The sequence below is a fragment of the Pelodiscus sinensis genome, chromosome 4 (assembly GCF_052426305.1).
Source record: "Pelodiscus sinensis isolate ZL-2025 chromosome 4, ASM5242630v1, whole genome shotgun sequence".
Taxonomy (NCBI): Eukaryota; Metazoa; Chordata; order Testudines; family Trionychidae; genus Pelodiscus; species Pelodiscus sinensis.
The window spans coordinates 103,627,161-103,771,339 of NC_143055.1; the positions used below are offsets into that span (position 1 = coordinate 103,627,161).

At 41.4% G+C, this 144,179-nt stretch overlaps 1 protein-coding gene across 2 annotated transcripts; it reads right to left on the reverse strand.

The window, feature by feature from the left end:
- Positions 1–2,443: 2,443 nt before the first annotated feature.
- UGT8 (UDP glycosyltransferase 8) lies at positions 2,444–85,117 on the reverse strand. 2 transcript variants are annotated; one of them, XM_075929804.2, is made up of 6 exons: positions 84,560–85,117; positions 50,915–51,738; positions 17,704–17,846; positions 14,667–14,743; positions 8,084–8,303; positions 2,444–3,221 (listed from the first exon to the last, which is right to left on the reverse strand). In XM_075929804.2, the coding sequence occupies exons 2-6, from the start codon at positions 51,734–51,736 to the stop codon at positions 2,858–2,860; spliced, it is 1,626 nt and encodes a 541-aa protein (XP_075785919.2). In that variant the 5' UTR covers positions 51,737–51,738; positions 84,560–85,117; the 3' UTR covers positions 2,444–2,857. The 2 variants fall into 2 exon arrangements, with proteins under 2 accessions (XP_075785919.2, XP_075785920.2); XM_075929805.2 differs by lacking the exon at positions 84,560–85,117 and adding an exon at positions 84,186–84,208.
- Between the last annotated feature and the right edge of the window lie 59,062 nt (positions 85,118–144,179).

Genomic DNA, 144,179 nt, shown 5'->3' on the forward strand with positions numbered 1-144,179 from the left:
TGTGACGGGTCTGCTGGGACCCACACTGTGACCGGCGAGGAGGGGCGGGGGGTCATCAGGCAACGGCACGGTGAGGGGCGAACCCTCCGCTGTTTTGCATGGAGGCGGGGGAAGCCCCGGGCAGCCGCTGGTGACAGGCCAGCTGGGGCTGCAATCGGCAGCAGCAGACTTGCGGAAGTGACTGATCAGAGCAGCTGGGATGCTGTCGGGTTGGTCCCGCAGCGCCACTCAGGTGAGGGGTGGCGCTGCGGGACCAACCCGGCCGCACCCCAGCTACTCTGCCCCGCCGCTTCCCCAAGTCCACCGCTGCCGCTTGCAGCCCCTTGCAGCCCCAGCTGGCCTGTAGCAGGCGGCTGCGCGGGGCTTCCCCCGCCTCCCTGCAAAATGGTGGAGGGTTCGCCCCTCGCCGCGCCGTTCCCCACCCACCCCGCCCCCCAGCCAGATGCAGTGCAGTCCAGCAGACCCATCCCAGGGGTATAAACCCCTTCCCTTTCCCGGCCCAATAGCGTGCGTGGGGCTCACAGGAGCTCCAATTGTTTGGCTGGCTGGAGCACTTTCGGGTTCCAGTTGGTGCCAGACTATCAGCAGTGCCAGACCACTGGATGCCGGACATTTGGAGTTTTACTGTATTTACAAATAAAATTTGCTACACAATGAAAGCTGAGCCCCACTGAATTTCCAGGGAAATAAAAAAATGCAGTAGTTTAATAAAAAACACAAAGTTAAAATCTTTGTCAGTGATGGGCTTTTCACTGTGAGGAAACAGAAGAATGATCACAAAATGCATTTATGTTTGGTGTTTCACATAAATACCATCCCCTTGAGTGTACATAGTGACCAGTACATATGTATTTTAACATACATATATACATTTATATATAAATACATATTGTGTGAGATAGTGCATATACTCAAAACTTGATAAATAAGAATCACTTAAATAAAAATATACTTCCAACAACAGTATTTCTCTATTAAATCCATGTTTATTGCATAAGTTTTATCACAGTGGAGATTAAATTATGCTTAATCATCTGGTCAGTGCTTTTGTACCTTCACTATACCAAAAACAGTAAAAGCAACTCATTCATACACTCAAAATCCTGTTACTGTCCCACCAATCATCGCCTCAATGTGTTCCTTTTCTTGCAATGTACTGATAAGATTGTAAAAAGAGATATCTAATCGGCTTATTTATAACCCATTTTCTTCAAGTATTCAGAGAGCAGTACAAATATCTGTACCATATATTAGAAATAGGTTTGTAATGTTATTTATTGCTATAGAAGAGAGGCTCCTGATGGTATAATAATGAAATATGATGTCACTGTGTATGAAGACAATCTCAGCATTCGGTAATTTTCATAACTCCTCTAGTGTTAGTGAACCAGATAAATGGGCTTCTTTCCTTCCTCTGTCATTAATGGGATTTCAAACTATAAATAAATAAAACATACACTCACAACATGTGTAGTGCAAATTCCAAGTAAACAGAATGACAGGGAAATAAACGCATAGTTGCCAACTTTGGTTTGCAAGACAGCTCTGATTTTATGCCCAGTGTCCTGAATCCCCATTCTCCATTCAAAGGCAGAAAAGATGTATGTCAGCTACAATGATTGGCAAACTGTTGAGGAATAGGACCATAGTGGGAGCAGCAGAGACAATCTCTATGAACTGTTTGGTTTAGTAGGTTAAATGTCATGCTTGGCATCAAACCTCTAAACATACATTGGTTACCAACCCAGAGAATAGTTCCCATCCCATGCTCAGAGACTTTAGTGTTGGCAACTACGTTTAAACAGGGACTGTGTAGTACAGATCAATATAAGGTAATATTTTTTTCCAGATACAACTGTTAAAAGAGAACATCTACAACACTGTGATTTTAAAAAAAACTTAATATAATAATAATAATAATTAGTAGGAAAGACATTCAACTTTTTGGTTAAACAAACCCCAAAGAGTGGTTTTATTCTACATTGCTCAAGGGCCAAACCTTCTGCACTATGCTCAGTGCCATTTTTTTTCTGAGTTTCATTTATTTTTCTTAATTATGAATCCTACCCACACTGCCATTTTATTCGTTTAATTAAAACTCCCCCACATTTCTTCTAGTGGAATAACTTATTTATGTAGGGAAAGGCAAATAAACCCCCAGAAAACAAAATAAAATTAAAACATACATAAATATAAAATTTACAACTTAGCTTAGATTAATCAAAATCCTTTTCTTTAAAGTAATGGCAAAGAACAGAAAAGTTACGTAGTCTATTGGGGGAAAACTGTAAATACTTTTTCCATTTTTCTTCAATGTTCAGTTTTGAGAAAGTTCTCTTATGGCTGCGTTCTCAATCTGCAACTTAATTGCTGTGTGTCAAACACTGGGAAAGGTGACTTTATTGAAACATCATTCTTAGACAACATGTCAAACCTTTAACAAATATAACACAGAGCTAGCTCTAAAGTTATTTAAATAAAAATAAGAAAATAAAAAGTAAAAGGAAGCCTTTCCTTATTTGGGACACACATATTCATGTTTAAAAACTGGGAAATCATAAATAAGGACATTGAATTACTTGAGCGAATTAAGGCTTCTAAAAATTTCAGTGCCAAAATAACCTCTCTGCATCAGTATTAAGAATAAAATACACTTTACATTTTAGGTTGTGTTTTTTGTTTTGTTTTTAAAGATGTTTCTTAGTTCTATAGAATCTCATCATATAAGATTACATATTGTAGGGGAGTGTTAGAACTGTTTACTGACGTTTTACTTTAAGTAGTTGTTAGACTAAGTTACAGCGATAAAATTCAATTATTGATGTGATTTATTACTACTGCACATGGGGTAATTGGCTCATTTCACCTTTTTTTCATGTTTAATGTGACCATTTCTTCTGTATTTGCCATTTGGTATCCCGTTGTGGTAATGTCCATTAATGGTGCTATGTTCGTCACTTGACCAAAGATGTTTGCTTTGTTTACGGATAAACTTTGTTATCCTGGCAAAAATATAGTAGAATAAGGCAGGACCAAGTAGTACAACAAAGGCAATATCCAGTAAGAAATACTGATGAAAAGAGATAGAGTAAACAGCAGCACGTAGATGCTGTGCTCCGTTGTGTCGGAGGATGTAATTAATCCAATACACTGTCCGATTAACAGGATGGCCGGGTTGGTCTTTGTGAATTTCAGACAGCTTTTGGGCCCGTTGCCTGTAGCTGTGGGAATGAAACAAATAATGCAAAAAATTAAGATTATCTTACTCTCAAATGACAATTTTCCATGTGAAGAGAGAAATGTACTTGAAATTCTTAATACTAAGTGGAGTAGAGTAAAAAGAGAATGACAAAGAACAGTGGTTGGCAGGTGTTTGAGATGCACCATAAGACAAGTGAGTCCTCTTCAATGCAACAGTAAAAATAAATACGGAGAGTAGTGGTACCTACATCGATCTCTATACATAGGTTAAAATGGAGTAAAATTAACTTCATGCAGAGGGCCAGCAGAAGGGTTTAAATGGGATTTCACTGATGCATTACTCTTCTGTTGGCCTTCTACATGCAGTGAATTTCATTAACATTGAAAATTAAACCTAACTTATTAGAGACCTCTCGAGGTCCTCAGGAGGCAGTCTTATAACAAAATAATAGATTACTAGAACTGGAAGGGATCTCTGAAGATCATTAAGAACAGGCCCCTGAACTCACGGCAGGACCCAGTACCATCTAAACCATCCCTGATAGATGTCTATCTAACCTACTCTTAAATATCTCCAGTGATGAAGATTCCACAACCTCCCTAGGCAATTTATTCCAGTGTTTAACCACCCTGACCGTTAGGAAGTTTTTCCTAATGTCCAACCGAAACTTCCCTGACTGCAATTTAAGCCCCTTGCTTCTTGTCCTGCCATCAGAAGCCAAGGGAAACAATTTTTCTCCTCCTTCTTGTAACATCCTTTTAGATACTTGAAAACCATTATCATGTCCCTTCACCATCTTCTCTTTTCTAAACTAAACAGTCTCAGTTCTTTCAGTCTTCCCTCATAGCTCAGGTTTTTTAGACCTTTAATCATTTTTGTTGCTATTCTCTGAATCTTCACCAATTTCTCCACATTTTTTTTTGAAATATGGTGCTCAGAACTAGACCCAATACTCCAACTGAGGCCTAATTAATGCAGAGTAGAGCGGAAGAATTACTTCTCGTGTCTTGCTCACAATACTCCTGTTAATGCATTCCAGAATCATGTTTGCTTTTTTTGCAACAGTGTCACACTGTTGACTCATATTTAGCTTGTGGTCCTTATGAACCCTCAACCCTTTCTGCAGTATTTCTTCCTAGACTGCCGCTTCCCATTCTGCCACTGTGAAACTGACTGTTCCTTCCTAAGTGAAGTACTCTGCATTTGTCCTTATTAAACGTCATTGTATTTACCTCAGACCATTTCTCTAGTTTGTCCAGGTCATTTTGTATTATGACCCTATCCTCCAAAACACTTGCAATCCCTCCCAGTTTAGTAACATCTCTAAACTTAATAATCGTACTCTCTATACTATCATCTAAATCATTGATGGAGGTATTGAACAGAACTGGTCTGAAAACAGATCCCCGCAGAACCCCACTTGTTATGCCCTTCCAGCATGACTGTGATCCATTAATAACTACTCTCTGAAAATGGCTATCCAGACAGTAATGCACCCACCTTATAGTAGCCCCATGTTGGTTGTATTTGCCTACTTTATTGATAAGAAGGTCATGTGAGACCATATGAAATGCTTTATTAAAGTCTAGGTATACCAATTCTACTGCTTCTCCCTTATCCACAAGACTTGTTATCCTATCCAAGAAAGCTTTCAGATTGTTTTGGCATGGTTTGTTCTTTACAAATCCATGCTGGCTGTTTCCTAACATCTTATTATCTTTCAGATGTTTGAAGATGAATTCCTTAATTATTTGCTCCATTATCTTCCCTGGCACAGAAGTTAAACTGACTGGTCTGTAATTTCCTGGGTTGTTCTCATTTCCGTTTTTTACAGATGGGCACTATATTTGCCATTTTCCAGCCTTCTGGAATCTCTCCCAACTTCCATGACTTCTCAAAGATGATAGCTAAAGATGATAGCTCAGAAAGCTCCTGTATCCGCTCCTAAAATACTCTCCAGGCTCTGGTGACTTGAAGACATCCAACTTTTCTAAGTAATTTATAACTTGTTCTTTTTAAATGTTAACTTCTAAACCTACACCATTTCCACTAGCATTCGCTATGTTAGGCATATTGTCACCATCAATCTTTTTGGTGAAAACCAAAACAAAGAAATCATTAAGCACCTCTGCCATTTCCAAGTTTCTTATTATTGTTTGTCCCTCTTCACTGAGCAATGGGCCTACTCTGTCCTTGGTCTCCCCTCTTGCTTCTAATATATTTGTAGAATGTTTTCTTCTTACCTCTTCTAGCTAGATTGAGCCCAGTTTGGGCCTTTGTCTTTCTAAACTTGCCCCTGCATACTTGTGTTACTTGCTTATATTCCTCCTTTGTAATTTAACCTAGTTTCCACCTTTTATAGATTCCTTTTTGATTTTTAGATCATGTAAGATCTCCTGGTTAAGCCAAGGTGGTCTCTTGCCATACTCTCTATCTTTCCTACAGGGTGGAATAATTTGCTTTTGGTCCCTTAATAATGTCCCTTTCAAAAATAGCCAACTGTCTTCAGTTGTTTTTCCGGACACAGACTGTCCAACATGTTCATTTATACTCCTGTCCAATGAAATATGGAAAATAATGTTAGCAGTTATTAGAGAAAGTCAGAATAAAGTGATATGCCATGTCACTAATATAGTCTGCCTAGTTTTTACACTGTTTTAACCTAGATTTTTCAGGTGGAGGATGCATTTATTAATTGATTTTTATGACCAGAATACCCTGCTCATGGGGACTCTTTCTCAAGGGCAAACAGATTACTAAAGAGAAATTCCTCTCCTCACATCAGATAATTGTACAGTGGAAGGCTGGCGTAACAAGTGTTCTCGAGATTTTCTTTGCAACTTTCTACTTGGATATTTTTTCCTTCATTAAAATCCTAGGCCTTCTATTGCATTTACTCAGCATTATCCTGCCCAAAGACAATAAAAATATGACCTACAACTTCTAACCCTATCAACTTGATAGGCTGTGTCCCCATTGTACTCCAAAGCTCCTACAGTATAATGCATTAGAGAAATAGTTTGAACATTGACCTCTTTTAGATAAAGTCTGTGTGATAAAAATGATAATCTATATTTGGAATAAGGTTCTGACACATGAACATTCTTCCTCTTGTGGAACATGGGGTATTTAGCAGTATGCTAATCACTGGGTATAGCAGTTGGTTTTCTCACATTAGCTACAGTGTGAACTTGGGTACACTCCCTGAGAATGTGAGCTATCACCAGTGGCAATAGTCTTGATGACAGCATGAATCTGTCACTATAACAAGACTAAGTGTAATCTCTCATGAAATCATCTGCAATATGCCTATGTGTTTGTCTATTTGTTCAAGAACTCCTCCTAAATAATAAGAACTATGACCACCATGTTCGGTACACAGCTTCTTCTGAATATAACTTAAAGCAAGGTAAGGGTTTGGTTGTGTCAGGAAAATGGGATGTGCCTGGAATGGGATTGCTTCTCAGAAAACCTTAGAGAAAAGAGACAGAATCACCAAACAGGTGAAAGGGGCTGGCTGCCGCTCCAGGATTGTCCTAGTCCCTAGCCTTCCCCCCCCCCCAACCCCCACTCCGAGCCCTTTAGGAATGAAGCTCCCTCTTCAATTGGTGGTAGTTCCCCTTTGTCAGGAAGTGAGGGGAAAGGGCACAGTTTGCTGCATCCTCACTCTGGCTGGGGAGCACAGGGGGCAAATGAACTTGGACTTGCCCCAGCAAGGGGACATACATCCCTCCCTTGACTGTGCCCACTGGAGTTATAGTGGCAATGGAGACGAGCTTCTCACATGGCACTAAGATGCTGCAGTGGCAGAGGGCTGGGATCGTCCTCTCTTACCAGGGCAGCCTGCACACAGAACCCCTCGTGTGCAGCCCCACTCCAGAGCAACAATTTAAATATAACATGTAAATTTTGATTTTATTTAAAAAAAACCAAATTAATTAAGCTAAGGACTTGAGAAATGCCAGATGAGTCTTCTACTAAGCTATAAAGTTTGTTTTATTTTTAAATGAAGGTGTTGGAGTTTTTTTTTTTTAACATAATACTGTATTTGTACATTCATCTTGCATGATAAAGAGACTGCACTGCAGTACTTGCAATGGGGAATTGAAAACTATTTTTTCTTTTTGGATCTTTTTTATAGAGCAAATATTTGTAATAAAAATGAATATAAAATGAGCAAGGTACATTGCATAGTGTTGTACCACAAATCAATATATTTGAAAATCTAGAAAATATCCGCAAATATTGAAATAAATGGTATTCTATTATAATTTAACACCACAATTAATTGCATAATTAATCACAAATAATTTTTAATCATGTGATTAATCATGATTCATTTTTTTAAATCATTTTACATCCCTAATAATATATTATTTGATTTCTCCAATTTCCTTTCTGAAAGCCCAGAGACGGTGTAACTTTTTCTATCCTGCTGTAGGTTTGGTTGAACCCCAGATATAAATGTCTCTAAAATCTGGAAAAGAATAACTCTACTTTCCTCTTTGTTTGGGAAGCCATCAGAACCCTCTGACAGATTCTACAATAATGATAAATCATTGTAGGTGTGAACTGATGATAATCCCATTCCCCTGCCTGGCAGAGATTCTGAATCTGGTGTCTTAGCTCAAACAATATAAAAGGTCAATCAAGGTTAATTCCTTCTGTGCACAAGACACAGAGTAGTCTTTGGCTGCCCCAACAATGCTATTCATGCCACTCTGATTGTTTACAGTATACCACTATGATGGTATTGGACAATCAGGCAGCAGTTGTGTACAGGAATCTCCATTTGTATAAATATTTGTGTAGACAAATCTTAATTTACATGAAGATTTAACCCATAATGACAATTTGGGGGGGGAAACAACATTTCCTTACCTGGGATCATTAATGACTTTCACCAGTGCTTCATAAAGTTCATCTGCAGTAATTGTTTTCCAGTTTAATAATATTCCCATGCCTTTGGCCTGCACTCGGGTCATAGTATCATAATGGTCTCCAAAGAGAGGAATTCCCACCACAGGTACTCCATGGTACATGGTTTCAAAAATACTGTTCAAACCACCATGGCTAAGGAAGGCTTTAATGTTAGCATGACCTACAGAGATGAGTGAAGTAAAAGAAAATGCTTTACAAACATGGATTATATGTACGATAAAATTACTAAAATTAGGGATAAAAAGCTCAACTGCCCCATTCAGCAACTTCTGCTAAACAAGTATTATTTGAATATTTTACTGTTTTAAGCTCTTTCTTAGTTCATGGGTGAATATGTTAAACAAAACCCAGGTCTCCGTTGGATGCCTCTCTCTGTCAAGTTAATATATTACTATTATCAATATCCTTTGTTTTCAAGCCTCTGTTTTTGTCCAAACCAATTTTAAAGATTCCTTTTTCAAAGATTTTGTGATGCACAGTATAAAATAGTTCACTAAATCTGAGTATCAAGTTTCTAAGTCTTCAGGAAAGTACACACAATTGCCTGAAGTTATGTAAATACCTTCTTCAATTTAGGCCACAGAAATTTTGCAATCCATATTTTCTCATTCCTTACAGTTCAATATGCAAAATGGAGTATATTCAGCAAAATGAAAACCTTATTTTACACACACGGTTTAAAAAATTAATATAAATTGTAAGTTGATACTGAGAGATTCCGACTAGTTCTATTCTAGGGGTGTGTCTAGACTGCATCCCTCTGTTGCCAGAGGGATGTAAATTAGACATACCAAATTTTCTAATGAAGCAGGGATTTAAATATCCCGCGCTTCATTATAATAAAAATGGCCACCGCTTACCAGCAAAAAGCAGCTGTCTAGACGGGGATTGGTTGACAAGGAAAGGCTTTTCCGACCGATCCTGTATACCTCGTTGCACGAGGCATAAGGGATCAGTGGGAAAAGGCTTTCCTTATCGACCAATTCCTGTCTAGACTGCCGCTTTTTGCCGGCAAAGTGCCACGTCAGCAAAAAGCAGCAGCCATTTTTATTCTAGTGAAGAGCAGGATATTTAAATCCCCACTTCATTAGCAATTTTGGTATGTCTAATTTACATCCCTCTGGAGAAAGAGGGTATGTCTACACTACCCTCCTAGTTCGAACTAGGAGGGTACTGTAGGCATACCGCACTTGCAAATGAAGCCCGGAATTTGAATTTCCCGGGCTTCATTTGCATAAGCGGGGCGCCATCATTTTTAAATCCCCGCTGGTTCGAACCCCATGCAGTGCGGCTACACGGGGCACGAACTAAGTAGTTCGAAATAGGCTTCCTAGTTCGAACTACCGTTACTCCTCATTTCCTCAGATTTCTGTTTAGAATGGAGAGTAGTACAGAGGGGTTCCAGGTTACTGGAAAAGATGAAGGAATGACCGCACCACAATCAAAGTGGGGGTAGGGTTTGTCTGGGTTTGGTGAAGGACTATGACTCTGCTTTATGGCCGGAAGAAGGTTGGAAAGAGGTCAAAGACGTCTGCAAAGAGGTGGACAGTAGTCAGCTTTGTGGCACTGAATCACCCGCCCAGGAATGTGAGGTCCAAAAAGTGCAAGCCCTGGTTGAGGGGAAGCCTCTTTGTCCTATGCAACAAGTGTGACAATATGGCAGTGGTACAGGTTAGCAATCGCCTAAACTTCCAGATCACACAGGGTTATGAAGTTGGTTAGGGGCATTTGTTTTACAATATTTAACCTTCAACATCTGTTTTTCTTCTAAGTATGGAATGCATAATGGAATAGCAGTCACCTGGTCTCATTTCCATTTTGACAGATTTCATGAGCTCGCACTAGGGCCTAGCAGGAAATCCGAGGAGCTGCCGCTGACTCCCTGGAACCTTGGAATAGGATGTGGTTAGTGGAATGGAGAGGTTTGGCTCCAGGAACACAAATTAGTTATTTTGTTTTCTCTTAATGAGTTCTGTCTGCTCAAGAATACAGAGTGCAAGTCACCAATACAGCTCACTGTGAAGGTAGATGGTTGTGATCCCTGGTCAAAGACAATGAAGTGGCTGACGTCCCTTAATGATCTTGAAAGAGACAATGAGTTCTTTTCCCCGAAAGAACCCTTCAGCAAACTGGGTCACTAAGCAAGAGGCCATTGGGAGATGTTTGGGAAGAAGCCAACAAAATTGCTGGTGCCTCCTTGTGGCAGCATCCAGTGCAAGTACTCCATAGGAAGGCATCCAGGGATCAGATAAATGGCCTGGTAAAGGTGCTGGATAAAGGAACAAAATGAGTGAGGGGTATTAGGAACTCCCATGTTTGGTATAGAAGGGAGCCAACTCCCCACTCTCATAGCCCACCTAAGCCCTCCTATAAAGGTGGTGGATAGTAAGGTTCAAGCCATGAGTTGGCTGGGGAACTTAGATTGAAATGAAGTGAGGCTGATGGAAGCCCCAGATAACTATTTGAATAAACATGGATTTACATGTACTGTACACTTAATCTGCCATGTAGTCCGAGACATCTATATAATAACACTGAGGTCTGATTAAAATCCATATCAAGTGTCTCCTGTCCTTTTTTATATCCAGACAATGTTAAGATTGAACTGGAGCATCCTATTTAGCCTGGTGTTTATTTTTGACTAAATACAACATCAATTTAATAAGGGGCAGAAGCTGACGGCATATTTTAATGGTAGTAATCAACAACAGTCAGTTAAAAGTAAACTTAGCATTATAAATGAACCAAGCAAAGAACACTCATCCCCAAGAATTCATTAAAATAATAGGAGCCTTTAGTTACAGTATAATTATCTTTCTTTGGGGTAAAATGGTCTGATTGTAAAAGTAACAATACATCATAGCATGTGCGAGAGCGCGCGTGCACACACACACACACTTATTTACTTTTTAATAAATTACTTTGTACAATGACTCAGACTGCCATTGATTTGCAAACAACTTGTAAGTAACCTAGAAACAACCATGAGCTTTGATTGGGTTCTAAGCTCAACAGTGTTTTCATACACTTTGACCCAAAAGGGGAAAAGCTCCTGGGAATATATAAGTATTAAATATTCTTTAAAAAACCTTATTATGTCTGAAATATAGTTATTTGACTTCCTATTTCTCAGGTGCTAACTCAGCTCTGGCTTAATATGCTGATAAATAAGTGGATAAAAATTGTTAGCAATTTGTAATTCACATTCTAAACCTGATAATTTTTCTGTAGGAACAAGCAACACAAATACAAATATTTTGCTACTTATGCACATTTCTCGGGTTTGAGTGAATTGTGTGCATCTGTGAGTTTCTGGAATTTCACTGTAAACATGAACAAAAGCTACATATTTGAAGTGTTTGCTAATAAAGCAAATATCGTATAGTATTCAACTTACTAATAGTTACAGGAAAGCAGGGCTGCTGATGGGAGGAGGGACCAGAGATTTTAAAAGTGTCGCCGCCACTACCATTGTAGCAGCAACGGCTGGAGCCCTGGATTCTTTAAATAGATGCCCAAGTCCCACATGGCACGATCCGGGCAACACTGACGGCTGGCAGGGGGAGGCATAATATGGTCTGGATGACACATAGGTCTGGCTGCCCCTTACCTCGCCCCTTACACCTGAGCCTCTTTCCATAAATTGCCGAGGGCCTGGAAAAGTCTGTGTCCGCCCTGCAGGTCAACAGTGTTCCAAGGTAGCATGATTCTAGCAAATTTCTACATAAGCGACTTTCTCCTTGTACATTGTAAAAGCAATGCAAGCATGAGATAATATTTTTTAAAGTTTCTTTCTTACCAGAACCAACCACTAGGGAAGAAAATAGAGATGAGAAAGGAGAGGAAAGGATAGCGATCTCATAGACTCAGCAACTCTGACCAAGACTGAAGTAGACTCCCCTGGGGCTCTTCTTTCATCCCAGGAATTTGTGTCTTCATTATTTTACATGTATATGGAGCAGACAGATCACAAATTTCTCCTCACACAGATGTGGCCTGATCTACAATCCATTAAAGTCCGTAAAAAAAACCCTCCTATGCACTTCAAATGCTTTTGTCCAGGCTTATGTTCTGTTGGACTGATAAAGGGATTTCTACTGAACTGAAAGAAATAAAACATGTAACATGTTATAAGCTCTTTGGAGCCAAGAACATGTTTTTGGTTTTGTGCCTATAGAGCCCAATACAGGGGAGCCAGATCTCTAGTCACTACCATACTACAAATAATAAATGCATAAATAAATAAAATAATAATGTATTGTTTTACATTATATCTGACAGAGGGAAGAAAGTAAACAACCACTGCAGATACACCTGACTTAGGCTTTGCCTACACCGGTGAGTTACAGCATGGTAAATCAGCTCCCAGCTCCGTAACTCCTGAGGTAAGGCACTTAGTGCACACTAACTCCATTGCTGCTGCATTCTAGCTAAACCACCTCAATGAGAAGTGTAGAGCTTTCTGTGCAACGGCTACAGTACTGAAGTGCCAGTGTGGACACATCATTTGCTGCATTGTAACTGGCCTCCAGAAATGTCCCATAATCCCTCCAGTGACCATTCTGCTCATTATTTGAAGTTTACTGCCTCACTGCAGGAATGCGCATATCCCTTTTCAAAGCTTCATTTTGGACAGCTTGCATGCTATGCTGATCTGCTCTGGGATGCAGCAAACCATTCATGTGGAATGCTCATGCCGTTCATCAGAGAGGTAGGTGTTTGTGTTTGAGTGAGAAAAAGTGACAAGAGTTTGTTGTACAAAGAGCCAAGGAGGTGTGGGATGGCAGGCAATGTCAGGGTTCTCCTCTCTCCCTGCTTCAGGAGGGTTGTTTCCTGCCGCTGACCAAATTTACAAGACCGCATGCTGACGTCCCCCAAAACACAGTATGTCCCCCCCCCCCACACACATGGACATACACACACAACATTCCCTCTCCTCCCACATTTCAGCTGAAGAGCTGCCATCAGTGTAATAGGATGACCATGGAGCAATCATGATGCTTGCTGCCTGCACTATGTGGCATTGCAAACTGCCAAATCCTTCCCAAAGCACCCTGCAGCCAGGTGCACAGTGGGATAGTTACCACAATGCACTGTTGTCTGTGGTATAAGAAGACATGCTAATGTGGATGCACTCCACCGTGACAAGGAGCACAGTGTGGACACACAGCAGTGATTTTCCTGCAGCACTCTGTGAGCAACGCTGTAATTGCTGTTGTATACATCTGTCAGTGTACACATACCCTTAGTATATCCCTTGTACTTGTTCAATCAAAAACCAATGTGTTCAACTATTATGAAAACCAAATGATGATAATAATCACTGTACTTAGCCCTTTATATACTCAAAGAATTGTACACACATTAACTAATCAATTACCTCTGTACTGATGGGGAAACTAAGGAAAAATAGCAGAACACGCCTGTTGTAATAGTCTGAAAAAGTTTTCCTTCAGATTTTAACCACTGAAATCAATTAGGTATTAGTTTGTAGTAAATTATTAGCATAAGATGTCATCCAGAGAAACAGCATACAGTAATTCCTCATTTAACACGTGCCCGCTTAACATGTTTTCACGACAGCATGTTGGTTTTTTTTAGGGAACATTTTTTTAATTACACGATCGTCCCCAGAATAACACGATTTCCCCAGCCGGCCCGTTGCTGGTGGCTGTGTGGGGCTTCCCCTGCCTCCCTGTAAAACAGCGGAGGGTTCGCCGCTCACCACGCCATTCCCCGCTGACTCCCTCTCGCCGGACGCCTTGCCTCCTCTCCTCTGCCTCCACTTGCAGGCCCTCCCTCATCGGACGCAGTGCGGGTCCCGGCAGACCCGTGACAGAGCCATACTCCCAAGCCATACTCCCAAACCAATCCCCCTCCCCTCTCCTCCTCTTCCCCAGAGCCAAACACCTCCCCTCCCTGCTGTAACCCAGTCCCCTTTCTCCCCCAACCTTATGTCCCGGTCCCAACAGACACCACCGCTTGAAACGCAACCCCCACCTTTTCCACTATTTTCAATGGGAAAATTGACCCTGCATAACACGTTTTCACTTAACATGATCATTTTCTGAAACATATATATAGTGTTAAATGAGGAATTACTGTACTTAAATTTTCAAATTTTAACAATTAGGGATTTTTTTTAAATTCTTCCAGCCAAAAAACAAGCATGTAAAACAATGACAAAAATCCCGTAACATTGGGAATCACCATGGACAATTTACAGCTAGAATGGACATTTTTATAAACAACTGAAAATGGCAATCTGTTTGTTATTCCCCTTCAGTTATATTCTCAATACATGACATACTGCACTTTTACAGGGAGGCAGGATTATTAATTTACTTTGCATTCAGAACATAAAAAATGGTTGGTTTAATTATCTTAAATTCATTCTGAATGCTACATTCTTGCAGCACTATTTCTCATAGAGAAGTTTTGCTTTAAATTCACAAATGTTACGTCACTGTCAACTCCACAAACCTTGATAAAAAAACAGGCTTTCACAACATTGTACACTCACCAAGAAGGTCATTTTGTGGTAACCATTCTCTGAGTTTTGTGTTGTTACCTAAATTCTTTGGCTGGCTTCCTGAAAACCTAAAATGCACAGAATACAGTCATCTTTCAAAATAAATTCTCAAAAGCTCTGAAATTGAGATGTAAAACACACAATCAAACCAAATTATCTCTCGATGTTAAAAACAGTCACATGGGGAAAGGGTCTATTTATGTTCCAGTACATGAAACTGGAGTTGTATTAGCAGGTCCGACAGTTCAGATGCTACAAAATAATTGATAAACTACAAAGTAATTTCAGTTATTTAGTTTTCCTGCACTGTGGCTGCCAGATGAGCATATTGTCTGATTTGTACAATGGCACTATAGTTTTTATTTACTAGCCAAATAATCCCTATGTGTGAGATAATATATGTCTGAAACATTACCATTTATATCAATATTGGCTCAGTTAAACAACTACAACAAATCTTGCACAAAGTGTGTCATGTATGGTGTGAATGGGAAAGTTATAATTTGTTAAATATGATTATCCTGTTTAAATCCATGTATCATCTCTGTGTCTGAAGTTATGAATATTAGCTATAGCTCTATATCCAAAATGTGTTTGTTCATGGGAGAACACCCACCAAGAAAAATCTACATTGAATGCCAGTCCATAGAAAGCTTTCTGGTTTCAAAGGCAATTGACTCTCACAAGGGGCACAGAAGAAGCTCGCTCAACTCTCCTGAAAATCAGTTCCCTTACTCGAGTGCCTAAAACTCCTGTTTTCAAAAATACTAGTTATTCCACCTCAACAGGGAAGAATACAATCTTAGGATGTTAAATATCAGTTAATTGAATAGTCACTTAACCTCATGAATTCTTATCGGTTAGTCGACTATTCTATAGTCCCTGGGCAGCCCCTATCCGGGGGGAGGGGTCTGAGCTCCAGGATCCGGCATAAGCCAGAACTGAGCCAGGCTGCCTGCCCACCAGGCTCCTAATACACTTTGGCTGTGTCTAGACTGGCCAGTTTTTCCGGAAAATCAGCCGCTTTTCTGGAAAAACTTGCCAGCTGTCTATACTGGCCGCTTGAATTTCTGCAAAAGCACTGACTTCCTACTGTAAGAAATCAGTGCTTCTTGTGGAAATACCATTCCGCTCCCGTTCAGGAAAAAGACCCTTTTGTGCAAAGCTTTTGTGCAAAAGGGCCAGTGTAGACAGCTCAGATTTGTTTTCTGCAAAAAAGCCCCGATCGCGAAAATGGTGATCGGGTTTTTTTTTTGCGGAAAAGCGCGTCTAGATTGCCACGGATGCTTTTCCGCAAAAAAGTGCTTTTGCGGAAAAGCGTCCGTGCCAATCTAGACACACTGTTCCGAAAATGCTTTTAATGGAAAACTTTTCCGTTAAAAGCATTTCCGGAAAATCATGCAAATCTAGACGAAGCCTTTAAGTGCAGAGCCACAGCAGGGGTAGGTCCAGGACCCAGTGCAAGCTAGGACTGAACTGGGCTGCTGGCCAGCCTGCTAAAAAATTTACTGACAAGGGGTGGGCCGGAAATGCATGTAGTCTATAACATCAACCTAGAAGCTTTTGCTTATCAGTTAACCGATTAATCAACTATACTATTACATCCCTAATATAATCATCATGGTGACAACGCTAATATAATCTAGTAGTCAAGATGGGAAGTGAAGACCATGACAAACAAGAAAACAGTAAATAATCATTTCTTTGTCACCATCCCACAAAAGAAAAAAAATTACTGGACACATGCCCTTGTAATATTGCACCAAAAGTCATTTAGCAGAGAACAGCTTGTAAATAGAGCTGGTCAGAAAAATATTTTTCCCTGCAAAAATGTGGATGAAAAATAGTAGCAAAATCATGTGTAGATCTTTTCAACTGAAGATTTCATTTTTTAAAAAAAATTAAAACTAAAAGAATTTCATCTTCTAGTGAAAACTAAATATTTGCCATGGAAGGCAGGCTCCTTACACACACACACACACACACACACACACACACACACACACACACACACACACACACACACACACACACACACACACACACACACACGTGAGTTTTGTTGTAAAGCCAGTTTTCTGTTGAAAAACAGTTCTGACAGAAAGTTTTCTATCCTCTCTACTTGCAAAGCTTGTGGAAGGATAATGGTAATACCCAGTAAATAGATTTTAAAATTTTCCAGTTTGAGGTCCCAGTCCTTTCTCCAGCAGAGGAAACCTTGTCCTTTATGGAAAGACAACATTCCTATTTGCAAACACTTAAATCAACCATATTCACGCTAATCTATACAGCTGTAAAACCATAATTGAGTAATTATATCCAGACCACCAAAAATTACCCCCCGTTCATTTCCTGTCATAAATTATTGCACAGTGTTAAGCTGTCATAGTTTACTCCAGGACCCAGTACATTTCTTTGCCAGGATAGGATTCCAATTGGTAAAGCATTTAATCTATCTTATTTTTCTCTGAATGGTACTATATAAATGTTAGTCGTTTTTATTACAGACTCATCTGACTCTTGAAAATATCCAGCAAAAGCTTGTATTTGGTTTTAAATATTTTAATAGATAAAAACTGTATCCAGCATTAATGTATCTAAAATAAAATTCCCAGGAAAGAGCAACTAAACCAAAAGCAACAGTTTGTTATTATGATGTCATTCCCATTTTCTAATATGTCTTTAAATAGCAACAATGTTTAAAAGACCCACATGTAATTAATATCATCACAAAGTACCTCATATTTCTTTCTGGCTTACATTTCAGTGCTTGAATATAACCTGAATTGCACTCGGCTAGAAGACTATATGGACAATGTTGTAAATCCAGCATCTGTGAAAAAGTGCAGGGAAGGAGTCTAAAAAAGGGCAACAAATTACCTTTCATGAAATAATTAAGTCCCTCCTGCTATCCAGGTTATGTACATTGTGTGTCCCAAATTGAGTGTGCCTCCAACCGGGACAGCCCAAACATGAAGTGGGAAACTTTCAAATTTATGTCAAACATATGTTATTCTGTAGTTCTTACCTCCAGATAACCCTCTGAGGAAGCCTTGCCAGGGCATGTGATAATTTATTTGCTATATCTTCTGACAAATATTTCACTCCAGCTCCAAATGAGACAAGGACAAAGCCATTTTCATTAGCACCATCCACCCATGTTTGAAGGTCCTGTTGAAACAAAAAATAGCATTGCGCATTGTAAAATAAGCATTAAAATAAAATTATCACTGCATGCTGGAAATTTGTCAGTCAGTCACTACACAGCTTAGCAGTGCTTCATGAGGCATCTGAATTTTAGAAATCAAGTGGTATAATAACCTAGGGATTCAAACTATATAACTTATATTTTGAAAGTTATTCATATTACAGTTATCCTAGTTTGGGTTTAACTAAGCCTTCATATCAACAGCCAATATCACAGGTCAAGAGATTCTTTCTTAATTTATAACAGTAACAAATACTGTTTACATATGGAAGCATATTTGCATCTGATCTCAGATAGGTACACATAGCTGCATATTTTGAAAAATCAGTTCATGTGCCTGCAAATGCACAAGAACAAGACAAAGTACAAATAAAGCCCACAAAACTCCAGAATTCTAAGTTTGATTTTAATCAAAAAAAGAAGGGAAGGAACTTTAAAATAGAAGATTTGTGCAATGACACTTTACTAGGATGCTAAAAGTACCAAAGAGTAGCACTTTAGGGATTTGAAGAAACACAATGCCTTTTTATGAATTGGCAATAACAGTACCAAACAAAAAATATTCTCTTCACAAATTATTTTTTTGGTAATTACTAGGAATATCCAGATCTTATACTTAAGAGACTTCTTTAGCTTTGAACTCTACTAACTCCTCTTTAGTTTATTTAGATAGCTGTGCACAGTATTCCAAAGACATAAAATAACAATATTATGAAATAAAACTGCCCAAAGCAAACTAACAAAACCTTCTACACAAGTTAAAAACTAGGGCTGAAATCTTGACACCATAAAAAGCAAAGGCAAAACCCACACTCATTTCATTTAAATGAGAGTTACACTATGAGGGCTATATTACAATATACAAATATATCAAAGGCAAGTTTCTTCAGTTCTGTCACTAAAGTACCAATAGGATACAAAATATATGATATTCAAACAGTCAATTTTATTACACTAATGTTTTACTACTGTCTCTGTAATGCCTTTAAATGTTCTCAACAGCAAATTGCTTGCAATGGCATTTCTGCAGAACTCCTTCTACAAAACTATATACTCTAACACGCAATGTAACAGTGGAAGAGGTGAGAGTGCACATAACTTTTAGCACTTAGGAATTCAATTGGGTTTTAATTCATCCTAAATGCAGTGTAAAATAAAAATTGTGACTCAGCATGCATTATATGAGGGTATATGTTATCAGAGGTTAAGCCAGATTCTGCCCCACAGAATTTCAGGGCACAAGATTTCCAATAATGGAAAGTCTGTCCATGTTTCACCTTTCCATCAGGCCACACAAATAATCTTCCCACCACCAAAAGCAGGTGAGCCTGATAGGGAAGAGGGCATGATCCAGTTGCCTGAGGGAATGATTCTATACCTCCATTAATGAACCTCAGCCCCACAGGAATCACAAACCCATGTTACATTTGCCCTCCCCTAAACACAGCAATAGCTCATAAATAAACCAGTGAGGTAATCTATGTCCACTAGGCATTGGACATTTTACTGGGGGACAGTCACTTGCCTACAGGAAAAGACATTTTTATTTTGAAAACACAGCGCAATATTCTCAGTAATTGGAGAATCCAGCCTCCACTAGTTGTATCAAAAATTCAATTTGCTGATAAATAGAGAGAATTAAAAAGTGAGTGAAAGTGAATGGTCAATACAAGACATGCTAATTTGTATTTTCTTATGACAAGTTAATTTTCACTTTCCAGAAGCACTGCAAGTAGAATCCCATTTGTAATCTACTATGTGAGGAGGCAAAAGTGACAATCCCGCACAATCAGCAGAATTTTATGGTACTGATGGGAACTTTCAACAGTTTTATTTGCAAAGCAAAGAGGCATCAAATCTTTTATGAAACACAATATTTCAATGGCTAGTAATTGTATCGGATGTTACATGACATGTTAACTGCTATTTTTCAAATATAATGTATAAGCATGGGACAGAAAATACTACTGATATTAAAGAAGAGCTCTCAATAGAATGTTTTCCAAACAACTTACAATGGGTATCAGAATTACTCCATAACACATCAGTCACTTGTTGGAAATGATTTAGAAATAAGGAACACAGCAACTGAATTAATGTACTGAGAAATCATGGCTCTACTGAATTCAGTGTGAGGTTTGCAATGGGCTTCAATAGGATCAGGATTACACTCTTCATTTTTAACACAATAAGCAATGCTTGTTACCAGCTTCAGTTAATTAAACAGAAAAAGTAATTTTAAAATACAGCCGGTGCGTGAAGCCACAGAAACGGTCAGATTTTTTGATGAAATTTTGTGCAAAAAGTCTTCCAGAGTTCAGTACAGGACACAGTCCCCCTGAGAGGAACACAAAATTGACATTAAGTCAATTGTCCTAGTCTTGTTATAATCAGCAGGAAACCGATAACAAGATCAAGTTGGTGTTTATATAAACAAAAGGAAGGAAGCACAGAAAGATTCCTTATTGATCATGATTTTGATCCAGGGCATGAAATAAGTAATTGAACTGTGCAGTATTAGTTTTCACTGGAATTCCACAGTAAGAGTCTTTTTCTTCCATTATAAGTCATTTTCCTCTTTACTATAACAAATAAATTACAAAAAAAAGATACAGCAAAATTCGAACCCCTCAGCAGATAAATCTTCCCAGGAATACTGTGATAGCAAAGTCCTGCAGAGTCATCTCCGTATGTCAGAAAAAGATTTGCCTGCTAAACAGAAATCCAAAACAAACACGACAACAATGCCACCAGGGATGGTAGGAAAAGGGAGGTAAGACCAGGAGAACCAGTGTGCTAAAAAGACTTGCCTTTTGCTTTTTGAAACACAACTCAAATCGTACTAAAACTCTACTAGCGTCAGTCAATGTTATAAACAGACGTGACTGCCTTACTGATATTGTAGTCTTCAGAATGCTATTTCATTTTTAAGAACCATGATTCATTTCTATTTTCATAGACACAGATACAACAGCCACACAGCAGTAAGAAATGGGCATGAGAACTGAGACTACAGAAAATCAAGTGGGAGCTGTTTACACCATGCACCCTGTTCTGACAACAGCAACCCAAACAGTAGAGAGACATTTTAGGACAAAAGGACATACAACTAGCATCCAATACAATGCAACATATGCAGGGTGACCAGCGCATTCCCTCCTCCTTCACAATGCAAAGCCAATTTCCATTTTGTGAAGAACGCCTCTGAGTCACATCTTTTTTTCCCCTTATCTTCCTAATTCTTTCTTGTTTTGGAGTTGGCATTCCATCTGTGACGGTTACTGTACCCTTTAGCGTCCTTGTGAGTCTAAAACTTTCAATTTCTATACTTTCATCTTTTTTAGTACTTTCCTCATTTTTTTTTGAAATCCACCCTTTCATTGCCAAGCTAAATTTTGGTACAATTCTTCTCTTGAAAATATTAAAGTTAATTAAATGTTGATGGCTCAAGCTTAACCTTTTCCAGCTGTGTTTTATTTATGGCTACATTGAGACTAGCTTCTCCTTGTGTGCTCTAGAACAAATTGTTCCCGAAACACTAATGTGATGCGTTACATAAGATGCATCTTTAAATCTTTCCGATTGTGACACAGGATCAGGTCATATACTGCTAGCTGAAACCATCCCATTGCTATTGTTTTATTAGAACTAGCGTGTGTCTACACTGCACCATTTTTCCAGAGTAATGGCCGTTATTCCTGAAAAACAATACTAGCGTCCACACAGCAATTGTGTTATTTCAAAAGAAAATTGAAAGAACGGAGGGATTTTTCCAACGTTAGTAAACCTCATTCCATGAGGAACAACACCTCTTCCAAAAAAGATCTTTCAGAAAAGGGTGTGTGTGGACACTCCACTGCTGCTATGTCAAAATAGCTCTATACCTGGGCCATTTTAAAGTTATTTCTCCCCAGTGCCTCCTCGGGCTCTAAATTGAGATAGCACATCCACATAAGGGGAGCCTGCCTCATACTAATTTTGAGGCTTCCCTGTAGTGTGGACGCTCTATTTTGAAATAAGCTATTCCAGAAGATATCTTCCAGAATAACTTTTTCCAAAATAAGCTTGCAGAGTAGATGTACCCCTTGATGCCTCTTTGACTTCCCCTGAAATTTTGCACTCAGACAGTCTTTTTTCAATCAGGAGGCCAGTAATATAACTATTCATATATTTCTAGTCTTACCAATGGGATTTTTCTAAATATCCAAAGCACAAGACAGCAAATCAGAGGATCTATTATATTTTCACCTTTGTTGCTAATTTAAACTGTTTGCCTATTTCACAATAGAGAACAAAGACATAAGAATACCAACCAAAGATGTTTTGAGGCTTTGAATTAACGAACATCTGAAAAGCAGCTTGAGATCTTATGAAAGGTAGTAGAGAAATGCAAAGTACCATGCTCAGAACTAGAGAGAATGAGAGAGTACACAGAAACTTTGCTTTCCTTATATAGCAGTACACAGCGTCAACCATATTTCCATAGTCCTTGATTTAGGTTTACAACTAGGCACTCCCATGCTTCCCCGCTTTAGTCCAATACCATTACACAAGCAGAAAAGTATCACACAAGCAGTGTGACATGGACACTGATACTGGCACAGAGTGTGTATTTCACTGATTAAAAGCAACAAAATTTCAATCATGGCAAGCTTTCCTTATAACAAACAACAAACAGTACTGTTCACATGGGTTTTTTTTTCTTCTAGAAACAAGAAGCCATATCCTTGAGAGAAATTCAGAGTATATACTCTGTAATTAAGCAGCTTCAAGGTAAACAAAAGCAATCTTAACAGCCATACCTTGTTGCATGACTTTCAATATATGAATAGCTATGGTGTTTATTACAAGGTAAACCAAAAGCAACTCCAATTAGACAAAACAAATAATACAAGTTGTGTTAGCTAAAAACAAAACTTATCATTTGTCTTGTCTACTTAGTCTATAAGCAATTCAGCACAAGGAATGTTTCTTCAAAATTTCATGCAGAACCTACCTCATTGTATGGCTGCTTTGGCTTGGGTACGTCTACACTACAGAAGAAGATTGAAGCTGCCACTCTTGATCTTACACAGTTTGAATTAGCAGTCTAGTTAAGACAGCTATTTGAAGTGAGAGGGGAACTCTGGTCTATGCCGGTAACCTTGCTTTCACAAGGAGTAAGGAAAGTTGAAGAGGAGTGTTTTTTCTTTGACTTCCTGCAGTTAGATAGTGCCAAAAGCCGAGTTAAGCTACTTTGACTTCAGCTATGCAATTTACATAGCTGAAGTTGCTTATCTTAATTTGACTTTGTCCTGTAGTGTACACTTACCCTTTAAGGCCTGATCCAATTACTACTCTATACAATGAAAAAGCTCTCACTGATTTTCAGCGGAAACTTGACTGAGCCCCAAAAAGGGCAAATTATAAAGAACTGTTCTTTTTTACATAGCTGTGCTAGACTAGGACAAACCCAGGTGACTCTTAAACTGGTGAGCCTGAATCCTCGTCTCGGAATACAGATGTATCTTAATACCATTTGTTAGAGGCATATGTATGCCTCTAGCTAAGGAACAAAGTCAGGGATATTGGTATCCTACTTCCTTGGACTGCAGACTCTCTTTCAGCACATATTCCCAAGCTGATGCTAAAAATTAGAAGTACTGCACATAGGTTTCAGATAATAAAGAATCAATAAATTCTGTTCTTAGATAGTATCAGAGGGGTAGCCGTGTTAGTCTGGATCTACAAAAGCAACGAGGAGTCCTGTAGCACCTGATAGACTAACAGATGTATTGGAGCATAAGCTTTCGTGGGCAAAGACGTACTTCATCAGATGCCCATGAAAGCTTATGCTCCAATACATTTATTAGTCTGTAAAGTACTACAGTACTCACTGTCGCTTGTTCTTAGATAGTAAACTGTAGAGTCCAGGGACTATGTCCTTGAATCTATTTGTACAGTGCATAGTACAACAGGGCCTTACCCTTCACATGGGCCTCTGGACACTAGAGTAAATATTATGTAAAAATAATCATCAGAAAATATATTGGATAAAGAACTGCAGAACAGTAATTTACACTCTCTGCTTGCAAAATTTATAAATTGCAAGAGCTATCCTCTACATTTTCTCTATTTTTTTATTAAGAAGTAGGAAATTAAATCCAAACAACTAGTGGTAACTTACCTTTAGGTTGCAAAATGAAGCATGCAAACCAGTTATGGCTGTTTTGGAGATATTAACAGAGCCAGACTGCCCAAATGCAATATTTTCTATTACTCTCTCATTAATGAATGCTATAAAATATGTAAGAGCTGAAACTTAACACTCAGAATATGAAAATCAGATTATGAACTCAGCCCTTAGAACAGGGCTACTCAATTTTGGAAGCCCCGGGGGCCACAATGATACTCAAAGCACATGTCAAGGGCCACAACTTAAGTGTGGTTGCAAATATACGCAAGGATATATACAAATATATACAAATAGCTTCTTTCACACTGACAGGCATGAATACAAAGCACTTCCCACAATGCCCCAGTGCTCCCAACACCTCCTCCCTGGGGGCTAGAAACACCGACACCCTGTATCTGTGGGTATGTCTACACTGCCACCCTAGTTCGAACTAGGGTGGTTATTGTAGTCATTCGAAGTTGCAAATGAAGCCCGGGATTTAAATATCCCGGGCTTCATTTGCATCTTGCCGGACGCCGCCATTTTTAAATCCCTGTTAGTGCGGACTCCGTGCCTGCGGCTACACATGGCACGGAGTAGGTAGTTCGAATTAGACTTTCTAATTCAAACTACCGGTACACCTCGTACCACTAGGGTGGTAGTGTAGACATACCCTGTCTGTCCAGCTAGTTCATCCATTTGCATCTTTCAACACTAACACCGCCCGGAGACACCTCGCTGTTGTGGAACGTGTCCCAGTGGAGGCCATGTCCAAAGAATCCCACCCGCTGGCTGCATGTTGAGCCCCACTGTTACGCCGTAAGCTCCTTTTTACACCGTAAGCTCCCCCTCAGATTTACGCCCGCATCATCATCAGGGATTTCTGTCCTCCTGTGTACGCTCACCGACCCCGGTGCTCTCTGTCCTCCCCCCTCCAAATGTCTAACCCAGTCTTGGTGCCTTGCAGTTTAGGCTTTGATTTTGCTGTGCACAATCACAGTCCTATAGATCCTCCAAAACGACCAACCACACCGGTGGAGGGCAGGGAGACTTGGGCCCTTCCTCACTTCAGGTCCCTAAGGGCAGAGAGGAGGCCTCCCTGCCTGATTGGTGGGGTGTGCCCATAATTCACCAACCCATGGGTTAGCTGCTGGCTCCTCTATCCTGTCCTGGGTTTGTTCCTTCCCTCCGTCACAGCTCCTTCATCGCCTTGGCATTCTTGCTGGGCTTCTCCCTTGGCTGACTCTGCCCCTACTTGGCTCGGAGCACCCGTCTTGCCTTCTATCAGTGCGGCGCGGCCCCATTTGTATTCCCCGTGCCAGGCCACACCGCTTTGGGCATCCCCAGGCTCTGCCCCCACCACCTTCCACCTTCCAGCATCAGCCTGCGTCTTCCCTCTGACTCAGGGGGCAGCGCCAGAGCACGCGGCACACAGCCGCCGGAAGGGCATGCTTTCACCAACAAACGCATCCTCCGGCTGCCAGCAAGCGTGGGGCTCAAGAGGCGCTGCGGCCACAGCATCCAGCGCCCCGTCACACCTGCGTAAACCTGAACCACACCATGGGCAACAAACAAATAAGCTGCGGACCGCATGCTGAGTAGCCCTCCCCTAGTACATGAAAAACAGTGGTTTACAAACATAATTTCTGTGACAATACAGTCACAGCCTTATCTTTAGAAATTTTGTGTTTTGAGTTCTTGGTCTTGCACCCCAATACAAGTTTCAGATCAGAACACTAGAGTAAAATAAAAATAATGAGGTCAATCTTGCCACTTCTGTCATTATTGTAAATGTGTAGTCCCATCCCTAGCCATCTGTGCACTCACAAATATCTTTTGCTGGGATGGTTGTAGACTTGGACACAGACCTCTATTCTGTGTCTTTTCTTCCATGATCTGATATGTTTGTTTAATAAAAACAGATATTTGTGAACATTAAACAGCAATGGTCTGTTACCAAACAGGAAAACTCACCGTCACAAAACCAGTATTTCTTCTCCTAAGATTTAAACATTATTTTTCAAAGACTTCTCTTGCTTTTCACCCTGCAACCAAAAAAATGCTTTGGTTGAAAACCTAACCCCTTTAAAGTTCAAGGGCAAACCTCTCATTGTCTTCAGTGCAGCCATGGTTTCTCAAGTTCAGTGAACTCTGCCTGATCTCTAACCTGACCTGGCCTATGCCATTAATGTCCAGCCATTTTTTTCCTTATTTTCATGCTGAGCTCTTTAATGTTTCTTTATTTGAGTGCAGGTCTATCAACAGGTGGTGGCAGCAAGGAAGGAACAGGGGGGATAACAAAGGGAACCGCTCCCCCAGACCCAGTGATTGAAAAGGCAGCGTACTCCCAGTTCTTCTGTCACAAGCTCTGTGCCTTCCAGGGGCACAGAGAAGCCCCTCCCCCCCCCCCCCCCATTTTGCCCAGCAAGACTGTTGGCTGCCCTGTTCAAGTGCTTTACAAAAAAGAGATAAATATGTTAAGTGGGTCTTACACAATTGTATAGAAACCACTAGTAAACCAATTTCCCTGCTCTAGCCCTCAGTCTTTTCTCTCTCTCCAAAGGCAGTATCTCCACATTGTCTGGTGGCCATGATAGAACTCTGTCAGATTGCTTTTAGAGCCAATTTAGATAACTATCTCAAGAGCCATAAATGGCCATATATGCCTTTTTACCTAATAAACCCTAAGCCACGGGCTTTTGGCAAAACTTTTCCACTGGGAGAAAAAGTTCTGCAAACTATTAGACTTGGAGTACACTCCTGAGTTAGGTCAGTGGAAGGAGGCTTATGTTGACCCAGCTCTGTAAGGTCACACTACCCTAGGTCTTTCTACACTAAAATTTCACTCTTGCCAATGTAACTCGCCCACTACACTGATTTAATAGCTCCATCTCCACAAGAGGCATCAAGGCAGCATGGTTATATGTATTTAGGTTGGTTCAGTATCAGTGTAGATACTGTGTTGCTTACATCAACTGTTGCTGGCCTTGAGAAGCCAGCCCACAATTCCACACAACAACAGCACAATCAGTGCAAGCATTCTTGATAAGGATGCACTCTGCCAACATAAGGAGCAAAGAGTAGACACAAGTGATGTAATTACTGTATTACAACAGCTTGTAGCCAGACAGGAACCTCCCCTCCCCCCCTCCCCGTAACATCCATCTTTGCTTGCCTGGAAGCATACAGGGCACACAGAGCAGTAAAATCAGAATAGTCTTTGAAAGCCTGGAGAGGAGGCCCAGATATGCCAGCTCACCCAGTGTCCCTGGACAACTGTAATCAGAAATAAGAGGGTGGTCGAACTAATCGCTGACCAAAAGGCTGCATAGGAGTGCCTTTGACTAAAACCCATATTGATACGAATACACACTCGTCCGGGGGGGGGGGGGGGGGGGAGGAATCTCCTGCCCAGTAAAGAATGTCCAGTACTCACAATTTAGTTCTCTCTCTTGCAAGTGTAAATTAAGTTGAAACTCCCTTGTAAAAACTGGCGTCACAAAGATGGACCAACACAATTTGGCATCTTAGATAAAAAAGAGGATACGGGCCCCTTTGGGTATAAAGATGGGTCCAGCAGCACACTTACTCTGAGAGTCAATCTACCATCTATCTGCTGGTCGGGATAGGTGATTGGCCTCCCGAGGTTCCACAGGGACGCCCACCTCATATTCGTCTTTCCTAGGAATCGAGGGACCGGCCCTGGCCTGATACACTGAAGTCAAGAGGCATAAAAGGAGGTAAAAATTGTACCTGAATGTGTCCTTTGTTTTAAGTGTACACATAGATTTAGAGCTCTTCAAAAATTAAGCTGTCACTTGGTACCATTATTTCTATTTTCTATCTTTATTTTCTTTGTAACCATTTTTAAGATCTATATTTGCTAGCAGTTAAAAAATAGAGCAATAGCCATTGTAACCATATGATTTATAAGCTTTTTAAAGAATGTAGCTGTTTAAGCTTTAACCTAACTCCTTCAGTTGCTGTAACAAAACCAAGCACAATTTAAAAGAACTCCATTCGGTCATAAGGAACAGCTACAGGCAGAGCTGGGTGTTTGGATCATGTCGCTTTCAGAGGACAGATCTGTGGGGCATCTCTCAGCCTTCCTTAGGCTGCCCGCTGTGAAGGGATCCTGTATCCTAGCAGTCAAAGTCTGAGATGTAATAAGCTCTCTCTGTAAACTCTGGGGTGTCTGTCAGCCTGTTGGCTGCCCACCGCGAAGGGACCTGGTCCTAGCGGTCAAAGACACAGGCGTTAAACTTCTCGGGGCGCACGTCAGCCTTCCCTAGGCTGCCCGCTGTGACGGAACCTTGTGTCCCAGAAGTTAAAGACTCGGGTGTAACACACACACACACACACACACACACACACACACACTGCCCCGACCATCGGCCGACACACACACACACACACACACACACACACACACACACACACACACACTGCCCCGACCATCGGCCGACACAGCTGCATGCCGATGTAAGTTAGGTTGACTTAATTTTGTAATGTAGACATGTCTTTAGTTCCTGGATTTCAAAATCCATTCAGCATTCTTCCTCCTCTCCTCTTATCCAATTTAAATGGTAGTCATGTTGTTCTGAGCTACTGTAAATTCAGTGATCTGAATGCTCAATCTGGACAGTGCAGAAACTATTTTAGTGCAGGAAAATGTGATTTTGCTTCTTCTATGCACTCTTAAGAGGTCCCCGTCCATAACAATTCAGACATCCTGCAAAAACACTGCATTCCTCTGTCTGCTTTAATGCAGTAAAATAATGTTCTTGAAAGGTCCAGTCTATAGGAACACTCTTTACTGCAGTGATAGTTATATGGGCATGAGGTCATGATGATATCCAGTCAGCACAAATTATTTACATACAAACCTGCTTCTGGAAATCCTTATTCCATTTAGTTAGTAATGTACTAGCCTCTGCAATACAATCCAGCTCAGTATCTTTCTACAGAATTTTAAGCTTATATATATTCCAGATGGTCAAATAATGAAATAAAGTTTCTTAACGTTCAATAAAAAAGCCAAAACATGAACACAAACCAAATCCCATTGAATAATTCAACCAACTCTAATAAACAAAGCATCAACTTTTTTTCATTTTACTATTTATGTTCACTGATTTGTCAATCCCTACAAATTATGGGTGCAATTTATCATAAAGTAGTAACTGAAATGTTCATTACTTTTGTGATTTGATACAGAAGACAGATATTTTATTGTCCTTCCCCTGCCCTCCTCTCCTTGTTTGACAGAACGTAAATAACAGTGGTGACCTCTTTTTGATATCGGCAGTGTACTAAGAGCTGTCCGTGTATTTTATTTTAACTTGAGATTTCCTAACATTAAAAATGTCAACATCTTTAAAAAAGATTAACATGGCTATCCATCTGAGACTTTTAAAGATACTTTTACAAATAAGCTCAGTGGATCATGCCCTTTGTGTAGACTCAATGCTTTTTAAAGAAGAAAACAAGGAAAAAATCCCACTGAAGTATTCTAAAAGTTGTTTTATTATCTGTTGCAAATTATTTCTCATTCTTAGGAAAACAGAATGCAAAGCTATTTGTGAGGTCAATACTTTCTCACCATCTTTATGGGAGAATCATGATTTGTTTATTCCATGTTTATGATATTTGATATGGCATATAACAATTTTTACAAGCACATAAAACCACACAGATACCAAAGTAACAGGTATCTTGTAGAATAGACACAGATAGAGCTATATAGAGAACTGATATGCTGGGATCCTAATTCTAGTTATTCTCTCACTCTCTTCCTTTTCACATATTTCTCCTGACATGACCAATGATTGTTCCAGGAAGCTGAAGAAGAGGAAAAGAGAAGTACACTACAAACCAGCATCAGTTATTGGGACTACATTCCTAGCATTCCCTATTAATCACATACATACTACAACTTTTTATACCACTGGCTTATTCCCACACAGAGTCTTAGATCACACTGCAAATCACATGATTATTTTTTACCTAAAGATAGACATCTACAGTAGGCCTGGAAGGTTGGCTTAAGGTATGCAACTCCAGCTATGTTGGATACATAGCTGGAGCCATCTTACCTTAAGCCAAACTTGGTGCATCTACACAGTGGGAGACTGATAGAAGCAAATGCTCCCGTTGGCTTCCCTTCCTCCTCATGACTGCAAGGCACCAGATGGTGCTGCCCTGAGCATTCCATGTACAGGTCTAAACAAACCCCGCTAAATCGAATGCCAGAACATTGATCTCCAGCATGGTGTGTGTAGATGTGCCCTAAATGAGGTATTTGATCATTTAAGGTTATTGATGAGGCATAGTTCAGTATTTTTAATCTGGAAAAAATCAGAAACCAGATATGTCTTTTTTAAATTAAATTCCTCAAGTATCATGTATTTTCTGTTCAAGAGACTATCAAGGCAGTCTTCTCCTTCCCTTATAGTAAGAGTATGTATTTTAGCAAGCACCTCATAAAAGAGCAGATGTTATTAACTTGCTTTACTTGTTTTATATTTAACAATGAGGAATATTTATATTTAACAAGACTATAGTATAGAAGAGTGAAGTTTAAGTTGTAATAATCTTTTACTAAACTTCTGCCTGTGTTTGTATACTTGGAATAAGCAGTTATGGCTCCAACCATTATTATTATATAGAAAAACATCTTTTTATCATTCATAGACAAAAATGGTATTGTGTTGACACTACTGTGTAAGCTTTGTTCACTTTGATTTTCTAATTAGCTATTCTTAGCTGGTTTAAATGTTAAATGCACAGCTGTGACTATGGGGTGAGGTCCCAGCTGGCAGTAACCAGTGGTGCCTTATACTGAGCTTTGTTTCAAATAAACAAAGTTCACATATACAAACGCAACTGAATTTAATCATCAGATGCTTTCTCTGTTCAGCTCATAAATTCAAATGTGTAATAGTATTAATGTCTGCTCTCCAAATATGGTTGTGGACATCCATTCTTGAATGGAAACACACACAACGATATTTTACATCATTTCTAAATGCTAAAATATTATTTAGAGCAGAGGAAAACAGATTTAATTTAGAAAGTAGAATTAAAATAATGTTCAGTAGATAGATTAATTGATAACTTTATTTTATTTTGACCAATTCCTAAGCAAAGAACAACAAGACTGTACTGAGAGAGATTTTTCTTAGTATCCCACCTCTCTTGGTGGATTCTAAATTACAGAAGGTTGTTTCTGTTTAAATGCTACACTGTGAAATGCAAACTTTTAATTGGCTATATGGATGTAGTGGAACAAAACTGGGCCCTATAGTATAAACTCAATAAAGAAAACATTCCTGATGCAAAATAAGCAACAGTACAAATAGAATAGTGGCTAAGGGGTATATGTGTTCAGAGGTGGCTTGGGCACGTCATTTGACTATAGGTTTATTCCATTATTTTTCCTCCAGAGGGAGGTTTATTCCATTATTTTTACTATTGTGAGGTAGGATATGGAAAGGAGAAGAGGTGATGAAAGGCTGATGTGTGTATGTGGTAAATATGGTCAAGGAATGAATTTCTCTCCAACTCCATATCATCTTTCTATCTATTTTGATGATATCTCCAGTCTTCACAGACTAGAATTTTTGGCACTTCATTCCACTACAGATGCACACATTGTACAGCAGTAGAGGAGTAAAACAAAGATGGAGTGTATTTCTGCTGTTCTAGAACTTGTCCCCATGTGCTTCTTAGTTTTTAAGTATATAGACAGTCCCCAACTTAGGAACGGGTTATGTTCCGAACACCTGGTCGTAATTTGATTTGGTCATAAGTCAGAAATACCCTTAAAGGCACTGACTGCGCTGTTCGAAAAACTTGGTGTACATGGTTCTCAACTTGAAAATATTATAATAGGGTTAACAGGAGATTGGTCGTAAGTATGGATAGTCATAAGACACGTGTGTTCGTTAGTCAGGGAGTGGCTGTAAATGAAATTATAAAAAAAAAAAAAAGGCAGACTTTATTAAAGATTTTGTCATTCAAGTTCTTCGCATGCAACCTATTCCCCAGAAGGATATATTCTTGTGCCAATTAATGTAATAAAAAATGTGAAACTCTGGAACCTTTCCACAGTTCTTTAATCAGTTTTAAACAAAAACTGAAACCATTTTTCTGAGTCTATTTTCTCCGAATCCATGTGCAAAAGCCAACCAGACCCTGCCTTGGATGCTACTCTTCCTTGATCACAGCCTTCACCTAGCCTGCTATTTAATTCTGGAATGTGCAGCTGATAAAATAAAACCGAGAACCAAAAAGAATTGATGTTTTCACAGTATCACTGAATTTGTTTCTCACAACAAGAATTTCACATGAGCTACTTCTTTGGTGCCACTCTTGAACTAAAAAGTAGATACTGTTAAGATATCATTCCTTCCTCTCCTATCAGTGCAAATTATAATTAAAGGCAAAGAAAAATGTTAAAATAATATTAAACTTCCAAATTGACACAGAAAAAGAACTCAGCTAAAACTTCTATGGTGCCCTTAACTCATGCCCTGTTATACCAGGAAGTGTGTGTGTGGTATAAAAAGTCACTATTCTGAAAGCCATTCATTAGATAAATATTCATAGAGCACCAGATTGGAGATTTCTTGGAACAGGGGCAATATGTGTACTTGGGGAGAGAGGGGATATAAACAGCCACAAAGAAGAAGGGCCTGATCAATTACATTTGAGAAAGCACTGCACTATATTCATCTTAGATGTATCATTATTTAATATGCATTTTCATTTGTATATTTGTTTTATTAAATTATGAAAAAAATATTTTTAAAAAAATCTATTTTTTTTAAAACTCTAGAGCAATGGTTCTCAACGTGTGGCCCGCAGGAGGCTTGCAACCCAGTCAGCTATAGCTTCACCCCATGTGGACATCCTCGGGGCCATAGACAGAGATCTGCATATGTTGCTTACTATTGTAAATAGGTTCAGAACCACTCCTTTAGAATGTATCAATGTAATGAATCTGGCCTTTATCATCTTCTGTATTCAAAATGTTTGATACAACAAAGTGGATTTTTTTATAAGAACATCTAGGCTGCAGTGGGGATGGCCATGCCAATATGCCAAATGCCATCCACATTTTCTACCAGGAGGTAGATTACAGATAGAGGTACTATGAGGTATCTTCATATGCTCTGCATCTCAATCCAGCATTTGACATATATACTCTAAATCATCCAAGAATCCTACTTTAATCCAGAGAACTTTACAAATGCTGTGAATGTACATTGCAAAATGTTCAATGAGTTATGGATTTCTGACAAACACACCAAAAGAGGAAACTTGCCTTTCAAGCGAATGGATAGCAACTGAAAATCAAAGCTCTGTCCTTCAAAGGAGCTTATTAAAATTGGTATACATTGTGCCCAGTAAGAGGCCAAAGACATCTATATCAGCATCTTCACACAATCACAGGAGCTTTTTGGAAAGAAACAGTTAATGGAAAGTAGAATTGTCTGCAAAGATATGGGTACTGTGGGCAGGAAACCTCATTGAACAGTTAATTTGTAGATCTATACTGAGAAAAACATCTATGTTTACACATATAAAACAAAGTTCTTCATCTCTAACAACTACAGTAGTTTAAAACACAAAAGCTTTGTGTCTGACAAACCAATCAAAATGAGTACACCTTTGTTTTGTTGATTATTGCAATGTATTTGATAGACTTATAATGCTTTTAATTAGAAAATCTCTTTATAAAATCTGCACAATTAAACAAACAATTTTAAACAAATTTAAAATGGAAAAGCAAATTCTCTCATGTGTAAGCATAAGGAATTTGATCCATATTGAACATCAGCAGGTTTGAACAATGAATTTTCAGGTTCCAACACAGATCTCTCCATCTCTTTTTTGCTACTACATATGGACCAGCTGCCAGAGGGGTGGTACTTCATGTACAAATTTGCTAGTGGCTCACATGACTATTTGCTGGACAAGAATAGAGCATTAAAATGTACAACATTCCAGACTTTCAGAGAGGAATGTGGTCTAGAACATTAGCTGCAGCCATCATAGCTAAACCCGTATCTCACTCATTCGCTTGAAGATGTAATGTGGCTTAGTCAGGAGTGGCCCTAGACTAGCTGCCAGCAACTGGCACCCTAGGTGAACCATGAAATCGGCGCCCCCACCTCCAAACCCCTCAATAATATTGGGCCACAATTTGGCGCCCCATTTAACTTGGTGCCCTAGGCGACTGCCTAGTTCGTCTATATGGACAGGCCGCCCCTGGGTTTAGTGGACAAGACATCACTCTGATATATTAGAGATTTAGAAGCTATTGCTAGCTTTCCTTTCAATAACCATGTGCAACATCTGTCAAATTATTTGTAAAAGAGAGGAATGATATTTGACCTTTTTTTCAGGAACAGTTTGAGAGCTTGTAAATAGTAAGATAATTGTAATGCACTTAAATATAAGCAAGTTCTAGTTTGGGTGCATTTTCATTAGACCACAGATTATTTGGACAGATGCTGGACTGATCATTGAACATTGCCTGACTCAGCAGATTTCCCACAAAATCCAATACACTTGAGAAATCTATGATGAAGTGACAAGTAGGAAAGGAGCATCTGGGGATACAGAAATTATGACAGGAAGGAATGATCATATTAAAAATCTGGGTTCTAAGACGATTAAACCAACAGAACCAGTGAATGAAGTAGGTAAGAATGGGGCAATTGGTGGGTAGATATTTTATATGGACATTTACTTTAAGGGGAAATAATGAGGGGTCACTAGATACAGCGAAGCACCGACAGTATGGGTATATCTACACTAGCTCGGTAGTTTGAGCTAGGTAGGCAAATGAGGGCAACCGGAGTTGCAAATGAAGCCCGGGATTTAAATATCCTGGGCTTCATGTGCATCTTCCCGGGCGCCATCATTTTAAAATCCCCCTTAGTCTGAACTCCGTGCCCGTGGCTACACGTGGCACGGAGTAGGTAGTTCGAATTAGAGCTACCTAGTATGTAGAGATCCTAATTCGAACTACCGGTACACCTTGTTCCATGAGGAGTAACGGTAGTTCGAATTAGAGATCCTAATTCGAGCTACCTACTCCGTGCCACGTGTAGCCGCGGGCACAGAGTTCGGACTAAGGGAGATTTAAAAATGGCGGCGCCTAGGAAGATGCAAATGAAGCCCGGGATATTTAAATCCCGGGCTTCATTTGAAACTCCGGTTGCCCTCATTTACCTGCCTAGCTAGAACTACCGAGCTAGTGTAGACATACCCTATCTCTCTTAGATCCCATCAGCATTCTTATAAAATCCATGGCGGATAGGTTCATCAATGGCTATTAGCCAGGATGAACAGGGTTGGTGTCCCTACCCTCAGATAGCAAAGAGCGACAGGGAATGGATCACTTGATGATTGCCCGTTACATTCATTCCTCTGGGGCATCTGGCATCAGCCATTGTCAGAAGTCAGGGATGGGGCCTTTGGTCTGACTCAGCATGCCTGTTCATATTCTCCCTTCTCCTTAATGAATACAAATCCCACACAGTGTGCCAAACCTCTATGGAATTCTTTTAGAGCATTCTGGAACAAAATCCTATTAATTTAATATCAAAACTAGCAACTCGAAGAGAGCAGAACACGTCTGGAAAAGAGTCAAGATGGCAGAGCTACCTAGTATGTAAAATCTAGTGATCTGCCTTTCAAGATTATACAGGAAGTAAACTTAAATCTAACAATAATAATGACTCAAGAAATGAAAACATCTCTGCTGGCCTTAGAACATCCAGCTGGATGAGTAGATCTTAGGAAAAGCTTTCTAACTCTATAGTTAAATACTGGAACAGGCTTCAAAAGAAGACTATGGAATCCAAGGTTTTTAAAAACTGGTCCTGCTGTGGCATGGAAACAGACTAGATGACCTCTCAAGGTCCATTCCATCTCCACATTTTTATCATTCTATAATTTCAAAATCAGCTAAGAGTAGTAGAACAAAAATAGCAACAATAGGCATCAGCTCAAACAACAATAGCTACCCCTCTGCAGGTCTTCAAAAACAAAATCAGCCACTTAAAAGACACTAATGTTAAATATATACCTTTGAGTTTTCCTGAAGTAGTGAAAACCCTGATTCAACAAAATGTTTTTCTGAATGGATTCCAAACCGACTGGATCTACAGGTAAAAAGAATGTTAAAATAACAGAGCATATTAGGCACAAGACAGCCTTCATCCTTAATATGTTGTGCTTCAGAAATGTAAAGATCGGGTAGTCAGTTTTATGAGTTGCAATAGAAATCAATTATCAAACAGATAAACCTGTCATTTTGCTAGCATTTTTGCTCTCTTTCACAGAAGCACATAACTTCATTCACTCCAACAAAGAAGCTACTTCAAGATCACCTAGTTTTAGATATATTCTTCAGATTCAGGAATCTTGAGGATCGTTGAAGAACCACAAAGTTTTATGTTTAAAAACCTCTATGAAAGCTCTAAAATTAGTAAACTCAGATAAAAGAAGACTATTTCAAAAGTCATAAAACATTATTTGTATTAAATGAATACAGTATTTCCAAATATCATTGAATGGCAAATGTATTTGTTAAATTAAAGATAATTAAATAATTAATTTTTCTGATGTATGTATATTGATATTACTAGTTCCAATTATTATAAATGGAGAGCACCTCAAAATATTTATACTATGAAAACCTAAATATGGGTACTGCTTAAGAGCAGCTGACATTTTCCACATAATTTACAGTCTCTTGTACATATGAGTGAGAATTTATGAAGTCCATTATGATCCTTTTCCTATAGATAGGCTCCCTGATCATCCCCGATAGCCCCATATTTTCAATATGGATCTAATATTTCTAATAATTGGTCCTTAGACTGACTAAGCATACCTGACTAAGCATACTAGCGAGGGATAAGCGCAAGCTCCTACACTCATTCAAGGACACATGTTACCCTATTGATTAATGACTAACTTGATCTTGTTTAAAAATGTCATAATTCAAAGTTTTCCACTGTTTTATTTTATTGAAAATTAACCAGTATTATTGAACTTAAGAAGTTTCCCCTGAAAGAAGTATAATGAGGATAAGGAAAAAGGGAAGGGAGAGAGAATTATCTGTTAGTTTGCCACAATGCATTATCATTGTCAGAGGAGAACACCTATATGAGTATTACTATACACTTCCTGTTGATTCATAATGACTGGACTATTTTCTTTCTTTAGCTGAGATGGTCTAAAAATGAATCTACACATATTGTCCTCAATAGGATACTGTATTGTACAAGTGATAGTATGGCTTTGTGAACAAGTCATCCTACTAAAATACCTGTGTATTATAAACTAGATAGCATATGAAGCAACTTTATATGGTACAGAATGAGAGTTGAGAATTAGCCTATTGAGACTCCAAAGATAGAAAACAAAAAGGCGTATTTAACCTCCTCACTGGAAATTCTACAAATGGGCAGCTGTAATTCAAAATGTTTAGAACTGATTATATTTTACAGAAACACAAATCAACACTCCACATTGCAAAGCAGCAAAGAAATATATTACTTTCCTATTAACCTTTCTAACTTAGCACCTAACAAAGACATTTTATCCGAGCAGCTGATCTCACAAAATCCCATCATAAGGACCATTTCTGCATATTAAGAGGATTTTAAAGTTCTTTGCCACAATACATGAATTATCATTGTCTTCAGGGCTATATGGGCTTCCCGGCTTTCCTCCATAGAAGGTATATAAGATTGGATGCCAAAGGACTGTGGGTTACTGGAAATTTTTCCGGGGCAAAAGACTACTACTTTCTTTGAACGACTCTTGGTAAATTTAGTCTACCTTCCCAGGAATTCTATATGTAGCTACAAAATAGATATTTCCTACAATGTCGTCTTTAATGACTGAACTATTTTTCCTCTTTATCTGTGATGATTTAAGAATGAATCTACTTGCATTGCCCTCAATAGGATGCTGTATTATACATGTGATGGTATGAATATATGAACAAACAGACGTACAGATTGAACCTCTGTACTCCAGCACTCTCTAGTCTAGTAACATCCATGGTCCGGCAGATATCCTATTTAGCCACATAACCACTAATAATGGATGTGGTCAAGTTTCCTGTGGCCTCATTAAGGTTGTTTACAGCCACCAGTACTGGCTTTCAGTGTTGTGCTGCTATTTATCTCTAATTTACCCCTAAATGTCTTCTAAGGCTATGCCTACACTACAAGGTTTTTGCGCAAAAGCCGGTGGAGCGTCCACACCTCAAGCACGTTTTTGCGCAAGAAAATTGACAGAACAGAGAGCTTTAGCTTTCTTGTGCAAGAGTGTCTATGCAGTGTGGATGCTCTCTTGTGTAAAAGCACATCGCTTTTGTGATATGCTTTGAGGTCTGGACCCGCTTTTGCGCAAGACATTTTTGTGGAAGATCTCTTCCTCAAAAGGCTTCTTGCGCAAAAACCCTGCAGTGTAGACAAAGACGAAGAGCCCAATATGTAGTGGAAGAGTTGGCAATGCTGTTTGACTCTATTGACCTCCCGTGGTTTGGCAAATTCTCTGCTTCAGCACTGGTCATGTTCCAAAGGTGCCAGACTAGAGAGGTTCAACCTGTATTTAAAGCGAGACTCATAGTAAGTAGAAAAGAACCAGTTAGAATGTAAAACCCAAATAATGCCCTGTCTCTATTGCACATCTTCTTTAGTCTATATTCTGAGTTTCTGATGTTAAAATTCCTTGTATCACTGACAAAAAGCATTTGGGTATCCTTTTAACTGTCTCTTTGTAATACACACAGAGCAATAATTTCTGTGACGTAGATTTTTCTGTTTTCATTCCATTTTCAAACAAACAAACCCAGATCCATATTTGCAATGTTCTAAATGTAGCTATTATTTAAACTCACTCAGCATTATTTATGGGGCTGTCAGTACGTACCTTGGTCACTGTAAAATTACGTTTGTTTTGCTAAGGGCACCTTATCATATGTTCTCAATTGGTAATTCACACAGGTAGATCATATAACTTTCACTCACAAAGGTCAGTGGTTTTCAACCTTTGTTCGTCTGCAGATTCATAAAAAAAATTGAATGCAGATATAGACTCCTTTGGAAATTGTAGACAGTCTGTGAACCCCCAGGTGTCTAAGCACTGCAGTGTGAAAACCACTGATCGAGGTGAACACTCACAGAAGCTGCCTCATTGAATTCAAAAGGATTGCTACATCAGTGAGTGCTCACCAACATGAGTAAGGATTGCATGATCTAGCCCTCTTCTGTGTTTAATTCTTTATTATACATGCTGGGCCACATCCTTAACTGGTGAAAATCAGCACAGCTTCATTGCAGACAACTGATTGCTAGAAACCAAAGAACTGTCCCTCTGAAAACTGATCATTGGTACCAGTTCTTTGGCACTCACTCAAAAGTGCAGAACACAGTATTTACTGTGTTCATGCATCTGACGAAGTGGGTCTTTGCCCACGAAAGCTTATGCTCCAACACTTCAGTTAGTCTATAAGGTGCCACAGGACTCTTCGCCGCTTTTGCAGATTCAGACTAATACGGCTACCCCTCAGATACTTGACAGTGTTTACTGTGAGCAAAAAGCATCTTCTAAATCTATATTCCTTAATCTACTGAAAACAACACACTGAAGAAAATTTCTACTAATTATGGGGTACATATATTTAGGGCTGTCCATAGGATTAGCGGTGCCCAACAAGTACTATAAACTGGTGCCCCCATGCCTGACTTGCTCTTAGTAAAACAAACATAATTTTACAGTCCACATGCATTTTAGTAAAACCAAATTGGCTGTGTCCAGACTCAAGGGTTTTTTAGAAAAAAGTAGCCTTTTTTTTTTAAAACTTCACCTGCGTCTAGACTACAGCCGCATTCTTTCGAAATTAAATCGAAAGAACGCGGCTTTTCTTTCAACGGCGGAAAACCTCATTTCACGAGGAAGAATGCCTTTTTTCGAAAGTGCTCTTTTGAAAAAAGGCGTTCTTAAATGCAAACAGGGCTTTTTCGAAAGAATGCATCCAGACTGCCTGGGTGCTTTCTTTCGAAAAAGCGGCTTGCTTTTTCGAAAGAACTGGTTGCAGTCTAGACGCTCTTTTTCGAAAGAGGCTTTTTCAAAAGTAGCCATTAAGTACAATATAATGGTGACGGACTAAGCACTCTCTTTAGCAGCAATAGGGTTATAAGAGCGCCTGTCAACATTTTTTGTATCTCTAATGAAAACTGGCCCACTCCCTCCTCCCTTGTCACAAATACCTGTCAACTTTATTTTTGGTTAAAGTACAGATTTTTTTTTAAACAAAAATGTTGAAATTGAATTTGGGATTGTTAGCAAACATTTTTTTTTGGCAAACAAAACTGTTAAATGACAATCTCACATGGTTTTGATAACAACATTTAAAATGTCACCAAGACCCCAACAAAAAGGGGAGAATTGATTGATTTTGAACCCTGCGCAAAACATATGGTTGAAAAAAAAATTTAAAGAAGAGAAAATAATCTACAAGAAAAATAGCTCTGATCTAGGGTTACCAGATGATTTAAAAAAAATACCGGTCACACTTGATTTCAGATGGGGACCAGCCTGGAGGGGAGCGGGGCTGGCCGGGAGGAGGTCAGGGGGAGCAGGGCTGGCCGGGGGGGGGGGGAGAAATGGGAGGAACTGGCCAGCAGGGAGTGGGGCTGGCCGGGAGGGGGTCGGGGGGAGCGCGACTGGCAGGGGAGGGGGGAACCAGCCAGTGGGAAGCAGGGCTGGCCCAGGCTCACGCAGACCTGGAGTGCTGCCTGTCCCACGCACGATCCTGATGGGGCGCACGGGGAAGTCCGGCCCCAGGGATTCCATATCACCCCGCTCCCACTCCCCTCTTCTCTACTGCGTACTTGCGTACTGCATGGCTGGTAGACATGCTCATGCAGTGTGAGCGTGTCTACCAGCCAGGCAGTACGCAACTACATACTCATACTCATGATAATAATAAAACTTAATTAGAAAATACCAGACATTTATATGTCGGGTATTTTCTCACTTTGTTTCCCAGACAGAAAGCTCAAAAATCGGACTGTCTGGTTCAAAACTGGACATCTGGCAACCCTACTCTGATCTGATAATAATGTTTGATTGCAAAGCTGACCTAATGGGAGCACTGTAAACAGCTTTCATGTGGCTCAACCCTGTCCAGCTAGTCCAATAGCTGCAGTAGAGGAAATAGGTGGAAAGCTATAGAACTCCAAAAAGCTACCTAGTGCCAAAAGCAACAACAAAACCTCAGGTCAAGTCACAACACTACACATCACCACCTGGTATCTTAGGAGTGGGGGGGGGGGGGACATACAGGGCTGTGTCTGCTCCTCCTGCCCCAATTAGTGAATGGGGAACCAGGGGACAGTGGGGAGACTGATATGGGCCAAGGGAACAAGAGGACAGTGATGGGGAGGGGTCAGGGGAAAAGGAGGACAGTGGGGAGGGAAGGGAACAGGAGAAGAACAGTGATGGGAGAGGAATAGTGAGAGGGGCCTTGGAACAGTGAGGAGGCAGTGAGGGAGCCAGGGGAACACGGATAATTATGGAAGCAGGAAAGGCAGTGAATGGAGGATGGATGGGGGGCACAGAAGGGGCAATGGAGCAGGGGGGAGGGGCAGGAGAACAGGGTGACAATGGTGGGGAACAGGGAGGAAGCACTGAAAAGAGGCAGTATAACAGTGAGCATGGATCTAGTTGGGTGGGGCAGAGATGGACTCCCTACCCATGTTGCGCTCTGCAGCAGCCCCAGACTGGCATGCACTCACTCACTTGGACGGAAGGGTTGCAAGGGCTAGCTGGATGCAGAAGAATACTTGGAACACTGTCCCTCGACTTGGGAATCTGTGTGGTGACCAAAAGCCCTTGGGCCCAACACACCTGTGTAGTTTGCATACTGGTAGGAATGGTCCTGTATATATGGTAGTGCGTACTAAATGATCAATTAACTGACTACCGTATCAGATCCTAGAATTGCCCAAGCTATACACAAGTCAATCAATTTGTCATCCAAACTATGAGTAGTCTTTAGTATTTAGATTTATAATGAAGGCTAGCTAAAAATGTTTACTATTAACAGAATTGTTATATTATTTTATTGATAATTTGTAAAATAAAAGCACAGCAAGAGCCAAACCAACTTTTCCTGGTCAGGGACATAATGGGGTATAAGGCATAACAGTAGTGCAGAGTGAGGGAAAGCAGCCTCCACAAAGCCTCCTTCTATTTCTTTTTTCCATAGAAAGTGTACCAAAGCTGGACTCCACCACCCCAACATGCTGGGCTTTTCAGCATTGGGGGACATAGCCCGTATCTAGTACAGTGTAACTCAAGATATTGAGGAAAGAATTAAAGAAACTGGGTTTGTTTAATCTGGGAAAGAAAGTACTGAATGGGGACATAACAGTTTTCAAATACATAAAAGGTTGTTATAAAGAGGAGGGAGGAAAATATGTCTAGTTAACCTCTGAGTATAGGACAAGCAGCAATGGGATTAAACTGCCGCAAGGGAGGTTTATGTTGGACATTGGGGAAAACTTCCTAACTGTCCAGCTACGTCTAGACTGGCATGAATTTCCAAAAATGCTTTTAATGGAAAAGTTTTCCGTTAAAAGCATTTTTGGAAAAGCGCGTCTAGATTGGCAGGATGCTTTTCTGCAAAAGCACTTTTTGCGGAAAAGCGTCCGTGGCCAATCTAGACGCGCTTTTCTGAAAAAAAGCCCCGATCGCCATTTTCGCGATCAGAGCTTTTTGGCGGAAAACAGTACTATGCTGTCTACACTGGCCCTTTTGGGCAAAAGTATTTTGGAAAAAGACTTTTGCCCGAATGGGAGCAGCATAGTTTTTCCAGAAAAGCACTGATGATTTTACATGAGATCGTCAGTGCTTTTCCGGAAATTCAAGTGGCCAGTGTAGACAGCTGGCAAGTTTTTCCGGAAAAGCTGCTGATTTTCCGGAAAAACTTGCCAGTCTAGACACAGCCTCTGGGTATAGTTACACACTGGAACAAATTGCCAACGGTAGTTCTGGAATTTCTGTCATTGGAAGTTTTTTAAGAACAGATTAGACAAACACTTTTCAGGAATGGTCTAGTTATTACTTAGCACCAACTTGAGTACAGGGGACTGTACTAAATGGTCTTATTAAGGTCTTTGCCAGTCCTAAACTTCTATAATTCTATAAAGAAGGGAAAAATGAGGCAATAGATTGTGATTCAGAGTTACACTCTATTTACAGGGTTTCTTATGGAATAGTGCAGTACCATGATACTCCATACATGGAGCTTGTAGCAAAGTAACAATGTAATACATGGTTTTCCTTTACTCCTGCTATCTCATAAAACATTTGGTATTTTTAATTTGCCTCCACTCTTGTGTTGTTTGTTATCTTGAAAGCCATTCTTTTGATATATGATAATTTAATGCCAATGCTGTAATTACAAAGTCCAAAGTAATGAAGGTTTATATTAATTCCTAGCCAAATGCAAAATGTATTGCTATATCAAGGGAAGTTAACAATAATGGTTCTGTGATTACTTTAATGATTAGACCTTTTGTTCTCACTTCAGCCATGTCTACTTAAAAACCAGTCTATTCCCTTTCCATGCTACAGGATATTGTAAATTGTTTTTGTGAATGTAAGATCACTGTCACATTTACAGTTGGGGTTTTTTTCTAACTGTTCAATGACAGCAGATTGAGCATTCAATAATTTACTTGTAGTCCATATTCTACAAAGTGACATTACATGGACAAGAATCTATTTAAATGGAAGAATCTTAAACACATTAAGGAAAATGCAACCTTCAACCTTGTTTTTTACATTTTTAAAAATACTGTACACAAAATATTAATTGTTCAACAAAACTCGAGAAAGAGAATATGGTTGCCTTAGTATAAGATATAGCAAATACTTCTTGAACTATTCATGTAGTGTTGCCAACTCTGACTATTTTATCATGAGTCTTGTCACATTTGATGTTTATCTTAATGCTCTTGTTCTTGCACTACACCTTAAAACAAAACCCAGGAATTTTTAAGTCCTCCTGGTTGCAGAATACAGCTTGAAAATGTGACCCAGTTGTACCCTTAAGACATAAAAACCAGGTGTCAAGGAAAAAGAGCCTCAAATTTACCATTAAAATGACCTCCTCTCTGCCATACCAGGGGCAATAGCCAAATGTTAAGGACTATCAGAACATGAATAGGTCTTACCTGGGGAAAATAAAACAGTAACTTCATCTTAACAGAAACCACTTATCTCAGCAAGGGACTGGAAATTGAGAATGGAACATTTCCAAATAACCACAAACAGATAGAGGTGATAAAGCGGGGGTTCAAAAAGCATTTGCATTAAGAAGACTAGGAGATCTACACAGGAAATTTTATGTGCCAAAGGAAAAGGGGACTAACTAAGCAAAGGACAGAGAAAGCAAATTGGGGTGGGTGGGAGAGAGATTCTGTTTCACAGGCATCCTGTGCACCGCAAGAAGGACCTACATTCTACATTCCTATATTACTTTGATGCCAGCCCAGAAATGTTTTGGAGTGGTGAGGAAACTGAGGCAGTGTAGAATGTATTTTTCTATAGCTTTCTATATTTCTCATACAATTAAGTTAAAGAATACTATGCAAAGCACCTGTGAACTTTAAATGTTACACTGACCTGATGCTCCTGAAAGAGGTTACCTGCAAGCCTAGAATACCCCACAAATCTGGAGTTGTGAAAGACGGAATGTTTTACCTGGGGAGGAATGTCTGAGAACTCAGCACTAGTTCCATTAGCTAGGCAGGGAGCCATGTGGTCGCAGATTTCAGGAGGAGTGCTTAACGGGGGTTTGCAGTACCCTGATATCCCAAGTTTTGGCAGTGCCTGGAATCTGTTTAGATTCTGGAGGCTAAAAACACTCAGGGATTCAGTTGCTAGGTTCCCCGCCCCTCAGCAGTTTGGTGAATAGCCAAAAGGGGATGCTCCTCCAGAACTCTGATAACATCGATCATACCACCTGCATAAATAATTTCCTCATAGACCCAATGAAGGATTTTTATTTTGAAATTAAAGCAAGCAGTATACTTTTTCAAAAAACATGTGAAATCCCTCACCAGTCATACCTGCAATTGAAACTGATTTTTATAAAGGGATAGCAGGTATATTTCTTAATTTTTACAAAAAACATTATGGATCCTCAGGAACTCTTATTACAACACAAATGCATAGTTTTAGAAGAACCTAAAAATCCCACATATTACTCAGGGCAAAAGTACAAAGTAAAGCAAATATGTCAGCAGACAAGGTGCTATATAACTATAAGGGACTTTTCAAACCCCCAGTCTCCATGACACTATGCTTTAGGAGCCAGTTTTCTACTTCTCAGAAGTTTCTAGTGCCTCTCCTATGTTAAATGTTCTGTCTTGACCTGAACATAAAACTTACAAAAACTCATGTTTGGGAAGCAATATAAACTTATTACTTTAAAAAGAAAAAAAAATCAGAAGGCTGTAAAACATACCAGCCAATATTATCACTTCATTAAGACAAAATACTGGCAAGAGTCTTTACCAATATATCTGTCTCTATCCTATTGCTATAAATTCACATGGACCAACCTGGATGTATTCTAAAGAAAACCAGAAAACAGAATTTCAGTGATCAATAATCATTCATTACAGTAATCGAATAAATAAAGGCAATCTCCATCTAGCCTTAGATACAGAAGAAGCATTCAATTGAGTTATTTGAAACTATACAGACAAATAGACAAATCATACAAATATGAATGTATTGATTTGAATCTTTCCAATCAGAAATCGTCTCTTTAAAAGAACAGCACGAGGAAATATTATTCTTTGTCATCTCTTCTGTTTGCTCACCAAATACAATCCACAATATAGAACATACAATTTTTCTTTTCACAGATGGCATCGTGCTTTATCTTACTGAAATATAACTCTCCATTGAACTCTTAAAGAAGTCTTAAGACGCCTAACTCACTGTAGCTGGTTTGCATGTAAATATTATCAAGTAAGAGGCATGCCATTAGGCAGCCATCCAGCAAAACTTTCTTTAATTACTATTCTGTAATAAAGGTTCCTTGAGGAATGCAAACACTGGAGAGTACAAAAGTCGTCCAATTAACATAATCAGGTCAAGTCTGCCACCTCTTTTATGTATTTTACGTCAAGACCTTCAAGGATGGCATAATTTACTATTAGCTATGTTTGTTCAAATTAACTAGATAAAAGTAAATACCCTTTTCCAAATCCTCTCAGTACTTCTACTTACTTGGTATGAACAAAACTAGATAGAATGTACAGCTTTACATAGCATGGAAAGAAAGTAAATTAATATGAGTCCCTGGCTGCACCTAGTAACAGGCTGTCTATATCAACAAAATGTCATGTCCTGCCCCAACCCACAGGTATGCCAACTAGAGCTTTACTACTGAGCCCATATTTGCCACATTTACAAGCAACTGAAGTATTATACAGTATGTAGAATTAGTATTTTTTTTCATTTGAGAACCAAATGGATCCAGACATACACTTATATGCATATGTGATTCTATAAGTGATTATCATTAGCAGTCACCCTCACTCAGACACTGTTTATGGAGTTGTTTTATATACCCAGTTTTGAGGACGGATTCAATTTTTCGCATATTGCAACGCCAATCTGGTCATTCATTTATTTTTAAACCATTACTACATATAGTGGGAATCAACTAATGGGACCAATTCGGTTGTACTGATTCAGATGCAATGTCTGTAGAGGCAAAAGGATTATCCTAGATCTAATAAATATATCAATAAAGCCCACATTAATTATGTGGCAACGTTTAGCCCAATAACCTGACTTAAGTTACCCAAATCTCAAAATTCTGGCTGAAGTAAGCTTCACAATGCACCCTTTTCCTCCCTTGTAATATTATATGCAAACATGCCCATTCTAGCTGTCATCTAGTTCTAAATTAGGGTATGTCTACACTAGCCCCCTAGTTCGAACTGGGGGGCTAATGTAGGCATTTGAACTGGGGGGCTACCCTTAGAAAGTTAGATTCTGTTGCATTCATATGAATGGTCTGTTCATTTTGGTCTTCTGTACCTCTGAACAGCATGGGGACTGTGAAATGACACAATGAGGAATGTAATGCACATGTATTATAATTTTCTGCATGAAGTTCAGAGTTCACAATTTAGTGATCCCCCTGTAACAGATCACAGATGAGTTGCTTTCACTATCAAATCTTTCTGCCAGCTAAAGAAACAAGCCTTATCTGAATTTTCAAGCAACTAATGTTCAAAATGTACATGTCTAAATTGGGATCTACATTTGAGCATTAAAAGATGGAATATATAAGAGCATATTTAAGAACACACATTTGGACACTGGATCCTAACACAAAGGCTCAAAGATCTAGAACACACACCTGTGGTGCCACCAAGCAGCTGGCACCTCCAGGCTACCACTGTGCAACAGCTATTACTAGCTTGTATGCCAGTTCCCATGACTCACTGTGGACACAACCCATGGGCAGGTCTCCAAAACAATTTGGCAGACAGTAGTCCCGTGGCTCCTGACTGACTCAGTGTAGTGAGATGGGCTGACTCCTATCTGATCTGGAAAGTGGAAGACCACATCACTTTACTTTGTACCACTCCTGGCCTACCCCCCAGAAGCAGAGGGGCATGGCTGGAAATATAAAGGGTAGAGCTGTGGGCTCAGTTGAAGCCCAACCACTAGCAGAAGCAGATGCTCCCCTGGCCTCCTGTGCTGGGAGACAGTGACCAAACTGGGGCCATCAATCAACACTCATGGCTGGCAGTCTCCCCCTCCCAGAGATCCTGAGCTAAACTGCTTGCTGCTCTGTCTGCAATCAAGCTGAGCTCACTGACTATGGAATTGTCCTGCTCTGACTACATTAAAAGATATTAAGACATTCAAAATGGCTCTTTAAATCAGTCTTCTGATATGTTAAAATAGTTTACATATATGAGCTCTGAAGCAATATTAAAAAATGTTAAGCTGTGTTTCATTAGCTTTTTACAATATCCAGAAATCATAGTTTGTTTGATGCAGGGCTATTATACAACATCTTATCAACATAACCCATTATATAAGGCTCTGTTTTCAATCCAGATATCCCTGACCATGTTTCCTATGCTGCAGTTCCAACTTTATATATACTAGTTCCACGGCAGTAGCAAGTAGGAATGACAACAGGAATACTAAATTCCGCCTCAGAAATTCAGTATTCTTCCAATTACCAGTATTCTCTCCTGGCCACACAGCAGAATCCATTCATTGAAGAGATTAGTCCTGAACCACAGGTGACAAAGCATATGTAAATCATTATATACAGGACAGTTCCTTGAATATCTTCCAGTCATCATGGTGTTACTGAGACATACCTAGATATCATGTGTGAAGAGCACATGAAGCACTCTAATAATTAAACTTAAGTGTGAACTCTCAGGTTTCTGTGATCCTTTTGCTAAAAACAATCCTGGCTCTAGCACTGGCATTATTTCTGTATGATATTCAGCTTTATTATGATTTGTGGTGGTAATTTATTTTATGCAGACATTAAACTTTTACACTGACACCGAATAGCACTTATTTGGTGAGCTGTTTGTCTTGCTACAAACTTTTCTGATTCATTCAAAAAAAAAAAAAAAAAAAAAAAAAAAAAAAACAGACATCCTCTATTACCCTAGCTATCAGCAGGGCTGGCTCTACGCACCTGCAAATCAGGCAGGTGCTTGGGGCAGCACTTTGCCAGGGGCGGCATTTCAGGTAAGCAGCCAGTGCTGCCCCGCAATGCCTTGCCCCACCCTGCCGATTTAAAGGGCTGCAGCTGGGAAACACCGTGGGCAGCCAGCTGGCAGCACCAATGCGCCCCGGAGCCTGCTGGCCGCCCGTCTCCTCTCCTGCTCCTCCCCTCCCCCATCAAAGCCTAGCCCCGCCCTACCAATTTAAATGGCTGCTGCCCAATGCACCTGGAGCCTGCTGGCCGCCCCGGTCTCCTCTCCGTCCTGCTCCTCCCCATCCCCGGCAATGCCTAGCCCCACCCCACCGATTTATAGGGCCACGGGAGATGCCGCGGCTGCGCAGACAGCACTGGCACCATGTGCACCTGGGCCCGGAGCCTGCTGGCCACCCGTTTCCTAGTCTTGCTCCTCCCCGGCGGCCACTACCTCCTCTGAGAGCCTCTCCACTCGAAGCCATCAGCCACCCCTCCGCCTATATCATATGGAAATCCCAGGTAAGATGCCCCCTTTCTGCCTAAGGTTGCCATGTGTCCAGTATTTTCGCTTCCTGTCTGGTAAAAAAATAAAAAATACTGGACACTTGGCAAACCTACAAACACTCAGCCCACTGGCCCAGCCCCCGGCCTTTCCCCGCAGGCCCCAGCCCCTGACAGCCTCAACCCCACGGACCCTTTGAAGTCTGTTCCTAGTATATTTCTGTTGTTCATGTTTGTAGTAGAAGTAGAACCAAACAAGGATCCAACACACACACACACACACACACACACACACACACAATTAACTGTTCTACACTCTTCAAAGAACCACACATGCTGTTTCATAGATATTTATTTAAAGAATTAAACTTTGTTGATCTGGGTAAACTTTTGTGTTTGATGTCTCTAAGGCAAGCTTCATTCCATATATAGTTGAATTGGGCACATGCAACTCTCCACTCCCTCTAACACCTCATAAACTTGAATATATAATGGCAACTAAAAAGATGGACACACAAAAATAATGTGCACATTCACGCCCACTGTAGTCAGTTTATCTGATAACATAGATGTGTTAAAGCCACATAAGTAGCCACTGCATTCTAAAACAAATCTAGTTTAACAATACAACTATTTATTCATGTAGTTTAGATGTCTTATGTGCTATAGTTATCATAATTGGTTGACAAGTATGTTTAAACATAGTGGTATTGTTAGCGGATTGTAATTGGTTTGAAGATTGGTTAAGTATAGCCATAAATTACTTGAGTTTTAGATGTGGCACAAGTTCTCCCTTCTATTTTTGGTAGTCAGTTAAGGAAATATAAACTACTTGTGTTGTTAGTTTTTCATGCATTCAAACCACAATTAAAAAGTAGCCTATTTCTATAAGAACAATAAAATAGAGATTTAAGGTACATTTCCCACTCTTGAAAAAGAGCTTTGTGTAAGCTGGAAATCTTGTCTCTGTCACCAAAACAAAGAAAAAAAATTGCGAAGTGCAAACATGTAAAAGCCAACAAAAAGGAGGGGGCGGGGCAGCCAAAAAATTTTTTGCTTGGGGCAGCAAAAACCTAGAGCCGGCCCTGGCTATCAGAAGACAATAATTTATAATAGACTACACACCAACATAATAAAATTGGAAATCAGAGATCAGTGAAATCTCTGTATATAAAATGATCCATTGATCACATTTATCTCTCTGCTACTTTCATTTGCTCTTAGTTAGGACTTCCATTTAACAGCCATATGTCAGGACTTCCATAACAGTCTAGCTATCTTACACTGTGGTCCTCTGCTGTATCATGAAACATCTAATTCAAAGCAGGAAAAAGCATAGAGAAGACCATCTACATCCAAAAAAAACCCACCTTTATGTTCCAAAGTTCTGTGTGTTTCCAATTAATTTGATTGTGTATGAAACAACAACAAAAGCAGTTTTAAATTCTTAAGATTTTAGGTTACAATTTAACTTAAATAGATCTCAAATTTATTAAGAAGTAACAGTCATCTTAGGGATCCACTCAGATACTACAAAAATTACCAAAAAGCTCAGCAAACCTTACTTCTGGTAGAGGACTGGCCGGTTTGGTGAGGATTCCTCCCACATAAACAACATTTGGTAGAGTGGGTCTTGGAAACTCTAGGGCTATATCAGTACACAGCATCCACAGGCTGGAGTCATGTACCAAATCATTCATCGATCGCTCTGGTAGCACCTTGTGTTTCTGCATTATCCTTTCATATTTCGGCAGTACCAAAAAATTGACTCCAAATCTTGAAGCCACATAAACAACTGTGTTTTTAATCCTCTCTAGAAGGTTCATATGATCTGTGAGAAGCGAGTTGAATTCTGGAACATAAGATAAAGGAGCTGGAGCACCTACTTCTGCTGGATACCAAAGGCCGGTGGAAAAAACAGCATATTTAACACCTAAAAGGTGAGCTATAACAAACCCACACATCTCATTAGGATCCACTAGCAACAGGTCAAATTTTTCCTGTTTCAAGACATGCATTAAATTCTGGTTGCCCACAATCATGTCACAGTTCTTAGAATAATGTTCCAGGATGTCAAACAATTCCAGTGCTGTAAGTCTTCCAGAGAAAATACTCCTCATTTTGGACTGAAGAAAATCATCCGAAGAGCTGCTATTAAAGATCCCTGGGTAACGCTGGAGTCTATAATGATTAGATGGAGGGATGTTTCTGCCTTCAGAGAGGAGAAACACCGTCTGGTGACCTTGCTCATGCAAGGCTGAGGCCACGGCCTTAAAAATATACAGATGGCTTTCAAACATAATTGGCGGCACAACAACAATTTTGGCAGCCCTTGCTATCCCGACAGCACCCCACAGGAGAATGAAAACTGGAGTGTAAGTCTTCATAGCTGAAATGACAAAAGAAAACAATTACTTCAACAGATTTCAATCCCACGTAGTTCAGAACAGGGGTTCCCAAACTTAATTGCACCACAACCACCCTTCTGACAATAGAGTTAATATATGACCCCTAAGGAGACTGGCCCAAGCCCCATTACTTGGATGGGGGAGAGGGGCCCACAATTCAAAGCCTTCTGCCCTGGGTGAGGATGGAACTCAGGCTTCAGGTTAAACCCAGGGTCCCAGCAAGTCTAATGTTGGCCCTGGTGATCCCATTAAAATGGGGTTGCAACCCTCTTTGGGCTCCCAACCCACAATCTGAGAACCATAGGTTTACAGCTTGAAAAATAAATGTTACTTAATAACATTGTCAAGTGTTTGGGATAAAACGATGCCAAAGATTACCATGGCAAAGTCTTTCTAGTGGCATTTACTGAGAAGAAGACAGCCATTTAGTTAGAAAGAAGAAGGTGTTGTGTTTAGTTTCTTGTTAGGCTTTAATTTTTTCTCTCTCTCTTTTCCCTTCTCTCCTTCCATCTGGTTATACAGGTAGGCGAGTAATTTCTTCTGATACGTTTATAGCCCTTATGTTACAGGAAACCCCCGAGTTGCAACTTCCCACGCATACAACTATTTTTTAAAGTGTGGAAGGGGCCGAAAACCCGACTTACGTCCTCAGCCCACATTTATGACAGCGCCTATTGTCAATGAGGGTTTGAGTTACAATGCCCCCGACTTGTGACACTTCCCCGGGAACCAGTCACGTCACACGTCAGGGGTCACCTGTTTATGTCAGGTAAGGACAATACAGCTGGTACCCTCCTGCAAGATACTGATGCATGACTACTGAATTATACATGCACTTCAACAGCAAAGGGAAACCAGAACTTAGTGTCCTCTGAAACACGGGTCGTTCCAGGCTTTGGAACTTTAACACGCTTGCAGCCATTTCGTTTCATTTTTTATTTTTTGTGAATTTAATAGTCATAAAGGACTCAGAGTTCTATATGTCAACCTCCTCTGCTTATCTACACAACAGCACAACTTGTGTAGCAGCACTACAACCTTTCCCACCAACATGCCTCAAACCTTTGTCCAGAACCACCATCTCTGCCAGAGAGTCCTGACTCTCTCAGTTGAGGATTCCAACAATTGTGATGGTGAATTTTGGGATGTGCACTCATTACCATGAGAGCAACAGTGCCTTTTGTTTGTTTATATTGTATGCTCACAGTGTCACAGTTGCCCATGGCTTTCAGAAACTTTCACCTACATTTTCTAGCCCTAGTGACTTTCTATTATTTAACTTGGAGACAAAAATAATAAAGTTTTTTCTCACTAGCTGGAGAATATGAAAAAAAACACACTCCATACACACACTGTTATCTTTTAATGCTGTTATAATACAGATAATAGCTCTCCCTGAAGCAGAAGTATTCTGTAAGTGTTGCAGCAAAACTGGGTTTGATATGACTGAATTCTCAGCCTTTGAAAGTTATACATTGCACAATTGTTATACTTGTTGATTCAGCACATTTCAACTCTGCATGTTATTGAAAATGACACACAAGTGCAAAGTAAGGATGTTAAAATGTGGTTAATTGACTAGTCGACAGGCACTTCTGCATTCCTCCTTTGAATTGTAAAAGAGCCCCTTATGTACATTGCAAAGGAGGAATGTAGAATTCTACATATAGCCCGGGGCCAGCGAGAAGTCCCGGTGACTCCAGGCTGCACCTGACGTGTCTGCTTTGAAATGTACAAGAGTCCCCAGTACGGACTTTTGTGCATTTCAAAGCCATGGAGCCCAGAGTCAGTGGGGGACTCAGAGTCCCCCGTTGATCCTGGGCTCTATGCTATGCTGCATGCCGCTAGGAGCCCAGGGTTAGCTGGGGAATCCCCACCTGACCCTGGGTTCCATGTGGCACTTCCCCATTCCCTTTTAAAGCTGCAAATGGAATCTTTGGCTCCTGGCTGCTGAATGTTTAATAGTGAGTAAGTAATATTATAATTCCTTTAACTTAGGCTGATTTGTTTTTTAATTAGATACATGTCCATGAATGAGACAACAATGCTTTTGAGTCATTAAAATAAGATGCTGTACATCAAGAAAGGTTTCCCAATTCTCCCTTCTCAGATCCAAATAAGTGCCCTGATTTTCAAAGGTGGTAAGCACCAAGAATCTTCCAAAAAAGTCAGAGGACTAGCACAAAGCCTATGCACTATTTAAATCTGATTTGAACACTGTTTTGAAGATGTGGATGGAATATAAGGGTTGTACTTTGAATCCAGTATTACCTCATGCATGCATCTGTTATAGATTCAGGTTTTCCTTGAGAGGAAAAGAGCCTAACACAATATTTATCACAAACAAAGAACGAGATACATAAGGGGTTTTTTCTACTATTCAATTATTGAAACAAATATAAAACCAGTGAATACATTGCAGTAACTGCTTTTATAATGGAAATTTAAGGCAGTTATCTTTTCTTCTTGTTTTCTTTTAGCTTAAAAAACAAATACACTCACCAGACTGTCTAGAAATACAATCCATAACAAGCAGCTTGGTAGCATTTTCCTTTTTATGGGTCTTTGACTCCACAGATTAAATAAATATTGAGATCTGCTCTCTGCTTTACAGGAAGAGACTGATTACATAGGTGATAGTCATTTTATTCCTTAAGTTTGAGCTCTATTTAAAATGGTCCCACTTGATTTCAACTGTCAACCAGTCTGTCATCTAGAAATGTTTATTTATTAAGATCTAGAACATTTTGCACATTGCTGCTATATTACCTTCCAGTTAGAACAACAAAAATAAATTTACTAGAAAAAAATTATTTCCAACACTGTTTAAATAGAACTGATTCCGGGATAGAAGCAAAATAGTGAATAAATGACTGACTTATGCAAAAAAAATTAGATGCAGTTTTATGCTTCATGGAAAAAACTGAATGTGGCATCTGTGGTGCCTTTTAAACGCAGTGGAACTACTTTACAAAAAAGATTTGTCAACAGTTTGTGCCCACTTTGCCTTTCTGATCAGCTGGTGTGCACTGGTGTATCTTCACTGACTTTATAAAACTTTACAAGAAGTTACATCAGCTGGTTAGCTAGACCCATTTGTATAGTCTAGAACAGTGTTTCTCAACCTTGTTTTTATAAAGTACCCCTTTTTAAAAAAAATTATAAGTACCCCCAGTTCCTACAGTTTTTAGACACTTTTTTTCTACCATTGCAACACATCTGTTTAAACAACTTAATCATAGTTGGGCAGGCGATACACTTTTTTGGTATAAAAAGTTCAAAAATAATAAAGCACTGTAAAACTTAACGCAAAAATTCAGTTTTCTCCAAATTTCAGTTGTGTTGATGTAGCCCCCAGACTTCTCTCGAGAACCTCTAAGGGTACTTGTACCACTGGTTGAGAAACACTGGTTTAAAACATGATTTGAAACTAGATTTGCCAAGTTCATAATGTCCAGGCAATCTTTTATTAAACCATTTAAGATGGATCCATTTTTAATGAAGGTTCTGAAAAAGCTCCATTAACTTCCTTTGGTCTCAGAGTGTACCTTTAAATGCCACATGTGAAAACCAAAAAAAAAACTACACTCCTATTTGCAAACTTCTACATTATGTAAATATTTAAAAAAAATTAAAGTACTTCATAGTATCACTTTAAATCAGATATACCAGCAGCTACTTATATACAAATATTATGACAGTTGGTGCTAAAAGAGGAATCATTCAGATATTTCAAAATCTTTTTGGCTTTTGATTGTCTTATTTTGTCTTATATTTCAGTTTTTTCTTCCAATTGTAAGCAAATACAATAGAACTAACTGAATATACTAAAAGGTGAGTCAAAGTCAACCCAATTCAGATATGGAGCTCACATTGCCTATTTATTCCAGCAGATTAACATATAAACTTTTCCAACCATATAAAATGCATAACTAAAAGAAACAATTTGTTTGTATTAAAAGCTGACCTACAGCACCTTTACGCAGGTTGGCAAACATGAGTGTGCTTTAACAAACTTAGTTGTTAAACATGTCATTGGCAAATCTTCTTCTATAAACAACCACACGCAAATTCTGCTTATGCATAAATCAGCAATATATTGGGCTGTTGGAATTATTTCATTTTGTCTGGTATCCAAACCATAACCAAAAATATTACTAAGGTCTGCAGAAGCTACTGGATATCCCAAGGGAATCTCAAAGAATCACTCCCATGAGAAAGTTACTTTGCCCTCTGTTAACAGCAAGATCAACATTTAACTGTATAAGAGAAGATGTATTCGTCATTGTGGACAATAAACCTATATGACTGCAACACGAACACTCATATTTTAAAACTTTCATGGCTACTCCAGTGCAATCCTAGACAAAGATGTAGATTGCCTGACCTCGGGTCTTGCAGTTATACAGTGGGACCTAGGTCAACTCAAAGAAAGTGCTTATAGCAGTAGAGTTCTGAATTCTAGATAAGTTCAGAAATTTTCTATGACATGGTGTCCTGATTATGAGGGTTAGCCAGCAGCCTGGGGATTAAGAGGTTAACTACACCTAGCCAGGAATGTAGGTAGGACTTTCAAACTGGGACAAAGGAATTTGGGGTTTTTTCCTTTCTCCCTTTTGTCTCTCTGGGTGTGTTCTCTGCAGCTACAGAGAGGGACAAGCATGTCTCTCTCTCTCTCTCCAAGACACAATTCTTCATTTTCTGTAAGTAGGGTAAAGTTTAGGTAGTTTCCTTAGGCTTTATTGTTTTAAGGGTTGGGTATGGGATCCGAGATCTGGCACTGTTTAAAAGATGTTTTGGCATTTCTCTGTAACTAAGTTCTAGGCCCATGGAGTTTCTCCACGAGTATATTTTGTTACCTTCCCATCTAGTCATTATGCTTGCAACAGGAATAATGTTGTAATAATAAAAGTTCTTTCTTTTCTTTTTATCAACCTGGAAGTAGTTGATTATGTGCCCTGATTTTTATTTTAGGAGTGAGATTTCCCAAATGATCTTTCCCCTGATTTCTTTATCAACATTTGAGTGGTGGCAGCAGAAGTTTTATTCCCAAGATCTAGGTTTTTAAGATTTTGGGGGAAGTTTTATACCAAAGCCTGGTAGATAAGGCTTTGGGGTACACTTGCTGGCCCCCACTTCTGCATTTATCATGCCAGAGTGGGGAAGGAGCCATGACACATGGGTCAACAAGTAGCTCCTAGTATAAACACTGTAATATCATTAGATGTCGATATTCAAAGCTTGGGACAGTTGATTCTAGTTTTTCTATTCTATTTATTCCAATATCTTCAGTGAAGAATTTCCAATTTCTTTTTTTGTGGACCAAAAATAAGGTATAATTAATACTATTATAAAACTTCTCTCGTTTTGAGGAGGAATCATCTGAGTGGCCTACTTATAGGAAGAGACTAAATGGCAGACTTAAACTTCAGGTGTTTCTTGCAGTTCTTCACTGAACAAAGCAGAATAAAAACTGATACACACTCAAGCAGTCCCCCACTGGCCCCGTGCTCCCCCGCAGCACTTCCACCTTTGAAATGTAGCAAGTGCCAGCGGGGCTCTTGCAACATTTTGAAGGCGGAGGCACCCTTATCAACTAATCAAATAGTCGATGCAAATTAGAGTTGTTAAATTTAGTTTAATCAACTAATTGACTATTCGATAGATTTTCCATTGACTAGTTGATTAATCGATAAGCAGGGAGCCATAGCAGGGTTAGCTCCCAACCCGGGAGCTAACCCCATTGCGGCTGTGCCTTTTAAATGTATTAAGAGCCTGTGGACTCTTAATACATTTGAAAGGCTAAAGCGCAGCAGGAGGGACCCAGCACAAGCCGGGACAGCTGATTCGCAGCTCGCACAGGACCCCCCCCCCCTGCTGTGCACCAGCCTTTTAAATACATTTATTGTGTCCAGTTCTGGGCCCCCCACTATAGAAAGGATGTGGACGCATTGGAGAGGGTCCAGCGGAGGGTGACCAAAATGATTAGCGGACTGGAGCACATGACCTATGAGGAGAGACTGAGGGATTTGGTTTGTTTAGTCTGCAGAAGAGAAGAGTGAGGGGGGGATTTGATAGGGAGGTTCCAAAGAGGATCGAGAAAGGCTGTTCTCAGTAGTGATGGATGGCAGAACAAGGAGCAATGGTCTCAAGTTACAGTGGGGGAGGTCTAGTTTGGCTATTAGGAAAAGCTATTTCACTAGGAGGGTGGTGAAGTACTGGAATGGGTTACCAAGGGAGGTGATGGAATCTCCATCCCTAGAGGTTTTTAAGTCTCAGCTTGACAAAGCCCTGGCTGGTTTGATTTAGTTGGGATTGGTCCTGCCTTGGACGGGGGGCTGGACTTGATGACCTCCTGAGGTCTCTTCCAGCTCTATGAGTCTACGATTTAAATGTCTGGTGTGCGCGGGGGGGGGGCGGGGGCGGGACTCTGCACAAATCAGTAATCAGCTGTCCCAGCTCCCGCTGGGTCCCTCCAGCTACGCTTTAGTCTTTTAAATATATCAGGAGCCTATAGGCTCCTGATACATTTAAAAAGCAGAGGTGTATCTGGGACTAGGCACACCTGGTCCCTACTACCTCTGTGCCTCCCCAGCCCCCTGCAGGTATGGTGCTGGGGGGGAGGGGGAGAGGCAGAACCGGCTTTTAAGCTGGCTCCCCCCAGCACCGGGTCCTGTTCCCAACCTGTCTCTGATAGAGGCAGCAAGGTGGGGGGGAGGGGAAGCGACTAGTTGAGGGACTAATTGACTAATCATTTACAATCCTAATGCAAATTCCATCAACTATTTGATTAGTTAATTAATCTAAATGTAACATCCCGACACTGAAGCTCACTGTTCTTCTTCATCAGGTTTCAGCAATTCTGTGAACATGATATTTTGAGCCAAAGTATCTTTTTGCAGATATAAAAGGTTGTAATTGCTTCTGACACTATTGACGCATTAATTCTGGATATTTGGATAGGACTAGTATTTTTCTTCCTGAAGTTATAAAATGACATATTTAGTATCTGAAGGCATTGCACTCCAGTGTCTGCTCTTATTCAGATAGCTAGCTACTTCTAGATTAGGGATGTAAGGGAATAGTTGAGTAATCAACTACTCACATTCCTCGCTCCCTCTCCCCCAGCTTTGCTGCTTCTTTATCAGAGACAGTGGGGGGAAGGCATAGGGAGCAGGAGCCGGTGTTGGAGGGAGCCAGCTTAAAAAAAACAGTTTCCCATAGCACCATCTCCATTGTGCTGCCTATCCCCACCTTCCCACTGCTGCCTCAATCAGAGACAGCTGGGAAAGGGACCGGGGAGGGGGGGAGAAAGGGGTTCCTTCACAGTCGCAGCTCTTGTGCGCAGGAGGTCCCAAATCCCCACTGTGACCCCCTTGCACAAGCGCTGCTGCTGGCTGGGCAGACAGCCCGGCTCAGTCCCAGCGCATACCAGGTGTGAAGCCAAACCCTGCTGCGGCTCTGCAATTTAAAAGGCAGCAGGAGAAGGGCAGCCTGCCCTCGAGTCCGGCTCCTACTGTCTTTTAAATTGCAGAGCCGCAGCAGGGTTTGGGTCTGCATCCCAGGCTGCCTATTTATGTTGACTACTCGATTAGTTAAATACCTGCCTTTTAACATCCCTATTCTAGATAACTTGACTTCTTGTAGTACTACATTCTTTCTTAGGGTACGTCTACACTAGCCCCCTAGTTCGAACTAGGGAGGCTAATGAGGGCGACCAAAATTGCAAATGAAGGGCGGGATTTAAATATCCCGCGCTTCATTAGCATGTTCCAGGCAGGTCACGATTTTGGAAACTGACTAGCCCGGAAAAACTGCCTGCGTCTACATGCGGCAGAGAAGGGCGATTCCAAAATAAACCCCTTACTTTGAATTACCAGTTAAACCTCATGAGGTTACACGGTAAGCACCACCCTTAACAGGTAATGGTTACCAGGTAATGGGTAACCAGCACCCAAGGAGCAGCCCACATGCCTGCAATGGGGGCCACTCTAGCCTGACCCCAGCAGATGGGGGGTCTACTACTACCCTGCTGGAGGACCCCTAACACCCCAATTAAATAGGTTAAATGGGATTTTACATCACTAGTTCTTACCAATTGAGGGAATAGCCATTACTGGCCCAATATATTGGTCCTATCTGACCTAAATATTTCTAACTACAAAAGCTATTTGGTTTGAACAGATGCAGAACAATGGTTTGTATCATGAGACGATAGGGGAGTCCAGTCCCGTGGTCATTTGCTTGGTTTCTTTATATTTTTTTCCTTAAACTGCAATTATATTGTCTTTGACAGCAGAAGGATCTGAAGTATCTGAGCATTCCAGGTGTTTTCTTCTTGTATGTTTCCACGGGAAGCTGGAAAATCTGATCAAAAGCAATTTTCCAGGAGCTAATGAAGGGAAGATGGGTGGAAATATGATCTGACCAACCACCTATGAGTTTCTGGTTTGCTTAACTTTTTTTTTCTAGCAAATTATGCAGCTATCCTGAAATCTAATGAAAGATAATGGATTCAGGCCAAGATTGCCAGCTGATGCAAACTGGCAAAATTCCATTAACTTCAAGTGAATTATGCAAATTTATACCAACTGAAGATCTGGCCTTCTACACAAAAGGCAGATAGTGTCTTTTGGTTAGAGTAGGCAAGAGGGTGCTAAACTAGTAGCAAAATAAGACGGTAAAAGAGTAAAGATATGAGTGCTTACTTAGAACAAAATCAAGATGTTAGAGACAAAATTAATCAAGGAACCAAATTATTAGGGCCCTACAAATTCACGGATATGAAAAATACGTCTCTGATCTTTTCTGTGCTTTTATTCTATACAATACAGATTTTAATGGGAAGAAATCAAATTGGGGGTCCTGACCCAAAAAGGAGTTGCAGGAGGACCACAAGGTTATTTTAGGAGTGGGGATTACTGTATTGTTGCCAGCCATTACCTTCAGAGCTGGGCAGCCAGGCTCCTGGCTGTGACGGCAGTGCCCTGTCAGCAGCAGTGCAGAAATAAGAGTGGTGTGACGGGGCGAGGCAACCCCGCACTGAGCCTGCAGGGCCCTGCCAGGGTTACCTGGCTGCTAAGGCCCCTCCCCCACAGCCCTACCGAGCATGCCCGGGCTGTAGCTCCACCATAAAAGCCTGGGGAAGGACTCAGTCTGGGATGGCAGCTGAAGGAGAAGGACCCGTGAAGGTGGCTCCTGCACAGGGGTCACCAGAGACTCCAGAAGAGGTCGGTGGGGACGCAGAGGCGAGCTGGTGCACCCCAGAGACTGCCCACCAAGGAGACACCGGCCCAGAGGCTGCAGCAAGCTGGACGAGTACAAGGGAAGAAACCCCAGTGAACAAGGTAGGAAGTGGCCAAGGGCAGGAGCCCCAAGAACCTCGGTGTGTTTTGGCTGGATTGCCCCACCAAGGGAGTGACCCGCTATCTGGTCACTCACAGGGCCCTGGGCCAGGACCTGGTGGAGTAGGGTGGGCCTGGATTCCCCTACCTGGGGTGTGTCCCTGCTACAACCCTAAACTGCATTTTGGACTCAGGATGGAGGGCTGTGGCCTTGCCTTAAAGGGCCAGACTTGAACTGTGCTTCGGACTCAGGATGGAGGGCCTTGGACTTAAGAGGTCCTGTGGGAGGGTCAGGCGGGAGGGGCCCGCCACAGGTGGCAATACCATACCATGCTATTCTTACCTCTGTACTTCTGCTGGTGGCAGCTATGCCTTCAGAGCTGGGCTCCTGGCCAGCAGTCACTACTCTCCAGCCCCCCAAATCAGAAGGTAGAAGAACTGAAACTGCACTCATAAATGAGCAAACTTCATCAAAACTGGTATTAATTAAACCTGGTGGGATGATTCCCAAGACTGAAATTTTAGAATGAATGGTTATGAACTATTTAAAAAAGATCAACTGGGCAAAAGGGGAAGAGGAGTGGTATTATCCCTATGAGTGCTCTCATGAGGGTCACCTGACAATGCTGAACCAGGGGTTATGCCAGACCAGGGAACTCCGGATTACAGTGTTTCAACCTGTATTAGGCCTATATTTTAAGAGGATAAATGGGGTAATTCGGGTACTTATAGCTCTGTCAGTCTGACTTGGATCCTTGGCAAAATAATGGAGTAGCTGATATGGACTTGATTAAAGAAGAATTAAAAGAGGGAATGTAATTAATGTCAGTCAACACTGGTACATGGAATAGAGAAAAAACAGACATTCTTTTTATGAGTTTGCAAGTTTGGTTGACAAAGACATTATTGCTAATGTAATATACTTTGACTTCTATAAGACCTTTGACTGGGTACCACACAATGTTTTTATTAAAAATCGAGAATGATGCAGTATATCAAGACGACACACATTAAATGGATTAAAAGCTGGCTTAACTGACAGATCTTAAAATGTAATTGTAAATTCAGAATGACCATTGGTTGTTTGTGTTTCTAGTGTGTTCCTGCATGGAACTGTTCTTAAATATTTTTATCAATGAACTGAAAGAAAACATAAGATCATCGCTGATAAAGTAAGCAGATGACACAAACTGGGGGAGGGGAATTGCCAGAATACTGTGTCCTAATCTGCTGCCCACAATTCAAGAAGGATGTTGATAAACTGGAGAGGATGCAGACATAGGCCACAAGAATGAATAATGGATTAGAACTCCTGCCTTACAGAGATAGATTCACGGAACTCAATCTATTTAGTTTAATAAACAGAAGATTATGGGGTGACCTGATTACAGTCTGTAAGTACCAATATGTAGTACAAATATTTAATAATAACATCTTCAGTCTAGCAGAGAAAGGTTTAACATGATGCCAGGGCTAGAAGTTGTACGCAGACCAATACAGATTGGAAATAGGCTTAAAATGTTTAACAGTGAAGATAATTAACCTTAGGAACAACAAACAAGGCTAATGGTCTATTTTCCACCACTGGTGATTTTAAAATAAAGATTGAATATTTTTTTCTAAAATGATTTGCTAAAGTAATTTTTTTTGGGGGGGGGGAGGGGAGAAGTTCTGTGGTCTGTATCAAGAGATCATACTATTGATCACAACAGTCCCTTCTGATCTTGGAATCTACAATTCTATTAACCAGTTCTTCTATAAAATAACCAATAATATCAATGATCAACTGAACTGCAGGTAATAAAATTATTATGAACATTTAGCAACTACTACTTCTCAGTCTAGAAACATTCTTATAGTATTAAATTACTATTTCAGATAACAAATATGATATTATTCATAATGAATGACAGCATTATATTTCTGAGAAATAAACAGCACTGAGAAATAGCTGTTTACATTTTTAAAATTAGTATTAAAAAATGTAAGAAACTGAAGGGCTGGTATCAGCTGGGAATGCTCTAGAGATCCCCTCTAATCTCAGTGAAGAGGAAAGCACACTACATGGCCCAAGGGAGTATTTTTCCATGTATTATGTTACAGACATACCCTCAAAAGCTACATAAATTAAGTCTGTAATTCCATCTGAGGGTTATGGTAACACAATGTCGCCAGAACACCTCAATGAAAGTGCAGTATTAATATGTGCAATTTAGAGTACCTTACTCCTTACAATGCTTTGTTTACAACAAATAGTGTTACATTTCTTTTGCAACTTAAAAAGAATCAGGGAAAAAATAAAAAAAAAATTAATAAATGTTCACAAGCAGTTCATTCATATTTCTGAGCAATGCACATTAATATTGCAGCAATGACCCAATATTCCTCCTTTGAAACCATTATCCATTCAATATAAATGCAGAAGAAACAGGATACTCTCACTATTAGTGTAATGCCTTTTCAGTATCAATACTAAGTTTCAAAATGAATTACAAAAACTCCCATTGCAACTGATAAGCTTTATATGGTATCAACAAATAAATAACCCCGAACAAAAACATTAATATTAAACATAAAGAGCTATACTGCTGGTCCTGGAGAGATGCCCTATTGAGGTTGGTGATGATTTCCCCCAACAGGGAGGAATCCTCCTCAGGTATCACAAAGCACATGTCAGAACAATGTCAGAGCATAAAGGCCTCTCTGCCTGATTTTCTGATACCACAGATGTTCCTAGAAGCCCATTACAACAAACACTATTACAGGTTGGACCTCCCTGGTCCAGCACCCTCGGGACCTCAGTGGTCCCGAACGATAGAGAAGACCATCTACATCCAAAAAAAAACCCCACCTTTATGTTCCAAAGTTCTGTGTGTTTCCAATTAATTTGATTGTGTATGAAACACAACAACAAAAGCAGTTTTAAATTTTTAAGATTTTAGGTTACAATTTAACTTAAATAGATCTCAAATTTATTAAGTAGTAACAGTCATCTTAGAGATCCACTCAGATACTACAAAAATTACCAAAAAGCTCAGCAAACCTTACTTCTGGTAGAGGACTGGCCGGTTTGGTGAGGATTCCTCCCACATAAACAACATTTGGTAGAGTGGGTCTTGGAAACTCTAGGGCTATATCAGTACACAGCATCCACAGGCTGGAGTCATGTACCAAATCATTCATCGATCGCTCTGGTAGCACCTTGTGTTTCTGCATTATCCTTTCATATTTCGGCAGTACCAAAAAATTGACTCCAAATCTTGAAGCCACATAAACAACTGTGTTTTTAATCCTCTCTAGAAGGTTATATGATCTGTGAGAAGCGAGTTAAATTCTGGAACATAAGATAAAGGAGCTGGAGCACCTACTTCTGCTGGATACCAAAGGCCGGTGGAAAAAACAGCATATTTAACACCTAAAAGGTGAGCGATAACAAACCCAGACATCTCATTAGGATCCACTAGCAATAGGTCAAATTTTTCCTGTTTCAAATCATGCATTAAATTCTGGTTGCCCACAATCATGTCACAGTTCTTAGAATAATGTTCCAGGATGTCAAACAATTCCAGTGCTGTAAGTCTTCCAGAGAAAATACTCTTCATTTTGGACTGAAGAAAATCATCCGAAGTGCTGCTGTTAAAGATCCCTGGGTAACGCTGGAGTCTATAATGATTAGATGGAGGGATGTTTCTGCCTTCAGAGAGGAGAAACACCGTCTAGTGACCTTGCTCATCCCAGCCCTGCTCCTGCCAGGAATCCCATCTTGCTGCCGCTGGCCCCGCTTCCACCAAGGTTCCCAGCTGGGGATTCTCTGCATCCGCTGCTGGCTCAGGTGACAACTGGGATTCCCAGGTAGGGCTGGAGATTCCTCTTAGCCACAGCAAAGGCTCCCCAGCCTGGGGCTCCCCAGGGCTGGACTCTCACTTACCACAGGACCAGCCCCTGACAGCCCCACTGGGACTCCCCAGCACCCCTGGGACCTGGCTCATTCTTCTTGCCTCCAGGGCTCTCTTGTCCAGCAAGGTCCAGGGTCCTTCCTTATGGAGGACCAAAGAGGTTGTTGGACCAAAGAATCTCAGATTTGGAAGTTCAACCTGTAATGTGAGCTCTTGGACTTCCCTAAATGACAACAAAGGCCATTTCAGCCCATACCTAGCTCAGATTTAGGGGGCTAAGGAGCTACCAAAGACATGAAATAACATTAGCATATTGCAAACTAATAATTCCTCACATCATCAGTGTTAAATAATCTTATTCCCATGTTACAGATAGGAGAAATTGAGACAGAGGGGTTAAATTATTTAAGTCAACAGAACATGCCATTGATAAGATTGAGCTAAACCCAGGTCTTAGTCCCATGCTGAATCCATTAGAATATGCTGCTTCTCTTCAAGTTATTTACTCATAGACTTCAGATGATAATGGTCCCTTCTGACCTTAGTCTGATCCCCTGCACAGTGCAGGCCACAATCTCACCCACCCCTCCTAGAATAATCCTCTCACCAACAAGGGGGGATGCTATTTTAGATTTGGTTTTGGTGAGTAGCGAGGACCTCATAGATGAAATGGTTGTAGGAGACAACCTTGGCTCGAGTGATCATGAGCTAATTCAGTTTAAATTAAATGGAAGGATAAACAAAAGTAAATCTGAGACTAGGGTTTTTGATTTCAAAAGGGCTAACTTTAGTAAATTAAGGAAATTAGTTAGGGAAGTTGATTGGACTAAAGAAATTATGGATCTTAAAGTGGAAGAGGCCTGGAATTATTTTAAGTTAAAGTTGCAGAAGCTGTCAGAAGCCTGTATCCCTAGAAAAGGGAAAAAAATTATAGGCAGGTGTGTTTATCATCATTTAGGGAAGTCCAAGAGCTCACATTACAGGTTGAAGCAGCCCACCTCAGTCCCAACTTGCACTGGGTCCTGGACCTACCCCCGCTGCGGCTCTGCACTTAAAGCGTATTAGGAGCCAAGTGGGCAGGCAGCCTGGCTCAGTTCCGGCTCATGCCGGGTCCGGGAGCTCAGATCCCTCCCTCCCCCATACAGGTGCTGCCCCGAGACTATAGAATAGTCAACTAACCAATAAGAATTAATGAGGTTAATCGACTATTCAATTAACCAATATTTAACATCCCTAGCTCAGGGTAGCATCTGTACTGTAAGCTGACTACCTCTGCATCTAGGAGCCAGAGGACAACACAGTCACCTCCGAGACTATGCAGCATTGGCCAATCAGACTGTTGGTGGTCCAGTCAGTTGAGCTGACCAAAGTCACCAGGTGTTCAGATCGAAAGCAGATGCCTGACAACCATATACATCTTTCATCCTCAGGTCATTAGCCTATGCCGCTTGCTCAAAACTTAACTTATCTGACCAACAAAGCAGATTAGATCAGAATTGCGACAGGCTGAATACCGTGGAAAATACACAACAAAAGCTCAATGAAAGCGCACACATTTTTCTTCAAACTATTTTTTATCCTTATTTAAAACAAAAGATCCTCTTTCCAAGATTTTTCCTTGAACGTGTCTTCTTATAAATAAGGAAAATGTGTGGGCCTAAACAGATTGACAATATCGCTGTAAACCAAATGACTGATAGTTTTTCTTTTTTTAATTAAAGCTATTCAAAAACCTAGCACTGAATTTAAATCCTTACTGCCCTCAGCCAAAAGAAAGCAAGAAACTAATAAGTTTTTTTAAAAACTTGTAGTATTTGTAACTTAGCAGTCTGCATAAGGAGGTATGAGAAGAGAAAGTTAAATAATGCAAAAACAAAAAGGTTAAACATTAAACCAGTTCTAACAGCTACACAAAGTAAGTTTGATTACCTGTGGCCTTTCAAATGGAAGAGAATGTAAAGGTTTTAATGGTCTGTTAAAGCAAAGCATAAGCAAACAGTAGCTGAACACATTTTTTCTGTAGACCAGAAGTATTCACTGATTTCTGAATGCATTTTCTTTATAACAAAATGCTACTGCTGACTTTTTGAAATGATAAAAAACAATAACAAAATAAATGCTACTCCACACCACCACCTCCAAACTGATAAAGCAGGAGCTAGAATTACAGTAACAATTTCACTGCTCTTCAATCCACTTGAAATCAAACTCAGACCTGGTCTACCCTACCAGGGTAAGCCAATCTGAAATCAACGTTTACGGCAGCATCTAAACCATGCTGCATCAACAAGAGACGCTCTCCCGTTTATCTTAATCATCTCATTACAGTGGAGTACTAGAGTTCACCAGAGACCCACTAAATTGACCCTTAATGCATCAATCGCAGCAGTGTCAGTCCCCAATATGAGTATGCATGGCCTTAGCCTACAGATTACACCTTGATCCACACAGGCCCCTCTCACCTGTGTAGATCGTCACTGAGGCTTATCACAGAGGTCCAGCTCCACAGAGCAATTTATGTAATCTGGCCTTAGACCCCGTTCTTGTACTTCTAAAACAAGGTGAAACCCAAAGAGAAGGTAGTAGGAGTTTTGGGGGGGAAAAGAATTGTCTTTCATGAACTAAAAGTGGCCTGGTTGTAAATATTGTGAGCAAGCAAACTAGGAAAAGCATTACGGATACTAATGCCACTACCTTCTATCCACTCATACGCTTCAAACACAGTAAACAGTTTTTTATTTTATTTTTAAAATCTAGCATTCAAGAAGTGAAACCATGAATAAAAAGGTGCCCTTCATATTATGCAGAAGGAATAAAATGCCAGCAAAGGAGCAATCTTTCTAGTCACAGATCTCTCATCTCCTTACAAAGAGATTTTCAGTTACTTGCTACAACTTGAGATACCAGACCACATAAAGGAGCTCAGCAAAATAGCAGATTAAAAAACTAGATTTTCACCTCTAGAAATCTGAATTCAAATCCTCATTAACAATGATTTTCTTGGGCACCAGCTATAAGAAAAGCCTATGTATTACAAGATATTTGATTACAAAACAGAAAAAAACCTGAGATTTAGGTAGGCTGCATATTATAGTAATTGCTCTGGGAAAACTCTGAATCTTGCTACAAACCTACAACACTGTTCTCTCTCATTTCCCTATAATCTTCTAAATAAATCAAACTTCAGCTCTCAGAATATAAACTGTTTGTGAAGCTGTTGAAATATTTTGGGGCTTTATACTCAAAATTTTAAACTAGAATGTAATCAAATTATATTCCTTTATTTGAAACAGATTGGAAAGGAAAAATAGCATTCATTGGGCAACTGAGGAAATCATTAATATATCTATTAGCCTTCTATTTTAGTCACCCGCATATATATATGTGGCTTTACAAGTTTGTCAATCTGTAATTTTCAAACACGGGTAGTGGATCTTCATATTATTTGATGTGTGTTATAATTTTGGTATAAGATTGGCCGATGGCTGGAGTACTGCAGGTCAAACTGTTTTGCATTACCCAAAAGGCACACAATCAGAATCTGTATCAGTGATTGTATATGCTAGTGCTGCCTTTAGAGGGAACCCTGCATCCTACAAAAAAAACCAAAACTGTAAGCAGTGCAAGGTCATCACTACTGTCAGGCCCACTTTCTATGACCAATGACAGCAAAATGCTGCTTAGGGGAGTACTACATACTAGAGCAATTACATTGTACTATAAAACAGATTATGTTCAACTAGCCACTGAAAATTGCTAATAATGTTGATAAGCTACTGACCTTTTTTGTAAAGCACTGAGATCTACAGAGGAAAAGTCCTATACAAAAGCTATGTCTTACTCTTATTGTTATGGCAACTACTAATATTTAAAAATACTGCAAAAGTTTACATTTAAAAAGACTCTGGAAAAAGAAATGAAATCAAAACAGAACTAAAACCTGTCAATAAACTCCAAAATGAGAGACAGAAATGAACACAAATCAGTTTCAAACAGAGCAGTAGAACAAGAATTTTTTTTAAAAGCTGAGTGGATTTCAATGTCACAAGTATTGTCAAAGACCCAATTCTGCACTCTGTTCTTGTCAAACTTGAATAAATCAAATTAGGCTAAACTCTTAAGCACCACTTTATTAAGGAAACATAGGTCAGACCAAAATGGGCCTCTGTTTTTAAAATGTGTTTTCTTTTAATAAAAAAATAAGAAACTTGAAAGTCAAAACCGAAGGTCATTACTATAATTAAAACTGCTGAACTGGTAAGAGCAAGATGCCAGTCATTTTATCGTACCTCAAATACCTTAGAATTGTAGGTGAGGGGACAAATTTAGACTTGGCCCAATTCCATTGGCTTCAACAGAGTTGCAACCATTTGTGTCCATTTTGAAGTTGGTCTGAAGAGTTTTGTGGTGTATATTTTATTGGACAATGATTCTGACACTCCCTGAATTCTATGTTATTGATTTAGTGGCTTTTTTATAAATGCACTTAGGAAATCATTCCAAGCCAAAGGTTAGGCATAGCAGGAAACATAAAGCAAGTGATATTTCAAAAGATTACAAGTCATACACGTTATGAAGAGGACATCAAAATGAGAGGTATGAATAGAAAAGAAGAAAAGGACTTACTATCAATTTTTATTCTAAAATACCTTTTGAAAAAATCAATGTATTATAAAGTATGTTGGGGAGGACGGTTAGTTTTAATGTCAGTCATGCAGCATTTATGTTGAAAGTTACAAGGCAATGCCACAAAGCCACCAAATCAGCAATAATTAGACTATATATATCAGCAGTCTTAGAAGAAAAATGACAATGAATAGAGTGACTGAACTACTGTCCCGCCATTACAGGTGGTCCCAGGTCATATTAGGGATGCAAGCAAATAGTCAACTACTTGATTACCCAATAAAAATAAGCTTATCAGGTAGTCGAGTGGAATCCTCCACTATTCGCCTTCCCTCCCCCCCCCCTTCTCCATGGCTGCCTCTGTAGGAGAAGGAGCAAAAGGAATGGGGGAGACAGGAGCCAGTGCTGGGAGGAGCTGGCTTAAAAGCTGATTCCCCCCAGCACCATCTCTTCAGTGCTGCCTGCCTCCATCAGAGGCATTGGGGGCGGGGGGGGTGGAAGGTTGCTCGGGCAGCAACCACTGTCCATGGATGTCCCAGCGGGGAGCTTCTCCCTCCCTCCCCCTCCACCGCAGACAGGGGCTCCTGCCACCAAGTGGGCCAGGTTGGCAGCAAACAAAGGCTGCTCCAGCAACAGCTGTTTGTGGCCCACCACAAACAGGGGCTGCTGGACCCGGCACAATCCAGAACCAAGCAGTCCTGGCTCCCACTAGTCCAGGACCGCTGCACCTCTGCATTTTAAATGTAGTAAAAGCCTTGTGGAGACATCGACCAGAGAAAGGAGGGTTGGCAAACATAGCGAGCACAGGGCACAACCCCCATAGTAATCAAATATCATTTTAAGAAAATGTCTTACAATAGAATAAACATTTTCTAAAGCATGAAATAGAACTATTATACAAATATGTAATAATTGAGATACATAATTTCTGCTAGCTTTATACTAATGGCTCTTTGAAAAAGATGCTTAAAATGAGATTTCATGGTTCTAGAGTTACAGGGACTGAAGACAATGTTGGAGCAGCCTAACTGGGCCTCTACAAAAAAAGATTAAAAGGTACGTTCTAGTAAATCTGAAATGGCTCTATTCTCTCAGGGTAAAACTAACCATCAGCTCTGTGGAAAATTTACCAAACTGAGAATTACAGACTTAGGGATAATAAGTTTATTATAACATCAGGTGTCCACTATTTAATAGTGTCAAAACATATTCACTTTCATGCAACAAACTTCGCTGCTATCAAACAAATACAACTTATTTCCAGTTTAACTTTCACTCTTTACCACTAAACTTAAATATTGCACAGCCATTAATTAATTAATAAGATACTAAGAGGGATTCAAGCAAAGGTGCACAATCTAAATGAAACATGGAAGTGGCATTCTCAGAGTCAGCCAGCAAAAGTTATTGAGAATCATTCAAAATAACTGAAGAACTTAACTGTAATCACTCCAACAGCATGCAGGTGTGGTGTCACAGAGAAGAGAGAGACTTCTGTTAAGTTCTACTATATCATTGGGTAACAGAGATGGGAAATTTTGATGTAAGGTGTTGTAACATACATATTTCTTGGATCTTTACTGTATAAAATGTGAGACTGTTTGCAGCCAAATTAAACAATTCATACTTCAATGTTCTGTGTGTTCACTTAAAAAAAAAAACCATGTAGGGAATGGAGGAACAATGCCCATTCTCCTTCTGGGGAAGCTTTTTGACATGTACATAAAGTGTTAGACAACATTTCTCACATTGCTCGGCCATCTTGCACAAAAGTAACATGAGCTATAGTCTTGCCCTATCAAACACTGGGAGAAAAAAATACAGTCTACAGCAATATCAGTGTTTAATAACAAACACTTGAGAAGAGTGGCCCTGCTCCCATTGCTATTCTGTACTTCTACCGAAAATATAATCAATATGATTGAATAACCAAACAGAACACATAAGTCAGTCACTGTTAACCACCATGTGTTTATCAGACACCAAAGCAAAGTGAAGGGGAAGAAAGAAAAGTCCTTTACCTGCAGAGAGAGAGACTGTTATACTGCAATAGTGCAGTACCATAACAGGAAACAGTGAGAGGTGGAAGAGACTTCTAACCAAAGATCTGAGTCACTCCTGAATGAGGAGAGTACAGCAATACCAGCCCACACAGGCAGATACAGAGGAAAATACAGAACCAGTAAGACACAAGTGGAGCCTAGAGACACCCCAAGGGTAGATGGCAAAACCGAGAGCCTTAGCAGGTACGAGGCCTACCTAAATTCCCAAGAATTATAGGCATTAAAGAGACCTTCACCTGGCGGAGGCTGACAAGCAAAGTGTCACATGTAACAAAGCTGATACCATGTCAGAGCCTGAGTGTTTTGTCTCCCTCTGGTGGGAGGGAGGAAACATGTCTCAAACCTGTAGATTAATACAAGAAGACAGTATAAAACGAGTCACTTTTTCTTAAGTATCAAAAGGTGCAGATTATTTAAAACATTTCCATCAATGGTAGGTCTTTACATGCCAGCATTACTCTGTGGGGAGTGGCAGAGGAGAGACATGAAAGTACAATATGTTGAACAGCAGAAGTATTTTAAAAGGTTTGTTTATGTCACAGAGAGCTGAGAAGAATGCAGGTTATGTGCTTCAGGATACTTCAGTAGAACTCTACAGGTCATAATGCAAAATTTGATCCAAAGAATCAATGTCATAGTTTGAAACATCAGTGTTTGGGTAAAAACCAATAATAATCTCGTTTTACTCAGAATGGGGTTTAATTTTAAAATAAACCATTGGGTTAGGAGGGGGGTTGATGCTCTAGTATTTTCTAGCAAAGCTAGCTCCAGCACGGTACAAGCTATCCCCATTTCATGCCACTGTATGACAACCAAGCAACTAGAAGCATTAAAGGGGCAGTAAAGATTTTTTTGTTGTTGTTGTTCTGCTTCATCCCACAAAAGACCAAACTTTACTTGTTAAATGAACTCTGCAAATTCATGGTAATTATAATCAACCTTAACATGTTGTAAACTGGGTAATATAGAAATATAAAGCTTGAGTAGGTCTTCATGATTAGAGAATAGGCTTTAGAGAACTTTATACTGATGCAGTGCTTACTTGGGCGCTGTGATTTTTGGAATATTTCTTTTTTGAAAACATGATTGGGTTCTGAAAAAAATCTGAGAGTAGAGACATTTTTTAAACAATGTGGAAGATCGTTGTTAAATCTCATTTTGTACTTGGGTCTTTTTCTTGCAAACTTCAGTATGGAGCTCTTATTCATAGATGATTAGTGGTGCCACAGTAATATTACTAAATATTGGTCAACCACTCTATATTAAGCAACTGTTAACCCCATAGGGCATTTGATTTGGGGATTCCACTTCCACCTCAGAATAACATAGAAAGTAGGAGCCCCAACTGTACCCCTCTGAAATATAGCTTGTACATCAAAAGGGAAAGACTCCAATAGTTAATAGAGATGTAGCAACATGTTTTCACATCCCCAGCAAGTTTCTTGCTGATCTTTGTCAGCAGTGAATGAAGTTCCAAGTGGAATACTGGGGTCAGGAGGTGGATGTAAGGATGCTGTAGCTGAGGCTAGATTACTAGGAGGACAGGAGGGGGCTAATTTTTAACGGAAGATATAGGGGAGGCAAATGTAGTGAGCTTAATTCAAAAGCAAAGTTTTTGAATCAAGGATAAAGGGCCAATATAAAAAGGAGAATGAATCTGCAGCTTCTAGGGTAGGAGGGATTATTTGGGTATAAAACCTAAACAAATTGTCACCATCTCTTTGCATCTGTGATGCACTCAACCTTATGCTTGTCTTTTTCAACTGTACTCTCTGGAATGAGGTCTGTGTATCCTTGTGTTTTGGAAAACACCCAGACTACTTGCTCCATTGTAAATAGTACTGTGCCACCTGGCCAAGAAAGGGTTAAGCATCCAGCAGGATAAATGACCCAAATTTAACCTTTAGGGGCATCCTGGTAGATGTTTATGTTTTTGTGTGTTTGCATATATATTGTTAGAGGTTAACAACCATGTAATCCAATGGTTCCTGTCTATAAATCTCTTTGAAATGTATACCAAATCATTTGTGAATGACAAGCAATTGTTGTGTTAATCAGTATAGCTAATTACTGGTGATGCCTGGGAAATAGGTTTATTTAAAAGTTTCCATGATTGCCTATTGTTGACTTAAAGACTCTGAACTGTGAAGAGAAGCCTGGGGGCCTGCTCCTGTATCTCGGATCTACTTAAAGTTTCATGCAGGGGAAGCATAAATTATTAGGATTGAGATCCCAGGGCTAAACTGGAACACCCTGAATGTGATGTTGGAATTCTGACTATGTCCTCTGGACTAAATTCTAAAATAAGTCTTTGCAACTACAACATTCATGCCCTGTACTATGAATCTGATCTCAGAACTATTATCAAGTTCTATGTACAGTATACTGATCTTTTAACCAATACTTTTCTCTTTTCTTTTTAAATACATTTTATTTTACTTAAGAATTGACTATAAATGTGTATGAGGTAAAACTCGAAATATTCATTAAGCTGAGAGGTAATGTGTCCAATCCTTTGGGACTGCTAGAACTTTCTTATTTGATGAATAAGATAGTGATCCTCATCATATTTGACTCAGGTGTCTGGCTGGAGACCTAAAGCTGAGTTGCTTTAAGGGCACTGTATCATTGGATTCTGGGTAACCAGTAAGGTATGATAGAAGTTGTTTTAGTAAATCTAAGTATTGGAATAACCACCATTTTTGGGGAATGACTCCCACATTATTTGCAATTCGCCCTAATTAAGTAACCTCAGTTGATTCTCTTGGGACCTGGTTACAAATACACATGACCAACAATAGTTTAAAGTGAAGATATTTACTCTTAAAAACCTGCTCAGCTTCTCCCTAACCTTGTAAGCATCTAGATGCCTTAGATAATTAAGTGTCTGAAACTTCACGTTCTCAAAACCATGATTCATGATTCTGCCAAACTGCTTGGAAGCCTGGCCCACACATAAAACACAGAAGGATTATCTAGCACATATTCTCTCTGTCTTCTAGCATACTAAACCATTTACATCATAACTATTAAAATAAACAAACAAAATACACATTGCCCTTTTTAGAAAGACAAATCATGTACCCCATGTTTGGTTTTTATACCCTTAGCCCATGTGTGTGGAGAATACAAGTTAAGGCATGTCTGGGGGTTTTGCTAAGGCTCCAGGAAAAACTGAGCAATTATCCTAGTGTGACCTCAGACTGTAGTGTAACTCACTTGCTGGGCTTACGATGTCTCTTCTACGGAGACAGCAACAAAGGGAGGTAACCAAGGGAGGTTCCTATGAGACCAAGGTGAGTGTGGTGGGTTCTGTTGAACTAGTATCTGGGCATCTTCCAAATTCACAGCATACTTTGGTGACAACTATACAACATATTCTCATATCTTCATATGCATTAATGATATGCATATTTAGGTAGATAAATTACTTTCAGCAGACAATGACCTTTCCCGATTCCTGACAAGGCATGATCACAATCATACAGAAATGAAGAATATAGGAATTATACAACACTTCCCTAAAGTACAGAATATTACATACATAACCTACACCATGCTTCTACATGAAGGCTAACAAATTGATCTGGAAGAATCCAACTGCATTACTACTGCTCAAGCTGCTATACCTGACAGAAGGAGCATCCCACTATAACCAATCACAAACAGGAAATAAAAGGAAGCTGTTGGGGGTCAAACTCAAGTGAGTGAAACTATCCTATGCAAGAAGAGTCTCCCCTCCACCCCCACCTTTCTTTTGGGGTGGGGGGATCCTGTGCTGCTCCAGAGCTGCTTCTCTCTCCCCCCGCATTAAATGCTGATTTAAATGAGGTCTGAACGGACAGGAGGACCTGAAGTGGAAGTAGCTGTGCTTGGTGTGTGGGGTGCCATGCCTTCCCAGAAAAGCAGAGATCAAGCATAGGCTGAGCGAAGAGCTATCTCATCAGAAACTTTCCTGATCATTTCACCCTTGAGCTGGCTTTCCGTTTTCCTTTTAACAACGACAAGGGAATAAGTGTGTGTGTGAATTCATGAGAGGTTAGAAGGGAAAAGGGGGCTCACATTGTAACCAAATGGCCTCGTCAAAGTCCTCTATTCTCCCAGGGTTCCAAGTCCACAAAGAGGACTATGTGTGGATTGCTTGTGTGGATGGCAAGTGAATTCCAGGAAAACAAGTTGGGAATGAGATGAAGAGCCCAGAAGAAGAACATGATGTGGTGTTAACCCTACTATGGTGGTGAAAAGGCCCCTGAGGCCAATTAATATACCTGAATGCACCTAAAAGATGGGAAAGGTCAAATTAAAGAGAAGTTCCTGGTGGAAAGAGCTGAATGGTTCCTATAGAAAAAGGAAGGTCAACATAGAAGGGGGCTGCAGACTGCCAAATCAAGGAAGAACTAACTACAGCCGCTCCCCGAGTTGCGAACGGTTGAGTTACGACCATTCACACTTACGACGAAAGCTCCCATGGAGCGGTCGTAAAGGCGGTCCCCAAGTTACGAACGCGACCTGCGCTTATGAACAGCACGGTCGTGTGTAACTCAATGGGGTCCGAGTTACAAACAGCTCGAGTTACAGCCAAGTGTTTGGTCTGTAACTCATTCGTAACTCGGAGAGAGGCTGTCATTGTACTCAGAGCTGTAGCAATGGGAAGCCAGAGAGATACAAAGAAGTTGCTGGGGTGTAACATGCTCCAGGGATGAGCCCTGACAAAAGGGCAAGACCTGGGTCTTGTAGGAAGAAGCCCTGGCATGCTTTCAACTGAAGCGGAGTTTTGGAAGGGAGTTTAGATCTTGGGATGGGCCCTGATAGGAGAGATTAGCAGGAGTGAAGGAGACTCCTGGAGCAGACCCGAGGGAAAAAAAGCCAGCCAACAGCCTTAGGATAGACTGGATGAGGGCATCCAGAGTCAAGGCAAGACTCCAGCAAGTTAACCCTAGAAGAATAGAGAAATGGGGGATCCTGGGTAAACTTAAAGGTTTAAGCCCAAGGAAGGAGACAGAAGTTGTTTTTTGTAGTAATTCCAATTTCACATTTTAGATGGTTTAAAAAAAACTTCCAAAGGAAACCCTTGGGGTACTACTCTGCCATAAAATGAGTCCTGCAGGGTCAGAAGCATCAGACTAGTGACTAGACTCATGCATGTTACTGCCTGTTTGGGACACTGAAAGCTTAGTAAGGGAGAAACTTTCAAGTGATCTGGCTGAGTCACGAGAAGAGAGACTGCTGGAAGAGTTGTCAGCATAGCCTAGTAGATGAAGAAAAAGAAATATCTGCTACACCTTGCCCAATCATGTGTCATTCTCTAACAGAGCCGTATTTGGGGAATGAAGACTGAAAGCAGAGAGCTACCTATGTTGCTGAGAGGCATGGGGACTTGGGGCACACCAACTGGCTTAAACAGATCCCTTTCTATCATTCTGGGGGTCCAATTCTCAGGCACCTCTCTCTTTACCCATTCACTGTATGGGGATCCTTGTCCCTTAATCCAGGTTTTTTGTGTTCCAGTGGATTTTTTCCCTTATATCACCTAAAAGTTAAATGTTGCAATGTCCAAGTCCCTTTATGGACCGTAGCTTATATCTGAGAATGAGTCTAAGAGAAAATACTTTACTACTAGCATTATCAGTGTTTCAAAGAAGTGTATGATAGATGACAAGCATTTTTCCAACACCTAACTGCTTACAGAAACAGAGTTAATAATACAGTCTGTTAGTGCTATCTAATGCTTCCCAATAATGTTACAGATGTATTTAACAGGCATTCTACTTCATTTATTCAATAAGATTTTGCTGAATCAGCTTCCTATGAAAATTCATCAACTTCTAATCATTTTAAGATTTCTGTTTGTAGAACATTTCAGCATTAAACTTATTTTCAACAGGTATCCCAGAGTAAAACAATGAATATTATTACACTACAATGTACACTGAATTGCAGTAATAAATTTCTTCATTGTAACTGAAAGCTGAATAAAATGTCTTTATCTATAGAACTGAGATTTTATTTCTTAGACTATTATATCTTTATGTATTATGAAGCTTAAAAAAATTACATTTACATTCTTGTCTCCTATCCATACTTCCATGCTTCTTCATAGCCAAACTCATTTAATTACAACTTATTTTTATGTCAATACAACAAAATGGATTTTTTTTAAAAAGTCTCATATTTGTAGCCTGTTCAGTGTAAAAAAAGAAAAAAGTGTTCAGTGAGGAATGGGAGCAGAAGCATGGAAAGACTCTATCTGTATTCAGTAGGACACGCTCGCTCCCTCTGCAGTGCTCAAACGAGTGATAGGCAGTTTGCCCCGATAGCACTCCCAACATCTGCACCATGTCATAGGTAGAATGGGAAGTGCCAGTCACGCCAGCATCTGAGAACTACTAATTCATCACTCCCTCTGTCTCTGCTCAACAAGCCAGAATACATATTGATATGAGTAGCAAGTTTTAAATAGTTATGCAGGTACAGATTCACAAAGATAGTTAGGCTCCTAACTTCCATTACAATTAAAGGATGGATTGAATACCTTTTTTAGGATATGGGTCATACTCTAGTCCTGCTGTGAACATAAGCAAAGTGTACCATCCCAAAGTTCCTAGTCCTATTAGTGGCTTTCAGATCCCTGTACTGGGCAATATATCAAGCTGTATTTCGACTCCCTGTCATCAAGCCAGCCAAGAATGATTTTTTCCCTAAATTTGAAAATATCTTACTCAAATCATGAAGGGCACTGATGTTTGAAAGGATGATTAAGAGCAAAGAACTATTTGTAAACATAGCTTTTATTTTTAAACATTCTCCAACTTTTCTGAAAGTTGGCATCAAGCAAGTTTAGGAAGCTAAAGGAATCTGCTTTCTCTTCGCCTATCTTCCATCCTGAAGCCAAATCCCCACTGAAGGGATTCCATGTGGCATGCAAATAGAAAAGCATGGGGTTGACATTCCTCTGGTGTTTCTCTTTTTTATTATTCAGGGAAGGAGAGGATAGCATATTCTACTTCTTAGTTTGACTGTATAACAGTATCTATGTATCACAGTAAATGCTAAAATGGCACTTCTGGCAAATCAGCATAAGTAATCTTACACTATTTTTTCCAGTTACACTTAAAATATATTACACAACTATACTGTATTGAGTTTAAAACTTTCAAAAAAATCTCTGCATTTCCTGTTATACTGAGAGGGAAGGTGGATAAGGTAATAACTTTTATTGGACCAACTTCTTTCTATTGAAAGCACTGAAATACAACATTTTTGAGATTTACTATCAATTTTCTTCCTTCACTAACAAAACATGAGCCTTGTAACTATTTGACATCCAATACAAGGATACTAATGAAATAACTATCAGCTGTTTACAAAATCAGGTCGAATCAAGTGGCTAATCATTTTTCTTTAGCTGTCTAATATTAGCTAGATAGCAAAGGGTTTGCTAACCTTTATTTACCAGGAATGTTTTATGCTTCTAGTCAAGAATACTGGCTCTGAACACAACATTTATTTTTGTCCCTGACGACTAGTTCATAATATTAACCAGCAATGAAAATGTTGGGTTTAAGGGAAAAGATTCTTAATTTAGAAAACAATTATGAAACATACTCATTTGTTGTTGCAACAAAAATGTCTTAACGCCTTTTAGTACGTAAATTTGATGTCCTAGTGAATTGGTGAAACACAGCTTAATTCAGAATGATCAACTCAACTAGATGGGCTGAGTTTTCTCTTGGTAAAATTCTCTGTGAGGTATCCTGGACAAAAACCTAATAAGCTCAGAGTCTTTGAGGAGTAGAGAAAAAGCATAGGGACACTACAAGTAACTTGACTTTGCTGGCAGACTAATCTATTCAAGTAATTGCTTAGTTTGCTTTCACAATTGTGTATTTTCTGGAATATGTTGGAAAGAAAGTGTACAAAATGGAGAAGAGAAAGGATCGTATGTGTAACAATCAGTGGCCTGGGAAATACCAGGAGGACCGGTAAAGTAAACTAAATTAGGGAACAAAAAATATGTTTCTCTGAAAACAGAAGAATGATTATCATGTTTAATGATTAAAGTAATAAGGATTGTTTAAGTGAGAAGCATTTTCTGGAGAAGATTCAACAGGTGAAGGAGGGGGAAGGACATCCAGCATTTCCTGCTGATCCTTGCACAGGAGCATTTTCTACATTATCTATTATAAACACATAGATCAGCGTTTCCCAAAGTGTGGTCCGCGGCCCAAGTGCTGGTCCTTAGAAAAAAAAAAAATACTGATCCTTAGAAAAATTATTGCGCACAATCCTATTAATTTGTGTGACAGAGTAGCAGCACCCCGCACTGCCGAGCGCGTCAGCGCAGCCTTCTTGGGAGAGAGCTCACTGCCACGGCGTCTCTGCTAGGCATGCTCCCAGGTGGCGGGGCTAGATTCGGCAGACGTTAGGACCCAGGGAGAAGGCTGGGCGCCGTACGCAGCGAGGCTGAACACCCAGCACCAGACGTAGCCGGGGGAACCAAGCGGGCAGATAAAGTGGCTGGGATTGGAGCCGGGGGAGCCAGAACAACCGGCTGGACAGGTAGGGCCAGTGACACAATTTATTTGCATATTCATCATTTGCTTAATGAATATGCAAAGGTGCAAATAAATGTTACCGGTCCTCCAAAAGCTTGTGAATGGGTTTACTGGTCTCCAGTATCAAAAAGATTGGGAACCACTGATATAGATGATTAAACTTTACTTAAACAACTGCATCTTTAGTAAGACCAGCAATGATAGGAAGAAATGACAAAACCACTATGATTTTTCACAGTGACTTGATGGTTGTGTATATTGCTAGAATTAAATGAGATGAGATTATAGTGTGGCTAGTACAGAAGTATTCAAGAATTCAGGTGAAATTATAGTGTGGCTAGTATAGTAGTTTTCATTTTAGAGGTACTTCACTAACTAATCTAGTGAATTATGCGTGGCAGTTCACTTCTTAATCCACTGGGATTCTCCTAGATAAATCACCCATCATACAATACTTATTCGAGTGGGTTGATAGCCCACCTCTAAGGTATTCTTTATGCCTCATCTCTTTGTATCTGTAGCTTTGTATCTGTCAATTTTAATGTCTTCACTATCCCACACTCTCCAAAGAAGGAGGGAAGGAGACAGAAGATACAGAGTTTGCTTGAGAAGTTAATCTGGAGTTGTGAAAGAATCCTGCTTCTATCTCACACCTGGTGCAGATCACCAACAGACAGTTTCCTGTTGCTTTTACAGCCTATAAGTTGTAATAGTGGCTAATAACCCCTCACTGCACAGAATCTGTGGTCAGTCGATCCATGCATAAGTATGGAACAAATGACCAAATATATGTCCCATTATCCCCCGTTCCCTCTTGCACTTCTGCAGAGTGAGCTTCCACAGAAGAAGGCTTCATGACCATCAGTTCATAGTGGAACCATGGCAGTTCTGCTTAACCCCTCATTGTCCAGGAAGGCTTCTCATTGAAAATCTGATTTTTAGAATGATACAAATACATGGATAATTTTAGTAACCTCAAGTTTAAGGAAGGTTTAAAAAGTACTCAATATGATCTGAAACTAGGTTCACTATTTAAATTAAGCATAGTGTTTGACAAAGAGTTGTTACAGTCAGGACTGCCAACAGAATTGCTGGGTCTCTGGGCAAGGTTGGGGGGATGGCTCTGTGCCCTGAAAGGGGCATGGCCTTAGGCGGAAGTGGTGAGGCAGAGTCAAAACTCATGCTGGGGAGGCCAGCCAGCCTTTCAGGGCCAAACAGGATGTAAAGGGCTTGGAATCCAGACGCTGCTATCTGCGATTGGAATTGTATATTTGAGCTATTTTAGGCTCATAAAAGAGCTTGTGTGGTATTTATTTTAGGAAAACTTGCTATAAGTGCACAGCTTAAAGATGAAGTGCCTCAGTTTTGGCTTTTAATTCCTATCTTTGAGAATTGCATCCACGTTGTTTGAAAAACATTCACTTTACAATGCAATCTGATCACGTTTAAGAGGATTTGCTTTTTGAACTTTTGTAGATGTAAAAATGTCATAGTGTTTTACTTTGGAAAGCCCCTAGAAAGGGAAGAACAATATGAAGTCATCTTTCCTCTTCGATAAAGTTAACTGAACTTTGGTAGATATAAGGACAGACAGAATCCTACTTTGGCATCCATCATTAGACAGACATAGAAATCAGATCTCTTACAAGATGAGAAATATGAGTTCTTCAACCAAGGGAAGAAGAGAGCTTGAAGTCTCTAGAACAGAAAATGTGTGTGAAGCCTGTTTACATGAAGGCTTAGAAAATAGGGATGTAACCAGTTAATCATTTAATCAGTAAGCATCACTCTTATTGGGTGATGCTTACCAGTAACCAGGTAACTGGTGGTCAGCCTGGGCTGAAGCAGCCCCCCGTCTGATGCAGGTCATGGACGGGGGGCAGGTAAGCAGTTAACCATATATTTTAACTGGTTAACTGGGATGTTACATCCCTATTAGAAAATAAAAAGAGCATTTATATTTGTATTTTTGTGAAAGGTCCAGACTGACAAAGTCAGCTATGGCTAGAAAAATCAACTATGGGTGATGAGAAACTATCTTGAACAAAGCCCATGTCTTGCTAGATGTAACTTACAATCTTATAAAGACTATTTGATTTTTTACTTGTGATTATTTCTATCTTCATTCCTTATTCTTGAACTCACTTTAATCCTACATATATTCTGTAAATAATCTTTTCATTTTACTATAAACCAACACTGTGATTTGTATAAAAGGGGCGTGTATATTCACTTCCAGGTAAGTTGATAACTTGTGGTGATGGTTTTTCTCTTTATAGGAGCTATAGAGCTTATATTTCTCTGGACACTTAGGGCATATGGCTTTGGGGAAATTCAGAATTTGGAATGTACTGGAATAATCTTGCTGATTGTAACCAAGGTTGGAAGAAGCCAAAGAGGGGCAGTAGACAGGCTTCTGGGAATAGAGCTGCTGAACCATGGTTATTTAAGCACACAAACACTCAAGAGTGTGACCCTGCATGCTTCTCGCTGACTGGGGGCATACCAGATTTGGAGCTCCGGTAGCAAGGCACTGTGAAGAGTTGCAGGTAAGGTAACATCTATCCACTGATCTAGATTTGCACATCTCAAATACATGGACAAATGCATGTGGATTAAATTATATTTAATTAAATTTCAACATTTAAATTTTGATGTGACTTTACATAAAATACATTTAGGCTATCAGAAGTACGAAACTAGCTACTACAAATGAAGACACCAAAACTCATTAAAACATTTCTTTAACTACCTTCTAAGCTGCAGAAGATGTATGAAACCAATAATTGTTTGGAACCTTATTAGAGAGTGTCTCTTATGTATGCTGAAACAAAATACAGGACTATGTAGCACTTTAAAGACTAACAAGATGGTTTATTAGATGATGAGCTTTCGTGGGCCAGACCCACTTCCTCAGCTAAAATAGTGGAAGAAAATAGTCACAGCCATATATACCAAAGGATACAATTTTAAAAAAATGAACACATATGAAAAGGACAAATCACATTTCAGAACTGAAGGGAGATGCAGGGGGAGGGGAAGGAAGGTAAATGCCTGTGAGTTAATGATATTAGAGGTGGGGAAGGGTAGATGTCTGTGAGTTAATAGTATTAGAGCTGATAATTGGGGAAGCTATCTTTGTAATGGGTAAGATAGCTGGGGTCTTTGTTCAGCCCCCCGCGGAGAGTATGTATGCTGCACTTTCACTGAATGAAAAATGCAGCTTAATCAGAACTTGATTCTATTTCAGGGCCAAATGTTCCAGGGTAGATCTATTTAGGCAGCTAAATATTAGTAGTAGGATCCCTAATCATTTAATACACATTGTTCCTTTGTGGATAAGATTAGGATGAAGACAAGGCCCCTACTGAAGCCAGAGAACAGTGATAGTCGGTAACAGACCCAGAAACTTCTTTCCCCTCAGCTACTGCTAACCCGGGGTTTATTCCCAAAGCTTTCGAAACCTAGCCACCTTTGGCTGAAAAATGAAGCAACGTGGCAGCTGCTTTTCCATTAACACTGCTGTGGGTTCCTGCAGACCCACACAGATTCATCCCCCAGCATTTACCCAGAAGAGGCTAAACTGTCCTCCAGTGGGGATCCACTTGAAACTAACTTTCATTGGCACAATTTCCTTCCTGCCTCCAACCTGCCTATTCTGGTGAGACAAGTTACCCAGCACCAGGAAAATCCCTGTTTCGGAGCCACTGTGCCTCGATCCTCTGCCAACCGCACCAATGGGCTACTTGGGCCCTTGCCCCACTCAATCACCCTCCTCACCTGTCCATAGCTCTATGGGTGGGGCGATGTGAGGAGCTTTGTGGGCCCCCACCACGTCCCACAAAGAAGCAGACGGGGGGGGGGGGAGAGAAGCTGCACTTGAGCCAGGAGGGGTAGGAGCTGCTCCCCCCCCCCATTAGTACTCCCGCCCCCCAGCGCCGCACCTTGCTGAGCAGCCTCTGCTGCGGGGCCCGGAGCCTCTGCTGCGCGGACGAAGGCAAACGGGACACGCCCCCCCCTTCCATGGCTGGGCTCAGGAGCGAAGTTGTGCGGGCTGCAGAGACCTATCCGGAGAGGCGCCCCCCCCCCCCCCCACACACAGCTAGTCCCGTGAGCCCTCCCCAGCCCCCGCCTCTCTCCTCAGCGCACCCCCGTCCCCCTCCTCCTACCTTTCCCACAGCCCCACCACACCCGGTGCGTCCGAGCCGTCCAGTGCCAGCCCCCCACCCCCCTCAGCCCGTGCCCCTGCTAGCCCGCTCCATGCCCCCCCCCCCCCCCCGGGCACCCAGCACTCGCCAGGTCTGTCGGCAGCGCTCACCTTGCGTCAGGACTGCTCCTCCGGGTGCCTGGGTGCTGGGCGGGAGGCAGACAGCGGGGATTTGATCCGGGCTGCCCAGCTTTCACTGGCCGCGCGTGTCACAACGGGCTCGGAGGGAGGGAGGGCGGGGCTGCTGACTCTTCCCAGCCCAATGGGGCAATGGTCCCGAGGAGAGGCAGAGCCCGGCTGTCGCCCTCCCGTGGGCTCTGAAGTCTGGGGGCCGGGAAGGGGACCCGCCCTCAGCGCCCTCAAGTGCGCATCACGTCCTGCGGCTGCCTCCACGCCTCTCTTCAGCGCGGTGCCCCGGGCGCCCTCGCACACGCGCCGCACATGGACTGATATTGACTTGCGTCCTCTAGCGCCCGGGTCCGCACGCCCCTGGTGGACACACTGCAGCTGCCGGAGGGGGGAAGGAGCCGATGCAGCTTCCAGGACGTTGTGTCAGCCAAAGAGAAGGGTGTTTTACCCTCTCCCCGCACCACTCTGAGATCTGCTCTCCAGATCCCCAAGCGCCGTCCACATCCATCCACTGCCCAGCCTCCCCACCCAGAGGGGATCTCTGCACAAGGCAGCCCCTTATCCCCGCCTTCGGTAGGCGGGACCAACTCGCCTTTTGTCCAATCAATCAGCCAGCCGGTTCCCCCCAGCAGCCCTCTGGAGCACATGGAGGAAACTCCTGCGTTAGGAAAACAAGAGTTGAAGCTGAGAGTCTAGAGTTGCTGCTGGGCTTTCAGTCGCTACTGTGGGCTAAAGCTAAATTCTGACAACTTTGGGGCCTAGTGCCCAAAATGCCACTTTTTATATGACCAAGTCTAAACAATTAGTTTATCAAAAAACTTAGATCCCTAGCAGGCGCCTCTTTGTACCAGTGCCGAAAAAACAGGGCTCCTTCACGTGATCCTGATGGAGCTGGCCAATTTTTGAATCCGCCATTCTCCAGCCTCAGCACTCCAAAATTCCAAATGCTACTGTACCAAAATTATCTGAAGCCCGCTTTACAGAACCAATTTGCTGCCAGGTCATGGGTTTCCTTTGATTGTTAAGCTGGTTGCATTGTGCTCCATACTACTTGAGTGCAATATAATTGTTTATGCGTGTTCTCTATCAAGCTATTGAAATGTAAGGTGTGGGTACAAAAATTACTTAAAGCAGGTGCCAAATCCAAAACTTGGCTGTGCAGTTGGGCCAACATGCATCAGATTACAGGTTTTCTGCAATGACTGAATGACCAGACTATATGTCTGTATAAACAGTACAACTTGAGCAGGAACCCATTTCTGTCTTACCTCCAATTCTGCTCATTTATTATAGAATCATAGAATAATAGGACTGGAAGGGACCTCGAGAGGTCATCGAGTCCAGCCCCCCGCCCTCAAGGCAGGACCAAGCTCCATCTACACCATCCCTGACAGATGTCTATCTAACCTGTTCTTAAATATCTCCAGAGAGGGAGATTCCACCACCTCCCTTGGCAATTTAGTCCAATATTTGACCACCCTGACAGTTAGGAATTTTTTCCTAATGTCCAATCTAAACCGCCCTTGCTGCACTTTAAGCCCATTACTCCTTGTCCTCTCCTCAGAAACCAAGAGGAACAAATTTTATCCTTCCTCCTTGTGACACCCTTTTAGATATTTGAAAACCGCTATCATGTCCCCCCTTAATCTTCTTTTTTCCAAACTAAACAAGCCCAGTTCATGAAGCCTGGCTTCATAGGTCATGTTCTCTAGACCTTTAATCATTCTTGTTGCTCTTCTCTGTACCCTTTCCAATTTCTCCACATCTTTCTTGAAATGTCGCACCCAGAACTGGACACAGTATTCCAGCTGAGGCCTAACTAGTGCAGAGTAGAGCGGCAGAATGACTTAACGAGTTTTGCTTACAACACACCTGTTCATACAGCCTAGAATCATATTTGCTTTTTTTTGCAGCAGCATCACACTGTTGACTCATATTCAACTTGTGGTCCACTATGACCCCTAGATCCCTTTCCGCCATGCTCCTTCCTAGACAGTCGCTTCCCATCTTGTATGTATGGAACTGATTGTTCCTTCCTAAGTGGAGCACTTTGCATTTCTCTTTATTAAACTTCATCCTGTTTACCTCTGACCATTTCTTTAACTTGCTAAGGTCATTTTGAATTATGTCCCTGTCCTCCAAAGAAGTTGCAACCCCACCCAGTTTGGTATCATCTGCAAACTTAATAAGCGTACTCTCTATCCCAATATCTACATCATTGATGAAGATATTGAACAGTACGGGTCCCAAAACAGACCCTTGCGGAACTCCACTTGTTATCCCTTTCCAGCAGGATTTAGCACCGTTAACAACAACTCTCTGACTACGGTTATCCAGCCAATTATGCACCCATCTTATCGTGGCCCTATCTAAGTTATATTTGCCTAGTTTATCAATAAGAATATCATGCGAGACCCTATCAAATGCCTTACTAAAGTCTAGGTATATGACATCCACGAGGCATACAGCTAGTTCGGATTAGAAACCTAATCCGAACTAGCTAGTCCGTGCCGCGTGTAGCCGCGCGGCATGGGGTCCGAACTAGCCGGCATTTAAAAATGGCGCCGGCCGGCTTCATGCAAATGAAGCCTGGGAAATTCAAATCCTGGGCTTCATTTGCAACTGCGGATGACTACATTACCCCTGCTAGTTTGAACTAGCGGGGTAGTGTAGACATACTCTTTGAGATGATGACTGAGTGAACTATGCAAATGCCAGAGCATCTTTTTGTGGCATATCAGTGGCACACAGCTAGAGGAATTAAAACTGTAAGCATTTCAAAAACGTTTGAACCAGATTCTCTTGCAGGTAGCTGTCAAATTGGAAAAATCAAGCAAACAAAAAAAGACTAATGCTTATTTTGATTAAATCCAGAGAAAGAATGCTTAGAAAAATTAATGATTAAGTTGCGCTCCTTTTATATGGAGTATATAGTTTTATAGACCACCATGTAATCAGTGAATGGGGCCACATTATATTATGAATAAATGCAATTATTTTGTAGACAGAATCCGGGGGGGGGGTAAATAAATTGTTAATAGAATTAAATCTGTACCAGAAAGGAAATGTTTTTCCTCAGGCAAAGTAACACAAAGATATTGACCAGAAAAGAGGAAGTAAAGAATCAAAGAGAGCCAGCCAAGTAGCAGTAAAAAAGGGGGGGGGGGGAGCACATGTGTTAACAACATTGATACTGCATTATTGCCTTAACACTGCACTTAAAACTTGCCTATTGAGGCTCCAAATGCAAAAGTAACAGTGATATGGTACAAAAATGAATAAAATCAGATCAAGATCAGAAAGATCTACTCTTTTCAATTGAAATTTTGTTTCAATGGGATTATCAACCAGCACAAGGACAATTTATAAATAAGACTTGGGTTAAAATATTGTTACTCTATGTGGAAAACAAAATAATAGTATGACTGTAATAATACATAAGGCACAAAGTCATATATCAGGTCTGTATAGAATGAGATTACATTTAATATTAAATAATAAATGAAAAGTTGTATTGTGGAAAGATTTTCCACTGAAGGTCCAGAAACTTGAAGAAAAGTATGAGAATTATATTCCAAAGATTTTTAGTTACTCAAATAGCTTTCAACTACTCAAAACAAGAGGGAAAAACAAGCCAAAGGAAAGAATGGGTTAAAGAATATTTAGGTAAGTTGAATGCATTCAAGCCAGAAAAGCCTGATGAAATTCACCTTAGATTACTCAAGGTTCTACCTGAAGCAATATTGAAACCATTAGTAATAATCTCTGAGAACTCATGGAGTATGGATGAGGTCCCAAGGACCTGGAGAAGAGCCAACATAATACCTATCTTTAAAAAGGGGAGAAGGACTCAGAAAATTATGAACAGTAATAGAGATGTAGCCGTGTTAGTCTGGTCTTGCTGAAACAAAACACAGGAGTATGCAGCACTTAAAAGACTAACAAGATGGTTTATTAGGTGATGAGCTTTTGTGGGCCAGACCCACTTCCTCAGATCAAATTGTGGAAGAAAATTGGCATGACCTATATACCAAAGGGATACAATCAAAAAAAGTGAACACATATAAAATAGACAAATCAGATTTTAGAACAGAGCGGGGTTAGGGCGGGGGGAGGTTAGTGTCTATGAGATGATATTAGAGATGATAATTGGGGAAGCTATCTTTGTAGTGGGTAAGATAATTAGCATCTTTGTTAAGGCCCATTCATAAAGTGTCAAATTTAAGCATTAATGACAGTTCAGAGGCTTCTCTTTGAAGTCTTGTGTTAAAGTCTCTTTGAAGCAGGATGCACTAGTCAGGTTGTTGAGACAATGCCCGGTCTGGTTGAACTGTTTTTTTTTTTTTTGTGAAACTGTCTGATGTCTGTTTTGTATGCATTGATTCTTTGGGGAAGTGTCTGAGAAGCTTGTTCAATATACATAGCAGACGGACGCTGCTGGCACGTGATAGCATAAATTATATTTCTGAATGAGCAGGAATATGTTCTTGATCTTATAACTGAAATGGTTAGGTCCAATGATGGTGTCAACAGAATACATATGTGGACAAAGCTGGCAATGGGGTTTGTTGCAAGGGAAAGTTCCAGGGTTGGTATTCGTGTGGTATGTCCTGTGTTTGTTGGTAAGAATCATCCTGTGGCTAGGTGGTTGTCTATAGGAGACTATCGGTTTGTCTTGAAGTAGATGGTTTCTGGATATTCGTCTGGCTCTTTCAATTTGTTTTTTTATTTCTCCGGGTAGGTAATTGAGGTTTATAAATGCATGGTAGAGATCCTGAAGTTTCTGGTCTCTGTCAGTGGGATTAGAGCAGATGTGGTTGTATCGAAGGGCTTGGCATCTACTCTAATCCCACTGACAGAAAAAACAAATTGAAAGATCCAGACAAATACCCAGAAACCATCTACTTCAAGACAGACCCAAGAAAACCAACAATAGAACACCACTTGTCATCACCTATAGCCCCCAACTTATACCCATCCAACACATTATCAATAAAATACAACCTATACTGGAACAGGATACACTCCAAGTGGCTCTGGGAGACAGACCCATAGTCTCCTGTAGAAGACCACCTAACCTCAGAATGATCCAATGAGGAGATGAGTTATGTGAAGAGCTGGATAGAGAAAGCATTGGAACTTTGATGAAGAACCCAGTGAGTGGTAAACTGAAGCTTGATAAACTTGCTAATGGGTTATTTGATAAAACTTAAAAAACAACAAATAAACTAGTAGCACTTTAAAGACTAACAAGATATGTAAATAGTATCATGAGCTTTCATGGGCACAGCCCACTTCTTCAGATGACAGGAATATTAGAAGTCCAGATCCAAAAATAAATAAGAGAAGGGGAGGGAGAGAGAGAAAAAGAGAAGAAAAAGGAGGGGGAAAGGGAAAAACATAAAAAGAGAGAGACAATGTGTAGATGGTTCAAATAGTTACAACAGGCTGATAAGAAACAATTAGCACCTCCATTGTTTGGTTGGTAGTTTAAGTCATAGGATGTGAAAGGTAGTGTGTGAGCCAGCTAATGTCCTTGTTCATACCATTTACGTAAGAATTACACTTGTAAATGAAGTTAAGTTCCAATCCTCCTTCTCTGTGTATTTGGCTAGTGGAATTAGCCTGAAACAAATTGGTGACTTGGAGATCCATTAGTGAGTGTCCAGGTAGATTAAAGTGTTCTCCAACAAGCTTTTGTGTATTGCCTTTTTGGATATCTGATTTGTGTCCATTAAATATTTCCCAACGAGACTATCCAGTTTGGCCAATGTACATGGCAGTGAGGCATTGTTGGCATTTGATGGCATAGATCACATTAGTGGATGTGCAATTAAATGAGCCTCTGATTTGGTGGCTGATGTTGTTGGGTTCAGTGATGAAATCACTTTTGTAGATGTGTGTGCAGAGTTGGCATGTGTGGTTATTTGATAATGGGTACCAGTGTGTGTTTTATTTTGTTGTATTCTAATGATTGTCAGGGTGGAGCTTTGGGTGGAGCTAAACAATTATAGAGCAGTAAAGTCTCAATAAATACTTAATTCCTTTTGTAAAGAGTTCCTCTTATCTTCTGAGTCATCTGCACTGATTACTTTTTATTTTGGGGTGTTGCTTGCTTGCTTGTTTGTTTTGGATCTGCAGGTTCAGAGGCAGCAACAGCATTTGCAAATGTGAATGTTATTTCAAAACCATTTTTGTGGCAAACTTCATACAAATAACTCAAGATGTTCTAAAATTACAAGATTTAAAAATGAACTTTTAACATTCACAAAATCTCTTCTTTATATTTTTAAAGAAAAGTGCTATAATGATCCAGAAGAAAACAAACATTTCCAAAAATTATCTTGTAATGCAAGACTCTAGACCTGTAAGATTTTAGTTTAGCCCTTCTAGGATGTAGAAGATTAAGAATGCTTGTCATGAGTGGATGACCTAGGAATAAGTCTGTGCCCCTGGGTTCACAAGATTACTATAAAGATGTGCCATAGATGACTGCAGTAGACTACAATGTATTGTCCAAGACCATGAGACATCTTTGAATGTCTGTCTTCAATGCAGAGTATCTGTAATGCATAGATGCTATGAGAATAATAGGTCCTACAAAAATCTGTAAAAATGGCGCACCTCAATATTCATGGCATATGAAAGTATGGATAAGAGACAGAAGACTGACACCATCATGCATATGCGTGTTGTATTAGGCATAGTTAGAATTACAAGAGATAAAGGAAAAACAAGGAGGAGTCCAGTGGCACCTTAAAAACTAACAGATTTATTTGAGCATAAGATTTGGGGTCAAAACCACTTTGTTGTTCCCTTCCATGCATCTGATGATTTTGACCCATAATAGCTTATGCCCAAGTAAATCTGTTTGTCATTAATGTGCCACAGGACTCCTCATTGTTTTTACATATACAGACTAACATGGCTACCCCCACTGAAAGATTTCCACATCAAAACCATGTAGGGGATACATCCAGCCCATTTAATTAGCCTTATTCACACACACACACACACACACACACACACCAGCAGGAACTATCACCCTGCTGCTGATGACTTCGTAAGAGGTCCTTCAGACCCTAGAATAACTTTGAGGATGTGAATATGACAACAGTTATAATTATTGCATAGGGTTTTGTAGGATTTCTATATGTGTGGGTAGTTGTAACTGTATTTTATGGCTTTAATAATATTTGTTGTGCAGATTAGACTTTGCACTCATTACTGTCTCTCTGGTTAGTATCCTTAGACTTCATGTGCTTTGGAGAGCCTCGAAATCTGAGAAGAGCACCAGATACAATTGTGAGACCGTACCCCCATATTTTATGAAAATGTGCTTTTGAATATGAATATGCATAACTCACCTATGCTTTATGCAAATTGGGCATGCGACCAATCATTCAAGAACTTGTAATCCTCTGAATGTGTATATTCTATTTCTGTGAATGTATCATTCTTATATGTGATACAGACATATGAAGTATAAACCTGTTTATTAATCTGACTTCTTATTGAAACCATTAGTGGTACTTAAAGAATTTAATGTCCTGGTGCTTAAGACAATAATCTGAAAATAGTTTAGTTTTTCCTGTAACCCTGTACTATGGTTGGTCCTATAAAGACATATGGCCAGGTCACCTGATGCTGGAATCCATTTTGAATGTAGTACTTTTTCACGAGTGTGAAAGGGTTAATGCTAAAGACAAAAATATCCCGCCTTGAGCAAAATCTATTTATAGGCAGGGAACCAAACAAAGGGAGAATTGGAAGTTGGAAGACATGCCCTGCTAACCACTGAGATGAAAACTGGAAACATCTGAGACTGAACAGGGGGAAGGAGAAACCACAAGGTAGGAAGCTGCTTAGCTTCTGCGAAAAAGTAATTAAAACTTCTATTAGGGTAAGGATTTGCATGTAACAAGTTCCGGACAGTATTAAGCTAAGTTATATGTTATTTTAGCTTAGTAACTTATTTTGATCTGTCTGTCATCCCTTGCAACTACATAAATTCTACTTTTTATATTTAATAAAGTGTATTTTATTTATTAACAAACCCTGTGTAAGTAATTGTTACCTGGGAGGGAACAACTGTGCATATCTCTCTTTTATTGATACAGGGAGCAAACTTTATGAGCTTTCTCTGTGTCACATTTTTATATAGAGTAAGACTTTAAGGTCAGAAGGGACCATTATGATAATCCAGTCTGACCCCCTGCACAATGCAGGCCACAGAATCTCACCCACCCACTACTCACCTATATCTTAGATAATGAAGTCCTCAAACTATGGTTTAAAGACCCCAAGATACAGAGAATCCTCCCGCAAGTGACCTGTGCCCCATGCTACAGAGGAAGGTGAAAAACCTCCAGGGCCTCTGCCAATCTACCCTGGAGGAAAATTCCTTCCCGACCCCAAATATGGCGATCAGCTGAACCCTGAGCACGTGGGCAAGACTCACCAACCAGACACCCAGAAAAAAGTTCTCTATAGTAACTCTTATCTTCCCACCATTGGCCTATTTACCACTGATAGTGAAAGGTCAATTAATTGCCAAGATCATGTTATCTCATCAAACCATCCCCTTCATAAACCCATCTAGCTTAATCTTGAAGCCAGATATGTCTTTTGCCCCCACTACTTCCCTTGGAAGGCTGTTCCAGAACTTCATTCTTCTGATGGTTCGAAACCTTCACCTAATTTTGAGTCTAAACTTCCTAATAGTCAGCTTATATTCATTTGTTCTTGTGTCCACATCGGTATTGAACTTAAATAATTCCTCTCCCTCCCTGGCATTTATCCCTCTAATATATTTAAAGAGAGCAATCATATCTCCCCTCAGCCTTCTTTTGGTTAAGGTAAACAAGCCAAGTTCCTTGAGTCTCCTTTCATAAGACAGGTTTTCCATTTCTCGAATCATCCTAGTGGCCCTTCTTTGTACCTGTTCCAGTTTGAATTCATCCATCTTAAACATGGGAGACCAGAACTGCACACAGTATTCCAAATGAGGTCTCACCAATGCCTTATATAACAGCACTAACACCTCCTTATGTCTACTGTAAATACCTCATCGAATGCATCCCAAAACCGTATTAGCCTTTTTTCACGGCCATGTCACATTGGTGGCTCATAGTTATCTTGTGATCAACCAGGATTCTGAGGTCCTTCTCCTCTTCCATTACTTCCAACTGATGTGTCCCCAGCTTATAACTAAAATTCTTGTTAATAATCCCTAAATGCATAACCTTACACTTCTCACTATTAAGTTTCATCCTATTACTATTACTCCAATTTACAAGATCATCCAGATCTTCCTGTATGCTATCCTGATCCTTTTCTGAATTGGCAATACCTCCCAAGTTTGTGTCATCCTCAAACTTTATTAGCACACTCCCACTTTTAGTGCAGAGGTCAGTAATAAAAAGATTACATAACTGATCCCTGAGGAACTCTACCCCTTCTTGTGGAAATGAATTGATAAAAATCATTTCATGTGGGAAGGAGAATCATGCTCACAGAAACTAGCAGAGGTAACTTCCTGTTTTGCTTGTTCCAGTTTTACTATTGCATAATTATGTGGTTTCGTGTACCTGACCGTGTGGTATTGTAAAACCTGATGGTTTTTTATTGTAAAACCTGATGGAAAATGTAAAGAGGAATTATGCTCTCATTGATACTGCAGTTATTGTTTAAGATGACTGACTGACTAGTAATGCTTAATGGGGAGATTGTCCTATTCTGGTGCCACACAGATAAATAGCTGTTGTGTGTGTGAGAGACTCAGCACTTGCATATGAGTGTGAGGCCCTATCAGGCACAGCAGAGTGAGTTAGACAGTCAGCTCTCACTGATAATCTCCCCAAACTCTTGGGCCCTCTGGACTGTGCCACTAATGCAGAATCAAAGAAAACGTTGTGGGGTTATCTTCATTAGCATACTCCCTCTCCGTATGTTCTGTAATGAGGCTAACAGTTGAAGGAAAAATCCCACAAGCACTTCTCCACCAGAATAATACCCAGAAAATATTTAGTGACTTAGTGAAAAGAGGGAGCAAGTGAGAAAGGGACACCTTCTTAAAGGAGAACTCCTAAGAGAGTCATTGAACAAGGTTAGTTGACAATTCAGGCAGTTGCCCTGACCTCACAGATACCCTTTAAGACCTCTGAGTAGGACTACATTGAAACTTATCATGGAGGGCTGCAAAAATGCTGAATAATCAAACCCTCACAGATCACCCAGACCCATGATTACTAAGTTGTTTCATTTTAAAGAAAGAAACATTAAAGAGAAAACCTCAGGAAGTGAAGAGAATGTCAACGAGTTGTGAATATATTGCATGTAACATTTCAGGAAGAAAATTAAGAAGGAGCAAAATAAACCAGTTGGATCAATCACAGCAAGCCTCATCACAGAAGGAAGGGATTACTGAGACATAGACAGAGCAGAAGTGAATTCCTGCTTATTTATTGGAAAGACGATCTCCTAAAAGAACTAATTTACTGCAGGCAGCAATTACAAAGAGCTGGTTACGAGATTAAAAATTGGAGAAATTGAACAATAGTGGGCCAGGAATGTTTGGGCAAGAAGTGAAAATTGCAGAACTAGTTCTGAGAACTGACGAGTTAGAAGAAACCTGTGCTATTCCAGAGGGCATGTATTTTCAGGTAGTAAATATAGATGGTAAGACTAGACAGAAAGCCCAAAGATGTCCCAGGGATGGAGAATGTGAAAATACATGTACTGTACTGGTCGAATCTCTCTAAACTGGGACTCTCCGGTCCAGCAACAGCTGTGGTGTGGCAGGATGTGCCAATTGGACTTACTCTAGAGGTTCCCAAAGTTCAGATGCTTAAGCCCCCAGGCTCATTCATTAATCAGGAGGGAGACAGATGTTCTTCTGCCAATTTCACTTATGGGCCCCAATCCAATTGGCATTCTTAGAGTTTATTGATTTGGGTCCCATTCCAAATCTGGCAGATTCAGTCCTAGTAAAACAAAATCAATGGCATGTGTCTCAAAGGTTCTGATAATCTGCATATCAGATAACCTAGATAGCTCCCCTTTTTTATCATTACAGAACATTACCCATATGTCCCTTCTCTTTGATCTTCTCTCTGGACAGGCATCATATCAAGAAGTATAGCCTCTGTTCTCAAGTGTCTCATGTAATCCTTCCTTCTTTACTCTCTTCCTCCTTGGATCCGGGACTAACCCTTTCAGATTAAAAAACAACAAATGGTCTGGTAGCATTTTATAGACTAACAAAACATGTCGATGGAAAGCTCATGATATCATCTACATGTTTTGTTAGTCTATAAAGTGCTTCCAGACCATTTGTTATTTTTTTTCTGTAACACACTAACTCGGGTACCCCCTGAAGCTTTCCTTTAAGGTTACTTTGTCTGCATTCCCCTACTCCATGTAATCATAAATGTATTTATCCAGATGTATTCTCCAAAGCAGGAAATTAGTATTTAGTCTTTGTTTGCTTGTGTCCCAAATCCATGCATGATTATATTAATTACTTTAGAAAAATAATTTTGGTTGTTGTTTCTCCTTCATTGCCATTCCAATTTAGAGTTCTTTTGACCTATAATTGTTTTCTTCTCGTCTTCTACCTCATGCCTTAAACTGAATAACTAGGAGTCCTATTTTTTTATCAGATCAAAAAGAGTTTAGGGGTGATTATAAGTATCTAGATGGATAACAGGAATTAGATGATAGATAGCTCTTCAATCAAGCGGACAAAGGCAGAACCAGATCAATGACTAGAAGATGAAACTAGCAAATTCAGACTAGGAATCTGACATATTTTTAACACTGATAACAATAACCATTGGAACAGCTTCCCAAAAGCTGTGATCAATTCTCTGTCACTGGAAGGCTGTGTCTACACTGGCACCTTTTTCCGGAAATGCTTAAAACGGAACAGTTTTCCGTTTTAAGTTATTCCGGAAAAGGAGCGTCTACATTGGCCCCGGAGTTATCGTCATAATGATGCGCTTTTCCGGAAAAGCGCGTCTACATTGGCGGTGCGCTTTTCCGGAAAAGCAGAAGCCCGGAGCCATTTTGAAGAGGGCAAAGGCCACCAGACCTTTCCAGGGGCGGGGCCAGAGCGCCGTTCAGACACGTGCTTAAAGGGGTCTCACCGGACAGCCGTTGGTCTCCTGCTCCCATGCCTTGGGGCCTCTGCCAGGGACTGGCACCCTTCGCAGGGTCGGTGGTTGCCCTCTGAGTTTTGGGGACACCACCCTTTGGCCCCCAACTGCTTTTCCCTGAGTTTTGTTTTGTCTGTCCTGCTCTGTCTGCTATGGAACCGTGGGTGGCCATGTGCCTGGTCGGGCCCCTGTTGGGGCTGTACAGGTGCCTGCGGCTCGTGCTGCAGGCCGGTGCCATGGTGTACATGGACCAGGAGGCAGAGATCGCCTTGGACTCCCTCACAAGGGGCCGCTTCGTGGACATTTACGGGGGCTGATCTGGCCGGGCACACAACGCCTGCATCCTCCGGAACTCTGGACTGTTTCGCATGTTGGAGGCGGGCACCTACTTCCCCCGGCGGGACTTGACTGTCAGGGATGTGCCTATGCCCATCTGCGTCATTGGGGACGCGGCCTACCCCCTGATGCCCTGGCTAATGCGGCCCTACACGGGGCAGCCAGACCAGAACCGGGCCCGGTTCAACGACCGCCTCAACCAGGCCCGAAACCCAGTGGAGCTGGCCTTTGGACATTTAAAAGCCCGCTTCCGTTGCTTGCTCACCCGTCTCGAGATGGGTGAGCAGAATGCAACGGAGGTACTGGCCGCGTGCTGCATGCTCCACAACATTGTGGAGTGCAGTGGGGAGGCCTTCCTCCCTGCATGGATGTCAGCCGAGGCACAGACCTTGGAACAGCCCGACACAGCTGCCGTCCGCCAGGCGTGCCAGGATGCGGTGCACATCAGAGAGGCCCTGGTGGACATGTTTGCCCAAGCCTCGTAGTAGGGTCGCCTGGGTCTCCCCAGACTACTCCTGCCCGTCCCCTAGCCTTCCCCACCTCCTCCCTTTACCTCCCCCCTAATTGTAAAGCGTCGGGTCAAAGCACATTGGCCGTCATCGTGACTGTTCGTCGGGTGCGTCGGGCTTACTTAGGGTTTTTCTTTTTAGCTTAGGCTAGGGTTTAGGCCACCATCACCCGTCCCGAAGAACAGCCACGAGGATTCGGGGTTCATGCGGAAGGCTGAAGTCAGCGTACCTGATTCCAGTCATCTTCCGTCGAGGGATCTCCTGGCTGTTCCTCTTCTGAGGCCCGGAAGGAGCAAAGGATTGAGGTGGCCAGCAACACTACCCAATTGTCCTCCCTGCCCCTAGACTATGTTTAATTATCTGTAGTGTGCATTTTGTAACCGTTCTTGCTAGTTTGTTAGCTATGTAAATATAGTTTGTGGTTTACATTTTACTGAAAAGTCTCAGTATTTATTTATGCACAACAAACCACTGACCACTTAAGAAGGACCCCCCCCGCCAGTGATAGAGTACACAAACTGCACAAACTCACCAGTGGGTTCCTCCCCGGCCTTGGCCTCGGAGGAGCAGCTGGAGGGGGCCTGCTGGGCGGTGGCTATGCTGGCCTCCTCACCGCCGGACGCACTGGTGCTCTCCTCTCCCTCCCCTGGCTCAGTGGGATGGTTGATGGGGGGGCGCTGGCAGGTGTCCACAGGGACAGCTGGGCCTTGCGGGGCTGGCTGGCCCAGAAACGAATGCAGCCGGTCATAATAGGGGCAAGCATCGGGTCCTGCCCCCCTACCCTCAGTGGCCCGCACGTACCCCAGCCGCAGTTCTTTGACCTTCGAGCGCACCTACTCGCAGTTGCGGCTGGGGTGTCCCTGCTGCGCCAGGTTCTGTGCCAGCCGCCTGTAAAGGTCCGCATTCCGGCGGCGGGACTGCAGGTCGTGGAGACCCTCCTCCTCCTGCCACAGGTCCAGGAGGGTCTCCAGCTCCCTGGGGGTCCAGGATGGGGCCCGGCATTTATGGCCCCTGGGGGCTTCCTCCCCTGCGGGTGCAGGTGGCTCACCACCCGGAGCTGCCATGCTGGGCTGAGAGGTGGCTGTTGGGCAGCACAGTGCCACGTGGCAGAGCTGAAGCAGCACGCTCTCCGGCAGGCTCCTGCACCCAGCAGCCTCCGAGCTCTTAAAGAGCTCGGGTTACCAGGAAGTCCGGGGCTCCTACAGGGTCTCCCGGCGTCCAAACCGCTTTTTTCCGTTTCTTCTGGTTTTCCGGAAAAGCTGTCTACACTGGCCCTTTTCCGGAAAAGCTTTTCTGGAATATGGACTTATGCCCGAGTGGGAGCAGCGTAGCTTTTCCAGAATAGCAGCTGATTTTGTACAGTAGAGCATTGTTGCTTTTCCAGAAATTCAAGTGGCCAGTGTAGACAGGTCACGGCTGATTTTCCAGAATAAGTGGCCCAGTGTAGACACAGCCGAAATGTTTAAATTCAGACAAGATGTTTTTCCTCAAAGACATGCAATAATTCAAAAAAGCTAATGGACTTGAAGCAACTCTTAGAAAATTACTATAGTCTAAAGGAGGTCAGACTAGATGTTCACAATGATCCTGTCTGGCCCTAAAATCTATAGAAGTATGAGTCTTATTTCCAAACAACCACTCACTGCTCCACAGTCCATCTGTTCTTTAGGTCTAGCCTAATTACCACGTGGTTTGGACATGTGGTTTTCCTCTGTAACTTATACTAGTGTTTAACTATTGTTGTAGCTAGGAAGTTTTTCCTAATATCTAATCAATTCTCTCTTGCTGCAGATGAAGCTGATTATTTTGCATTCTACACTCAGTGAACATGGAAAACAATTAATCACTGTCCTCTTTGTAACAACCTTTCACATATTTGAAGGCTATTAGTATGTCTCTGACAACTCTTCTCTTCCCTAAGTTAAACCTAACCAGTTTTTAATCTTTCCTTGTATGTTATGTTCTTATGTTCTAAGAAGAGAGGAAAGTAGAAATGCTTAATCTACATTTCTCTGAAGTTGCATTTTATTGATGAAAGAAGGAGGAGTCATTCACTGCTGAGCCACAGTAATGAATAATGAAAAGCCTAAACAATTAGGCTTTGTTGTAATAAAATGGACATTTGTCCAAACTCTGACTCCTGATCCATCAATATCTCTTTGTGAGAGGTACATCCCTAAAATATGCCTTTGTCTTGAGTGGAATGCAACCAGAGGCGTGTAGTGCAAGGAGTCTTAGTAGGGAAGGCTGAAATAAACAATGGAACTATACAAAAGCAAATATTAAAATGCATATATTTTTTTCTGCGCCATGTTCTATTCATTACCTGACTAAAGCCAAAAGAGTACTGCTTAAACTTCTCTCCAGACTGGTATCAATATGTCTTTACAATAACATTAAGAGATTTTATAATAAAGTGCAATGCATTTTAATAAACACCATTCAAAACTGCCAATCTTTACCACCTTCTCTCTCCCCGTCCCACATCTTTTTAAAATCCTTGTTGTTATAGCCTGGGAACTGAAAAATAAAAATAGTTTCCTTGTTTCTAATGCCTATTTACACAGGTAAATGTAATCAGTCCCTACTCTTATCCTTTCATCCTATACTCTCAACTATTATTTACTCAGTACCTATGCTTGGGGCACACATGAGAGTAAAGGTAGTTTCAAATCACTTTTACAGTCTCCGTGTTTTGGAACCACTCATATGCCTACCCTAATTTATACTCTGTGTTAATTTACACTCTGCCTCCTATCGCCCCATATGGACTCTCAGAAGCAAAAATAGGTGGAAATACAGAGAATGTCTGTAGCACTTTGGTCATGCCCTCACCCTGTGTCTAAACTACAGGGTTGTTGGTTTTTAAAGTGGCCTTTTTTTGAAAAAACTTCCCCTGCATCTAGATTGCTGCCACGTTCTTTTGAAATTAAATTGAAAGAACGCAGTGGTTTTTTCGACCACAGTAAACCTCATTTTATGAGGAAGAACGCCTTTTTTCAAAAGTGCTCTTTCAAAAAAAGGCATTCTTGAATGCAAACAGGGCTTTTTTGAAAGAGAGCATCCAGACTGCCTGGGTGCTCTCTTTCAAAAAACCAGCTTGCTTTTTCGAAAGTACTGTTTGTAGTCTAGACGCTCTAAAAGTATCTTTCGAAAAAGCCTCTTTCGAAAGAGGCTTGCCGCCTAGACGTAGCCTCAGTGTGCTGCCAATTTGTCCTCTATGATATACATCAGCTTTGGACATCTTCTGACAAAGGATATTCACAGGATGCTATTTCTGGCCACTTTAAGATCATATTGACTGCTACAGAATTGTAAAGACTCCTTGGTGTAATTGATAATTAGGCTTTATCTGTTTAATGGGACATAAGACAGGATTTTATGTTTGTTTTTCTTTTTACTTTTCCTTTGTGCAGCAGCTTAATTTGGACATCATAGGAACAGTGCACAAGTGAATTAGTGTTTGTTATTTCTCAACTATTGCTGTTGCAAGCTGATTTTGGTTTGTGTTCAGAAAGGGCTGTTATCTTCTAATTTGTTTATTTAAAAAATCATATTCAGCAAGTAGGGGAATGTGCAGGGAAATAGCAGAGTAGTGTTCTCTTCCCAACTTTGCTGCTTTCTGCATGAACTTGAACAAGTCACTTACATGCCTGAATACCTTTGTGGTTCTAGTGGTAGAAATGTAGCCATGTTAGTCTGGTGCAGCTGAAACAAAAAACAGGACTGTGTAGCACTTTAAAGACTAACAAGATGGTTTAATAGGTAATGAGCTTTCGTGGGCCTGATCCTCTTCCTCAGATCAAATAGTGGAAGAAAATTGTCACAACCATATATACCAAAGGATACAAATAAAAAAATGAACGCATATGAAAAGGACAAATCACATTTCAGAACAGAAGGGGGATCCATTTTTTTATTTGTATCCTTTGGTATATATGGTTGTGACAATTTTCTTCCACTATTTGATCTGAGGAAGTGGGTCTGGCCCACGAAAGCTCATCACCTATTAAACCATCTTGTTAGTCTTTAAAGTGCTACACAGTCCTGTTTTTTGTTTGTGGTTCTAGTTCTACTTTCTAGATAGAGGCACTTAAATCCCAGATTTGGGCACATAATTCCCAGTTTTAAGCACCACTGCAATCCAGACAACCCCCACTTTGGATGCTGCCAAACTTTCTAAAAGCCTAAATTCATTTGGTGCCTAAATTTTTGTTGTAAATCTTTCCTGGGTGCCTGTTGTTCTGTCTCGGAAAATGTCATTGCTTCCTCACTACCAGTATCCAGACACCAGTCTCAGATCTAAAACCCAGTATAAACTACAAACCTGAAAAAGATACATGCTCACCTGCCTCCTTTGCCTATGGAGTCTGATCCAGTAGGTATGCTCTCAGGCTGCCTTCCAGTTCAGGCTCCAATTGAAAATTTGAAGGGGAAAGAGAAGGTGGTGCTACCACCGTCAGAAGCTTTAATCCAGTTGATAGAACACTAGTAGATCTCCCTCAGTCTCTCCTGTTGAAACTATTCCACTTCATATGATTAAACAGTCATTGTGCAAAAAGAAATAGCGAGAATGATGCTACAGCCTGGTGGTTAGGGAGATAGGGGACTCAGAGTCCAGTCCTCCTGTTCCAATCATTCACACTCCAATCAGGTCTACACTCATAGGGAACGTCAAATGAAGATATGCAACTCCAGCTATGTGAATTAAGTAGCTGGAGTTGACGCATCTTTTTTTGCATTTTTCCACCATCTCCACAGCAGGAGGCTGATGGAAGCAAATGCTCCTATCAGCTTCTCTTACTTCTCACACAATCAGAAGTAGGCAGCTGGTGAGAGTGCCCTCTGAGTTCAATTTAGCAGGTCTTAATCAGACTCACTAAATCGAACTGTGGAAAATCGATAGCGGCAACCATTTTGTGTAAACATGGCCTAAATCACTAATTATCCAAAATGGAATGGCATCAATAGAAAGGATTGAGGGAGCTCTATTTCAGAATATTCCATAGTTTAATGATTAGGAAACTCTCCTGAGAGGTAGGAGTCCCCTATTCAAATCCTTTCCCGCCACACATTCTCATGCAGGCTGGAGCACATTGAGCCTGTGTCTCTCACATCCCAGGCAAGTGGTCTAACCACTAGACTAAAAGTATAAGGGAGCTGCTGCTACAAGCCTTTCTCCTCTGATTGTTTTGTGTGGAGATAGGTATCTAACTCATTCTTGGAAGATATGACTTAGACGGCTGAGGCCAGGTGCCTTATTCTAGAAGAGAAGTAATTGTCAGAGGTAGGTGCTTCCTTGCAGCCCAGACTTAGGCACCTAATTCCATAAGAGGGGCTTAAGACATGCCCTTCTCATTGGCTATCTCCCACTGGCTGGCTTAGGCAGCTCCTACCTCATGTGCTGGCTTTTGTAGTCATATTTTAAAGCACCCATCTTTTCTCATACATTGTGTAGGGAGCCTATGTGCCTAACTTAGGTTTTGTGGACCCAATTCTTGTTGACTTTCTAAGCTCCTAAACACTGAGTTTTGCAACAGTCAGCACTGCAATGCCTAAATTATTTTGCTCATTCTGTACCTCAAATTCTCATTTACTAAAAGAAACATTGTGAGGTGGTTTGTTTTATTTACTTAATTTTTTGTGGATTATTTAAGGTCATGGGCTAAGTGAACAAAAACTGCAAAGTGATGTTATGTTTATTTTTCACCATTGGAAGGATTTATTTGTAAAATAAATGTATGTATAAAAGCCTATGATCTAGAAGACATACCTCATATGAATTTTGCTTTTTGTGGAGGAAAAAAGTTGGAGAACACATTTGGAGCTATTCCTGTGCAGTTATATATCCCTATTTGGACTTGCTTTCCCTTCATTGGGTTCAAGATGGCTTCACGGGATACATTTCCATATCTAATGCATGTTGGCATAGAAACACTTGTCTCTCATCTATCCTCTGTGTTCCTTATCATTGCTGCCTCCTGCATAATCCTAAAAAGAGCAATGGCTCAGAAGAAGAGTGAGACTAATTTAAAAAATGAATCACACTTCGGTAACAAGGCGTTACCGCAGTCACTACCATTGGAGGTAGGTGGGTGAGCTCTCCTTCCCACCTGGAAATACAGAACCACAAGATGCCCCATGAAAATATCTTTGGGTGAAAACAAATCCCTGACCAGGGATGTTAAAATGCATTCAGTTATGTAATCGTGTAACCATTGAAAATTTCAGCCATTACATGGTTATGTGGGGAAGGTGTGTGTGTGGGGGTGTAGCCAGACATGAACCCCATCTTGTTCCCCCCCCCCCCCCAGAGAGCAAGAGAAAGGCAGTCAGCCTTTGATGCCCTGGGAACGCAGGTATGCTGCCTGTCCCTGACTCTACCATAAACAGAAACCAGACAGTAAATGGGCTAGCTGACGACCAGGGCCTCCCGCCACCCTGATGGCTTGTACCAGTAATTGACACCCCTGCACTGTCCCAGGAGAGGAATCTTCGCCCATCACATACCAGAGGTGCTCATTGTCTGCATTTTCCCAGGTGTGAATTATGCTTTGCTCCCTTCGTGGGAAACTTGGCATTCAAAGCCATTTTTCCTAATTGGCCACTTGAGACCAGGAAGAAGCCTACGTGACCCAAGGGGTATAAAGAGGAGTTTAGTAGCCCACCCCATTTGAGCTCCAATCATCTACACCTGCTGGCAGGTATTGATTGTCTCCAGAGGTCTGTGGGATGCCCAACCTCGCCCTACTTCTTCCCGAGGGATTGAGAGAAAGACACTGGCCACGCCAAGTCTGGAACGCAGGGGTGAGAATATATACCTGCTAGGTGTCTATTTTGCATGCATTTAATAAGAGCTCAGAGAACCAAAAGGGTTTCATGGTACCTGTAAGTGACTTATTAGTGTAATTTCTGTCCTGTCCTTTGTAGTGGCTGTGTTATCTGTAACACAGCAGTAGCATTTAACAGCTAAGTTTACCCTGTAACAATAAAATAGTAACTGTTTAAGCTTTAACCTGACTCCTTCAGTTGCTGTAACAGAACCAAGCACAATTTAAAAGAACTTCAGCCGGCCACAAGGGACAGCTATAGGAAGAGCTTGGGCGTTTTGGATCGTGTCACTCCCAGGTGACAGACCCATTGGGGCATCTCTCAGTCTTCCCTAGACTGCCCGCTGCGAAGGGATCCTGTATCCTAGCAGCTGAAATCTGAGGTGTAATAAGCTCTCCCTGTAAACTTCTTGGGGCACCCATCAACCTTCTGCAGGTTGCCCTCTGTGAAGCGACCCCGGGCTCAGCAGTTGAAGTCTTGGGTGTATAACACACACACACTCACCACTCACTGCTCTGACCATTGGCTGACGGGGGGGAGGGGGGAAGACGGGTGGCTTTCCTCCCCATAGTGCTGCCTCTGATACCAGTTAACCATGTAAATGGTTACACTTTCACATCCCTATCCCTGACATGCATTTCATTTGGTCATTCTGGACAGGGAGACCATGTTGGCAAAGACAAGAGACACATTGTCAATGGCAGGCTGCTCTCTGCACAACACAGACCTCCCCCGCTGACACAAACACATTCTGCTGCATGCACCATTGAGAAGCAGAAGGTGAAATGAGGATAAGGCAGGCAGGCAGAGGGAAGGCAGCTCTTTCAGACTAGTGGTGACAAGTGACAAACACTGTAGAAGCAGAGGAAGGACAGAAGCAGGAAGATTCCTATGAGTGAAGCTGGAAGTGGGGATGTGCAGGAAGTGACAGACAAGAGAGAAGATGAATGATAAACATAGGAAAGTAAGGCACAATTGAGGAAGATGTGGTGTATTGTATTAAGAAACAAGGAGACAAAAAGTTATTAGAGGACCCTATAAAAGACTTGCATAATCATCCCCTTAAACAGCGTGCCCATAACAAGGTTGGTGATGGCTCTTTTGATCTATTCAAATGGTAACCACAGTCTAAATGGTAATCCTATGTGCCAGTCTTATTATCATGCCATGAATAAAGGATGTAAAAGAGAAGAAGGCATAAATATTCATTGTACATGGATGCAAGTGTCAAAACATTTTTTTTCAAGAAAGACATCACATAACAACAATAAATAAACCATCTTCTGTCCATATAGACATGGGATGTGGAAACTTCATTTTTGCACTGCTATTCATTGTTAGTGCACTAAGTTCTCCCATCAGTGCTATGAGACTACATTGGTCATACATATGACACAGGTGGTTGCAGATGTGTATTGAAAATGAATATAGCCAGAAGTACATTGTCATTGTTTCAGTAAGATATGATACTCATGCTGAAATTCCTCATTGGTACATATAGATATAGATGAAGAGATATGTCATCTGAGAGAAGGTTGCTACCATCTTCAGGATAGAATTACACAAATCTTGATCTTTCCTTTGAAAATAATGTATCTTAGTAGCATAGAACTATAGGTCATCACTAGATGTTTACTTGCATTACATCCTCCACAAAGGCTCTGTTTTTGGTTAGTCAGCAAGTCTACAGCAAACCAGATAGCTCGAAAGTAGAGGTGCTTCTAGAGCAATGAAGTTAGCAGAGCAGAGAAAGATACAGAGACAGTATCTTTATAATCATATGACTAGTTAGGGGAAAATGTTTGAGTTAGAAATTATAAAGAGTGCACATTTACTGTATTACATCCTATGCTGGGCTAAGAAATGTTAATTATAAAGAGACCCTTAAATCAGGCTGCAAACTATATGTATGTATGACTTTATAATAGAACCATCAATAAGTAGTTGTGAAATGGTATGTGATTTATCCCCATATAGTGGTTATATCATAGAATTGCCAATGTGGATGGTGCAAAAAGGCTTCTGAGATACTCCAAGAAGTGCAAATCAAATATAAAGAAATAAGTATACCTTAAATCATTAATGATGAATCAACTACTATAGTTCATCTACATTATGTTACCATAGTTTGCAGGTATCAGTCCATTTTTATGTAGGAACTGGGAATAGTGCAGACAATAGGGAAAAGATTTACATTGGTTTTTTGAGCATACCACTGACAAGATACACATGAAAGAAGTGTACTGGGCTGTGATTATTTGGGGAATCTAAATAAAACTGATGAATTCTTGGATGGTCTAATAAACTTGCCTCTGTATAGATGAACACACTATTTGTAACAGACTCCAGTGTATTTCTGTCAGACCAGGGAAAATGATCAGCCATCAAACATTCATAATCGTCATCCTATATGCCCACTGGTGTATAGGGCGGCAACAAAGGTCCTCCACTTCTGTCTGTCTCTGGCCAGCCTCTCAATAGTGCCCCAAGTGTAATTCATGCTCTTCATTTCTACTTCAACAGTCTGGAGTCATTTTGTTTTGGGTCGTCCTTGTTTCCGCTTCTCTTCAGGGGTCTAGTGCACAGCAATCTTTGTGATGGAGCTTCCATCTTATCTGAGCACGTGCACAATCCATCTCCAGCATCTTTTCATAATGATGGTAGCCATGTCATCTTGTTTACACCACACAAGCAGGTCCTAACTAGAAATTATTCTTGGCCAAAAAATACGGAGGATCCTCTGAAGACTTCTGGTGTGAAAAGTCGACAATTTATTGAAGTCGTACTTTGTCATCTGCCAGCATTCTGATCCATATAATAGTGTTGATAAAACACAGCTCTGATAAAACTTCAGTTTGGTATGGATGCTGTACTGTGACGACTTCCATACAGCATTCAGACTCATGAAGACATTTCTGGCTTTACTGAGTCTGCTCTAGATATCACTTCTGATGCCTCCGTCTTGCCTGATAATATTACCCAAGTATGTAAAGCTTTCTGTGATAGGTAGGTCATGGCAATCGATCTTAACTGATGCTGCTGCCTCAATATTTAGGGTCATGACTTCTGTCTTCTTCTGACTAACTCTCAGTCTGACCTGTTTTCTGAAGGTGCAGAGTCGATTTGTCTTCTCTTACTTATGACAAGGCGTATGGGAGAGCAGCACGAGGTCATTAGCAAAATCAAGGTCCTCTAATGTGGAGAAAATTGTAACAATGTAACATCAAACATTAGTGGATGTTTATTAAAGTATAAACACCTTATTTGACAATGGTATGGCCTGTCATGTGGTTCAATTTTAGATCCAAGGGAAACCAAGACACTCCAGAGAAACTCAACCACTTTATTAATTATTGCAAGCTTTAAGCAGTTAGTAAAGTTGTTTAAGTTTTACAAGCCTTGAAAACAATTACTATACAATTTAAACCTTAAATACTATAAATTTTGAAAACAATTAGTGCAACACAAAACAATACAAAAGCAATTAATAGAAGATTTATTATAATACAGTATTTAAGCCTAGTTCACTTACACTTCACCCATATGCCTCCTACAGTACCAGGCAGGAGGTTCATGGTCCCTTTGACTCCTATGCGTCAGGATGCCATGCACTGCCATAGCCAGTGTGAAGGGTCTATTTATGTCTAGTTACAATGAGCAGGACACGTGGGTCAGTCCTGCTATCTACCTCCCATTGATTCTTCTTACTAAGCCTATTTTATAGCAAAACAAAACTTTGTCATTCTAATAACATCTACCAATTGATTCCGTATTGTGTAAAATGCCCAGTGCCCTTATTTGGGGTACATCCTGCTATTCAGGACATTGCAAAACTATGTATGTGCTTAATAATTTTATGGCTGTATCTTGAATTTTTGCTTGTCAGAAATAGAATGTACCAATACAAGGTTCCTCCCAATGTTCTCTCAAAGCTTCCCCAGCCCCCACCAGCCTTGCCTGCAAGCTTATGTGCACCAGACTTGAGACAGCCCTGGGTTTTGCTTTGTTAGAGATCTGCACTGTGGTCAAAGCAGACATTACTATTTTTGCTAAGGCAGGGCCATCCAGGCTCCCCTACAATGGCCAAAGCTGAAAGAAGTGAGTCCATCCAATTTCTCTGAAGGAAAGAGAAATGGAAAATTGCTAATAGTAGGCAAAGAATTCAAGGAATAGTTAAGGGGGGGGGGCAAAGCAAAACACAGGAAGTTTGGGGCACTATTTTCCTTTTGAGACACAAGATCATCCAAGATCAGATCATGTTAGCTGCCCTAGAGAGGCTGAGAGGCTCTATAATTTTGAAGTGAAGCCATAAAGTATAGGGAAAGGATCCTGGACATCCTATAGGATCTGCCTAACCTCAAAGAACTCTCCGGTCCTCAGTGTTTTTGTTTGTTTCATTATGAAAAAAATCATTTGGATTTTTAGGCATTTTGACATAAGGAAGCAATGAATTCACAAAATGGAGGGGTGATGCCCGCCTTAATTCAGTAGGTAGGGATATAGAGCCCTGCATTCACCTCCGCTTGCTGGGGAGAAGGATTTGAGTGTTTTGCACAACAGGAGAGTGCCTGACAACTGCATTATTGGGCATTCTCAATCTCCTCCTGAAGCAGTTTTACTTGCTATAAATAGTAGAGCCTGCTATTGGCCACTGAAAATATAGGTTCAGTACTTGCATTTTGTTGGACACTGAAGGCATGTCTATACAGCAGGGCTAAACTCAAAATAAGCTACACAACTTGTCGAAATAGCTTATTGCGACTTTTGGCACTATCTACACAGTTATTTCAAGATAGAGTACTCTTCCCCCAACTTCCCTTACTCCTTGTACAATGAGGGTTACAAGAGTCTGAGTAAGAAGTCCTCCAGCTCTCACATTATGTCAAAATAACTGCTTATGTGTAGATGCGGTCTATGTTATTTCGGAATAATGTCAGTTATTCCGAAATAACACTGCTGTGTAGATATAGCCCGAGTGGGTAAAGATTGCTGCTAAACATAATTTCTCCATGAGAAAATTGACCCCAAATTCATACATTTCACTAGGGCCACTGAAGTTTTCTTCTGATGCAGGTGCTGGAAGCGATTCAAATCCTTCACCAAAGCTACCTCTTAAGTCTTGCTTGTGCACATATAGCAAAAGAACTATGCTGTGTTTGTGATAATTTACAGACCATGATTTCTTATTTAAAAATATACACAATCAGCCAATGTGACTATGGTACTTTGAACTCTAAAGTTATCATCAACATGGAAATAGACATTAAAGCTCAACAATATGCTTTGTTATATACTTGTCATCAAATTTTATCTGACATTTTCTTGTCAAGTCAACCAAGTCAAAATTTTAAATCCCTTTGTAACTTTTTTCACATTCTGCATTGGACTTAAAGATCTTGTGTAATTTTGTATCATCTGCAAATTTTGACACCTGACTGTTCACATGTCTTCCCAGATCATTTGGAATATGTTGAACAGCACTGGTCCTAGAGATCCACATATTGTTGACCTTTCCCTCACCCCCCAAAAAAATCTAAATCACTGAGGCATAATTGCCCTTTGAAGAAGCTGTGTAGACTCTTTCCCCAACATATCTTCATCTGTGACTGATAATTCTGTTCTTTACTATTGTTTCAACCAATTTACCTGGAGGTTTATAATTTCCAGGATTACTTCTACAGCCTCTTTTAAAAATCAGCATTTCATTAGTTTTTTTCCAGTTTTCTGATAGAGAGGCTGATTTCAGTGATTGTAGTTCTTCAATTTAATATTTAGGTTTCTTCACAATTCCTACATGAATTCCCTCTGATCCTGGTAATTTATCACAGTTGAATTTATCAGCTTATTCCAGAACCCCTCTTTGACACCTCTGAATCTGGGACAGTTCCTAAAAAGAATGGCTTGGGTGTTGGGATTTTCACCACACCTGCAGTTCAGACCAATGCAAAGAATTCACTTACCTTCTCCACTATAGACTTGAATGCTCTGTTATCACCTCAATCATCCTTGTTTCAATTGTGTAATCAGCAACACTAAAGTGACCTTCTGACTGTGCTCCTGTGCACTTGTTTTATGTTTTGGTTTTGCTTTGTGGGTTGTTGTTGTTGTTGTTGTTGTTTTTTGCCACCTGTTGCTTGCAGTTAGCGTGAAGTACTGTTTAAACCTTCTTCAGTTGTTGCCTACCATATTTCCAGAGAGCTGTGTCTCAGGTGTATGTGTTTCAGGGTTTTGTTTTAATTACTCTGTTCCACTCAGGATACTTGCTTAGTTTATTTTACTCTCTATACCATGCAGTGGTCAGTAACCCCTTTGACCCAAGAAGACAGACAGAGTGCTCCATTCAGCATCTGAGTTCTAGCTGGTTGTGCATAACAAGAGCTTCACAACACCCTATCCAGATTACGTCTGAGAAGCTCAGTCCTTAAAAGCACAATTTCAAATATCTCAAGGGTAGAAAGAGAAGAGGAAAGAGACTATGGACACATTCCTGTGACTGTCCCATAAAAAGCTGGATCAGGGATGAGAAGGATCCCCTGAAAGACATGCTGAAGGAACAATTAGAAATGTAAGAGGACAACCAGGAGGGAATAGGGTCACACAAGCTGAGGGAGGGCATCATTTTCAAGAGGAGGAGCATGATTAGTGGTGTCAAAGGCAGATGACAGGTCAAAGAGCAGGGGATTAGGTAACTTGTTTTGAGTTTTGGCTATGAAAAGGTCATTAGAGACTTTAGACTTGTATTGCCACGTTCTTGCCATTTTCTGTGAGCTAGTAGAAATGCGTCTACAGAAACTTCAGATCACACGTATGGCATGAATTTAGAAATAGCCTCAAGCAGGTTTATATTGTACAATACCACTGAAAACTCTGTCTAGCTTGTGAAGCTTTTAATAAGATTCACTAAAGACAAATTTTAAAAACACCCTAAGCATAACAGATTCATAATGACTTTTAAATAATCTGGTCTGGATAACACAAGTCATTGAATTTCACCCAATAACTCCACTAATTTGTTTGAAAAGCAGCCAGTTTTGATCTACAAACTTTAAGAGATGGAGAATTCTTTGCTTCCATTGCTAGGTTGTTCCTACATGTAGTCACCATCACTATTAAAAGTTTGCCTTATTTCCATTTTGAATTGTCTGGTTTAACTTCTGGCTATTGGTTCTTATACTGTATTATTCTGCTACAGTAAAGAACCATTTAGCATGCCGTATTTTCTCCCCATGATCATATTTATACCTTGTAATCAAGATTATCTTTTTGATAAACTAGGCAGATTTAATTCTTTACATATTTAATATTTATGAGTATACTGCTTATTTAACAAATATACATTTTTCCTATACTTTATGCTATTTCATGAAAACATAGATATACTAAAGCCCCAATCCTGCAAATATTTATGTAGTCCTTGATGCACTGAACCTTGATGTCAACAGAATTGTTTTCTTGTATAAAGGTGAAGACATGCACATTGCTTTGTAGGATCAAGGCTCCAAAGAATAACTAGACATATTTAAATGTATCAAGATCATTGGTAAAGAGAGCAGCCTACTCTGCTTGGTAATTATAGGGAGCTGTAGGAATGGATCAAAGGGTTAAATCAGAAAACAAAGGGTCAGCTGAGCCATGGTAACTGTCAGGGAATCAGACAGACTAACATCTGGTATGAATTCCTGGTCATTGAGTGAAATAGGGTGACTTGGTCTGGGGGCTGTGGCTGATCCCTGGTGATTAGCCATCCTGATTATAGAATGAGTCCCACTTGAGAGCAATCACACAAATGTTGCACAAGGAGCAGATTGGCACTTGTTCTCATTACTTCAGTCTTAGGTGGTGATAAAGGCTAGCTGATGAAAGAGTTGGGCGGAAAGCTAGCTAAGAAGTAAATTCCTCAAGCTGTGTAAGAGTAAAGCAAATATTGCTGCTGAGGTCTCGGGGACCCTCATTAAACAGCAAAGTGACTAGGCAAGCTAGTGAATGTGAGTAGGAAGTAGCCTGCAGGGAACCCCATCACAGATAAAGGACTAGATGTATCTGTTCAGCACAGGGCCTTGGGCTGGAAGTCAAAACTGAGGGTAGGAGTAGGTTCCTCTTTCCTGTCAAGGAAAGGACATACAAGCTCACAAAAAGGGCTATTTAAGGCCAGCAATGGGATTTCAGACTGTGCCAAAAACAGGCTGAGAAAAAGCACCATGAGGGTAGAATTTCTTCTCTAAGTGGTTCTTGGATTCTCAGTTTGGACAATTGTGATCCCAGAGGGGATGAACTTAAGATGGTGACCTGGCTGGAATGACCATTAGCAGAGAATGCAAGCCCTATGTCTGCCTGACCATGATGGGCTGGCTAGTGAGAAATAGACTCTAACTAAATAAGTCAGGGTTTTTTTTTTTTGTTTGGTTGGTTTTTTTTGTGTGGAGGTGGGGCAGGTGTTTAAATCTACTTTTATTTCAGTAAAGGCTTCCAATAGGATGAATATGATCTGTTTTAGCAATGTGTATTTTTATGTTTTCTAACTTTAAAAAACAAAACAAAATGCTAGCTAGACCCTAAATAACCCCCCCCCCCCCTCCCCGGCAAACTAAATGCTATCAGAAGATCAGCTTATTTTTTTCCATAAAGGCATTTTTCAAAATGTAGAGCCTATTGCTGAATGTTTGTTTTGGCAAAACAAACCACATCCAATTCAATATTAGTTGTACAATGTTGCAGAAAAATGGAGATGTTTTTATTATATATTATTAGACACATTTAATGAAGTTTTATATCTGGCTTTTATCAATTTCTGGGGGGTATTTAAAATCAGGGCAGTAATAGGTTTGATCTAAATATAGACCTACATCATAACACCTGTAGTATTTCTTGGCTGGTAGAGGACCTGTCTTCACCCAAATACTTAAGGCAGCTTTGTTCTTTTGTACTGCTTAAAGCAAAGCAAGACATATCTGACCTTATAATGGCTTTCTCTAACAGGTTAATGATTCAAGAACTGTAACCTACAGGAGCTAGTTTAGTTATGCTTTAATACCTTTTATAGGTACTTCTGCTAGCCTAGGGTCTCTCACAGCTGATGTTCTGGCATACATTAAGGTATCAGTGCAATATAGTTAAGCAGACATGGCTTAGTAAATCATTATGCATACAGAGAAATTCAGACTACTATTAGGAACTTTGGGATATATTCCTTCCTCTGTGAACACCTTAACAATTCTATGGCAATCAGGGGATACATGGATATAATAGAGTACAGGATGTGACCCTTAACTTATTAAAGGTCAGATTTTGAAAATTCTCAGCACCTTGCAAGTCTGGCTCAGTTCCAGTGGGAACTTCTGGGAGTGAAGCTCTCGCCCATTAGTTAGGTACCTACACGGGAGCTCCTGGAAATCTAGCAGGGACACAATTTTGTTCCCTTTAATACTAATTGAAATCATGCCACTGATAGTACAGGCTGTGGATGAGAGTGTGAACCAAACATTCTATTGTTAGATTTCTCTAACCTTTCTACCAGTGACACTTATAAATATGTTGAATAGGATTGGTCCCAATGCAGACCCCTGTGGGACACCACTAATTACCTCTTTCCATTCTTGATAATCTTCTTTTTTAAAAAGTAAACTAGGACACACAAAATTACATTAACAAAAAAAAGTTAAGTGATTTGGGGAGAGGAATAAACAGGAAGGTGGCAAAATTTGCAGATACTGAACTGCTTAAGTCCAAAGCAGATTGTAAATCTCACAAAACTAGGGACTGGGTAACAATAGCAGATAAGTTTTAATGTTGATAAATGCAAAACAATGCATATTGGAAAACAAACCCAACTATATGTACAAAATGATGGGGACTAAATTAGCTGTTACAATTTGAGAGAGACATTGGAGTCACTAGTTTGAAAACATCTACTCAATGTGCAGCAGAAGTCAAAAGAAGCAAATAATGTTAGGAATTAGATTATCATACTGCCTCTCTATAAATCCATCATACTCTGCCATCATGAATAGTGCGTGCAGATGTGATTGTCTCATTTCAAAGTTTTATTGGCATTGGAAAAAGTTCTTGAAAGGGCAACAAAAATGATTACACACATTGTGTGGGTATGGAACAGCTGCCATATGAAGAGAAATGAGAAGAGCTGAGGGGGATATGATAAAAGTATATAAAATCATGACAGATTTGGAGAAAGTAAATAAGGAAAAGCTACTTACCCTAATAAAAGAACTAGGGGGTCACCAAATGAAATTAATAGGTATCAGGTTTAAAACAGACTGAAGTATTTCTCCACACAATACATAGTCAACTTGTGAGACTCCTTGCCAAAAGATGTTGTGAAGCCTGGGAATTTAGCAGGATTAAAAAACTGCTAGATAAATTCATGGGCTACTTCTAGACTACATCCCTTTTTCAGAAAAGGGATGTAAATTAGATGTATCGCAATTGCTAATGAAGCGGGGATTTAAATCTCCTGTGCTTCATTAGTATAAAAATGGCTGCCGCTTTTTTTCAGCACAGAGCTTTGCCGGAGAAAAGCACCAATCTAGACGCTGATCTTTCGGAAAATAAAGTTTGAGAAGTCTCCCTTCCTATTTTCACTGTTTGTATTCAGCTAAAGGTATATTTTCACCTTCATTGCCCTTCTTCATCCTCACAGACTCCACTACAGTATTTAATACAATAGCTCCATGTTTAGTGACAGGGAGCTTCACTTTCCAATGTTTTATAAACAGATTTGTCATAATGTCACTCATTAACTAGACATCTGATCAGTAACATGGTTAGTTATTAAGGAACATTCAAAACCCTTTTACATTTCCACCCAACATTCACATATTGATCTGTGAGAACTTTGAACCCACTTTGGCTCTGTCCATTTAGACTAGATTGTGTATTGTTCACATATCTGTTCTATGTTTATTAAATAGCACCTTATTTTATATTTACATCTCTCCTCATAGTTCCTAATATTAGCATCTTTACCTGGGCAAGAACTGAAAGACTTTACCCATATAGAAGAATAAGTAACAATGGTATTACATACTCTAAGGACATATATAGTGCAGTTTCCTTATGTTATCAGTTAAGGGTATCTTTAAGTGACTTGCTGGATCAGGGTTTGAGGGCCCAATCCAAAATCTACTGAAGCCAATGGGGGAAAAAGTGTTAATCTTTGGTGAAATTTGGATCCAATTAAGACCCTCATCTTGCAGCCATGGGCTATTGTACTAATTTCTCAATTATTATGCTATTGTAAATGCAAATGAGATTCAGACCAAGTTTGGGGGTTTTGTTTTACTTTTTCTGGAATATCCCTTAAACATCTGAGGCATTCACTTAATACAGATCCCTCTGCCCACTTGGTGTAATTTGTTTAGTTAACAAATATGGATGAAATTTACCTGCCAGACATACTCCCCTCTTTTTCTCATTCAGTTGTTAAAGACATTTATATATGGTACTTTAAATATTTCTGCATTTTGCAACTACAGGTTGAAACTCTCTGGTCTGGCAACAGCCATAGTCCAACCGGACCATGGATGTTCCAGAACCAGAGTGTCCCACTGGAGGGCTAGTACCTGGGAGCCCTGCAGGCTTGTGGGACTTGACAGTGAGAGCCTGGAGCAGGGGCTGCAGGGTTGCCCAAAGCAGCAGCAAGAGGCAGGCTCTGCAACAGGAACCTGGTACACAGGTGGCAGGGCTGCCTGATGCAGCAGTGGGAGTCTGGTGAGCAGAGGTGGAGGGGCTGCCTGGTAGTGCAAAGGGGCCAGCAAGAAGGGGGAGCCAGCTGGGAGGACAGTGGTCAGGCTAGGGCTGGAGGGGGCTGGTGGCCAGGGAGCCAGAAATGACTACCCCTGATCTGGCAAAATCCCTCATCCGGGACCAGTCAGGTCTCAAGGGTTCCAGACAGGAGAGGTCTAACCTGTATATATTTTCTTGCCATGGTCAATAACTATTTACCTCTAATGCTGAGCTGTACTCATAACTGTTAATAGAAGTTATATATGCAGATCAAGGGGAGAATGAGGTTTCACATGGTATCTTTTTTAAAAAATGCAATACATTGATTACAGTCAAACAACAGATAACATTTAAATTACAGTAAAGTTGCAGCAATTGTTTCCTTAGACTTTATAGTCTGAAAGCTAAGAAGCAACCTTTAGGCTAAAATTTCTCAAGTGATATTTCACCCCAAAGATGAATGAATATTTGAAGAAATTGTCTAACCACCTATGATGACAATGTGCAAGAAAGGATTTCAGATGGCTTACTTGCATTCTACTTTTTTGTGGTTAAACTATCTCTAATCCAGAAAATTGAAGTGAACAAGGTTTTCAGTTATTTGCTATTCATTATAAAATTGATCTGTGCAATTGTTTGTTAACATTGTTAAACTGACACTTATCTGTAAAAATGTTAGAAATCTATGAATAAGTTACTGAAGACCTGATAGATTTTTCAGCTTCATTTTTTAGGTGAACAAAAGAATAAGATGGAGTTTACTGCATGCCCTTAGGAAGAAAGGTTATTGTATGAACTACAAAAGCACCCAGAATGACTGTCCAGCAAAGCTGTTTATAGATAAAAGAAAGCTATTGTGCGTTATACAAATCTTTGTAAAGGAGTATTGTGACATTGCTGCCTCCAGTGCCTGACTTCTTGTTCATGTTGCATGTAACTGCCTTCAGTGTTCCATGCTAGAATTCAGGGTACTTTTTAAAGGGGATTGTTCTATGCATTCCTCTGTGAAAATATGTGCTTTCTTACACAGGCTTTTGAGTTCTGTTACTTCCATCTCCTTGTAAGAAAATATATGCACCATTGTAGTAGCTAGGGATGTTTAACTGATAACTGAGGTTTATTGGTTAATCCTAACCACTACACACACTCTCCCTGCCTTGCTGCCTCTGTATTAGAGGCAGCAAGGGGGGAGGCAGGAGCATTGTATCCTGCAGAGCTGCCTCCCCCTCCATCCCCCCACACACACACACACTCCTGCTGCTGCCTCTATTTCAGAGGCAGCAGCATGGGGGAGTGGGGAGGCCGGATGTCAGAGCAGCCTCTGTCTGTGGGGAGCTCAGCTTCCCTTGCAGACTGGCTCCTGCCTTCCACCCCATGCTGCTGCCTCTGATACACAGGCAGAAGTGGGGGATGGCAAGGGACTCCCCAGGAGTGGGGTGATTAAACGATTAATAAATTAAACTGTATCTAACATCTCTAGTAGCAACAAGGCAGCAAAGATGGCCTTGGCTCCCTTTGGTGCCTTTTTATTTCTATATTTCCTTGATTTCATTTGTTGAGATTGTTTCCCTGGCATCTTACGTTCTTCGTGTTTAGCAAATGTTTCTGCTTGGGGGAACCATTTGCAAAACAGCTAGTTCACAGCTATTCTGTAGCACAATCAGAACTAATTGAAAGTCCTGGCATAGTCAAGGAACTAGAACATAATTGGAATAATAGAGATGATGGGATAACTCACGTGACTGCAGCACTGTCATGGATGGGTATAAACTGTTCAGGAAAGACAGAACAGGAGGAGTTGCATTGCATGTATGAGAGCAGTATGCTTGCTCAGAGCTCCAATATGAAATTGGAGAAAAGCCTGTTGAGTCTTGGGGTTAAGTTTAGAGGTGAGAGCAACAAGGGTGATATTGTGATGAGCATCTGTTACCAACCACTATACCAGCCTTTCTTTGGATAATAGAAGTTTCCAGATGTCAGGCCCTGGTATTCATGAGGGGACTTGAATCATCCTGACATCTGCTGGGAGACCAATACAGCAGTGCACAGAGAATCCAGGAAGATTTTGGAGAGTATTTGACAATTTCTTGGTGTCAACATTGAGGAAATCAACCAGGATCGAGCTCCTCTTGACCCATTGCTTCACACACTGAAGAATTGGTGGTGAAAGTAGAAATGGTTGGCAACCTTGGCATCAGATGACTGAGTTCAGGTTTCTGACAAAAGGAAGAAAGGAGAACAGCATATTGTGCACCTTGGACTTCAGCAAAGAAGAATTTGACTATGGCAGGGAACTGATAGGCAGGCTCCTCTGGTGGGCTAATTTGAGTGGGAAAGGAATCCAGGAGAGCTGGCTATATTTTAAAGAAGCCTTATTAAGGGCAGAGGAACAAACCAAGCCAAGCTGGTCACCTGCTATATTTGCTAAATCAATCTTTAGTATAAACCTAAAAAAGAAGCTTGCAAGAAGTGAAAACTTGGATTGATGACTAGTAAGGAATATAAAAAATATACCTCAAGCATGCAGGTGTGCAGTCAGGAAGGCCAAAAGAACAACTAGTGTTGAACAACTAGTGTTGCAGCTAGCAAGGGATATGAAGCGTAACAAGAAAGGTTACTGCAAAGATCTTGGCAACAAGAAGGTGTTCGAGGAAAGTGTAAAGACCTTTACGGTACATCTATACAGCAAGTCATTACTTTAAAATAATTTCAAGATAGAGGACTTCTTAGTCTGACTCCTGTAACCTCATTTCACAAGGACTAAGGGAAGTCAAGGAAGAGTTTTCTTCCTTCAACTTCCTGCTGTGTAGACTGTGCCAAAAGCTGAATTAATCTAACCTCATTTCACAAGGACTAAGGGAAGTCAAGTAAGAGTTTTCTTCCTTCAACTTCCTGCTGTGTAGACTGTGCCAAAAGCTGAATTAATCTAACCTCATTTCACAAGGACTAAGGGAAGTCAAGGAAGAGTTTTCTTCCTTCAACTTCCTGCTGTGTAGACTGTGCCAAAAGCTGAATTAATCTATTTCAACTTCAGCTATGCAGTTGACGTGGCTGAAGTTGTGTATCTTAATTCGACTGTTGCCCTGCAATGTAGACATACCCTTTCTAAATGAGCAACCCAGTGATAGATGATATAGAAAAAGTGGACGTACTCAATGAGTCTCCCTCCCTCTTCCCCCCCGGTTCTTCAGAAAAGTCATCTCTTAGAGTGCTGTAGTGGGCAGCACAGTATGGGGAATAAGTGAGCAGCCCACAGTTCTGAAAGAACAGATGAAGGACTATTAGAAGAGCTGGATATACATTGCAGCTGGTCCTGTGGGCTAGTGTATCTGAAGGTGCTGAGGGAGTTGCCTGATGTAATTGTAGAGACATTGGCTGCTATTTTTGAAAATTCATGGCAATTGGGTATGGTCCCAGATGATTGGAAAAAGGCAAATGTAGTGCCCATGTTAAAATAGGAAACTAGGGCTGTGTCTACATTGGCAAGATTTTGCGCAAAAGCACTTGCTTTTGCGCAAAATCATGCCGCCTGTCTACACTGGCCGCGAGTATTTGCGCAAGAACACTGATGTTGTAATGTACGAAATCAGTGCTTCTTGCGCAAGTACTCTGCCACTCCTGCTCAGGAATAAGCGCTCTTGCGCAAGTGTTCTTGCGCAAGAGGCCAGTGTAGACAGGCAGCCACGACATTTTGCGCAAAAGCAATCTAAACAGAAAAAAGCCCTAATGGGTGCTTGGACGCTTCGTAACTGCAGGCAGCTCCTGGACTTCCTGGTAACCCGAGATCCCTTAAAGGCAGATGCAGCCTGCAGAGGCCATGAGGCAGAAGCCTTTCCGCTGCTTCTGCTGAGAGCTGTGCAACGCAGCTCCAGCAGTCCCCAAAAGCCACCAGAGCAGGATGACTGCTCCAGGGAGAGAACAGCCACCCGCATCCCCAGCGCAGGAGGCCCCAAGGGGCAGAAAACGGAGGGCCCCATCCTGGTCCACAGGGGAGCTGGAGGCCCTACTGGATCTCTGGGAGGAAGAGGAGGCCCTCCATGACACCCGCTCCCATTGCCGCAATGCGGATATCTTCAACCGCATGGCCCAGGCACTCTCCCACCAGGGACATCCAGCCCAGACCCTTGAGCAAGTCCAGGCTAAGGTGAAAGAGCTGTGCCTGGGCTATGTCTGAGCCAGTGAGGACCAGGGGGCAGGAGCTGACACCTGCCCCCACTACCAGAGGCTCCACCGCATCCTGGGCCAGGCACCACCCCAGGGACCGTCCGTCCCTGTGGACACCTTGCAGGTGCCCCCCATCACCAGGCAGCGAGGCGGGGGAGGAGGAAGAGACCACCAGCAGGTCGGAGGACGAGGCCAGCACTGCAACCCTTCACACAGAGGCCCCCTTCAGCAGCCCTGATGTCTCCCGTGAGTCCTTGGAGGCCAGGGAAGGATCCATCCTTGAGTGTTGCACTTTGCACTCACAAGGGTGGGGGGGAGTCAGGTGCCCGGAGGGGGAAGGGGGAGAGCGTGTCACTCAGGCCGCGTGAGCTGCACGCTGTGTAGCATTAGCAGTATGCAACACATGCAACCACGTGCAGCCTGGTGACCGAGTGGCACGTGGCCGTGGCAGGCAGCTCCAGGGCACACCTGGGACCATGCTGCTCTCACACATCTGCTGGGACAAAGGGGGAAGGGTGGATGCCGGCTGAGCCAGCCAGGGCCCCAGGGCCTCAGACCAGAGCCCGCACCTCCGCAAGGGTGCAGCACGCAGAACAGCAACACTGTCCCATGCCTGGCTGAGGGGCACAGCCAGCTGCTCCTGGGAAAACCGCAGCATCACAGCCCTGTGAGCATGGCCCCCACTGAGCCCCTCGCCTGCTCCCGGTGCCTTGGCTGGCCCCCTGAGGGAGGTCCCCACTGCGGCCACACATGTCCCTTGGCTAACGTGTGTAAGGGCTAGAGGGAGGCGGAGGAGGGAAGCACTCAGGCCAGCCCTAGGGCCACCTGAGTTTTGCTGCAAGAATAGTACACTCCCCAGTCAGTCTCCTGGTTCCGTCCAGGAGACATCCCACATGCTGGGAATCTGAGAGCCCAGACCAGGTCTGCCATATGTGCTCCCAGACACTGTGTGGAGATTCATCTCGCTCCCTGTCAAACACCATTGATTAGCCCAAAGCCTCACAGCCTCCTCCAGCAGGGAGTTCACACAACACAACACAAGCGCCCTCCCACAAGGAGCCAGGACACAGACCGGTGGTTACAATACATGGAGGAGGACCCTACTCCAGGGGAGATTGTGTATGCAAACATACAACACGGAGGGGTAACCGAGTGGGCCCAAGCCACACTACTGTGGTATCACCTGGGCTCGGGTGGAGGGCATGGGGTGTGGGGACAGTGGCTGGGCTGCCTGACTGACCCATCCTTTCTTCTGTTCTCTGCAGCGGGACCAAGCAGGAGCGGGGGAACCTCCAGCCCTGAGGCAGTGGCAGCACCCCCAGCCACCCAACCATCAAAGCGACGGGTCCAGCAGCGGGACCAGCTCCTTCGGTGCCACGTGCAGGCTCTCGAATGGGTGGAGGCAGCCATCACACGTCGGGTGGAGGCGGACCTGCAGTGGCGCGGAGAGGCCTGGGGCCCCTTCCAGGCCCAGTGCGTGCGCATGGCGGATGCCATATCCACCCTCACCGCACACATTGGCCATGCCATTCATTATGGCATTATGCCTCCTGCCCCCGCAATGGCCCCTCCTGCTCCATCCCTCCCTGACCCTGACCCTGCCTCTCCTGCTCTTGTCCCTCCTGCTCACCTCCCTGTGCTGCCTGCCCCAACACGGCCTCACCCCCATGTGCAGGTCCACACCCGCAGAAGCAGTCGCAGGGGCCACCCCTCCCAGCAGTAGCTCCCCCCACTCCCAGTTAAGGGCCTCCTCTCCCTCCCATCCTACATCTCCCCCCTCCCCATTGTAAATAAAAAGTTCCAGCTTTGTGTTTAAAAAAAAAAACTGTGTTGTTGTTTATTGGGAGGTAAGGAGAGGGGGGGAGGGAAGTGTAGGGCATGGGAGGGATATGTAAAGGGAGACAGAGGCAACCCTACTATGGGGCCTGGGAGAACATCTCCATCAGGGCCTCCCGGATGCGCACCCCATCGTGGTGCGCCTGGCGGATGGCAGCTGTGCAGGACTGTTCATAGGCTTGGCCCTCGCCTGCCATCCATGCCGGGAGGAAGGCCTCCCCCGTCCACTCCACGAGGTTGTGAAGCACGCAGCACGCGGCCACTACCACCGGAACATTCTGCTCACCCATCTCCAGATGGGTGAGCAAACAACGGAACCGGGTTTTCAGACGCCCGAAGGGCACTCCACTTGGTTGCGGGCCCGGTTGAGGTGGTTGTTGAACCGGGCCTGGTTGTGGTCCGGCCACCTCATGTAGGGCCACATAACCAGGGCAGCAGGGGGTAGGCCACATCCCCCACAACACATGTGGGCATGGGCACGTCCCCGACAGTAAATTCCCACTGGGGGAAGTAAGTGTCCACCTCCAGCCTGCCAAACAGGCCGGAGTTGCGTAGGATGCGGTCGTCGTGCCCTGCCGGACCAGCCCACGTAAATGTCCAGGAAGCGACCATGGTGGTCCACGAGGGCCTAGTGTACAATTGAGAAGTACCCCTTCCTGTTTATAAAATGGGTCGCTCGATGCTCCGGGGCACAGACGGGGATGTGGGTTGCATCCAGGGCTCCCCTGCAGTTGGGGAACCCGAGGGCAGCGAAGCTGTCCACCTCAGTCCTCAGAAAAATCTTGGAGTGGATTCTCATAGAATCCATTTTGAAGCATTTGGAGAAGTTCAGCAGGAACAGTCAATATGGATTCACTAAGGGGAAATCATATCTGACCAACATGATTGTCTTCTATGATATAACTGGCTCTGTGGATATGGGGAAATTGGTGGATATGATGTAGTGTGACTTTAGCAAAGCTTTTGATATTCTGGCTGACAAACTAAGGAAGTATGGCTTGGATGAATGGACTATAAGATGAACAAAAAGCTGGCTACATTGTTGGACTCAATGGGTAGTGATAAATGGGTCAGTAGCCGATTGGTAGCCAGTATCAGTCAGGCCTGGGGATGGTTTTGTTCAACATCTTCATTTGATGATATGCTAAGAACATAAGAACGGCAGTACTGGGGTCAGACCAAAGGTCCATCTAGCCCAGTATCCTGTCTGCCAACAGTGGCCAGCACCAGGTGTCCCAGAGAGGGTGGACCGAAGACAATGATCAAGCGATTTGTCTCCTGCCATCCCTCTCCAGCCTCTGACAAACAGAGGCCAAGGACACCATTTTATCCCCTGGCTAATAGCCTTTTATGGACCTAACCTCCATGAAACTATCTAGCTTCTCTTTAAAATCTATTATAGTCCTAGCCTTCACAGCCTCCTCTGGCAAGGAGTTCCACAGGTTGACTACACGCTGTGTGAAGAAGAACTTTCTTTTATTAGTTTTAAACCTGCTACTCATTAATTTCATTTGGTGTCCTCTAGTTCTTCTATTTAGGGAACTAATAAATAACTTTTCTTTATCTGCCCTCTCCATACCACTCATGATTTTATAGACCTCTATCATATCCCCCCTTAGTCTCCTCTTTTCTAAACTGAAAAGTCCCAGTCGCTGTAACCTTTCCTCATATGGGACCCAATCCAAACCCCTAATCATTTTAGTTGCCCTTTTCTGAACCCTTTCCAAGGCCAAAATATATTTTTTGAGGTGAGGAGACCACATCTGTACACAGTATTCAAGATGTGGGCGTACCATCATTTTATACAGGGGCAGTAAGATATTCTGGGTCTTATTTTCTATCCCTTTCTTAATAATTTCTACCATCCTATTTGCCTTTTTGACCACCGCTGCACACTGTGTGGAAGTTTTCAGAGAACTGTCCACGATAACACCAAGATCTCTTTCCTGATTTGTCGTAGCCAAATTAGCCCCCATCATACTGTATGTATAGTTGGGGTTATTTTTCTCGATGTGCATTACTTTACACTTATCCACATTAAATTTCATTTGCCATTTTGTTGCCCAATCACTCAGTTTGGTGAGATCCTCTTGGAGTCCCTCACAGTCTGCTTCTGTCTTGACTATCCTAAACAGTTTGGTATCATCTGCAAACTTTACCACCTCACTGCTTACCCCTTTCTCCAGATCATTTATGAATAAGTTAAACAGGATTGGTCCCAGGACTGACCCTTGGAGGACACTACTGGTTACCCTTCTCCATTCTGAAAAGATTGCTGCAGGTGCAATCCATCCTGTTTGCAGATGACACTAATCTGAGAGGAGAGGTAGAGATGCTAGAGGGCAATGATAGGGTCCAGAGTCATCTAAACAAATTGAGGGATTGGGCCAAAAGAAAACTGAGGTTCAACAAGGACACATGTAAAGTGCTGTACTTGGGCCAGAAGAATCCCAAGTACTTCTAAGGCTGGGGATTGACTAGCTAAGAAGCAGTTCCCCAGAAAAGAACCTGGGGATTATAGTAGATGAGGAGCTGGACATGAGACAACAGTGTGCCCTCATTGTCAGTGTGCCAGTGTGCCCTCATAGTAAGAAGGCTAATGGCTGCAGTAGTATGAAGATTGCGAACAGATGGAGGGAAGTGATTATTCCCCACTATTTGGCACTGGTGAAGCCACATCTGGAATATTGCATCTGATTTGGGGCCTCCTCTCCGCAGGAAGTATGTGGACAAATTGGAGAGTCCAATACAGGGTAACAAAAATTATTAAGGATCTGGAGCACATGATTTATGAAGAGAGGCCAAGGGAACTAGACTTTTTTAGTCTACAGAAGAGGATGGATTTAATAGCAGCATTTAATTATCTTAAGAGGGGATCCAAAAAGGATGGAGACAAGCTATTCTCAGTAGAGGCAGATGACAAAATAAGGAACTATGGTCTCAAGTTGCAGTGGGGGAGGTCTAGATTGGATATTAGAAAAAAAGTATTTCACTAGAAGGGTGGTGAAGCACTAGAATGAGTTATCTACAGTAAAACTCCAATAGTCTGGCATCCAATTATACGGCAATCCCGATAGTCCGGCATAAAAATGGAAAGAGCCTAGTGGGGTTTTTTTTTAGTGTTTAAGTGAATAATTTACAGACTGTATTAGTGTTGAAGTGTATAATTTTTGTGTTTAAATGAATAAAGTGCTGTATTAATAGTTCAGGTGATTAATAGTTTAAGTGATTAGCCAGTGCTGCACACTACTGTACATAGTATCCTCTGATTTTTGTATTCAAAGGCTTTGCAACAATAATGGTGAGTACTGTATTGTACATTTATTCTTTAATTCTATGACTAAATTTATGCATTACAGTATGTACAATAAAAAGGGTTAAAACACTTTATATACGGTATATACTGTGAGTGTATGTAGGGGTGTGTGTGTGTGTGTATATATATATATATATATATATATAAAACCATTTTATAGTTCCTCCTGATAGTCCGGCATATTTGATAATCCAGCACCACCTAGGTCCCAAAGGTTCTGGATTATTGGAAGTCGTCTGTAGTGAGGTGTTATCCATCCTTAGAAGTTTTTAAGGCCAGGTTTAACAAAGTCCTGGCTGGGATGACTTAGTTGGGGTTGGTCCTGCTTTGAGCATGTGGTTGGCATGGATGACCTCTGGAGATCTCTTCCAACCTAATCTTCTATGATTTTAAATGAGAATACAACTAGGATGCTTCATTAAGCACATCTCATTCTGCCCCACCTTTCTTTCTCAAAAGCACTTGTTCATCCGGAAGGAAACCTGAGATGGCATTCAGATCCAAACATTAAAATCCAATAATTATGGCTCTTTTCAAAGAGTCATCACTATAAATAAAAGTAAATTATAGGGAGGAGAGGAATATGCATTGCTAATCCACCCTTTATTTAAAAATGCATGTACTTAGCGACATTTCTAAATCTCTTACCATTGACAAAAGGTAACCTTGTAGGTCCTGCCTTCTAATTATCCTCCACAGTATTTCTGCATATGCTAGATTGGCAAGAAAGCTCAAACCCTCTTTCTCCTTATTTAGATAGGAAGTAAAAACCTACTGACTCTTTGAGTCCCCCAAAGAAATAGATAGCTGAGAACTACTTATCTTTTAGATGTTGGGAAAGGATCATTGAGAGAGACATTTTAACTGGCTTTTTTTTTCTTTAAGCACAGGACATGCAATTTTAAACCTGGTCATGTCTCCATGCTCTTCAGAGTGTGTTTTTTGTAATATGTGGAGAATTACTCAAAATCTTGAACTGTGACTATTTGGTGATATTTTCAATATGGCCTCAGAAGTATATGTGGAGCAATCTAAAACACCTCAAAATGTTTGGGTATCCAGTGCTCAAAGGTGGCTTAATCACTATGACCTGCATCTCAGTGCACTGGAGGAAGTTTAAAGTACTCTGCTGATCACTCCATTGACTTCAATGGAGTTACCAGTAGAGAATTTTGGCTTCTGTACCATTATTACTATTTTTATCTCTGACTAGGAGAATGTTATATTTGTTTGTTTCTATTCTACATAACATAGTGAAATAGTCTAAATATATTTAAGTGACTCTGTGTGTCAGTCTGTTGTAAATGAGTCAGAATTGACTCTTGAATTGAATTATTAAATACTTTCTGTACTTAAAATACTATTCTGTATTCCTTTCCCCTTACCCCAACTTTGCCCCACACTGCTCACTCACAAACTTGCTCACAAACTTGAAGTGTTCCTATTCATTCCAGTTGTCTTTAAAGAGTTTGTCACTAGGCTGCTGTCAAGTGATTTCTTCTAGGTCAATCACTGGGTTGCCTATTTCGGGGCACAGTAGTAGTTGTGCAACCTGGATATTCTGCCTTTCAGCAGAAGACCGTCTTTTGGTCTCAAGCAACATGCTCTGCTAGGACCTGCACCAACTAGTGACTATGTGTCCATTTCTGCTTTTGTTGGCATTACTATTTCCTGAGTGTGCCTACTGTATATAAAATGTTTCTATTTCCATATTAGAGAATGGCCTTATTCTCCATGGCCATGCCATTTATGTACTCATTTACATTTGAGTGAAATCTGCTGTAAGATGCTTTCCCTCTGATCATGTGTGTTACTAGTATACAAGGTGCAAAGTACTGAGTAATCAATCTTTTTTTTTCTTTAATTTTTGGCAGGCTCCCAGTAAGATAAAGAAGGTTAGATGCTTTCTGGAAAACATCCCATTTTGGAAGTACTTGCTGAGTAAGTTGCTTTTGAAAGTGAATACAGGTGTCAGAATTACACTTTAGAGTGTAAGAAAGGTGTGTGTGTGTGTGTGTGTGTCTGGTGGAGGGAATTAACTAATTTTTTTCTAGTGGGCAAATTTAACAATATGACTGTGAAACATTTTTAAAAATAGAGGGTGTCAAATAATGACTTGAAAGAGTCATATACTGTAGGTATATTCTAAAAGAATGTTAGAAAACTATACTGTGTTGCTGTTCAGGTCAAACTAAAAAAACTTAGTAGGCTTCAAGTAGCTGTGTGAGGAGCTGTGTAGCTATTCATCTAGGACAGTGTGCAAGCCATGGGGCTATTTGCAGAATAAAATATTTCTCAATACCTGAAATTCACCTCTCCTTACTGAGCTAGTATCACAAGGCACCAGTTAAGTGTCATGTAAACTAGGGTCTGCATAGAAATCAAGTGTTGCATAGGTCTTGAAACTCAATCCTGTGCAGCACATGAGTAAGAATAAAAGAATCAGGCCCTTTGTGGATTATTACTTAGCAAATTAGTCTATTAACAGAACACTATCATTAAAGGTAGTACTTAGTTAACAAGGTGTATTGTGCATACTGGCATGCATTTTTTTTTGTTGGCTATTACCCTTCAAACTGCCAGAGACCTGAGTGTTTTTATTGTACTTCATAGCTAATTTAAAAAAAAATGGTTGCAGACTTTTACTGTTGTGATATTCTGGGGAGCAAGTCACTGAAGTTAAGATGCTTAGTGTCCCAAGGACTATTTTTAAATGTCTATTCTTTCAGTAATACATTTCCTTCTTCTACTTTATGTTCACTGTGGAAAACACAAATTAGAGTTGCTTTGTACATACAACTTATCACAGCAAGAATGCATTCCCCTCCTTGAGTTCAGGTGTTAAGAACTGTAAGTGAATGAAACCTATGTGTGATTTAAACAGTATTTCATTTCTTTAATACCTTGTTGTTCACACTTGGATATCACAATGTGACAAAGATCCTGGACAAGGTACCTGTAGTGTATAAAAGCTGGGCAGTAGTAACTCTCTACATAGTTTATGTACTCTCTACTAGGCTCCATCTCCTATGTTGCAGATGTTGTCCAAAACCCTGCCAGAGCAGCAGCAGGTGTGTGTGATATAGAAGTCATAAATATTGTTATTTGCGTCCCATTCTGTTAATTGTTTTCTTCATATTACAGGCAATCCCCGGGTTACGTACAAGATAGGGACTGTAGATTTGTTCTTAAGTTGAATCTGTAGGAAAGTCGGAACTGGCGTCAGCCACTGCTGAAACTGATCAGTTTCAACCCCGGCTGAATCTGGATGCCAGTTCTGACTACATACAGATTCAACTTCAGAAACCCAGGCGTACCCAAGTCAGCTGCTGCTAAAACTGATCAGCGACTGATTCCAGGAAGCCTGGGGCAGAGCAACTCTGCCTGGGGCTTCCTGTAGTCAGCCACTGGTCAGTTTCAGCAGCGGCTGACTTGGGGACGCCTGGGGCAGAGCAGCTGGGGTGCTGCTGGGTTGCTCCAGTAGCGTGGCTCCTCGGCTCTACTGGAGCAACCCAGCAGCACCCCAGCTGCTCTGCCCCAGGCGTCCTGATTCAGCTGCTGCTGAAACTGACCAGCAGTGGCTGAATCAGGATGCCTGGGGCAGAGCAGCTGGGGTGCTGCCGGGTTGGTCCGGAGCGGCGCTGCGGGACCAACCCGGCAGCCCCCAGCTGCTCTACCCCAGGGGTAGGCAAGAAAAGCCTGGTCTGCTGGGGAGGGGGGGGGCACTAGCTGCACCCCCCCCCCCCCAGCAGACCAGGGGGACAGGAGCAAAGCCTTGGAACACGCCCGCAGCGGGACAGCCCATGCGCGCCCGGGCTGTCCCGCTGCGGGCGTGCTCCAAGGCTTTGCTCCCCGTCTCCCTACAGACCAGGGAGACGGGGAGCAAAGCTGCTGAGCACGCCCGCAGCGGGACAGCCCAGGCGGGACAGCCCAGCCCAGTCCCCCTGCGGGCATGCTCAGCAGCTTTGCTCCTGTGCCCCTGGTCTGCTGGGGGGGTCCAGCAAAGCCGCTGGACCCCCCCCCCCCCCAGCAGACCAGGGACACCAGAGCAAAGCCGCCGCCTGGGGAGTCCCACTGCCTGGGCGGCTTTGCTCGGGTGTCCCTGATCTGCTGGGGGTGTCCAGGGGCTTTGCTGGACCCCCCCCCCAGAAGACCAGGGGGACAGGAGCAAAGCCATCCAGGTGGGGGGAGTCCCGCTGCCTGGGCAGCTTTGCTCCGGGGCAAACGAGCAAAGCTGCCCAGGCAGCGGGACTCCCCCCGCCTGGGTGGCTTTGCTCAGGTGTCCCTGGTCTGCTGGGGGGGTCCAGCAGCTTTGCTGGACCCCCCCCCCCCCCCCCCAGCAGACCAGGGAGACCGGGAGAAGCTTTTCTCGCCCCGGAGGACACGGGTGGCGATCCGCCGCCCGTGAGCTCCGGGGCGAGAAAAGCCCCGTTCGTAAGTGCGGATCTGACGTAAGTCGGATCCGCGTAAGTCGGGGACTGCCTGTATGTTCTATGAAAAGCAAAAGACAATAAGACTCAGAAAGGAAAGACAATAGGACAAGAAACTTAGAATGATATAAAAATATTTTACACTAAAGGAATGAATATTTCTTCAACTTCAGTTTCTTTACAGTAAAAATCAACAGGGTATCACTAAGGGCAGATGATCGAGAGGCACCTCACAACTTTTGGTATCCTAAGGGAGTGTCACAGTAAGTCACATAATATACCAGACCTCTCAAAATAGAGCTCAAGGTAAATATAAAGAATCTTCGGAACAAGATGTTTTGGGAGTAGCAGTATGATGGCAGTTAGGATAGATTCAGAGCTTCAGCTTTCTTGTGTTTCTCAGGACATAAGTAGAGCCCTGTGGCCATGCTGTCCTCTGCCAACTATTGAAGAACTACTGCCAAGCAGTGCAAAAATTGTTTTCATCCAGGATGCCAAAGCTGGGTTTTAGAAGAAAAAGCTGGGCATAGAAGCTTCTACTCAGCAACTTTTTAGATACTTTCAATTGTTCACAGGAGCTTAGAATGTCTTTGGTTATGTCTACATTGCAGGGGTTTTACGCAAAAACCCGCGGAGCGTCCACACTTCAAGCGCGTTTTTGGCGCAAGAAAATTTACAGTAAAACGGCAGAATAGAGGGCTTTTTGCAGTGTAGGTATACTTCTTTCTACGAGGAATAACTCCTTTTTGCCCAAAAGTTCTTGCGCAAAAAGGTGTGTGTGGACACTCAACGGATTTCTTGTGCAATAAGAGCCTATCAGAAAAAGCACAGGTGCTCTGATGGCCATTCTGAGAATGGCCATCAGAACGTTCTTGCTCAAGAGTGTACATGCAGTGTGAACTCTCTCTTGCACAAAAGCACATCGCTTTTGCGATGTGGACGTGCTTTTGCTCAAGAAGTTTTTGCGGAAGATCTCTTCCATAAAAAGCTTCTTGTACAAAAACCCTGCAATGTAGACAAAACCTTTCAGAATTTCAGCCACACCAGAAGAATCAGAAGTGCTATCCAGAATCTTGGAAGGAATAACTGGTGGTAAAATCCCAAGAGAGGTGAAAACAGGGATAGCTGGCCATGTGCACAATTTGATTATATTGTTGAGAGAGCATCAAAGAACAATCTCTTTTGAACAAACAGACTGAGTTCTGGCTGTCTCATCAAAACTGATGGTGTACTACTTCGATCCAGTGTTCCAGTATTTGGATACCCAGAAAATGTGTGAACAGTACGACTTGTAGGATACTCGAATTAATGACAAGAAAAATGTCTGCCCTACCAGGCTACAGTGTGTCTCTCCCTTGTTCAAAGCTTGGGCTTCAACTGAGTTTATGCCTGTTGTTGCTGTTTCAGATTTCTTAAAGGAAAGATGAAATAGAATCCATACAGCACAGCCTAATATAACCACAGGTCAGTGGAATTTAGTAGAAGAGTTAGGTCTTGCTTTCACTGCGTTGAAAGTCATCTTTTGAGATCTCCTTTAATTCAGGGAATTGCACCCCTGTCTCCCAATCTTCTTCACCATCACCTAGGTATTGTAAGTCAGCAACAGTTTGCTGCTATTTTATCAAACATATAGAAGTGGCAAACAATTTGGTTTCAAACTCTGAAATATTGTCTTTTTACAGGATAGTAGTAAATGAGGTAATTAACTTGGACATGGCATTCTGGTATCATACCTCTTTTTCCCCGAATTCGGAGCCTGACAATTTTTACAGGACTCATTTTAAAACATTCATTCTCAAAGCTCGGTCATGCATGCAGGCTAAAACTGCTGCCACAGCAGGAGCAGCCTAATTTGGAACAGCTTGAGTAGCATAATCTCTGGAAGAAGTGTAGCAGACAGTAGGTCAGTTCTCTCAAGGTCTTGCAGCAGCAGTTGTGTTATTCCAGGGATTCAGGACTGGAAATGGTTCTTATTTTTATTGAACTGTTTAATGATAGACATCTACTTCCAGAGTAACAATGTCAAAATAGCAAGACGTAAAGGGGCATGTAGAAAGATTTATAAAATATATATTAAATGTATAGTAGCAATGAATATACGACATTTAACTTCAGACATTTCTTAACTTCAGCAAAAATGTGAATCTCATGGGTGCACAGCAGCAAGGGGAAAGACTTTGTGTGGCCAAGGTTATGTTAGCTCATCATGGTAGCCTGTATAATCCTATTAAATTGCTTAACCATGGGGAGTGGCTGCATTTCCTGTAAACTGAGCACTTGTGTGGCCATCCAGGAGAGATTCAAATGTTACCTAGCTGATGAGTAGAGTATCCACAACGCCCATAGCTAGCAGCACGTTTCCAGTCACGGTACACACCCACATGGGCGTTGGTGCACATAACAAAAAAGAATTTCCCAAACCCCACCTTCTTTCCATTTTCATGGCTACTACTCCATTTTGTTTAGTACACAAATAAAAAAAGGTTGTCTGCTGCCAACCCAATAAAATTAATCTGAGATCAGAATCTGAAGACTTTGTTCCTGGATTATCCATCATAACTAGTAATAAATATGTTTCCAGGCTCAAAGGGCTGTGGATTATTACCGAGCACAATATTTGACCATACAAGTAAAATTTAGCAACTGATCACAAATAGGCAGGAGTAGCATTTAGCTCCTTGTGCCACATCTGTTGACACCATAGCAGAACAATAGTAATATCATTTTCACTTCGTCATTAGGGCGTACAACTAACTCTAAATACACCAAGAATGCAGATCTATTGAGTAAGGTGGTTTCATTGTGACACCATCGTTTCTTTCAGAATAAGTACATGTCTAAATAAGTACCTTGTAGTTGTGGTGAAACTCTGATTCAAGGAGCCTTTACTGATTTCTTGCAGAGAGCTTTAGATATGCACATGTAACCCTGGAATTTTGTAACTAATAAGTCAGTTATAATGAATGTGTGTTATAGCAACAGGTTTGGATTAAACTTAAATACAAGATGTATGTTTCAGACAGGCCAGGCAACTTTGTTGCCTGTCCTCATTACAGGGATACACAAGGACTGGTCTGACTGTGGGGAGTGAGCTAATTCCCTAGAATACAAAAAAGCTCAAGTCTGTCTGGGAACCAAAGGTACTCACAGGAGACAAGTGAGACCTTAGGCCTCGGTATGTCAAATCCCTCCCAAATGTGGTGGATATGGTCATATCAAAGGGCCTGGATAGGAGGCAAGATGTTAGCTTGGATTTAGAGGAAGGATAAACTTCATTGTTCTTCCCCCTCAGAACTCTTCAATAGGTAAGAGTTGGAGAGGGTTGTCAGGCAGGTGGCTTTTATGTGGTGGCTTTTCAAAAGAGATAGAGAAGGAGGATTACTACTTCCCATTCTTCTTTCTTTGGGATACCATCATCTACCCCAATAGGCAGCAAATCAGGAACAGGCAGTTCACTTTACTCCCCAAAACAGTGCCAGAAGTGCTAAGGTTAAGGATGAGGCTACAGAAGTAAGAAAAGTAAGCACTATGGCTGCTACGTACTCCTATTGGGTTGTCTGCAGGCAGGGCTGACCCTGGTCTCTCTCTCAGCCAGTGGTCACCAACCAGTAGATCAGAATTTATTGGTAAATCCTGGAGCCTCTGAAAGGTGATCTTTACTGGTTTGGTAGGGAGACTATCAAGTGCCAGCACTTCAGCAACCTCTTCTCCCCCACTCCTGTGTGTCTCCTGCCCTCTGCCTTAGAGCTGCCCCTGCCCTGGAGCCTCCTGCTTGCTGTGGAGGAGGGCACTGATGTTAGCGATAATGAGGCCATCCTCCTCCTCACCCTCTCTCTCCCTCTAGGAGTCACTGTTGGACATGCTAGCCACCTTTAGGAGTGGTGTAGGGCCCGGGCATAGGTGACTGTGTCACTACCTGGGGGCTGCCTGAGGTATCCTGAACCCCTTGCACCCCAGCCCTCTGCCCCAGGCTCAGTCCCTACCACACTCCAAAACCCCTCAGCCCAAGACCAGAGCGTCCCCATCCCACACTCCAACCTTCAGCCCTAGCCTTGTGAAAGTGAATATGGGGGAGAGAGAGCGGATAGAATGATCAGGGCATCAAAGAAGGGATGGGGTAAGGGCTTGGAGAAGGGGAAGGGCCAAAGACAGGGCAAGGGTATTTGGGTCTGAGGTAGATCCTGGATTACACTTAAATTCAAAAAAGTGATCTTGTGCTTAAAAAGGTTGGAGACCACTGCTCCAGACTTTGTCCAACAGCCCTTTTTAGAAAAACGTCACAATTGCTTTGAAGCAGTTCTGTGCAGCCTTCCTCTCCCTTTGCAGTCTTTGGGATGTGGGAATTGAATGTCCTGTTCAGAGGCGTGCTAGGGTGATGTTGCCCTCTAGACCATGGAGGAGAGCAGGGCAAATGAGAGCCTGGCAATAAACTTTCAATGGAAGTAGCCACAGGTGTCCCTGCTTGCCCTTATTCTAACAGGCAACCTACTGTAGGAGTTATTTTGTGGCTGTCTATCAGTACTCCCCTCCCTGGCTCATCCACCTAATGCTTCTATCTGTGGGAACTATAACCTGAAGAAACTAGCCTTCTGTGACATTCATACTGAGGGAGACAACCCTGAGTATTTTATACAGAAAACAGAGATTCCTCAAGGGGTGCAATAGAGATACGCTTAGTTTAGAAGTATGTCTCACCTCCCATATGATAGCTTTGCAGGAGAAGCAGGACAACATGACACATTTATGTTGTGTTTCTCTTCCAGTGTAATACTGTATAGCTAGAACATTAGGAAAATCCATACAGTATTTCTGCAGGTGCCTCCAAAAGTTTTGCCTTTTAGAGGGTCATCTCTTCACCTTGAGAAATGGAAAAATAAAGCTAGCATCCCACCCTGATATTGCCTGTGTTCCATGGCATTGATGATGCTGTAATTAGCAGCTGAAGAGGCACTTTAAATGTGAGACCTTACATTCAAGTGTTCAGAACATTCTGAAATGGTCACCATTAGAAGTAAAAATTCTCTTACTCATTCCCAGATCAAAGATATAACATTGTTTTAGAAAGGTTAGTAAAATTCAATGACTAACATGGTAAAATTCAGTAACTATATTTGATGCTGTTGATGTGTAAAGTCTTTGTTCTTCTCCTATAATGTTTTTTCTTAGGTCAGTTAACATCTAGGGCAAATCTTATTTATTTACAAAAGAAAAAGAAAGGTGACTTAACAGTAAAGCTGGGTGGGAAAATAATTTTCCATTTGAAAACATGATTTAAGAATATGCTGTTCCAGGTTGGGATAAAACTAGGTACATCAATTAAAATTTTCCTTTCTCAGTTATTAATATTTTTTAAAGTCATAATGCATCCACTCTGTATGGGATAGATCTCCTTTTATTAATTACTTCAATGATTTGGTTAATTTTCAAGTTAAAGAAATGTATCCAATAAATTTTTTTCAACTTTGGGGACTTTACCTTATTCACATTTTTAGTGCTGCTGTGTCTGGTTTTTGATTTAGTTTTTGTTCAGTGTAGCTGAGAGTGAAGTGAACCAGTGACCAGTGTGGGAATATGCTTCAGACAGAGATATCAAGTGAGCTATTTGATCTGGTTATCAATTGTTAATTGTTTACTGATCCTTAAACTAGATACCTAAACTGAAAAGACCACTATCAGCAACAGATGCAAATTATATGTATCCTGTAGGGGTGCAGGTCCTACAATATAAGTGTCATGATAAATTTTTTATTGCTTGCCTGAGTTTCTCATATCTGCATAGGTCTTCTAGTGCAGGACCTCTACAGTCAGAATACTGGTCCAATTACACTTGTGGCTAGGTGATAAGCTAAGAATTGGAATTGGTAATTCATTAAGGGCTATATTCTGACCAGTTATCTATTCACTGGTCTGGGTCATAGCTATTGTATAAGTTTCTGTAAAAAGTTGCTGTTGAATGTTTGTCCTCACAACTCTGCATGATCACCTTTTCCAATATACATAGAAGTTAGACAAAACCACATAATAAAGGCTCTAGAAGATTCCTTTCTCACTTCCTTTTAGAAACTGTAGACCTTTTCTGGGTTTAGATGTAAATACAGGTATCTTTCTAATCAATCCTAATGTTGTCCATAATAATTCTTCTGTAAGGAAATCCATAGCTCAGTCAAGGGAGAGCACTTAAAAACAAAACCCAGCTTATCTAAACAAGGCAACTTGTTTTCAAGAAGAAAATGCCTTTCCAATTAACTTTCACAGCTTCGCAGTGTCAGAAGAGCAATCCCAAAACACAAACAAATTGAAGCAAGATGGTTCAGCAGGTTCTCAAAATGTGTTAACCTTAAACTGTTTAGAGTAGCAACAGTATGAACAAGAGAGAACAGTCCAAACAGCAACTGGCCTTAGGTAGCTGTGTGTGCGCGTGTACGCTCGTACACACACACACACAGACCTTTTTCCCCTTGCAACAGAACAGGAACATTGAGGTCAGAGATCAGGACATAGAGAACCGGGGCATTCTCCAGCAGCTTCCTGCTCATCATAATTCCTTTCCATTTCCCAGAAGTTCAGTGATGCCTAGATGACAGCTGATTCTGTTCAAGGAATAGATACCATTAATATGGTGCAGCTTCCCCCATTGGCCACATGATATCATCCTATGCAGAAAGATCCAGTGGGTTGGAACACTTTTAGCTGAGGGGAAGAGAGGCTGAAATTCAGCTCCCTTACTCCTGTCTGCCCAACCCACTCCTGATTGGGGGGCAGGCACAGGACTGGGAGTAGAGCCCTGACACTGTCAGAAGCTGAGAGCTTGAGTGCAGGATGGCAATGGCCTGGAGCTTGGGCACTGGGCTGGCAGAAACTGGCTAAAACTGGGGGAAGGAGGGTGCTGCCCTCTGCATGCCTAGTTACTGTCTTTAAGGAAGAGGATCCTATTTCCACATATTGTCTACTGCAAAGGGAAGAGAGATCCCTATGGTTAGCAATGCATTCTTGCTAAACACATTCACCACACTCTGGCTACGTCTACACTGCAGAGCTTTTGTGCAAAAACTCAGAGAGTCCACACTACAAGCACATTTTTGCTCAAGAAAAAGTACAGTAAATCATCAGAAGATGGGGCTTTTTGTGCAAGAGTTATTCCTTTTTCTATGAGGAATAAGCCTTTTTGTGTGGACAACAGGGGTTTCTTGCACCACAGCACATTCTGTTAATGGCCATCAGAGCTTTCTTGTGAAGAGCATCCATGGCAGTGTGGACGCTTTCTTGCTCAAAAGCACATGGCAGTGTGGATGTACTCTTGCACAAGAACTTTTTGTTGAAGATCTCTTCCACAAAGTTATTGCGCAAGAAGCCTGCAGTGTAGATGTAGCCAGATCTGTCTACAGGAGCCTGCAAGATCATACCATAAGCATTGAACATGTCCAGGCCCTCACTCAATGCATGCTTCTTAGCCAGGATGAGAATGCATGAAGTTTTGTATGGATATGGTTGTTGAAACTCACCAACTATTCCTTCCCCTGGATTAAATACCACAGAAACGTGTTGAGGGTGCTAAAATGGAGTAGAGCAGCTCTCAGGACTGCAACAGAGTTGAATGAAATATTGGTTCTCTAGGCTGGTGGAAGAAAGAGCTGAAAGATTAGAGTTTCTCCCACACTTTCATCAGATGGACACAGTAGCCTATACACCATGACTTCATGGCAGGTGGAGGGGGGTAAAACTCAGTGTCTTTGCTATTACACAAGCTACCCGCTTTTTCAAGAGTCCTGTTCAGTGTCTCCACTATCCCATTTTCTTGGAGATGCAGGTTTATAACATGTTATACTTAGCAGAAGGCTTTCAAACTTTAGCACAGAAGAGCTATGGCTACACTCGTGGCTTCTTGCGCTAGAAATATGCAAATGAGGCTAAGCATGGACTATTGCCATGCCTCATTTGCATACCTAATGAGCTGCCATTTTTGCAGAAGAGACTCTTGCACCAGAAGGAGCTGTCTACACTGCCACTTCTTGTGCAAGAAAACCCCTCTTGCGCAATGCTGTTACACCAATTATTTTCAGGAGTAATGGCATTGCGCAAGAGGGGTTTTCTTGCACAAGAAGTGGCAGTATAGACAGCTCCTTCTGGTGCAAGAGCCCCTTCTGCAAAAATGGCAGCTTATTAGGTATGCAAACGAGGCTCGGCGATATTCCACGCTTAGCCTTATTTGCATATTTCTAGCGCAAGAAGCCACGAGTGTAGACATAGCCAAGGAGTCCCATTATTCAAAACAAAGCTCTCTGGAAGGCCAAATATGGTGAATAAAGTGGATGAGCAAAAAATGAACTGCTTTTGAGGTGCCTACTGAAATTAGGATTGCAAAGGGATAACACAATGATATGTAAGAGTCAACAGCGTGTAGCCATGCATGCGATCTAGGGGTCAGTAGCTGTCTTCCATGCTCTGTCCTTGACTGCCAGTTTCAAGGAGATTGGGGAATCAGTAGTTCTGGGTAGTGTGTACGCTGAGCTTGTTCAAGATCAGTGTAGTCCTGGCCATCAAGCATAACTATGAGGAAATTCCTTCATGTTCATAACCCCCAAATATCTTTCATGAAACACATCCAGGACTGCTTCTTGCAATGCTGTAGAAACAATTACTTGGGCTCTTCTGAGCAAGAGACATCAAGAATCATGTCTTCACTGTGAGCTTGGAATGAATTTTTGAGAAGTGAAACAGCTTTCTCTTTAGAAATGGGTCCATTTAGCCCATGTGTACAGCACATATTACCTTGCACAACTGAGTCACTGAAGAATGGTGTTAGAGGTCTACCTTAAGACAGCTCACATATCTTTCAGTACAGGATGCATGTGTAACCACCAGTCTTGCTGGAGTGTACCTATGCCTAGACCCCAGTTGAATCACTACAGGATTCCATGGATCAAAATCTGAACTGGATCTGACTTGACTCATAAAAGGGCTTGATTCAGGGTTCCAAAACTCTGTTTCTTTAATCCAAACCAACTATCCCTTCCCCTGGATTAAATACCACAGCAACTTGAAGAAGGTGCTAAAATGGGGCAGAGCACGGCCACATATATTTAGAGCTAGGCAAAGGACTGAATGTAAACTGCTATGGTTCCTGAGGCTATGTTTATACTGTAGCATTTTGTCAGCAGAGGAAATGCAAACAAAGCACTCATTAGCATTTCTCATGCTCTCATTTGCATTGTCTCTTCCAATCCATTTTGTGGAAAAGGCTTTTGCAGAAAAAAATGCACTGTAGACCAGGCCATTTTGTGGGGAAAAAAAAAACACGTTATGGCTGTGTCTACATTGGCACCCCTTTCCGGAAACGGGATGCTAATGAGACCAGTCGGAATTGCAAATGCCGCGGGGGATTTAAATATCCCCCGCGGCATTTGCATGAACATGGCTGCCGATTTTTTCCGGCTCGGGGTTTTGCCGGAGAAAAGCGCCAGTCTAGATGGGATCTTGCGGAAAATAAGCCCTTTCAAGTAGGAATGAGGGATCTTCCGGAAAAGGGCTTATTTTCCGCAAGATCTCGTCTAGACTGGCGCTTTTCTCCGGCAAAACCCCGAGCCAGAAAAAAGCAGCAGCCATATGTTCATGCAAATGCCGCGGGGGATATTTAAATCCCCCACGGCATTTGCAATTCCGACTGGTCTCATTAGCATCCCGTTTCCGGAAAGGGGTGCCAGTGTAGACACAGCCTATGTGCGAGATCCCTTATCCCTCAAAAAAGGAGGTAAACAGGCTCTTGCGCAAAAGGGTTTCTTTGCACAAAATGGTCCTGTCCACACTGAGTTTTTTCTACAAAAACTTCTTTCTCAAAATGGACCGGAAGAGACTATGCAAATGAGAGCACAAGAAATTCTAATAAGTGCTTCACTTGCATTTCCTCTGCCAACAGAATGCTACTGTGTAGACGTAGCCTGAGTAACAGTAGTGAAGCAACAGCTTGTAGCTATTCAGGTATCCCTCTCACACTGGAGCTACATAACCACACGTGAGGGATGCTATACAAACTGATTAATAATAACAAGCTGTAAACACAGCTTGTAGGTCAATAATGGAACAGCATTTGTGGCAGCACTTTAACAATATAAAATTCAAGGTTATGCCTTTATAGAACATAGAGCATACAGCATCATCTGCTGTCTGTAAAGCATGCAAAGGAAAAGCTTTTAAAAACATTGTAGTCAGGCAAGTGTGTGCATTATGAACGAAATCAGAGCAGACTATTAATTTCAGCACCTGTACTATTAATTTCTACATTGTAGGTTATCCATTCTTGACCCTTGCCAGATGAAACTCCTGCTAAAGGAAACATCAGAGTCCCTGGTAAAAGTGGTCTCATGCAGATTCATGAAGAGGGAAAGCTTGAAGTGCACACAGTGAATATGCAAATGCATATCACAGCACCCTAACTTAAAGTGACTTTCCTGTCCACCCGCCCAATATAACGGAGTTCTGACCAGGAGAGTGGGGAAATTTTGCCTAGTGACCTGAACTATCCCAGAGCAAAGGGTAAAGATCTGGCAATTTTCACTCCCATGCTCTGGAGCAGGATTAGGTAGTGTCATATGACCCTCTAGACAATAGAAGTAGGAGGAGCAGCGTGAACATAGACACACAGTTAGCAACAATCTGAGACCTAAAACCCCTTTCATTCTGAGCCCACTCAATTGCCTGACTCTTAGAAACTGTGCCATCAATAAATTGCATATTAGCACATTCAGTCAGTAACTGTTTGCCCATATGGGGTACGTCTAAACTACATGCCTCTGTCGATGGAGGCATGTAGATTAGCCAGATCGGCAGAGGGAAATGAAGCCGCGATTAAAATAATCGCGGCTTCATTTAAATTTAAATGGCTGCCCCGCTCTGCCGATCAGCTGTTTGTCGGCAGATGGGGGCAGTCTGGACGCAACGCGACGACAAAGAAGCCTTTCTTGATCGGCACAGGTAAACCTGGTTTCACGAGGCATACCAGTGCCGATCAAGAAAGGCTTGTTTGTCGGCGCGTCGCGTCCAGACTGCCCCGATCTGCCGACAAACAGCTGATCGGCAGAGCGGGGCAGCCATTTAAATTTAAATGAAGCCGCGATTATTTTAATCGCGGCTTCATTTCCCTCTGCCGATCTGGCTAATCTACATGCCTCCGTCGATGGAGGCATGTAGTCTAGACACACCCATGGTGACTGGCTATGTCAATCACAAAAAAACACTGAGCATGATCATGGTAACATCCCCATATTTTCAGTCCTTTGCCAACCACCACAATTTATATGCAAACTTGAGCTGCGGACAAGCTTAAAAAAACAGTGTGGGTTCTCCTTCCCCCCCCCCCATATTTTTTAACTACACAATTTCTGGTGCCGAAATACTCATTGAAGCTCTGCATAGCTGTATTAAAAGAAGGCTTGGGATGCAGGAGTCCACTATAACTATCAATGTCATCATGGCCTAATCAGTTCTGCAGCAAGGGTTACCTAGTAACATTGGAGAGTTGCACAATCTGCAGGTACATAGTTCTGAAAATTCTGAATAATCACCAGGCAGTCGCTGAGGGATGTGAGGAGAAGGTGTTTGCAGAATAGAAGCACTTGCTGCTATCCTGTTATGTTCTGATGTACCCCAAAATAGCAATCTGTAAACACACACACAAATGAAGCAAGACACACAGGTGTGTGATCAATCAAAACATGTAGTAATCAAGAACTGGTTAGGCCAGTAACAGCAAAAATATAATAATAGTCTGAACAGCACAAATGTAGCAGCAAGCCCTGAGTAGTTGAGGCATGAACCCATCGGTATACACGTACACTGCCACCAGAACATACATAGCAAATAAACAAGAACAGGAGCCCAGAGTTCAAATGGAAGGGAACAGAAGCAGGAAGGCAACTCCCACCCCAGTCACCACTGTGTGTCACCTAAACAACAAAGCAACTTGATATCAAGAGGAAATCTTCTGTTACAATTAACTTTAACGAACAAGATTGAAAAGCAAGTGTGAAGAGGTGAAAAAGAGGTGTGTTGTGTCTGAGAGAGAGGACTGTAGATCATTTTAATATGTATATCCAGTCTGAGTTGTATTCTTGCTGTCGAGGATGCAGATTATTAGTGGCAAGCACTAGGATGCAGTTGACCAGCTTTCTTTGGCATGAGACTCTGCAATCAAGTCTAAGTTGCTGACAGATGTACCTCCTATCATTCATCTGATCTGAAAAGACACTGAATCAACAGAATGAAGATCCCACGGTGACTCACTTCAAGCAGCGACACCCTTCAGAATGATACCTTTGTCCTTCACTGTTCAGTCGAATGCTTTAGGAAAATGATACCCTGAGCATTAAAAATAGCACAAAGCATCTAGCCCATCAGAGGCAAGAAAAAGCCAGTTTTAACATATAAAACAATATAGCACAGTTTCCCTTTTTGTCTTTCATTTCATCCTTTCATTTTTTGTCTGGGATTTAAAAAAGCACCCCTTCCCTTCTCTGGTTATGTCATACTTTTTTTAAAATCTTAGGCTCAAAGGGCTTTGTTTGTTTGGAATCATTGAAATCAAATTCATAATTTAACCCTTCTCTTCCTTTCACTCCATATCAGGTGAAAAATGCATAATCTAGTTTGGACAGTATTAGCAAATATAAACAAACCGGAAAGCTGAGTCGGAAAACAATCCTCTTACATCACACTGGGGGTCTCATTCCTTTACTTGGGTCCTTTTTAATTTAAATTGTAGAATCAGAAGCAACATTAGTCCCTGTTGGAGCTTGTTTCTAATCAGCTTTCATATTGTAGAGACAGTGGACCTTTTTAACAGAAAAAAAATGTTTGGACCTTAGTATTTAGATATTTAAATTGAGTAGCGATAGTGATATATGGCAGCTGAGAATCTGGACCTAAACTTTTAAGCAGACATCTGAAATTTTGTGTACAATAATTTTCTACACACATTTTATTAGGTATTTAATCAGGCCCAAAAATGCATGTGTATTTAATTGTAGGAACACAAGTGCATGCGAAGTCTATACTGTCAATGAACAAACATTTAAAAGTCTTTTCAGTAATGTCTTCCTGTTGTTGTTTAAGAAGTTATTGAGCAGCAGCAGCATTGTGCAGTTTTCAAAGGCTGTAGAGTAGGTAGGGTAAGGGCATGATCCTTCCACCCCCATGCCCTAATTGGCAGTTCTCTCTAAACACTACGTGCCCCTTGCACTGTAGGGGCAGGAAGAGAGAGACTTCCTGTGCTCCTCCCACCCCCAGGCCCTGGTTGACTTGGTATTGGGGGAGCACGCAAAGTCTCCTCCTGCTGCCAGGGGTGCACATGCCTAGAGGGAACTGCCAGATGTTCAGAAGAGCTGGCAGTTCTCTAGGCAGGGGGAGCATGGGAGCAAAGACTTCATGTGCTCCCCCATCCTCAGGCCAATCAGGGCCTGTGGGTGGGGGAGCACGGAAGGGTCCTGGCCCCGCCCCTTCCACCTGAGACCCTGCCCCTTCCGGGGTGGCCCAGGGCTACTTAAAAAATTTGTGAAGTGGCCCCTGGTCAAAAATTATTGCCTATCCCCATTCTAGGGAAATTGGAAATGCCATTCTGAGAAGTTGTAGTTTCAGTTATACTGCCCAATAGATGTGGCAGGAAATGCTTATGATTATTCAAATTGCTCTACTGAGTGAAGTGAGGTGCAACTCCTTTTTAATACACAACTTGTTTACAAAATCCTAGTGTTATCAAGTAGGCGTTACTGAATAAGTTACACTGACATTCCTGTGTAATATAGAAGCCTTTTTCATGGGGCTCCCAAATTTAATAACATTCAAAGTCTTTTTTGCTTCAGTCTTCACTAACAGGGTTAATTGTGATCAGATGCTAACCAGAATTAATATTACCAAGTGGGAAGGAACAGGTAAAAGACTATTTAGATAAGAAGATGAATTCAAGTTGACAGGGCCTGATAAAATTCACCCTAGCATACTTAAGAAGCCAGCAGAAGCACTCTTTAAATGTTTAATGATTATATTTGAGGACTAGTGAGATCCCAGAGAACTGGAGAAGGGCAAATATAGTACCTAACTTGAAAAAGGGGAACAAAGACCATCCCGGGAGTTGTAAACCTCTCAGCCTAACTTCCATAACCATTTTGACAAATGCATCTGTTTTCCTTTTGGACAGGATTAATGGCCTAGTGGATGGTGGTGAGAAGCAGTAGATGTGACTTGTGTGGGTTTCAGTAATGATTTTGACCCAGTTCCATGAGATCTTTTTATAAG

Excerpts from the sequence above, each read along its gene's own strand:
- UGT8 (XM_075929804.2), bottom strand. The coding sequence starts at position 51,736 with ATGAAGACTTACACTCCAGTTTTCATTCTCCTGTGGGGTGCTGTCGGG. Across the intron at positions 14,744-17,703 it reads CCTCAGAGGGTTATCTGGAG|GTTTTCAGGAAGCCAGCCAA; the intron begins GTAAGAACTACA and ends TGTGCATTTTAG. Across the intron at positions 3,222-8,083 it reads AAAGTCATTAATGATCCCAG|CTACAGGCAACGGGCCCAAA; the intron begins GTAAGGAAATGT and ends TCATTCCCACAG.